General features: G+C 35.9%; 2 protein-coding genes across 2 annotated transcripts; both read left to right on the forward strand.

Moving 5' to 3' along the window:
* The first annotated feature begins 12,521 nt into the window (after positions 1 to 12,521).
* Positions 12,522 to 57,805, forward strand: TMPRSS11D (transmembrane serine protease 11D). Its single transcript, XM_036422580.2, has 10 exons — positions 12,522 to 12,616; positions 26,778 to 26,899; positions 28,520 to 28,638; positions 36,799 to 36,866; positions 38,715 to 38,872; positions 41,874 to 41,912; positions 44,467 to 44,644; positions 50,075 to 50,334; positions 51,579 to 51,721; positions 57,255 to 57,805. Exons 1-10 carry the CDS (start codon positions 12,537 to 12,539, stop codon positions 57,414 to 57,416), a joined length of 1,329 nt encoding a protein of 442 aa, XP_036278473.2. The 5' UTR covers positions 12,522 to 12,536; the 3' UTR covers positions 57,417 to 57,805.
* A 15,965-nt stretch (positions 57,806 to 73,770) lies between these two features.
* Positions 73,771 to 109,976, forward strand: LOC118710196 (transmembrane protease serine 11C). The gene is made up of 10 exons (XM_036422696.2): positions 73,771 to 73,826; positions 78,048 to 78,163; positions 82,617 to 82,735; positions 86,891 to 86,958; positions 90,857 to 91,020; positions 98,766 to 98,804; positions 102,659 to 102,830; positions 104,940 to 105,199; positions 106,224 to 106,366; positions 109,506 to 109,976. The coding sequence occupies exons 1-10, from the start codon at positions 73,771 to 73,773 to the stop codon at positions 109,665 to 109,667; spliced, it is 1,299 nt and encodes a 432-aa protein (XP_036278589.1). The 3' UTR covers positions 109,668 to 109,976.
* Positions 109,977 to 110,254: the final 278 nt, after the last annotated feature.

The raw sequence follows: 110,254 nt of genomic DNA on the forward strand, positions 1-110,254 counted from the left end.
TGAGGCAAGAAATCTAATTCCTGGTACAAAGCGCAAACATTATCCCTGGCTGTTCATGACAAACACTCTGAAAAACAGCAGCGCTCTCACCTGCCTTTCATTGGGCCATTTAAGGACCTAACAACATACTCTGATTACACAAGCTCCTATTTTATCCATATTCCTTATATCCTTCTCATTTAGATGACTATGAAAAATGAGATCAACAGAAAAATAATAAAAACAAAAGAAAGCCACAGACTGGATTTCAAGGTGACCTTGATAGCTTCTCTCTGATCTATGACTACAGTCTATCTCTAATTCCGGGAAAACCTCAGTATTAAGTGTTCCTGTCCAAAAGCCCTGGAAACAAATAAGGATGAATCAGTGGAAAGGTCCCTGTATTACTGTAAAAAGGAAACAATGCAAGTACATGCTCTTCTAACTGTGAGAACTATTACCGGTATCTTGTATTATATCAGAAGGGTGTTATGATACATCTTCATGGTTCCAAATGACCTCAAACCCAGTTCAAGTACCTGGCTGCAGTCACATATTCCAGAGTTTGGTTAAAAAAGTAAAACACTAATACAATACCTGATGACTAGTTAGATCAATTGGATTATTGAATACAGGTTCAAATAATCTTTTAAAATATATGTAAAACATTACACTACCAAATCACACATTTGCTAGATGATGGATAATATGACATAGGAGTAAACAATATAAAGTTAAACAGAATTTATTTGAATCCCGGCTCCACTGAATGACAGTCTGTTATTTGAACTTCATGATGGTTAGTTTTGCATGTCATCTTGACTGGGCCACTGGGCCCAGATAAGTGATTAAATATTATTTCTAGATGTTTCTGTGAATGTGTTTTAAATATTATTAACATTTTCCAGCTTTATTTTGATATATAATAATTGACAAAGAAAATTATATATATATATTTAAAGTGGACAGCATGATGATATGATAATTCATATATTGTGAAATGATTGCCAAATTAGCTAATTAACATACCCACCACCTCACATAGTCGCTTTTACAATACAGCATTAATTATAGCCACAGTGCTGTCCATTAGATTGCCAAGGGTTGGGAGGTTGGGGAAATGAGAAGATGTTCCCACTCTAGCAGTAAATTTACACTATTTCCTGGGCATCTTGTCAGGTGTGATGCCTTGTATACAGAGAGACTGCTCCAAAGTCAATAAACCCTTCCTTATCCAGCCTCATGTTCCAGCCTCTTTTGATACCATTGTAATAACCTGGTCATTATTAACAGGAAGGGAGTAAAGGGAAAAGTAAATCATCTAGACATGCCATTTATACAGGTTGCTAATTTAATACTCTCTAAGTATGTTCCTCACTAATCAATGGTGGAAGGGACTGGACAAAGGAAGGCAGCTTGGACACATGCCCAGTAAGGTCTAAGTGATGAGGGAAGATGCTTACCTGTCAGCCACACCTGAAAGTGAGTCAGTGACCAGAATAGCCATGGCTACAGCAAGGGTGTAAATCCTGAATATTTTAACTCCTAGAGTATACTTTTTTGTCTCTTCTGCTTGTCTGTGCTCCTATGACTCCTTTTGCAGTGACCATGCTCCTCTGCATTCCCCATATGCTCACAGGTATGTGGGACCCATACAATGGACCAACGGACTATAATTAGCCTGAATGCTGAACTGGATCCAGCTGCAACATGAAATGAAAGCTCTGACACTGGCCTTGCTTTTGGTTCTACTGAAACCTTAGCTGCTCCTCTTTCAGAAGTGGGTTAAGGGGCATGGAACTTTACAACCTGGGGAATGTAACTCCACACCAAAAAAACAAAAAAAACATTCATTCTCCCATGCTAATCTATAGGAATCTTTTTTCACCGCCCGCGTAGGAGTTCCAATTCAGGGTTCAGGTTCTGGAGAAGGGCTGCACACAAATGAAGAGACTTGAGACTTAAAGAAATTCAACTTGGCGATATGGGGGGCCAGGTGGTAGTGCAACTCTAGTGGGAGAACTACTCCTGCTCTGGCCCTGTCATCCCCTTTTATTAGGGCTTTGGGGAAAACATCTTAGGCAACATAAACAGAAGTTTACATGTAGTCCTTAGGCAGGAAATAACAGAAACTTACACGGGACAAACAAGGTGGAGGCTGCTTCAGCTAACAATATCTCAACTAAAGGTTAGAGCAATTAAGGTTGTTGACCAGCCTTCCTGACTTCCTGTCAACATCTCTTTTTTAGTGAAACTGATTTGTTTTTCAGCACTAATCTTAGAATTTCTACTTCTGAAGATATTACAAGAGCCATCCCACACCCACTAGTGTTGGGGATATTGACTCCCCTAATTTCTCTGGTAACATTTTAATCAAGTACCCTTGGAATCTACTCTCACAGAAAAGACTGCCACAGTCCCTGCTGGTACATGCTGGCTTATTTTTGCAGTTCTTTTGATATATAGTCTTTCCTTTCTCTTTAGACCTGGTATGGTCCCAAATGATTATGCTGTGCCTTAACTTTGGTCATAGACCCAGCAGCCAGGAGAAGAGATGGATGCAGCTCCTAGAAAGAATAGCTATTGCTTTGTCGGAAAGAGGCCTTGTCAGTGTCTCTATTCATGAAAGAAAGGACTCAGTCCTATTATACATACTCAAAACCTCAAAAGAAGTTTTCAGAGTCAAAATCTTCAGGGACATCTGGGATATCCACATCTCATGTGTCAGATCCCAGGTTTTCTTTCCCAACTAGGGCTCTGATTTTGGAATAACAGACCTGTTTTTGTACAGCATTCAACCACCATTGGAGTTCAGCCATTCAATCCAATTCTGTACTTGGTATTCCTTCTCATCCACTGCATGAGATGAAGGCTTCTTAATCTGCCAAAGAGAATTTCTGAATCTCATACTCAGCATTAAACTATGTCAATTGCCTTCAACTTTTTATCCACTTCTTGGTTATACATGTAACCTAATAGCAACTATGCAATTTCACTGTCCTTATGCATATCATCCCTCTCTCCTATACCTTTCAAATACCTGTATCATTGCACTGGCCTATGAATTCATTTCTATTAGCATGCTGGCCCAGGCCACTACTTATGAGAGTTTTAATAATCAGATCACCACCGTGTACTAGAGGCTGTTGGCATACCATCCACCACCAAGTCCTCATTACCAGCTGGGTGGAGAAGCAAGTGGTCCCAGCCCCACACAAGAAGCTCATCCCTTCTGGGTCTCAGAGCTGGGAAAAGAAGTCCCCATAATTATAGGCTGTAGAAACAAGTGCAGATTGGAATCAGTGACACAGAGGCTGCTGACTCAGATGTTCCTCTTGAATGGCCCGCACTGTGAACTGAATTTACAAGGTCACACTTGCTCTGAGCTACAGTACCAGGGAGAGGTTTTTGGGGACATAGACACATACAAGGAGGAACTGGATTGTCTGGCATCAGGGCAAAAACTTGCGGCAGTTTTCTACCAGACAGAGGTGCTCCCAGGGATCACACTGTTCCTATGCTGGAACTTCCCCAGTTGGAGGGCTGACTGGCAGCCATTTCTGATTGTTCCACCTTGGTGATTCCCTAAGACCCCACCTCATCCAATTTAAAACCCCACCCAAACTGCCTGCAGCAACTTTTGCATATGAATGGCCTGTCCTTGCTCAGACTAAAATCTCTCAAACAAGCTACAGCTGGATCAAGGAGTCACAAACCTAACAATAAAAGAACCAAGACCTGGGCCAAAACTGGTTTGGCTCAATGGATAGAGCGTTGGCTTGGGAATTGAAAGGTCCCGGGTTCGATTCCGGTCAAGGGCATGTACCTTGGTTGCAGGCATCCCCGGTAAGGGGTGTGCAAGAGGCAGCTAATCGATGACTCTCTCTCATCGATGTTTCTAACTCTCTATCTGTCTCCCTCTCTGTACAAAATCAATAAAATATATTTTTAAAAATATATATATTATTTAAAAAAAAAAAAAAAAAAAAAAAGAACCAAGACCTGGAACCAGCAGCAGCCTGCCTTGTTTTACAGCTGGGCCTTGTCTGGGCACTTCCAAACCCAATACAAAGAGGAGGAATCTGCAGATCTCTCCATAGCTCCTGCTGTGTGGCCCCAAGATGTGGCTGACTTTGCACCTCTCTGGAGACCTAAAGTCAGTGTACTCAGTAGTCAATGTCAGACCATACCAGATTACAACTCTACACATCAATAAGAGACACATTCAAGGGGCAGACTCAGTGAGCACCAAAGCCCCACTGAAGCAAGTCCTGCTCCATAGAGGTGTCTCCTGAATGGTAGTTCTCCCACTGTAGTCACAGCTGGTCCTCATAGCCAATTCGCCTGGAGGTCAATTCATCCCAGTGACACCAATAGTAATCAAGTCTCAATTACAAGACTGTGCTCACAGCCCACAAAGGTGTGTACCTAAAGTCCCCAGCTCAGGTGACTGGAGAGGCTAAGCCACTGGGCCCTATAGGATACCTACCACACAAAGCCACTCTACCAAATTAAGGAGACATAGCAGCTCTATCCAATTCATAGAAAGAAACATAGGGAAGAAGTCAAAATGTGGAGATAAAGAAACATGTCACAAATGAAAGAAATGGAAGAAAGCAAACTACTGGATATAGATTTCAAAACTACATTGTAAGCTTATTCAATAATCTATAAACCTCCAAGGGACTTAGTGAGACTTTCATGGATATTAGTAACAATGCCAAAATAAATGGGAAAAGTCCAGTTAGAAATTAAGCACACATTGACTGAATTAAAGAATAATATACAGAGATTCAACACTAGAGTAAAGGATTCCAAGAATCAAATCAACAATTAAAATATGAGGAAGCAAAAAATATCCAACCAGAAGAGCAAAAAGAAATAAGAATAAAAAAATATGAAGATAGTGTAAGGAGCCTCTGGAACAACTTCAAGAATACCAACATTCACATTATAGGGTTGCCAGAAAAAGAGAGAAAGCAAGATATTGAAAACCTATTTGAATAAATAATGTCAGAAAACTTGTCCTACTTGGTAAAATAAATAGACTTACAAGTCCAGGAAGCACAGAGAGTCCCAAACAAGAGGAACCCAAAATAACCACACCAAGACACATCAAAATTAAAATTCCAAGGGCTAAAGACAAAGAGAGAGACTCTAAAAAGCAGCAAGAGAAAAGCAGTTAGTTACCTACAAAGGAATGCCCATATGACTGTCAGCTGATTTCTCAACAGAAACTATGCAGGCCAGAAGGGAGTGGCAAGAAATATTCAAAATGATGAGTAGCAAGGACCTACCACCAAGATTAAGCTATCCTTTAGAACTGAAGGTCAGATAAAGAGCTTCACAGACAAGAAAAAACTAAAGGAGTTCATCACCATCAAACCAGTACTATATGAAATGTTGAAGGGTATTCTTTAAGAAGAGGAAGAAAAAAAAGGATAAAAAATATGAACAACAAAATGGCAACAAATACATACCTATCAAACAATTGAATCTAAAAACCAAAATAATTGAATAAGAAATCTAATAAACAGAATAAACTGGTGAATAAAATAGAATCAGAGGTATGGAAATGGAAGTCACAATTCTTAGAGGGATGGGGGGGTGGGGGAGGCATAAGGGATTAAACAAAGATCTTATATGCTTGAATGCATTACCTACGTACACAGACAATAGAGTGGCAAAGGCCTAGCATGGGTTTGAAACTGGGTGGAAGGGGACAATGGGGAAGGGGGGAGGGACATCTGTAATAATCCAACAATACCGTGTTTTTTTTTAATGTACATTTATAATAAATGTAAAACTTCTATACAAACAAAAATGTTTTAATATATTTTTATTGATTTTAGAAAGGAAGGAAGAGGGAGAAAGAGATAGAAACAACAATGAGATGAGAGATAATCATTGATTGGCTGCCTCCTGCATGCCCCCTACTAGGGATCGTGTCCACAGTCTGGGCATGTGCCCTTGATTGGAATTGAACCTGGGATCTTCAGTCCACGGGCTGACACTCTATCCATTGAGCCTAACTGGCTAGAGCTACAAATAAAATTTTATATTAAACTAGAGGCCTGGTGCACGAAATTCGTGCATGGGTGCAATCCCTGGGCCTGGCTGGTGACTGAAGCATGAGCGTCTAGCATGGAAGAGGAGGTCCCAGCTGACCTTTGTGCCCTGGGAAGCACCTGGGCCCTTGGGCACCCATGTTCCCCCTCCATCTGAGTCATAGCAGACATCCAGTGAGTGTGGTCAGACGCCATGGGCTGGGATGCAGAGTGGGCCTCTGGGCTTCCCAGTGGCACCACATAGAAGTCAAGCAGGCAGTGCACTCTCTCCTGGCCAGCCTTATAGACCGGCTCCTGCACAAACCCTCGGGAAGCTTGACCCGTCCCTGCAGTTCCAGCAGAGAGGTTATGTGGCTGCGGGATGGGCTCCTCACAGGTACTTGGCACCTGAATGTGGGGGCTTCCCCAGTGCCCTGGCATCCAAGGGAAGGGTAGCAAAGGGAGTGAGAGAGAGCTCAGCACACAGTCTGCATTCTCAATGCACCTCTGTCCCCATTACCCCTGCCTCCAGGTAGTCGGCAAGAGCTGGCAGCATATCTCTAGCTTGCCATGTTCCACAACCCCTCCTGGTGGTCAGCACACATCATAGTTAACAGTCAAACTCCTGGTTAAACTCCTGGTTGAGGGTACAGCTTACATATTAGATTCATTATATAGGATGGTGAGCATATCTATTATCTTTGTTTTTCTATCTTTATAATAGCTGTGAGAGAGGTAATGACAAATTCATTGCCAACCAAAGCCATATGACTGGACTGCTCTGAACTGAGTAAGCAAACTCCAAATTCAAAGAAATCACTACTGGCCTACACCCTCTTAGATCATCTGCGTTTTGGTTGTTGTTTTTCTGCTTGTATTGTTATGACAGACTCCATTGAGCAATTCATATTTCTATCAAAGTTAAGTCTATAAACTGATTGTTTGCATGTTCAGAGATATTCTCTTTACTATGGCCTCTTCCCCTCAGCTAGGCAGGTGAAAAAAAACAATTTTAATAGTTTATATACATTCAGTTTATCCTCCATCAAAATAAATTTTATCTTTTTTAAAAAACAACAAACAACAAAAAAACTGTTAGTCCTCCTAACTCAGGCTGCCATGGTTTGTGAATGTACAACTGGAGGAATAAAATCAAGCTTATGACAGAGAAGAGGATTATGCTATTTTTGTATGTCATTCTATGCTCCTTATTCTTGCAATGCTACCTCTCACAAACAGAAAAGGTCAAGGCTTAACCTGCCAATTTCTGAGGATTTTAAGATTAAGAGTCAATATCTTTTTACATTGGCAAGGATCTGTAGAAAAATGGAACTCTCATGCACTGTTGGTGGGATTGTAAATTGGTGCAGCTATTGTGGAAAACAGTATGGAGGTTCCTCCAGAAATTAAAAATAGAGCTACCGGCTGAAACCGGTTTGGCTCAGTGGATAGAGCTTCAACCTGCGGACTGAAAGGTCCCGGGTTCGATTCCGGTCAAGGGCATATACCTTGGTTGCGGGCACATCCCCAGTGGGGGGTGTGCAAGAGGTAGCTAATTGATGATTCTCTCTACCCTTCTCTCTTCCTCTCTGTAAAAAATCAATAAAATATATTTTAAAAAATAAAAATAGAGCTACCATATGATGCAGAAATTCCATTTCTCATTATATTAAATTCCATTTCTGGGTATATATCTGAAGAAAACCAAAACTTTAGTTCAAAAGATATACATCCCCCATGTGCATTACAACATTATTCACAATAGCCAAGATATGGAAGCAACCTAAGAGTCCACAGATAGACAAATGTATAATGAATTATTATTCAGTCATGAAAAAAGAATGAATTCTTGCCATTTTCAACACCTGGATGAAGAGGGTATTATTCCAAGTGAAATAAGTCAGAGAGAGAGAAAGACAAATACCATGTGATTTCACTTACATGGAATCTAAAAAACAAAATTAATGAACAAAACAACAAAGAAACAAACCCAAAGATACAGTGAACAAATTGATGGTTGTCAGATGGGAGGTAGCGAAGGTAAAGGATTTAAGAAGTACAAATTGGCAGTCCTAGAAGTAGTCACAGGTATGTAAAGTACAGCTTAGGAAATATAGTCAGAAAATTGTAATAACTACATATGATGTCAGATAGGTACTAGACTTCTCACGGTAATCACTTCATAAGTTACATAAATATCTAGTCACTATGCTATACCCCTGAACCTAATATAATATTGTATGCCAACTGTAATTGAGCAATTAAAAAAAAGTTTTTAAGGAGTCAACATCATTTGCACTCCCTGTTCAAAGCAAATCCTTTGCCTCACAAACCACAATTTCATGCCCCAGCTCCCTCTGTAAGGAGCTCATTCCAGGCAAACATGAAGTCACTTTCAGACTGAGCACAGTTTTCCCCTGCCACTCCCCTGACTCATCCCAAGTTCTGTTGTGAACAGCGATGTGGCGCCAGACCTGCATGAATACATTCAGTTACTGGACATCCAAACAAATGTTTTGACTAAACACCTACTCCTTAAAAAAGAAATAAATGATTAGTTCAGTAGAGATTTATCATGAAGGTTTTCAATATTCTTTTAAATTTCCTAAATCAGTATCATTTTCTTAAAATTTGCAAATATAAAGTGCATGCTATAATTGCTTAATTAATATTTTCTATATAAGAAACTCAAAATATATGGTAGTATTTGACTACATTTTTATTTTAATATCTGTGATATCCCCTGAATTCAGAAAGTAAGTCTAGGTAAAGTTCTAAACTGCAGAATATTTTGATATTTTGAAATATTTGATATGTTGAAAAACCAAGTTAGTAAAAAATTCATGGAGTGATGTATTATAATTTCAAAACATTTATGTTACAAGTAACCAATGTCTCCAATGACTCCTAAACTTCACTAATGTAATTCAGAACCTTTTTGGAATAAAACAATATATTGTAAAAAAAAAAAAAAAGACCTTTGCTAAGTGCTCCAGGAAACACTAAGATGGAAGAGAAAGAGCATGCATCCTGGGGGAAAGTGCTGTCTGCAAAAACCAGAGGACAATACTTCACATCCTTGAAAAAAATTATTAAAACAAAAAGTAAAGTTTTAAAAGCTATTAAAGTATTTAAATAATTGGCTGAATAAATTATTTTCCCTTTTATTTATTTCAAAGAAAAATTGAGCATTAGAGTGGGGAAATACTTATGTTTGTGAAGGTGGTCATTGAAAGATTGAATCATCAACATTAAAATAGGTAAAAACACTTCATATCAGGAGATAGTTTCAGTATTTTATGATGAATCTAGTCAGTGTAATATTACTCATCCTTTAAAGTGCAGCCATTAAAATAGTTAATACTTGATGAATTTAAATTTGAAAGTTTTCTGTAAGTTTGAAATTATATCAAAACAAAAAGTTATAATATACTTTTTATGTAGCTATTGGATATATATATATATAATAATATATCCTACATAATAAAGATGTAATATGCAAATAGTTATTACATTATGAAGCGTAACTACCGATCGAGTAACAACCAGATCATGGATCAGCAGGAAGGTGGGGCAGCAGCAAGCTACAAGTGAGTGGCAGAGAGTTATGAGGGAGGAGCAGGGGGAGGAGGGCCAGAAGAGCTAGAGGAGGGTGAGGCATCAGGTGGAGAGCTACCAGAGGGCAGCAAAGAGCTACTGGCGCACAGATTTGTGTTCAGGGCTACTAGTATATATTGTATAATATATTTACATAGCTACTAGAAATAAAAAAATTAGTAATATAGGGATATGTTTATGAAATAACACTAAATATAAAAGCATAATACAAAGTTATATATTTTTAAATATATTTTATTGATTTTTTACAGAGAGGAAGAGAGAGGGATAGAGAGTTAGAAATATCGATGAGAGAGAATCATCCATCAGCTGCCTCTTGCACACCCCCTACTGGGGATGTGTTTGCAACCAAGGTACATGCCCTTGACCAGAATCGAACCTGAGATCTTTCAGTCTGCAAGCCGATGCTCTATCCACTGAACCAAATCGGTTTTGGCCCAAAGTTATATATTTTTATATAACGGTGTGAAAAATACCTGAACATGTGAAAAAAACTTAAAGGTCAACATGTGAAATGAATATGGTTTGTTTAGTTAACTTTGTTCAAAAGTTTTAAAAATAATCTTTCATTGTTTTACTTAAAAAAAAATCAGAATATCTGGAATGAAAGTATATAAAGGAAAACAAGGCAGTCTGGAGTGAATTTATTGGTTAGCAGTTATCAGTAACTTATAAGGTAAAATCATAGGGCTTTAGACTTGGAAACATCCTCTAAGGCAACCTGATTCAGATTCTCGTTTCTTATTAGAAAAATGAGACTCAGAGAAATAAGTGACTTTTCCTCCTTAGTTTCCCATTAGTTGGCGAAAAAGCCGAGAATAGAATTCAATCAATATTTAAGACCTAATCTAATTCTATTATACATTCCAATTCTTTAGCATTCATTGTTTCTCACAAAGTAACCTGAGCATAACCTTCCAAATTTATCTCCTACTTATTTTCAACACACTAAACAGAAATGTTTTTTCTCACTTCCACATTATTCTAGCCTCCATGTTTTCTTGGTCATAGTCCCTGCCTGCAAACATCTCCCAACACTCCATCCTTACTCTAACCCCACACACACTCGTACTATGCTCCATTGCCCATTCATCTACTAGAAGTAATTAGTTAGAATACTTTTTCAAAAGACATACTTAAAAAAAGACAAAGTGAATTTTAGTTTAAGCTATTCGACTTGATTATTATACAACTTTGTACACCTACTCAATTACTTCTCTGAATCTCTGTTTCATATGTGAATGAGAAAAACAGTTTTTTCTCTCAGAAAGGAGAATGCATTGACATATGGAAAGTATTCTCTGATAGTCCTTGGCATACTGTGGCAAAGAATAAGCTCTATGCCGAAGCCAGTTTGGCTCAATGGTGGAGCGTCGGTGTGTGGACTGAAAGGTCCCAGGTTTGATTCTGGTCAAGGGCATGTACATTGGTTGCGGGCACATCCCCGGTAGGGGGTGTGCAGGAGGCAGCTGGTCAATGTTTCTCTCTCATCGACGTTTCTAGCTCTCTATCCCTCTCTCCTCCTCTCTGTAAAAAATTAATAAAATATAAGCTCTATGACAATATCACACAGGCAAGAGGTGTTACATCTTCTTTATTTTTTTAAATATATTTTTTATTAAATTATTATTTTTGTACATATACTAATGCCTCCCCCTCCTATACATATCCTCCCTCCCCAGAGTTTTGTGTCCATTGGTTGTACTTATATACATGTATACAAGTCCTTCGGTTGATCTCTTATATCCCCCAGATCTCCCCAACCTCCCCACTGTAATTTGACAGTCTGCTTGTTGCTTTACTGTCTCTATATCTATCTTTTGGTTCTTCAGTTTATAATGTTCTTTATCATCCATAAATAAGTGAGATCATGTGGTGTCTCTCTTTCATTGACTGGCTTGTTTCACTCAGCATGATGTTCTCCAATTCCATCCAGGTTGCTGCAAACAATGAGAATTTTTTTCTTTTTTATGGCAGCATAATATTCCATTGTGTAAATGTACCATAGTTTTTGGATCCAATAATCTGCTGATGAGCACCTAGGCTGTTTCCAAATCCTAGCTATTGTAAAATTTGCTGCTATGAACATAGGGGTGCATATATCCTTTCTGATTGATGTTTCTAGCTTCTTGGGATATATTCCTAGGAGTGGGATTACTGGGTCAAATGGGAGTTCCATTTTCAGTTTTTTGAGGAAGCTCCATACTGTTCTCCACAGTGGTTGCACCAGTCTGCATTCTCACCAGCAGTGCACGAGGGTTCCTTTTTCTCCGCAACCTCCCCAACACTTGTCGTTTGTTGATTTGTTGATGTTGGCCATTCTGACAGGTGTGAGATGGTACCGCATTGTTGTTTTGATTTGCATTTCTCTGATAATTAGTGACTTTGAGCATGTTTTCATGTGCCTCTTGGCCTTCCTTCTGTCTTCTTTTGAGAAGATTCTATTTAGATCCATTGCCCATTTTTTAATTGGGTCATTTATCTTCCTTTTATTAAGTTGTATAAGCTATTTGTAGATGTTGGAAATTAAACCTTTATCAGTGATAACATTTGCAAATATGTTCTCCCATACAGAGGGCTTTCTTGTTGTTTTGTTGATGGTTTCCTTTGCTGTTACATCTTCTTTAAATGAAAAGCAAAAACTCTACAGTATGTGGAGTCATTGTAGGCTTCCACAAAATATCTGTCACCTCTCATGGTGTTGAATCACAATTTAACCAGGAGAAACAAAATTCTTCCTGGTTTGTAAAATGCCCTGTCTATTTCTGATTCTGTTCCACAGTCATACTGTTGGTTCAAGTTGATTCCTTCAGACTTGTCTAACAAGTTAGGTATTAATCACATGGGATTTCCTCCTTTGACTTCAGCACCTTCATAGATCATACACAATACATGACAATCATTCATTTGAGCGAAAACCTCAGAGCAGCAGGAAGAAAGACCTCTTCATTGCACAGCATTAAAATGTATAGGTATGTCCTGTTTCTGACTCCATAGTTTTAGAAGTTTTACTATACTTAGAGCATGTGAAAAATATACAGAAGCTTAAAATTTTGGTTTGTGTCTAGCAAGCTTCTAGTTACATTTTTTGAAACTTGATCAACACTCCTAGATATTTTAAGATAATGTGCTTGATATTGTTTAAATAAGGTTCTTGGCTACTTGACTACATTCTTTTATGAAGTGAAAAAAACTAAAGAGATGGCTTGGCATTATGACAGCATATCTTTAAATAAGGAAGTGTTTTTGTTTTCTCATGTTCAATTTTTCAAAAAGTCCTGTGTGAACATTAAATGAAATCCGTAAAAAAAAAAATCTGTTGTTTTAATTTTTTTTAGGATTCTGTATTTTTACTCCTTAGTAGCTATTAAATATGTCATTAGTAGCTATTAAATATGCAATAAATCCTGAAGTTTTCTTTAAGAAAGTAAAGACATTATTTGTCTACTTTTTATATATTTATGGTATCATTATTTTCAGATAAGTTCTTATTGAAACTTAAGAAAAAAATTGTATTTATCTAGTTTTGTTTTCAATTAATAAACATTTCTTTTTATACACTTTCACATAAAAAACAAGTTGTAGCCTAATCTAGTCAAACAGTACAGTAAAAATCATTATATAATTTGATGTTTTTGGTGTGTGCATCTATGAGTTTACAAATTGTTTCTTTTGTTTTGTCATGACAAAGAAAAATATGATATGGATGTGATTTTAAAAGGGGGATAAATCAAAGCATGAATAGCATGTTGGCTATGTTAAGTATAGTTGAGTTTATTTTAAATGTCTCAAACGTTCGAAACTCAATCAAAATAAAAATTAAATTATATGCTCAGGGGATTATGAAGTATACCAGTAAACTACCAGTCATAGAAGTAGTCATGGGCATAAAGTACAGCATAAGGAATATAGTCAATAATATTGTAATAACTATATATGGTGCTAAGTGGGTACTAGATTTATAAGGTATGGCAATGTCTAATCATTATGTTGTATACCTGAAACTAATATAATATTGTATGTGAACTATAATTGAAAATAAATTTTTAAAAAATAAATTAAAAATATATGTACAATAGTGTGCATTTAAATATCTATACAAAAGAGTGAAAATTGGTAGCCTAAGTTTGCACCAATAAACAATAATTAATAATTACCAATAACAATGACTGGGAAATAATTCCTTCTGTCAAGATGAATAAAGAGCAGAATTTTCACTGGGCAGGGGAGAGTATATTCAAATGGCTTAAGGTGTTAAAAAAAAATAGATGTGTTTTTGTCCTGATAATCTTACTTCTAAGCCAGTACATCCGCATGAGTTTAATATTGCAAGGAATGAATTAAAATATAAAATTTTCTTCTCTGCTGAAATATTCCAGTCAGCATAAAGAAACACAATTTTTAAAAATATTCCAAATTCCACTATTTCACAATTCCTCCATATGTTCTGAGAAAGCAGGATATTCAAATAATAAGAGAGAAGTGAAATGAAAACAAATAAATATATTTTTTTAGATAATTCTAGATCATTTTAAAGTAGTTTTAGCTAAATTTCCAAGTAATTCTGAGATACCTTTGGTTGCGAATAGGCTCTCTTGGATGATTTGATTACTTTTATGAATAAATTAAACTGTCACACCTCTTCCAGGCTGTCCTCTCCTAAAGACTATAGAGATAGTGTGTTTCTTTTTCCCACCTGTGCTTTCCTTCTCCAAAAAAAGAAAATCTTATTACAAGGCCCAGGAACTTGGGTAGCTGTATTATCATGATATAATCATCATTCCTTTCAAATCTCTGGATATTCCAGATGTCTCGGGTCCGTTAAGGGAGTGTCTATATCCACTGAATTACAGTAAAAGTGTGAGATGATGTTTGGACAATAGGATGAAGATTTGGGGTAAATGGGCATATCTCAGGTTAGGAACAAAGAAATCTTAGTGAGACTCCTCCCACCATAACACATCTTATTTCCTTTTCCTTCTCTTTGTTTGTGCTCATAATACAATTAACTGACTACACAGACATGCCAAAGACAGTCAGTCAGGTGCCCTGCCTCCTAACAGCCCAAGACAACACAAGGCAAGGGGGGAGATGGTTATCTATCAAAAGCCGAAACCAGTTTGGCTCAGTAGATAGACCCTTGGCCTGCGAACTGAAAGGTCCCAGGTTCGATTCCAGTCAAGGGCATGTATCTTGGTTGCAGGCACATCACCAGTAGGGGGTGTGCAAGAGGCAGCTTATCAATGATTCTCTCGAATCGATGTTTCTAACTCTCTATCCCTCTCTCTTCCTCTCTGTAAAAAGTCAATAAAATATATATTTTTTAAATGCATTTCAAACTCAATTCTGGTTTATAATTGTCTATCTTAACTTTAAAAAACCATGCTCAACATTGCAAATAATTAGGCAAAAGATATATATCTTAATAGAAATGAGGCAAGTGTATTTAAGTAGTGCATATAAAGTATAAATTTTTGCCCACAAAATCCTCAAGGCTACATACCAAAACAGTTGCTGAATTTGGCCAGAATGTTTTACTACTGGTGGTGATAAAAAATTTAAAAAACTTATATTATTTTTGCTTAACAAATTTTTTACTAATAAGGGAGCGGTGATAGAGTTATATAATACATAGGATGGTCAGCTGCAATTAGTCACTTAGGATAATACATTTTCTAGCAAATTCTCTCATCTCCACTATCAATTTGTCTTCCAGAATACACTCCCAAGCTATTTTCTCAGAGATTTGTTACTTACCATACTCTTATACCATTCCAGCTCCTGAAATGGCTAGGGTTGACACCCCTAAAATAAAACATGAGGACAAGAATTAATATCTACTGTTTTAATGAAACCTGAAGCTATCCAATCCAATTCCTTAAAAGGTGTTACTCCAACTAGGAGGATCTCTTTCTCTTGAGGGGAAAAAAAAAAGCACCACAAAACTTGCCATTATTTAAGTTTTTCAAAGTATTCTTTTTAAAAATATATATTTTATTGATTTTTTTACAGAGAGGAAGGGAAAGAGATAGAGAGTTAGAAACATCGATTCGAGAGAAACATCAATCAGCTATCTCTTGCAGCATCCCCTACTGGGGATGTGCCCACAACCAAGGTACATGCCCTTGTCTGGAATCGAACCTAGGACCCTTCAGACCACAGGCTGACACTCTATCCACTGAGAAATACTGGGTAGGGCCAAATTATTCTTTAAATCTAAATTTAGCGTGTATGCATTATACGTAAAATAAAAGCACCATTCCAAACGTAAGACCATTGAGTGAGTAACTTCAATGACTCAATATTGAAGACTGCTGACTGACTGATCAGGGTGGTTGAAGGCTGGGTGGCTGTGACAATTTCTTAAAAGAAGACAAGAGTGAATTCTGCTGAATTGATTGACTCTTCCTTTTAGGAATGATTTTTCTATGACACAGGATGCTCTCTGATAGTATTTTACTGACAGTAAAACTTCTTTCAAACTTGGAGTCAGTCGTTTAAAATCCTGCTACTACTTTTTCAACTAAGTTTATGTAATATTCTAAATCCTGTGTTGTCATTTCAATAATCTTTTTAGCATCAGAATTAGTTCCATCTCAAGAAACCACTTTTTCCAACTCCTCATTCAGGAAAGCTTTATCATGAGATTACAGCAATTCAGGCACATTGTCAGACTTGGTTTCCTATTCTAGTTCTCTTGCTATTTCCACTACATCTGCAGTAACTTCTTTCTTAAAGCCCTGAACTCCTCAAAGTCATCCATGAGACTTGGAATCAACTTCTTCCAAAAGTCCAGGCAAGTGATTTTGCCTCATGTCAAACAAACAACTTTTCTGATCACCTCAATAATTTTAACCACAATATCCATTATAAGATATATATCTGCCTTTTTTTTTTTTTTTAGCTCTAAGGAATAGATTCTACTGTGTAGGTCTCAAAAAAAATAAGTATTATAGATCTTGAAACTCTGCTCATTTTTCTATGACACGAGATCATCCTGGACAATGGATACTGAGAAACTCAACTCTGCTTTTGTAAGCGATCTGGGCAGAAATCCAGGAGGATTAAATTCAGAAGAGGTTGAATACAAGATGTTGTTTTAAAAACTATATTGATGCAACTAAATATTACTCAAGAGTACTTAAGAGAGCTAACCTTGGGTTTGGTCCATGATTCATTAACAGCCGCTTTTTTTCCATAAGAACAACATCATTTACTAGATACAGGTAAATATTGTAGAACTAACCATGATGAATATATATGGGATTCTGAATCTAGTCTTCATTCCTCTAGCTGCACAGAGAATAGTTCCAAGAAATTTCTGGATTGTCTATCATGTCGTTCCTGTTAACTTATCCCATCTCGTTTGTGAGGAAATGTTTTTCTTATTTTAAATCCTTTACTAATAGATTTTTACTTCTTTAACTTGTGCATTTAATTATGTGGGGGTTTTTTTATACCCCATCATGCATAATGCCTCCTTTCCTGTCCCCCTGCTCCCCTACCTAAGTAAACAATGTTAAAAACTATTATATATCCTTTTATACAAATTAAGCAGGATCGTTTCCTTGGCAGTTGTTAGAATCTTTTTTACATTTGAGTCTTTATGTCACAGTCAAATCAAACATTGGAAGATGAACACATTTTTTGGGGAAAATAATGCTGCCTGTGCTCTCTGGCATGTGATATACCGAATTCCCCACCTCACTGGCACACACTTTGTAGAGCCAATGAATGACATATCCTGACACTTGAAGTTTAGTATTACAAATCAGGTCACATTGAGCTGAGAGAAGGGACCCCTAAATCTGTTACTCACTTATTTTCTATAGAAAGCAAACGTATCTAGTTCTGTCTGATGGTCAATATATTTTGACAAAGTGATAAGTTAAGGTTGTGAACATTTCATACTGATCTTATAATAGACATGGATTGTTTATGTACTTGGATTTTTAGAAAGCAGAGAAATCAGAAGCATTCAATAAAATCACTCTTTTGGCCCAGACGACTGTGGTTCAGTTGGTCTGAGCATCATCCCATGCACCGAAAGATTGCCTGGGCATATGGTCAGGGCACATGCCTAGGTTTTAGGTTTGATCTCTAGTGGGGATATGCACAGAGTCAGTTGATCGATGTGACTCTCAGAGAGCAATCTCTCTCTCTCTCTCTCTCTCTCTCTCTCTCTCTCTCTCTCTCTCTCTCTCTCAAATTAGTAAAACATATCTTTAGATGAGGATTTTAAAAATTTAAAAATCACTCTTTCCCATGGATCTGACCAGGATTATAAGCAATTCCAACTGCCTTACTTGTAACACTGCCCCACCAAAAATAAAAAAATGTAAATGAGTGAGAGGAATGTTATGTTAGAATTAGCTGTTCTAAATTGTGTAGGAAGTAAATCATTTCAAAAACTAATGCTTTAACTATTATTTGTAACAAATGGCTTGCCATCAACAATAACACACCATGATATTCCAATACCTGAGAGAATTGTTTTTTTAGAAAATGGACTTGAAACTTGAACTGGTTATTGAGTCCTTTTCAGTTCTTGTGAGTTTAAGTCCACCCCAGAGACAATTCTTTGCAGAAAGCTTGATAATTTTGTTTTTATAGTAAGTAATAATCATTAAAAGATAAATTTAATTTTTTCAGCAGCTTCACTGAGATATGATTACATACCAAAAAGTTCTCATGTTTGTGTACAATTAATTCAGTGCATTCGCGCATATTTATAGAATTGTGCAACCATCACCGAAATCTAAATTCAAAACATTTTCATCATTTCAATAGCTACAAAAATCAATTTCAAGTATTCATTTCCAAGAAGTATTCTGACAACACAATGCCAAATATTATATTTGCATTGTCATTGGCATGGCTTTGTAATTTGAAAAAAGTTACCAAAATAATGTTGGTGTCAGTAAAGGTTAAAGATCCTCTTTAATTAAGAGTAAAGGAAAATAAAGGGAAAGAATAAAAAATGGCAAAGAAGAAAGAAAACCAAGTTTTAAAATGAAATCCACTGAGGAAAAAGTGCGATTTGGAGGAAAGTGGACAATGAAGCAAATCTTCAACCTAACAGTTCCTTGCTCTGTTAATTTACTCTGGCTCTGTCAATAGCTAACCTTTGAGAGCTCAGAAGGAAACTAACACTGAATAGCAGTGACCTCTGGAGAACATGCTGGCCTCTCCCTAACTTTAATTAGCAAGGAGATCAATAACCTGTGCTTAACAGACTTTCTCTGTTACGGACAATGGTATTGTAATACTGGGTACACGTCTTTCAACAATGGTAGAGTCAACAAGGTATTGCTTTTATCACTTTGTGAACTTGGTGACTCCTAAAGAAATATACTTAAAATACCAGCATCATGAAGCTCCCAAACAAATATTTCCATCTGTTGTGTTGTTTTCCAATCACCTAGATAGTCTCACCTTTGCAGAAGAGCCACCACCTACATATTGACATTGTGCCCATTTGCACACTAACAAGGCTCTATAATCTCAATTATAGATACAAGAACCCACCCTTTGGGCAACTGTACAGTTCCAGCAAAGATAGCCTTTCTTCTAAAAGCTAGTATACCTTAAGTTTAGTAATTCAGTAACCAGAATATACCTCTAAGTCTTTACCTGACTCTTTGTCAGTCAGTAGTCTCCAGACATCTTCTATTAACAGTTACTCAAAGCTACTTCTACCATGTAAATTTCCTAACTCCACTTCTCTTTCCACATCCCATTAAATTTCTTTTAAATGCGAGAATTAAATACTGTGCTGAGTTTAAAGCCAATTACCAAATCTTTTTAAAATTGTTTTTACATTTCTCATGATATTATATTTTTAATTTAATTTAATTTTTTGCATCACCATTTAGCCCTTCTATGCCCTCTTCTAGCTCCATCCACTTTCTTCCCCTCCACAATCAACATATTGTTATCCATATCTATGAGTGCCCCCTCTTTTTTAAATTTTTTTGCTCAGGCAATCTCAGATCTTTCATTTCAAAACTATAACTGATATCAGAACAAAGGAAATCACAAAAAGGAGAAATGAGCACTTTTTTAAAAAAAATTCAGCACCTGCCTTACTTTTTACAGAAACATAAAGTGGACATTATCAACTATATTACTAACTGGAAGTACTTTTCAATTTTGTAGAGTCCAAATAAATAAGATTTGATATATTATGTTGAGGCATAATCTACAATATTTTCCTTCTTTAATAATTGTTTAGTATATCTTTAATTACTAGAACCCAGTGAAATCTTGTAAAATCAGTTAATAATTGTTGTAAATGAACTTTGAACATATTTCAATGTTATAACAACAATAAAATGGAGAAAAATGCCCATGGATTTCCATACATAAAAATGATTTCTTCAGGTTTAGAACCAATTAGACAATGTATGAATAGAGCATCACTAGGGAAGGTATTTGTTTTTCTCCCAGCAGTAAAGGTAAATTTGCCCTGTTGTGGCCACACCCTCTCATGGGGTTGACTCTAGGACTTAGACCTGTTCAAAATATTCTGAGTCCCAGCAAAGACAAACTTAAGCAGCTCATGAAACAATTGAGCCCACATTCTTAGCTTCATTGGCAGCAAGTTTTCATGAATCATCATCACTCCCAACTTAGCTATTACATTTATACATATATACATACCTATCTACATACCTACTCATCATTTGTTCATATCAACTTGCAAATTTTGTGAGAAGAATTTGAATCTTACATTGGCTTTTCCTTCAAGTAGCAAATTACCAAATTTTGACACGTCATTACTGGACTGCTATACACAATTGTATAGTTTGTGCAATATACAAAAATGGATAATTCAGGGGAAGATTGGAAGCAGATATGGAGCCTAAGTTCTGTGTCAAATTTTCTGTCCCAGAGTAGAGCTGCATGCAGCCTGAGGGGCAGCCTTTTATAATTGTCTGTGCCAGAGAAGTTGCATTTTCCTAATTCTCACAAAAGCATTCTAGCATGGGTCCCTCACCATTTTCCCATCCTCTGAATCCTCAGGAATTATAAAGGGATTTATATCCTCAAGGAATATAAGCTTATTTATATGCTTCCCAGGATAAAAAATAAAATGAAAATAAACCATTGAATATTTAAAATGTCGTGTAGTGTATTCCAAAGGTACACACGCATACAGGGTTGCATGCTTGTGATTCAAGGTCAGGATTATTTTTTTTTCCCAATTACAGTTGACATACAATATTATATTAGTTTCAGGGGTACAACATAGTGATTAGACATTTATATAACTTACAAAGTGATCACACCAATAAATCTAGTACCCATATTACATCTTACAAAGTTATTAAGATATTATTGACTATCAATATATTGCCTAAGCTGTATGTATCAAAGAATAGAATTCTTACCTTCCATATGAGCCCAATTTTCAGAATGTATAATTTAATAAAACAAATATATTCAAGAACTCTTAAACCTGTGGCAGTGACTCTGCCACTATCCAGTCTTGTGATCCTAGCAAATCCTGTGTCTCTTTCCTTGTACAGCTTAACAAGTTGATAAACTGAGTTGACATCAACTCAGTTTGGCATCAAGTTTATCAACAACAAAAAATTTAGAAATAAATAAAAATATTGGACTGACTTAGTGAGAGTCATTTTCTCCCATCTCAAATTTAAACAGAAAAGCTACTCTATTTTCTTCTGTTCATTATTGAGCTTCCAAATAAGACCTTATTTAAAATGCTCCTCAACTTAAAAACAAAAAATTAAACCATTGAGTTGGATCATCTCTACTGTCTGCCCAGTGGTAACCATCTAGAGTTAATGAAACTGACTAAAATAAAATTTGTCCCTTCACTTTGGAACCATTTTCATATTTTTCATAACTCCAGTGCTCCAATACATAATGTAAAGAGACATATTAAAATGTATGTATGTGCATATCTATATATATAAAAGCCTAATATGCTAAATGTCTGAGTGGTCACTGTCATGTGCACTGACCACCAGGGTAGGTTAGCTTGCTGCTGGGGTTTGGCCAATCGGGACTCGGTGAGACTGGGCCAGACACACCCTGGAGCCCTCCAGCAGTCTCTCCCCAGACACTGGCCCTAATGGAGACTGGGCCAGATGGCCCTGATTAGCCCAATTGCTGGCCAGGTGGAGAGACCCCACCTGTGTGGGAATTTCATGCACCAGGCCTCTAGTCCTATAAAAAAGGTTTGAACAAATATTTTTTAACTTTCCATCTCTTCACATCAAGAGTAAGGTAGTAAGTGTGATAGAAATTAGTAACAATGACATGATAATTAGCAGAAAACTTCCTCCCATCTTAGGTGGACATTTTTTGCAGTTTGAGCTTGACAGAACTGGATTCACATTCCAGCTCTGTCACTTACTAGCTAAGTAACTAAGCCTCCATTTCATCAACTATAAACCAGAGTTACTTACAAGGATTAAGTTAAATGATGTAGAAAAACTCAATCCAGTGCCAAATATTTGTTAAGCACTCAATACATTATTCTCCTATCTGTACTGTGTCGGTATTCAAACAAGAATAGATGGTACACAATTGTATTTTTAAAGTCCATCCAAACTATAGGACAATTATTTTTAAACTCATCTCTTCAGTTTCATTCACCAATTTTTCCATAAACAAGGCCCAATATGGATTCGAAATGGGTATTGTGCTAAGGATGGGACATATCCATGCATCTCTACCTTTCACGAGCTACAGCCTAGATGTGGGTGCAGGCAGTACAATCATTGTTTACCACATAAAGGGATAAGGACTAGAATAGAGAAATTCATTGGGCATATGAGATCAGATAAGGGGCAGTGAGAGCATAAGAAGGGAAGCGAAAGATGCTTAAATTATTTTAAGGATAAAATGGGAATTTGCCAGCTGTCTGGCTGGGGATGAGTAAGCAAATGAGTATGTGGCAGAAGATAAGGCTCCAGAGGTGACTGTGATGGACTTTAAATGCCATGTGAAAGGTTTGGATGCCATCCTGAGGATCATGAAAAGCTACAGATAAATTTCAAATGAGGTAGGGGAATGTTAGAACCCAAGATTTTTAAAAAAAAAAATTTTTAAAAAGAATTCCTTGCAAGATTTTAGAAGATTGATTGTAAAGAAACAAATATCAGATTCAATCTAGATCCTTTTATCTACATCTCATAAGTGAACCATCAGCAAATCTTCCATGGTCTAAATTTAAAATATATCCAGACTCTGACCCTTATCGCCTCCTCCAATGCTCTTACATACAAAGCCCTGAATGATCTCCCCTCACCTGCTGACACCCTACTCCTGCCTTTCTCACTTTATCTCCTTCTGATGTATCCTCACCCCTAACTTGCTCACTCCACTTCAGTCCAGGCCCATTGCTTTGTGAGTCAAAATTCAGACTCTGGCCCTAGCTGATGTGGCTCAGTTGATAGATTTGGCTTGCAGACTGAATGGTTCCAGGTTTGATTCTGCCAGCTCAATCCCCAGTAGGGGGCATGCAGGAGGCAGCCAATCATGATTCTCTCCCATCATAGATGGTGTTGTTGTTTTTTTCTCTCTCTCTCCTCCTTCTTCTCTGAAATATATATATTATAAATTCAGACAGTGTGTGGAACACATTTTCCCTAATAGTTTACAAAGTGAATATTGTCCACAATTAAGTTTGTGTTGTCGTAAGCTTTAAAGCCAGCCACTTACAAAGTGGGATAAATCACACTAAAAAAAGAGCAGACACTTCTTCAGATATTTTCTATAGGGTGGAACAATCCATTCTTATGGAATTAACTATGGCTTCTGAGATTAAGATAATTTGAGCTCCACACCCTTCTTTCTACTTAGTCATATGTCTCATGATGCTTTTCAGTCATTGAATTTAAGAAGTTTTCTATCAACTGAAGCAAAGTTGGCTCTATAGTCATTCCCAAGGGAGGCTCATCCAAGCTAAAGCATATGCTGACTCCAGCCTTTATGTTTTTGCTTTCTGGGCTTTGGATCTCCAACGTAAACTTTGTTTTTCATTACTTCCACATCCATAAAACTTGACATGTTCGCCTCTGGAAGTAGTTGATCCTGGTTGAGGAGGATGTCCAATAGATTTGAAATTTATTTAGGTTTTTAGGTGTACCCTTGTCTCCAATGCTGTCTCCTTTTGGCTCTCCTACTGCAGGGCAGCCACTAATATTCACTCTCAAATGCCAAATACCATGTGCATTGGTGATCGCTTGTCATTGGCAGGACAACCCCATATGGTAGCAGGAGTAAATAGGATCAAAAGTCAACAAACATCAAAGTGCCAATTTTCTCCAACTTGGAAATTACCATTAGTGCTTCCTAAACATTGGACTCTGGACCAGTGTTAGTGAGCATCAGTTTCACTAGTAGAGCAAAATGAACAAACAGGAGCGATGGAGTAAAAGACATCCTAAAACTGATGTCTAATTATTCATCATATATATATATTTTTATCATTCTGAATGATGTCCTTCCTATTTTTACATATTTAAATGCTTTTTTACTAAATGATAATGTTTGAGCATGGTCAATTTTTTAAAATATATTTTTATTGGTTTCAAAGAGGAAGGGAGAGGGGGAGAAAGAGAAATATCGATGATGAGAATCATTAGTTAGCTACCTCCTCCATGTCCCTACTGGGGATTGAGCCCAAAACCCAGGCATGTGCCCTGACTTGGAATCAAACCATGACTTCCTGATTCATCAGTTAATGCTCCACTGGTGAGCCACACTGGCCTGGCAGGCATGGTCAATTTTTAATGTGTTTAAAATTGAAAGTTGGCAATTCTATGTCCACCTCTAATAATCTGACATGTTACTAGTCCCAGAGCCATAACATATGATATGCAGGGGGTACATTGCAAAATGCCAGGGGTTCCTTCCCATAAGTCTGTGAGTTGGGCAGAGCCCAGACACCACTAGGCAACCCTGCTGTGAAACCTAAATGTTTGGGAATATCTGACCTCAAGCATTCCCTTCACATGTAGACCAAAATGTTGGCAAAACAAATGGAAAAAAAATAAAAATCAGATTAAATGTAACTGCTTTTCAGCTTAGTCAAGATCTTAAAATTTGAAACATGACCAGGTATTAATACATACAGCAAATATCTTACCTAATAAAAGGGAAACATGCAAATTAACCATCACTCCACCACACCCATCAGCCAATCAGGAGTGACATGCAAATTAACCCAACAAAGATGGAGGTTAATTTGCATACACAAGCACCAAGTGACTAAGGTTGGGCGGGATGCTTGCATCATCACCATGGCGACAAGGCAGGCATTCTGCTCCACCCCTGTCTCTTGGGGCTTCACGGCAGTGTGGGAAGGCAGGGCCAGAGTGGAAAGAGGTGGCTCTGGGGCTGGGCTGGAGTGGAAAGGCCGTGCCAGCAGCCAGGTATAGGAAGGCCCATTTCAGCATGAATTTTTATTTATGGGGTTTCTAGTAATAAATATTTATGATTTCCTTATGCATGCCAGGCACACTACAAAAGTTTCAGAAATATAAGCAAGAGTAACATCTTTACTTTCAAGGTGCTCACAGCTTGGTGAATAACCAATTTAACCAGATTATATAGTTTTCAGAACCTAACATAACCTTCCTGATCTTCAAAACAGCCTTATATAAGGCTGGTATGATTATTCCCATTTTTCAAGTAAAGGATGTCTCAGATAAATAACAATATGATTACTAATCAAACAAGAGATAGAACATGAATTCACACTCAGCTCTTCTGATGATCTCCCCAGTATGTGTGTGCAGTAAGAGGGAGGCAGTGTAAAAGATAGTACCTGGGCTATATGCCTAATGCAATATCAGATACTACTGGATTACACTACAGTTGAAAAATTCATGAGAAAAAGGAAAGTCACACAAATCCTCTGCTGGTGGTGCAGTTCTAATTCATTTCAGGAGCTTGCTTCTCTCCTGGACCTCATCTCTTGGCCTCTGGCCACATCCCTATTTTTATAATAAGGATAATATTTCAGTGAAAAATACTACTGTTCCAATTCCCTCCATCCTTGCCCCATTCAAAATGATCTCTTTCTGTACAATCCTGGCGATGGTACCCAGGTGAGGGAGATTCCACATAGGGTCCTGGGAGAGGTTAGACTCGCACATGTGTCAAACACAAGGCCCGCGGGCCAAATCCATCCCGCCAGGCCTTGCAATGTGGCCCACACCGCGCTGTCATCACTGCACTCCGCTGCGTTTCCATCACAATGACAGTTTATGACTGTTCAGTAAACCATTCGGCCCGCGATTTAGGCTGGATTTTAGATTTTGGCCCCTTCTCTGATTGAGTTCGACACCCCTAGGTTAGAGCAAAACAGAGAACAGCTGATATCAGTTTGGCTCAGTGGATAGAACGTGGGCCTGTGGACTGAAAGGTCCCAGGTTTGATTCCAGTCAAGGGCATGTACCTTGGTTGTGGGCACATCCCCAGTAGAGGGTGTGCAAGAGGCAACTGATGTTTCTCTCTCATCAATGTTTCTAACTCTCTATCCCTCTTTCTTCCTCTCTGAAAAATCAATAAAATATATATTTAAAAAAAAACACACATAAAAACAGAGAACAATTTGGTTCTTGGGAATTTCAACAACTGGAAGAAGGGAAAACAACTGCAAACCATAGGTTAGAACTCCTTATTCTCCTAGCAGATTACATGTCAACAATATGCTGAAAATTTTTTTTTGAAAGAAAACCATTAAGGAAAATGTTGTCCAGGTCAGGTTTATTTCTAGCATTAAATTCCTATTAAAAATAAAAAAATCACTTGGTTTTCAGCCCAGTTGGCCTGGCTCACAGGTTGAGCTTCAACCTATGAACTACGAGGTCATGGTTCGACTCCCAGTCAGGGCAATGCCTGAGTTGCAGGCTTGATCCTTTGTGGGGCATGCAGGGCAGTCAACCAATGATTCTCTCCCATCATTGATGTTTCTCTCTCCCTTCCTCTTTAAAATTAAATATATATATGAATCACTTGTTTTTCCTTAAATAGAACCATGTGCAAGCAAATATCAATAGGTTTAAGAAGACAGAATATGATCATGAGCACTAAAATAACAGCTTCTCTGCGGGAAATGAGTAGCCTGTGATGTTTTTCTCTTGTTCAAAGGCCAGGACGGGGGCCATCAACCTCAAGATTCCTGAATCCATATGTGGTGCTTTTTGTTGTTATCGCAGTGGTGTTAGTCCTGGCAGTGACGATAGGTCTACTGATCCACTTTTTAGCTTTTGGTAAGTACCAGAAGATTAAAAGTGCCACTTTTTAGTCTAAATAACTAAATATAGTTTCAGGTTAAAATTTTGGCTTTCCTTGAAATACTACCATTTGCAACAAAATGGACAAACCTAGAGTGTATAATGCAAAGTGAAATAACTTAGTGAAAGACAAATACCATATGATTTCACTTATTTGCAGAACCTAAAGAATGAAATAAATGAACAATGTTCTTGCGAGTTTCAAATCTACTCAATTACTTGCACCTGAACTCCATCAAGCTTTGTTTTGACAGCACTTGCTGCACCTCCTGCAGCCCAAACAAAGACTCAGAGATATAGAAAACAAACTGATGGTTGCAAATTGGTAGTTACAAAATAGTCAAAGGGGATGTAAAGTTCAGCATCTTGAATATAATTAGCATATTGTAATAAATGCGGTGTCAGGTGGGTACTTGAATTATCAGGGGAATCACTTTGTAAATTATATAACTGTCTATTATGCTGTACACCTGAAACTAATATTTTAAAATTTTTTGGCCTGCCTTAATTGCCACTTTTAGTTTCTAATATAAGATAATTATATTTTTTGTTTATAATCTTCTATGTATTTGTTTCTGTATTTTCCCTCAATCTATATATTTTTACAATATCTTCTCTTTTGGCCTTTTCTAGTCTAAAGAACATTATTACCCAAGCAAAAGTATTCCAGCCAAAGGAAAAAAAATTTTCCTGGTACTTTTCTGATACTAGAATTTGCCTATTTTGTTTTTTATTAATACCATGGTTTCTCTTTTCATTTAATAATCTTATAAAACGACAGGCCCCATGCATGAAATTCATTCCAGAGCCTTGGCTCGAGCCCCCACCCTCCGCTGCAGCTAGGGGCCTCTGCTGGCTGGGCCTCAGCCCCCGCCCACTGCAGCTTTGTCTGGAAGGAAGGACGTCCAGAAGGACGTCTGGTATAATTAGCATATTATGCTTTTATTACTAAAGATTATAAAAACAAATGTTCTAAAGAACCTTAAGTTTCAAAAATAAATACAGAGGCAAAGAAGCATCGGATAGACTGTCAAACTACAATACAATGGGAAGGCAGGGGAGTGTTGGAGGGATTGAGATATCAACCAAAGTACTTGTATGCAAGCATATAAGCATAAATGGACGCAAGACACTGGGGGCAGGGGAGAGGGCATATGCTGGTGGGTAGGGGAGGTCTGGGGAGGTCAGTGGGAAAAAAGAAGACATATGTACTACTATTTGTAATACTTTAAACAAAACAAAATAAAATAACCTTAAATTTCAATCCTAAAATTTGGGGTAATTTTATTAAATTTATTGTTAATTTATAATCTGTCTTATGAAAACAGAATCTTAGTAGCAGCTGTTCCTCCTCCTGGTCAGCCAACCAATACCAATTGTCCCCAATCACTGGCCAGACCGAGGGACCCCACCTGTGCAAAAATTCGTGCACCTGGCCTCTAGTTTTACTATTATAAATACATTTATATTAAGTTTAAAATATTCTTTCACTTAATAGAAGCAATTTTTTAAAAAATTATGTAATATATCCTCTCATAGTCCTGAATAAAATAAAGATTAAAGTACTTAGTAATGTGCTTTTTCTTTATTTTACAGATAAAAAATCTTATTTTTACTCTAGCAGCTTTGAAATCCCAAATGTTAAATATAATGATAAGTTAAATTCACCAGCTACACAAGAGTACAGAAATTTAACTGGAAGAATTGAATCTGCGGTAAGTTAATATTATCTCTGTTCTTTATTCTATCATAAAAAATATGATAATGAATCTATTACTTTGTAATACATTTGCAATTGATAGGTGCTGTACATATTTTTCTCTCTTCAAAGATAAAAGACGTGTTTTTGCTTTTTCCAAGTTAATCTGCTAGTATACTGATTATTATCCACATTTCTTAAGTCATGAGTGAAAAATGTTAGAAGAGTCTAATTAAATACACATTTATGATTATGACTTCTTCAAGGACTATAAGTCCATTATTTGTGCAAATTGAGCATTTATTAGGCTCTCCTCAGTCAAACCCTTTTGCCTTATTCCTTTTTTCTTATTCAACTAAACACACACATAAGTGATAGGTGCATATTAAGAATAACATAGTTTGGTCAATATTATACTTTGGTTCAATGATAGACATAGAAACTATACAAAGCAAACTTGGATCTTCAATTTAAGAAGCCCCAGGCTGCCAACCAGAAAACCTCACCCGTGGACCCAGAGCATTTCTTTATTACCACAGACAGGGCTTGGCCTTCAACCCTGCAGAGTCAGAGTTGTCCAGTCTCAGAGTTGCTTACTTAATCCTTATCTTTCTAAAAAGTCCTGAGAATATAAATTAATCCAGTGGTTCTAAAACTTGATCATGTAACAAAATGGCCTGGCAGGATTATTAAAACACAGATTTCTGGGCCCTAATGTCAGAGTTTCTGACTCAGTACATCTGGAGTGGGTCCAACAATTTGTATTTCTAACAAGTTCTCAGGTGATGCTGATGCTAGTGACCCAAGGACCACATTTTGGGAACCACTGAGTAAACCCACAATAAAAATTATCATGGCTTGATGTTCTCCAATTCCATCCAGGTTGCTGCAAATGATGAGAATTTCTTCTTTTTTATGGCCGCGTAGTATTCCATTGTGTAGATGTACCATAGTTTTTGGATCTAATCATCTGCTGATGGGCACCTAGGCTGTTTCCAAATCCTAGCTATTTAAATTGTGCTGCTATGAACATAGGGGTGCATATATTCTTTCTGATTGGTGTTTCTAACATTATAAACTGATGAACTAAAAGATAGATATAGAGACAGTAAAGCAACAAGCAGACTGTCAAATTACAGCAGGGAGGTTAGGGAGATCTGGGGGAGATAAGAGATCAGCCGAAGGACTTGTATACATGCATATAAGTACAACCAATGTTAACAAAACTCTGGGGAGGGAGGGCTTATGTGGAAGGGGGGGGAAGGGCAATGGTATATGTACACAGATAATAATTTAATTTAAAAAATTTAAAAAATAAAAAATAAAACAACAAAAAATTATCATGGCTGAGGGACTGAATCATCTGCTTGTTTAACACATTTTTTTCCCATGGAGGCAAACTTGAGGGCCAAGTTATGAGACAACTGTTTGGTGAGCATGGAATTAGAGCAAGGAACATTAGGTATACTACAATGTTTAATGAGATCAGAAAAAATATCAGAATTAGAATGATTTGGGAAGAAATTCTCTATTTCAGGAGGTAGATGTAGGATTAACATTGAGAACATTGATTTATTATGTCAGGAATGGGAACCTCCTGTTCCTACCATAAAGATTTATTAAACATTAATCCTGCCAAACATTGTGAACATACAAAAATGGACCCTGCCCTTGTGGAGCTAAGTCTAACATGGAAGATTAAACAAATCTAAAAATACTTATGATACAAGATATATAATGGGTACGTGACATGGAAGCAAGGCAAACCTGAATTTGTGGGGAGAGGATAAATTTTATTCAGTCATGGAGATCAGAGGTGACTTCTTTTTTAAAAAAATATATATTTTTTATTATTTTATTTTTTTTACAGAAAGAAAGAGAGAGGGATAGAGAGAAACATGGATGAGAGAGAATCATTGATCAGCTGCCTCTTTCACATCCCCTTCTGGGGATGTATCCGCAACCAAGGTACATGCCCTTGACTGGAATCGAACCCAGGACCCTTCAGTCTGCAGGCTGATGCTCTATCCAAACTGGTTTCGGCCAGAGGTGGCTTCTTATAAAGATGACATCTCAGGTTGTCTATAAAGATGAGTAAGTCGCACTACAGTCAAACATAAGCCAAGGCATAGAGGGAAGAAGGTACTTAGCTAACAACTTTGGTTTTTATTTTATAGGCAAAAATCTTTAGTTGGAGAATGCAGATGAAAACAACAGATTTGTATTCAGAAAAGTAAAAATTAGATTATGAAGAGAAGAGCCTGTATACTAAGACTATTTAGAAGGCCATAACAGTGGTCCAGAAAAGATCCAACAGTCAGGAGCTTGAATTTTGGAACATTACAGAAAATATGGCAGACTTCTATCTCAGCAGCTCTCCTCCCAATCTGTATGAAAAAAGCAACAGAAATATTTAGTTATATCGTTTATATCATGAGATCCCATTACTTGGACTTTGAGCCAATGGACATTCCTAAATTTATTGAAGATGCTACTATGGATATAAATCTCAGGAGACCAGTTGCTCATAATGAAGTTTTCACACCCATACAAAGATATCTTGAAATGCTTCAGCTGTGTCCTTAGCTCAATGAAGGAAGCAAACTGCAAAGTGGGTTTTGAGTAGACTCCCAGCTTCATCATATGGAATGGAACTCCATTATTTGTCATTACAGAAAGATGTTAGAGGTCCTCAGCCCTCAGGAGGTCACTCAGTCCATGACAGACAGACCAGGTAGGTTAGCTCAGCTCATCCTCAGTAGAGCATATGTAAAATTGCAAAAGGCTAATTTGAAGAGAAATGACATAATAAAGGAAAACATATTTTCAACAATTTAAAAACTAGAAACTTACATTAATTTCTTTTTATAAGCCCTACAAGAACATTTGGAAGATACTCAATAAGTCTTTAGAACCCATTTCCCAATGACAAAAAAATTATTAAATTAAACATTATTAATATAAAATTATTAATTATTTTCTAATTCAAGCTTGTTATTCTCATTCTCAAAAAAATGTTTTTAAAGTAAATCATAATCTATACTAATAAAAGGGTAATATGCTAATTAGACTGGACATCTTCCAGACAAAGCCACGGTGGCAGGGCCGAGGCAGAGGTGGTTAGGGGCGATCAGATCCGCAGAGGAGGTCAGTTAGGGGATGGTCAGGCCTGCAGGCAGAGGTGGTTAAGAGTGATCAGGCTGGCAGGCAGGCAAGCAGTTAGGAGCCAGCAGTCCTAGATTGTGAGAGGGATGTCAGACTGCTGGTTTAGGCCTGTTCCTGCAGGCAATCTGACATCCACCTAGGGGTCCTGGATTGAAGAAGGTACAAGCCAGGCTGAAGGACCCCCACCCTGTGCACAAATCTCATGCACCAGGCCTCTAATAAAATATATATATATATCAAAATACTTTGTTATCAAAATCAAAGTATTTTTAGTACTATCTCTTGTTATAAAGATAATATACAAACATGTAGAAAATTCAGAGTATTCAAGACATAAAGAAATAAGAAACATACATAAAATCTCCTACTCATATATATCTACTATTAAAATATTGAGGCTCCAGGTACCTTTCTATTCAAATTGCATACATGATACATGCCAAGACACATAATTATTTGTTAGTGGAATCAGACTATACATGCTAATTTATCTTCTTTTACCTCAAAATTATGTTATAGAATTAAATATCAATAAATTTAGAAATGTACCATTTTAAATAACTAAGCAGTGTTATAGTGTGTAGATATATAATCTATAATAATAAAAGCATAATATGCTAATTAAATTGGACAGCCAAATGACCTTCTGGATGACCTTCCAGACGAAGCTGAGGCTGCGAAGGCTGAGGCAAGCCACCTCGGGTGTGAGAGCTGAGCCCCTCGCACAGATTTCATGCATTAGGCCGCTAGTATTTTATATAACCAGTCCTTTATTGACAGTTTTAAATTGTTCCCAGTTTTTCACTATTATATTCAACATCTGGATGACCACCCTGTTCACACACCATTACACATTTGCATGATTCTATTTTAGGGATATAGTCCCAGACATAGAGTTATCGGAGTATGAGAGCTATGCATTTGAAAATATTTTTCTAGAGATTTTTTAAATGTTTTCTTTGTTTTTACTAAAGATTTTATTGTAGAAGCATTTTAAATTTACAGAAAGGTTATAAATATAATATGTAGTTGTCTTATACATCACACCCAGCTTCCTCTATGATTACCACTGACATACAATATATATTTGTTACAATTAATACATTGTTATTAACCAAGATCCTTATTTTATTCAATTTCCTTTGTTTTTACTTAATGTACTTTTCTGTTCTGTTCCCAAATCCCATTGAGAATACTACTTAGGCTCTTGTAAACTAGGACAATTCCTCAGATTTTCCTTCCTTTTTATAACCTTGCCAGCTTTGAAAAGTACTGACGAGGTATTTTATAGAATATCCCACCATTGAGGTTTTTCTGAGTTTTTTGTGTGTTTTTTTCTCATGGTTAAGCAAGGATTATGGGTTTGGGGGATGAAGACCACAGAGGAAAAGAGTCATTTTTATTACATCATATGAAGGGAGTACATATTAGCAACACGACTTTTCACTGTTGGCCTTGATCATCTGGCTGAAGTAGTATTTGTCAAGTCTCTACACTAAAGTTACTCCTTCCTTTTTTTCACACTATACTCTTCAGAAGGAAAACATTATGTGTAGTCCACACACTAAGAATAAAGGAGTGGAGAGTTATGCTATGAATATTTGAAGAATTAAAATTCTTCTATTTCCTTGTTTTCCCCATGTATGTGTTTAATCAAGCACCTTTTTATACCAATAGAGTGTAGTTTATGCATTTTAAACATTTATCTTAATTTCTAGATTGCACTCCAGGGGGCCCCAGTTTACATTCTCACCAGTGGTATATAAGTACACATAAGTGTGCTAATTTCCCTACAGCATTAATCCTAGTCATTGTAAATCTTTTTCATTGTTGCCAATAAGTAAAAAGAGATGTGTCTTTATTTTGATTTGCATTTCTTTGATGACCAGTATGATTTAATCTGCCTTCATATATTAATAAGTCATTTTTTATTATTTTATTTTTTAATTTCCAGGTCATGAGCATTACCATTATATTATTCATGGAGCATTTGTCTTTTTTAGATCATCTGGAGGGGGGATTTTATTAGAATATTAATATTCTAATTCAAAAAGTCTAAGATTTTGTCTATTATTCATGTTGCATATATTTTCCTGATATGGGATTTGACTTTCAACCTTGTTTATATGTAGGGTTTTTTATGCCCAATAGATTCAGTATTTTTATGTAGCCAAAATTAGCAATTCTTGTTATGGTTTCTTACTTTTATACCAAGTTAAAAATGTCTTTCTTCACTCCAAATATTCTAACATGTTCACTCACTTTTCCTTTTTGTACTTCAATTATTTCAGTTTTGTAATTTTATCTTTGATTCATCTGGAATTTATTTTATAGTAAGAAAGAAATACAGTTTTTTCCCCTAAGACATAGCTAGGTGGTGGTACCAAAACTATATGTTACTAAAGGTATTATATATACTATATGTTAAATAGTGCAATTGATTTATTTGTCCTACTACCTTTGTCATATACTAAATTCTTCCTTTTATTTTTTCTGTATTCCACTCCCTACCACTGATTAATCTTGCCTCACAGTATCAAACTACTTAGAGTACTATGGTTTTAGAATCTATTTAAACACTTGTCAAAGCAAGATCTCCTGTGAAATTTTCCTGATGTATGATTTTGGTAATCATATATTTATCCTTCTTTAAAAATACACAAACACTTAAAACATAATATGAATAAACCTTTAAAATAGTGCTTTATAGTTTACATGGCACTTTGACATATATTATCTAATCTTCAACTCATAACAGCCATATGAATTAATAAACCATTTTTATAGGCTGGTAAGCAAAAGTTGTAAGATTAAGAAACATCAAAGCCCATTCAACTGGAAAGCTGTAGAACCAGAATTTAAACCAAGGTCTCCTGACCACAAATCCAAGAATCATATAATTTCCCAATGGTAACATCAGCATCCTCATTATCCTTATCCCATAGACAACATTGTTATATTAGTGAGCAGTGAATTAGTCCTGGAACCTTCTGTTTGTTATATTAAGCAATTCACTTCGCTTTTCTAGTTCTGTTTACTCATAAGTAAAATAATTTTTGGGGTGCTAGATGATTTTTATAGTACTTTCTAATTCAAAAAGTCTAAGATTTTGTTATTTCCATGAGAGATAATTGTGCCACACATTCATCTGTTTTTCTTATTCTATCTTTCTGGCCACTCCTCTATGTCCTTTAAAGACTCATGCTCCTCAACACGACCATTTAATGTTGACTTCCCCAAGGCTCTGGCCTAGTCCCTCCTCTCATACTGTTTTCTGTCTCTAAATGATCTACTTCAACCAAAATGTATATACTAGTGACTCACTCTACCTCCAGCCCAGACTTTTCTTTTGTACTTCAGACCTTTCACCCATTTGCCAGTTTGATATCTCTACTTGACTTTTTTTTTTAAATATATCAAACATATTATGTCCCAAAACCAAATCTATGATCTTTTCATGCCATCCTAACATTCTTCTATTGATCCTGTCCCCATTAATGATAATGTCATTTATTCAGTTTTTCAAACCAAAAACTTAGAATTCATCCTTGACATACTGTTCTCTGTCATTCCAAATATCAAATTCATTACCAATTCTTATAGGTTTTATCCCCCATTATTTCCCTCAAATCCATTCACATCTCTCCTTCTGTGCTAACACCACACCCATCCAAGCCATCACTTCTACTCTAGAGTACTAAAATAGGACCATAACTAATTGGCATTACTTCTTCCCTAAAATTGATTATCCATATGCAGCCAAGAGATACAGTTCTCAAATTGAAAGTCTGATTATATTTTCTGCTTACTTAAAAAAATGTCAGTGACTTCCCATTATTTAAGATAATGCTGCAAGGTCTGGCCCTTCCTACCACCATAGCCCCTTTGCTCTTTATGCTGTATGCTTACACTGGCCTTCTTTTATTCTTTAAACACAACCTATTTGTTCCCACTGCAGAACTTTGCATGTTCCATTCACTCCTCCTGGGAGGTTTTCCATCCTCTTCAATAAGCTAACTGATAAAATACTAGTCTCATTCTTTAAAATGTTCAAGAACTCTCTAGAAAAATTTTGTTATCATTTTGTCAAACAGCTGGTTGGTTTGATATTTGCCTATAGGAATGAATATTGAAAAAAGGATGGTGTAATAGAGATTGCATAAACTTTATACTTACAAGAATTGGCGTCAAAATTCTGGCTTACTGTAGCATTCAGCATGCTATTCTATTTTCCTACCTTCATCTTTTCATATCCAACTCCACTTTGGTGCAACTTTACAGTATAAAGGAATGGAATCCACTCTCAATTACAAAACCTTACTATATCTGACCTTGCAATTTGGGGGGACTGTTCCAGTCCTAGAACCACTCCTTGTTCACTGTAAAGCTAAACTTCAAGAGGGCCATTCTTGCTGGGACTGAGCAATGATTCTGGGAGACAGCTAAGGGAAGGTCAGGAAATTACCAACTTATGCTAAAAATACCTCTGATGCTTACGCATTAATCAGAATTATCAAGGAAAAGACCACCCTTTGCTTCTTTCTCCCCTTCTCTTCAAGATCTCCATTGTTACCATTTTAATCTGGTTTTGTCCTTTTAAAAATTGTTGTTAAAAGAATTACACAATGTAAGTTGTATCAGTGGACTTCCCTAATGTTGGCTTGGTTCCTGCCCCACCCTCCACCCCCTAGGAAGAGTCACCAAATCACATAACACAGGCTCTCGTTAAGTAAAGCATCTAGTGTGTTTAGAATAGCTTCTGGTGAAGACGCATCCTATCCACTATCATCTTTGTGCAATAAATGAAGAAATGGGCCTGCATCAAATGTTTATGTAACCTGTCTAAATCAATCCCATGTGCTCTGAAATATAATGGAACTAAACTGAGCTGAGCTAGTTACTCAAGTCCCTACATCTCATTTACCCAAGTCTCATGCTATGAGGTTGGGAGCAAGGACTAAGGAGAAGAAGAACTTTAATTACAGAGGGTTTCCCCCCTTTATTTCTACAGATTACTACAACATTCAAAGAATCAGATTTAAGAAATCAATTCATCCGAGCTCATGTTGTCAAACTGAGGTGAGTGGAACAATACCAAAAAAATATGGAAGCTTGGGTGCAAATTAGCCCATTTGACTTTTTTTATTCACAACAGGAATAATGAATGAAACTTTCACAGAATTCAGTGCATGTTATGAGAATAGTATCATAAGCAGTTTTTTAAAAAATGCCAAAACAAAAGTTAAACATGCCAGATACGACCTATTTACCTACTAATATAGATAACTACATTTAATTTGGGGTAGGAAAAAGAGAAAGGGTGGAGAGAGATTTGGGTGCAGGTACAATAACAGGGCTATCCTGTTGTATAAATTCAGTGGATACCCTTCACAATTCAGTCTATGTAAACAGGGCCCCCTGGAGTTATGCAGTATAATAAGGTCCTGGCCTTATACATCCAAGTTCAGAACACTATAGCCACCATCTAAATTGTCTCTGGGTTTTTGTTTGCCTGGAATGCTGTAATATAAAAAGATGCTGTGGCAAATGCAAGCATGTCTGTCATGAATGAATAATAGAGGGAGTAGCAGCATGCATGCTAGCTATTTGCCATTCCTGCCTTAATTGAATGTGTACCTATGTACATGATGTGATAAGACAAGCATTCACAACTAAAACAGTCACACTTTACGAACCCTACTACAAATGCCTCAAATGCCTACATTGCTCAATCCTTTAAGTAATATGCAAAAGTTCTTTGAAAGAAAGATGACTCAGTTTTTTCTCAAATACTAATACCATAAGAATATTAATTTTTCTTATTCTCTGTAGAGTCACCTAATAAGAAGCCATGGAAATAGAACTCTGGACAGATAAATATTGTTGAGGGATAGAGGAGTAGGCAGAATCCATGAAACAAGTATTTTTCCAAAATGCATTTCAGTGCACATTCACTTTAGTACCTTCTTGAAACAGTCTCTGAATTAGCCACTAGCTCTCCAAATATATAGGACTGAATGAGTTATCTGGATTTTCGCTCCCTTTATTCACTTTCCCCTCAGCTGAAGCTATTTCCAAACCTGAACCTATCATCTCTCCTTTACCAAATGTTACTCTTCTGGTGTTACATACCTCTATTAATGGCAAAAGTTTAACATAGTTGCTTGAGAAAGAAAAATGAGTCATTTTTAATTTCTGTCTTTCCTTCAATCCACACTATGTGTGTATTTATATATGTGTGTGTGTGTGTGTGTGTATATATATATATATATATATATATATATATATATATATCCTTGAAACATTTTATTCATATATGTATTAAAAAGTTTACTAAACCTTCCTTTATCTGATTTCTTACCATCTTCACCTCTGAGCTTATCTTTTACTACTTTCCACTCTGTTCTTTACTCACCTCTAGACTTCTTTCAGTTCTTCATTCTCAACTCAGACCTTTATATAAGCTTTTCCTTCTGCCTGAAATACACACACTTTTCCCCTTCCCCTTCTGAATTAAAATATAGTGTGTTAACGGAGAATTTGAGGTATAGAAAGCCAACACATCAAGAGATGATTACCCTTGAAAAGCCAGTTTTTATTCACAGTTCCCAAGAGGAAGTGACATGACTCTTTGATAGGGTTGTTATGAAGATCAAATAAATTAGTAAGTATAAAACACTGTCCTGTGTGAGCATCTATTTACATGCCTATCTTTTACTAAGGATCCTTCTCCTTTGAATTGCATATTTACATATTTTCTATTTTTTCTCTTGTTAGTCTTTTTCTTACTGATTTGGAGAAGTTCTATATTTATAGTAGGTAACAATCATTTGTCACTTTCTGAGTTGCAAATATATTCTCTCTGTCTGTGGCACAAAATTATCATAATTATTCATTTTTTTAAAAAAATATCTTTATGGTTTTCAGGCAAGAAGGCAGTGCTGTGATGGCTGATACTGTTATGAAATTTAAATTCTCTAGAAATAATAATGCAGCATCAATGAAAAGCAGAATTGAGGCTGTTTTACGTCAAATACTGAATAAGTTTGGAAACTTGGAAACAAGCCCTTCAACTGTTGTATCAGGCAAGTACCTTTTGTTACCATTCTATTTCAATATATCCCTCAATGTAACTAACCCATGTTTTAAATTAATGAGAAACTGGCCTTATTTCCCCTTGGAATTAAACTTTGTGAAAACCATATATTATAAAGGTAGGTACAATATGTAGCCCTCTGATATCAAACATTCTAAAGTTTAAATAATCATTTAGAATTTATATAGTAAATTTCATTTACTAAAATATCTTTATTAATTTTTCCTTTCAATACTCCTTATGAGGAATGTTGTCAGGTGTATGTATGTATGTTACAGGAATGGTAAGTGGCTTCTCAAAGTCAGAGACCAATTTAATGATCCCCACTCAGAACAGAGCATGCGGCTGTAAGATTTCTAGTAAATACTTGTAGAATAAAGAAGGAGTTTAAGAATATCCCTATAATCTCTCTGAAAATTATCTTTCTTGAATCTATGTCTATTTTCCTCCATCCTAATTGCTACCTCTCTGGTTCAAACCAACATCATCTCTCATTTGAACTTCTACACCACCCTTCATATTGCTTCCTTATATATTTTTCTTGGCCCCTTCCAATCTATTTTTCACAAATTTATTAAGGCAATGCTTTCCAATACAAATATGATCTTGCTTACAAGCCTCCCCCAGCTTCCCACAACACACACACACACACACACACACACACACACCTTTTCATAACACACACCCTCCTTTAAGTGGAATGCCATATTTTCTGGTTTGCCCAGGACAGTCTCAGTTCATGCCAGTTGTCCCAAGAACCATAATAATTACTGCCCCCTAAGTGTCCTGGTTTGGACAATAAAGGATATTGCCACCTCATCTAAGCACTGCATGATTTGGTTCATACTTACTCCCCCAGCCTCATATTATACCACTCTCATGCTCATTCTGGCCACACTCATTTTCCCCAACTGCCAAGCTCCTCTCTTCCTGCTTCAGACCTTTGCACACATTGTTTCCATTTGTTATAACACTCCCTAGATCACCCCTGAAATCTGTCAGTTCTCATCAGAATTATTACTTTCTAATGCAAGCCTTTTCTAACTTCCAATCCTCAATTACCTACCCTTGTCACAGATTCTTTCATTTACCTTCATAGCATTTATCTCAAAGAAAACTACAAAATTATTTATATGATTTTTGTACTGTTCATCTTCATCCTCTTCTGTAAGCTTCCTAAAGGCAAGAACCAGTCTGCCTTGTTGATACTACTGTCCTTCTACTACTCAGTATTAGTATAATAAATATCGATATTCCATTAATATTGTTGCATGACTAAAAGAAAGGAATTACTTAATATATGCATAAAATTTAAGGATACTCCTCCAACTTTGTCTTATAACATGTTTAGTAAACCATGATACCCTCACAATAATCTCAATATTAAAGGATTTTGCCGAAACTGGTTTGGCTCAGTGGATAGAGCGTCGGCCTGCAGATTGAAGGGTCCCAGGTTCGATTCCAGCCAAGGGCATGTACCTTGACCAGGTTCAATTCCAGTCAAGGGCATGTACCTTGGCACATCCCCAGTAGGGGGTGTGTAAGAGGCAGCTAATCGATGATTCTCTCTCATCGATGTTTCTAACTCTCTTCCTCTCTGTAAAAAATCAATAAAATATTAAAAATACATAAATAAAAAGATTAAAGGATTTTGCTGGCTCCCACACTGGACTATTCAATCTCATTGTTAACCAACGGAGAGAAAAGCAATTTGAAATCTGTTGGTAAACAATCATTGCACCAGGACCACAAAGTTTTCTCCCCAGTCCCTCCAAGTCCTCCCAGCTCTACCCTGGACCCCCATCTCCTCTGCCAGCAAGTAAAGAGTTAATCCTTGGCACAGAACAGACCTCCAGGACACTGCTCCGATTCCATGGCTGGTCATGTCCATTATGGCTGGCCGACACTCAGACACTATAGTTTGTTTAATCCTCACAACAATCATATCTTATGCTTTTATTGTTAACACTCAGAAAAGCTAGATAATTGCCCAGGGTCAGTGAGTCAACATGTAGGGGAGTTAAGATTTGAAGTCAAGTCTCTCTTGTTCAAAAGAGGAAAAGCAACGGTCAGCTCTTTTTATTTCTTGCCTCTAAAAGGATTTTTTAGCTCTTCTGACACTACACAGCAGATGTGATGCCAAAGCCCTGTGAAACTTCTGGCAGCCAATAAATTGGCATAGATTGGTTTTAGAGATCATGATAACTCGTCTGAGTTTAGATTTACTAGATTATAGGAAATGCAAAGCTGACTTCAATCAGAGAAGGATATGACCTGTTATACATTTTTAGAAAACTCAGCCTGGTAAAATAGAGATGGAGGCATGCAAAGTGCAAAGGAACCCAATTTGAAGGTTATTTTAAGAGAATAGGTGTCACCCTAGCTGGTTTGGTTCAGTGGATGAAGCATCAGCCTGCAGACTCAAGGGTCCCAGGTTCAATTCTGATCAAGGGCATGTATCTTGGTTGCAGGCACATCCCCAGTGAGGAATGTATAGGATGCAGCTGATCGATGTTTGTCTCTCATCGATGTTTCTAATTCTCTATCTCTCTCCCTTCCTCTCTGTAAAAAATCAATAAAATATATATATATATATATATATATATATATATATATATATATATATATTTTTTTTTTTTTTTTAAAGAGTATAGGTATCAGATGATGAAAGCATGAACTAATGTAATAGCCAAAAGAATGGAGAGAATGGGGCTAATTGAAAGAAAAATTAGGAGCTAGAAGGTACAAAATGTGGAGACCAGTAAGATGTGAAAATTATAAGAAAGAAATAGTTCAAAGGCCATTTCAGATGTCTAGCCATTGGTGGAAGTGATGTCATTACTAAATGAGGAGCCTGGGAATCTGTATCTTAGCAGCTGTCCAAGTGTTTCTAATGATGGTTGTCTGAGGGTTACCCTTTAAGAAATTATAATAAAATTATATACAGTCCTTAATGTATTAATCTTGGTCTTTTTTGTTTTTGACACCAGCTCTTGATGACCAAGAAGCAGTAAATATGTTCAATAAAGGTAACTTTTAAAATTATTTTGTAAATATGATTTACTAGAATATACAAAGTAGGTGGTCATTTGTGCACTTTGCCAAGACAGTGTCTATTGAGGTGATATCTTTATTCTTAGTTCACTCACGTGGGATGTTGTTGAGATAAGTCACTGCTGATTCCATTGGTGATTCAGGTTTCCCCCTCCTTGAGGAAAGAAGTGGTAGCAGTGGCATTCCTCCCATTCTGTAACAAGTGTGACTTCGTGAAAAATTTCTTGGCAGCTTTGGGTAGTTTTTCCTGCCCTGGACCCTATGATGGCATTTCTGTAGAATTGTAAATTATGTTGGGCAACATCATTATGGCTTCTCTTAACTACCAGAACAGTGTGTTTTGTTGTGGAATTATGTTAATTATAAAGTATAAATTTTTTTAAAAAATTATAAAAATGTGTTGTCTGTTTTATGTTGATATCCTAAAGAAAGTCACTACTTTCCATTGTCATTCTGTATACTCTCTGGCTAGGATAGCTAAAATCTAATCACTAGAAAACATCAGTTCTCTGAGGATAAAATGTAGTCAGAAAGTAGTTTAATATACCGCAATAACTAGCCTATTTCAGATACTTAAGTGATGTTACAGTATAAGATAATGCTACTCTGAGTGTTGTCTAACTTTATTATATATTTAATGCATGGTTCTTCATTTTTGTGAAAATGTACTTATGTAAATTTCTATAGGGTTTGGTTGGAGGTACAACCAAGGAATATATGTTCCATGTATATTCTTAATCAAAGTCTAGCCCTTTTCTAGCTGAGAAGTCTGTTACAAAAAAAAAAAAAAAAAAAGCCTTTGGATGGTTGTCATATTAAACCAGTATCACTGCCTTAGAGCTGGTCCAGCAATAGAAGTTTGTAGTGTTGATTTACCTCTAATTTCTTAGTAATAAACAAGAGGAAGTAAGTCATGGAAATGGAAATTGAGAGGAACTGAGTGATTGGCCAACCTCAGCCCATTTCAGCTTTGGCCATTGCAGTGATCTTGGGCTCTCTTAAGATTTTTATTTATTTCATTATTTTTTTAAATTCTTATTTTTTGTCAATTACAGTTCATATTCAATGTTATGTTATATTAGTGTCAGCTGAGCATGCTTAAATAAGCCTTGTTTGGGTGTGTGTGGTGATCTCTTAACTATTCTGGTAGTTAAGAGAAGCCATAATGATGTTGCCCAACATAATTTACAATTCTACAGAAATGTCAATGTTTAAGATATACTCTCAACAACTTTCAAGGAATTATTTGAAAAGAAACTTCAAAAGAAATTACTCTAAATCCACAAAATATTCTTTAGAATGACAGGATCATAAGCATTCTCACCACACACACAGGAAAGAGTTAACTACTAGTTTTTGAGGTGAGGGCTGTGTTATCTTGATCTTCTTTGTTATTCAATAATGTGCATGTATATCAGCTCATCACATTGTACACTTTAAATATACAATTACATTGATCAGTTATTCCTCAACAAAGTAAAGGGGAAATGTAGCTTCTGATTTGTTCCCTAGTGTGGATCTGAGAGTAACTATTTTTTTCTTTTTTCAGCTTTGAGGTATAATTAACAAATAAAATTGCAAACTGAAATATAAACTGGACAACATTAAGTTGTCCAGTTTATATATATAGTGCAAAGATTCCCCTATGTGGTTAATTAACACATCCATCACTTCATATATATACTCCTCCCCCACCTTTTTTTGTGAAACATTTAAGATCTACTCTCTTAGAAAATTTCTATTATACAATACAGTATTATCAACTGTAATCACTGTTACATTAGATCCTCAGACTATATTCACCTTATAGCAAAATGTCTGTGCCCTTTCACCAAACTTTCCTTATCATCCCCTTCCCCCCCACCCGCTCCCACCCAGCTCTGCCCAGTCCCCCTCAGCCCCTTACAATAACTTTCTGATACCATGCAGTAGTTGTTTTTGTCTGGCTCATTGCCCTTAACGCAACACATTCTAGGTTCATTAATGTTGCAAATGACAAAATGTTTTTCTTTTTAAGCCTAAATATTATACAATTATTCCATTTTGTGTGTGTGTGTGTGTGTGTGTGTGTGTGTGTGTGTGAACATTACATTTTCTTAATCCATTCATCCACGGACAAACACTTAGGTTGTTTCCACACAGCACCGACATCTTTAATAGTTCTCAGAGATACCCATACTGCAGGTCACAGACAATAGTCTGAGTAGTGGGAATCCAACTGTTCCTATCATAACCAACCCCAGCTCATGAGGAATTCTAGAGAACTCTGAAGCTATATCAGAATTTGAAGCGACACACCAATTAACTTCAGAAATGTTCTTTAAAATTCAGTTTAGAAGCAACAGTAGTTATATAAGTACTCTAAAACTATAGCATATTGATCATGCTTTTAGAAAGGCTAGCATTTTATGGGAGGGAAAAGATAAAAGACAGAATACATAAAAGTTATAAATGATGAACTCTTGCAATATCTCCCAAAAGTAAATGAATCATGATATTCCCAGAACACTAATGCCCTTTTCTCATTAGAATGCGGGGCCCATCCGAACCTGATATCATTGTCTGAAGAGAGAGTCATGGGAGGCACAAAGGCTGAGGAAGGAGACTGGCCATGGCAAGTCAGTCTACAGCTGAATGGCGTGCACCACTGTGGCGGTGTCCTGATCAGTAACACATGGATCCTGACAGCAGCTCACTGCTTCAGAAGGTGAGACTACAGCTACCTATCCATCTGGAACAACTAGGAGAGACATATACATGAGGACTCCACCCAAACCCTAAGGACTGAACATGATTAGATTGAGTCAGAAATAATTCAATGCAAAAAAAAAAAAATCAGTATTTTCTTCCTATTCGTGATAGCAAAAATATTTTTTTCACCTTCAGCTAGCTGATTTATTCCTGTATTTCAGATAATTGTATATCATCATGGTAAATAGAAAGATTTATATGTCAGAACTAGATGTCCAGTGCACAAAATTCATGCACGGGTAGGTTCTAGACCTGGCTGTGATTAGGGCCGATCTGTGGCATGACTGGTGGAGGGATGGGGGTGGAGAGTAGTGCCCACCTTGGCTGGCCTGAGGCCTGCAAGCTGGGGGAAGCTCCTGCATTAAGCATCTGCCCTCTGGTGGTCAGTATGCATCATAGCAACCAGTTGTTCTGCCAGTCATTCCTCCATTTGGTCACTTTGCATATTAGGCTTTTATTATAAGGATGTTTAATTTTTATCTTAGCTACAAAATTTAGGAAATTTATTGATCCTCCACAAGTCTTGTTTTTATTTTTATTCTTTTTCAAATTAAGGGCAAATAAGGACATACTGTTATCTATGTCTTAGTTTTAGTGAGAGGATTAAATATGCTAATGAAAACATGTTAAATGTTAGCACAATAGATTGTTGCAAAAAAATTGCACATTATATCTGGTCACCTACTCAACAGACTGATAGCTGATCTCAAACAGCTTATGCCACTAATAGTGTTATCTATTTTAGAAGCTAATTAAACAAACACTGCCCCTTCTTCAAGGGAGCCTAAGTTCTAACACAAAGGTAATGACCAACTACAATGGACTAACATAAATAAATTAATTTAAACAAGTTATAGAGAATTCTTCAATGATGTAAATACAGGTTATTGTTGTTGTTATTATTGTTAACATAATTAGAGTAAGAAGCTGCCAGTGGATAGTAGGATACATAAAGAAAAAAGCCCTACTGCTCATAATAGAAGAACTTTAGACTTTAGTGTGACTAAAACCTTCTAGATTCAGACCTACTTTATCATTAGGCTATCCTAGACACAAACATTGTGAAAAAAATTAAACTCAAAAAGCTCACTTAGAAAGTGATGATGATCTGAACTCATGTGTCTCTAACTATATCTATTCTCTTTCAAAAACCCCGTCTCGAATCCATCTTCCTTACCACACCCCAAAGCACTCCAATTTTAGTAATTCAGATTTATTTCTCAAAGCATGAGAAAGCTTAAGCTCCAACCACATTACCGTAGTACTCTCTGCCCCCGGACTCTGCTTACATTTTCCCATCTCAGAGCAGTTGCTCAATCTGATTATTCTCTATAAAATGTTAATATTTCTTCCAAACCTCCATGTTTACTGGAATTCTATAAAATCTTAACTAATTTAAGAAGTCCTTTACAGATTTGATGGTACTGCCTCATATTACAATGCCTGTTTCAAAAGCGTTTATTAAGTTAAGAGGAAGTAACATTTAAAATGATTAGTACATGTATTCTGAACAAATGTTTTAGGAAAACCCAAATTATTCTGAAATTTTCTTATAACTATATTAGGACTCAATATATATTTTTTACACAGTAAATACATTTGAAATTTCTGCTGGCAAAACTTTCTGATATCAGGAGTAACCAAATTTCTGATTTAGATCAGCACATATATTGCTATATACCAGAAAATACAAGCAACAAAATTAACAAAAACATTTCAATCTGCATTGCCACTTGAAAGGAACGGCACTAATTGACTTCGATCACCCCAGAGTTTAGGAACCAGAAATGCAAATACCTGGACTTAGCAGCAAGCTCTTAGAGTAATCAAGAATACAATAGAAAGAGTGCAGGATTCTAAGCTGTATTCAGAGCCAATCACCAAACGCTAAGTAAAGGCCACAGTTATAAATGAAAGCCACAATTATAATGAAAGCCACAATGGTAACCAAAGAAAACCATTATTTTAAAGGCTTGGAACATTTGGGGAAGTTTGTCTCCCCAAATCCTTCCATTCACTACCCCGACTTATCCCTGAGAGCTAGCAAAGTATATGTACCTTGCATTGGCATCTCCTTGTAGACCTGATTGTCACTGAGAGCCCATCAGTGAGGATTTGTTTGGGGCAGGACCAATATTCTATCAAGGAACAAAGAAGTGATGAGGCCTTCATAGAATGGAGTCTTGAACTGTTACCTCCTCTATGGAGCTTTCCCTGATGCTCCTTTCCTTCTCCTACCTGCTTCTCACAAAAATATGCTTATTAATCTTTAACAGTAGTCCCTATGATTTATGATTATCTCTGTTAGGCTCTTCCTTCATTAGTGTGTAGAGCTGCTCAGTAACACATGGATCCTGACAGCAGCTCACTGCTTCAGAAGGTGAGGTCACAGCTACCTACCTATCTGGAACAACTAGGAAAGACATTTACATGAGGACTCCACCCATCATTATGTATATTCTTATTCCCAGAGAGTCATACTATTCATTATACAAAGTAGATACTTAGTAATGGCTTGCTGAATTATAATTAATGAAAAGTAGAATTACCTTCATTGAGTATTTACTTTGTGCCAAGCACTATGCTTGGCATAGTTTACTTGTCTGAATTAATGCTTAAAATTGTGTGAGAGGAAATCATCTATCACGTTCTATGCATTAAACTGAGAATTAAAGAGTTTAAGTAACTTACCCTAAATAATATTGCTAATATGTGGCATAGCCAAGATTCAAATCTAAATCTTGCTGGTTCTCAAATCATGATCTTATTCATTTGCTGGGCACACACACACACACACACATACACACACACACACACACAGACAAAGGAAGAAAGGGAGACAGGGATGCAAGGAGGCAAAGAGGACAAAAAGACACAAATAATATATTTTAAAATCTTCACTGAAAGACCCTGATCAAATGAAGTTCAATGTAAAATATTCATGTATTTGCTTCTTGTCAAATATCTTTTCTTTAGAATCTTCAACTAGTATTTACTTTATACAAGCTACTGTGACTTATAAAAGCATTTCCTGGATATATAATTTTTATTTTCTATATCAATTCCACTGTCTATATCTAAACTCCACAAAATTATTAAATTATTATTTAAAGTATATTTTTAAAGTATATTTTTATTTATTTTAGAGAAAGAGGAAGAGAGAGAGAAATACCAATGTGAGAGAGAAACATCGATCAGTTGCCTTCCAATCTGTTTTCCATATGTGCCCAAGCTGGGACCAATCCTACAAACCAGGAATGTGCTTTGGCTGGGAATAGAACCGCCAACCTTTCATAGCACAGAATGGTGCTGAGCTAACTGAGCCATTCCAGCCAGACTACATTTTGTTTTTATTCAACTTTAGGAGTATGTTAGGTTAACCCTACAATTCACAGATCCTTATTTTCAATAGTCTGTACAAAATTTTTCATTTTATTTTTGTCTGTATAAGATCTTTCTTTCATTTTATTTTTCTCCTTTTAATGTGGATCCTACTTCACTGCCCTATAGGCCTTACCCTAATATTTTACATATGTCTTCAAATATACAATTGCCTACAAAATTTATAGGGTGTGTGTGTTTGTGTGTGTGCACGTGTGCACACACGCCCCTCATTTATATAAATAGCATTGCACTCATATTATTCCTTAGTTTGGGGGCTCAATCCTGGGAATTTTAACCTGTTCCATGATAGACTCCACCATATACCTTTATTCAAGTAGATTGCTCCATCTTCACACACACACACAAACACACACCACACATCTTCATTTTTGCTTCTCAATAAACCTTCAAGAATTTCTCTGAAATTTGTACCCAGAGGTATGTATGCAGTCTGCCCAACACACTAAAATACTTTCCAGAAGTTTACATTTTTACCAGCAATGCAAAAGAGTTTGACCTTCTCTTCACCGACACCCTATTATTCTCTTCTTAAACTGTTGTCACCCTTATGAATATACATTAGATGTTCATTATTGTTTTTTTTTAAATATATTTTATTGATTTTTTACAGAGAGAAAGAGAGAGGGTTAGAGAGTTAGAAACATCGATGAGAGAGAATCATCGATCAGCTGCCTCTTGCACACCCTCTACTGGGGATGTGCCTGCAACCAAGGCACGTGCCCTTGACTGGAATCAAACCCAGGATCCTTCAGTCCACAGGTTGACACTTTATCCACTGAGCCAAACTGGTTTCGGCGATGCTCATTATTGTTATATTTTTCATTTCTCAGCTTACTAGTTGGTTTGGATATTCTTTTACATATCTACTAGCTCCGTGGTCAGCAAACAGTGGCTCACAAGTCACATGTGGCTCTTTGACCCCTTGACTGTGGCTCTTCCACGAAATACCACGGCCTGGCCGAGTCTATTTTAAAGAACTGGTGTTAAGAAGAAGTTTTAGTTTAAAAAATTTGGCTCTCAAAAGAAATTTCAATCATTGTACTATGGATATTTGGCTCTGTTGACTGAGTTTGCTGACCACTGGACTAGTTGTTTGACTTTCACCTTCCATTAACTGCCTATTCACATAGTTTGCCCATTTTATAACAGTTTTACTGCACATTATTATTGGTTTCTTTCTATATATTCTACAAAAGTTTTAGATATTAAGCACTGCAGGTATTTTTTCATGGTTTCTTATCCACCTAATAAACTTGTCAATAGTATACTTAATTTGATTCCATGAAATTCATACATTATTAACCTATGGTTTGTGTTTTGGGAGTTTCACTAAGAAATCCAAATTTCTAGGTCATAAAGATAATGCCTTGGATTTTTTTTTTTTTTAATATTAGTGAGTGGTTTCACACACACCCTCTCTACTCTCTCTTTCCACACACACACACACACACACACACACACACACACACACACACATTGTATACATGTGCACAGAAATCTTCAACAAGCCTCACAGTACAGAAAAATCATTTATCAACTAATAAGATAGGAGCTCCTATTCATAACTACTATTTTAAAAAAAAGCTTTTGGCTAAAGGCAAGGTAAGGAAAAAATAAAGATGGAAGAAATTATTTAAAATTAAAATGGAGATTCCTTCAGACTTCTTAGTTGTTTGGATAGGAGGATGTAGAAAGAAAAACATCAATGAAGGCATGTCAAAATATCAGAATATGCTTACCAAGATTTCACCAACCTAAGGTATATTTTCTGAAATCTTTCTATGTTTCTTTGTTGTGTCAGTGAAGAGTTCAACTCAACTGCTAGCTATGTAATACAGAAATATATAGCAAGGAAAGTTGACCAATCAGTTTCTAGATAGTGATTGGGGATAAAAAACACAAAATCCAAATATTTAAAATTCCCTATTCAAATCCATAATTTCTTTCTTTCTTTTTTATTTTATTTTATTTTTATTTTTAGCTACTCTGATCCTCGTAGATGGACTGCCACCTTTGGTATTTCCACAGCATTTCCTGTAGTGAGAAAAGCAATAAGAACTATTTTGATCCATAACAATTATAAAGCTATATCTCATGAAAATGATATTGCAGCTGTGAAACTTGTAGATGGTGTCACCTTTACCAAAAATATCCATAGGGTGTGTCTTCCAGAGGCTACCCAGAATATATCACCTGGTTGCACGGCTTATGTAACAGGATGGGGATCACGAACTTTTGACAGTAAGTATCTCAGGAAAAATTTTAAAATTTTTTTTAAAATCTCCTGGTACTTGCTATTTTATAATCTTTTTAAATTATGGAACACCTGGAAGATAGATTCTACAAACATAACCATACTATATTCTGGTCAGTCTAAATTGTAGTTATTCCTGAGTTTCCTCAGCAAAGCAGAACAATGCCTCTATCTACTCTGGAGAATTCCCAAGTGCGCAGGAAAATGTAAAATAAGGTGATAAAGAAACATGAGTTCTTCATAGGGAAATACAAGATAAAGTGATGAAAATACATTAATTTTTCAATGATGCAGAGACTCCATATTACTCAAATGGCTCCTTAATAAGAAGAAAACTAAAATAATATTTATTAAAAAGAGAATTTGGCTAGATATTATCTAAGGGTTTTAACACCCGTTAAGGTATGAATAGCCATTTAAAATATTCTGGAATTAAATAAATCCTGCCTCAAGCAAGACACTCTATGTACACATAATCATCACTCACATTTATTTAGTGAATGGATAACATGGAAATAAATATGAGGGTAATATGAAAACGCAAATAGGGCCAAGGGGAAAATAAAGAGTATCACCAACTAGGGAGTGGAAAGATAGCATTAACAGTTTTCATGGGTTTTATCCATGTTGTAGATGTCTCTCCCCAGAATAACACAAAGATTTAATTGTCCAGGAAAATGTTGGTCCAATGTAATTTGGTGTAGTATATAAAAATTTCTGCGAATCACAAAAATTTCATTGTTTTTTGAGGGAACATCAATATAAAATAAATTAATTATTTAACCTTGAAAACAGACTAGTTTCTCTTTTTGTTGCTACATTAAAGGTTATTCATCATGTAATTTTCCAATTCAAAGTCAGTCAGAAGATAATTTAAATGCTACTCATCAGTTTTAAGCAGATTTATTTTTTTCCCCTCTTAAATTCTAAAGGGCATTACAAATGCTAAAGTGGGAGAGAGAGAGAGAGAGAGAGAGAGAGAGAGAGAGAGAGAGAGAGAGAGAGAGAGAGAGAGAGAGAGAGAGACTGATCTGTGTAAAAAAAAAAAGTTATCTTTCTCTACTCATGGATATCTTTATTGAGAAGAGACACCTAAGTACACCTTAATAGCCTTTTTTTCTGAATAAGAGATAAGATTTAGAGTACAGTTATTCCTTCCCATATTCAATGTAGAGTCTTCAATTCATTTCCTTATTTTGAGTCTGTTTTCTTTCTGATTTATAATTAACAGGCAACCCAGTTCCAGTACTAGAACAAGGACGGGTCTACATAATAAGTAATAATGTATGTAATGCACCAAATAGTTATGATGGAGCAGTCTTGTCTTCAATGCTATGTGCTGGAGTGCCGGGAGGTGGAGTGGATGCATGCCGGGTAAGTTCAAGACAATGTTATCAATGACTTCACTCAAGTTTGTAAGTTCTTACTAGCATGTGATACCATGATAGGCAAAGAGATAAATTGTAATACACAGTCCTGGTCCTCTAAAAATGTAAGATTTAGATTTTTAGAGATAAAATTTATTTTATGAAGTTGATTTGTCATGAAATACTAATTTTGAAAAGCCAGATTGCAGAGTGGTTAATACAAGCTCAAGAACCAGACAGGCCTGAGTTTGAATTCCTTAACCTCTATAACCAAGTATTTTATCAATAAAATGAGAAGAAAAAGAAGAAGAAGAAGAAGAGAAGAAGAAGAAGAAGAAGAAGAGTATCTAATGTTTTTACATCCTACTAAAGAGTAGATGGAGATTAAATATGTAGGGTACATACTAAGCAACAAAAAAATACCAGCTATTTTTATCGTTATTAACCTAGATCATGATCACTGGCATTAATAATTGTAATCTCAACCATTTAACCACTATGAGGGCTTAAGTAAATTAATTACTCATCTAAGGGTCAAGGACAATAATTGCTTTTAAGATTAAATAACACCTCAATATCAAGACCTTGAAGATAGAAAATTTATTTTAAAAGCTTAATTACTTGAGTTACAATAGCTCTCAAATTGTAAAACAACACAAATGAGAGAAAAATTTAGATCTAGCCTATAATTTTTAACTAAGCATACAAATGCAAACAATAAATATGAAATTCTCCCTTTAAGATCATTAAGATAATATTTTAATACTAAAAAATTTAATTAAGTTATCTAAACAATTTATGTGGTTATATCTCTTAATAAACTTTATAAGAAATCCAATTCCATATATTAATAGCAACAAATTCTCAGTATCAGAAATTACATCCTAGGAATTAAGAAAAATCAATCTGTTTTCTTGAGGAATTTGATACTATTTTTCTGGGAACTGTATGCAGAAAAACTAGGTTTATTTTTTCCTCAGACATTACTGACTTTTATATTTAGAGCACATGTTTTTAAAAAGTGAATAAGAAGCACTTCTTACAAAACTTTTGTGAAGACCCCCCAACTCATACACATTTTACCAAAAATAAAACATTTTTATTGATTGTAAGTTGTGCGTAGGTGAGACAGTTGTTTATTAACTTTCAAGATACTGTTAATTACTCATGGCCCTTTATTCCCAGTTTAAGTGGATATGACTTTGTGGTAGAGACTACTTCTTACTCCCCTAGCAGCTTCTTTTTTATTGCTAGCCCTGATAACAACCAATTCTCAACTTTCATAGTAGTTTTCCAGATAATTCACTAATCTAATAAGCAGCACACCTCTGTACTAACAATTTCAGATCTAAGAACATTAATACAAACTGACTTATGGACACACATGAGTATAAACAGGTGTTATCATGCTTTACTCACGATGCCTTTACCTGCAGCATATAAAATTCAGCTCTTCCCCCAGGCCTAGTTGAAGCCATAACTCATCTTGGAACTTTCCTGTGCCTTCTATTCAAGGCCTCATTAATTTTTCATCTGAAATACTACAATGCATACAGTTTGTGCCTCAAGAATAAATAGTACTTCACATAAGAGCTTATGATGTTCTATTCATTTCTGTTCATTCATTCATGCATGCATGCAAAGAAAATATATGAATTAATTTTTGTGCATCAGACACTTGCTAACACAATGAGTTTCTTGCACTCAGCAAAGCAATGTCTAGAAAAAAGAACACCAGCTCAAATGTCTGCAAAATCGGACAGTGAAGCTGGCTAGACACAGGGGGAAATGACAGGTACTTCTTAGTTTAGTATTTGCCTGTGCACTTTTGGTAAGACATTACACAGAAAATTTTCTTACAATAGTGGAAATAGCAGCAAAAAGGCAATGGTGGAAAAAGTGCTGAGAACTGGTTAACTGAAGCACAGATGCATAATCTGAAAGAGGCAGTGCCTCTGGTGATTCACACACTGACCCGTCCTCCCATCTAGACCAGTAATTAAGTAGGTATGGAAGCACTAGCTACCGAGAGCAGTCAAATGAATAGCAAACTATTCTAGAACCACACTTGGTAATAATAGCTGATTTTTATTAGTATATGTTAACCTCATTTAAACACTCAAAAACATTTACAGATGAGGAAACCTGAGGCACAAGGGGCTATTAAATAGCTTACCGAAGGTCATGTTGCTGGTTAGTGGAAGATTCAAACGCTGGCTATCTAACTCCGGAACTCACAGATTTACCCCCATCATGCAGCATGTAAGACCTATATTTATCTAAATTTGTCTCCCCAACTGGAAAGCATATGCACATATTTGTTGGTTGGTTTATTATTATAATTGGCTGGTATTTCATGAGGAGCATTTTACTCATTGCCATATAAATATTTTTCTTCATATTCATCAAAAATAGATTTTTTTGTATTTATCTTTATTGTTGAAAGCATTACAGATTTCCCCTATTTTCCCCCATGGACCCTCTCCAACCTACTCCCACCCCTCTCCAGGCCTTTACCACTCTATTGTCTGTCTCCATGGGTTATGAATATATGCATATAAGTTCTTTTGTTCATCTCTTCCTTCTTCAACCCCTTTCCCCAGAGAATCATCAGTCTGTTGCATACTTCCATGTCCCTGTATCATTTTGTTTGTCAGTTTCTTTTGCTCATTAGATTCCAAATCTAAGTGAGATCATATGGTATTTGCCTTTCTCAGACTGGCTTATTTCACTTAACATAATACTTTCCAGGTCTTACTATGCATGCTCTCTCAAAGGCTAAGAGATCCTTCTTTTTTTTTTTTTTTTTTTTTTTTTTTACAACTCCATAGTATTCTATGTTATAAACTAGAGGCGTGGTGCACAAAATTCATGCACTTGGGGGGAGGGCGTCCTTCAGCCCAGCCTGTGCCCTCTTGCAATCCAGGAGCCCTCGGGGGATATCTGATGGATAGCTTAGGCCCAGGGGGAGCAGACCTAAGCTGGCAGTTGGACATCCTTAGTGCTGCCATGGAGGTGAGAGAGGCTCCTGTCACCACAGTTGTGCTTATCAGAGGTGAGTCTGGCTTCTGGCTGAGCGATGCGCCCTCTGTGGGAGCACACTGATCACCAGGAGGCTGCTCCTACATTAAGCATCTGCCCCTGGTGGTCAGTGCACATCATAGTGACCAGTTGTTCTGCCATTTGGTCAATTTTCATATTAGCCTTTTATTATATAGGTTGTACCACAGCCTTTTAACCACTCATCTACTGGTGGGTACTCGGGCTATTTCTAGGTCTTAGCTATGGTAAGTAGCCTTACTATGAACATGGGCATGCATATATTCTTTCTGATTGGTGATTAGGTTTCATAGGACATATTCCTAGAAGTGGGATCGCTGGGTCAAATGGAAGTTCCAGTTTTAATTTTTGAGGAAACTCCATACTGTTCTTCATAAAGGCTGCACCAGTCTGCCTTCCCATTAACTGTGTATTAGGGTTCCCTTTCCCCACACAATCATAGGACTTGTCATTTGTTGAATTGTTGATGGTAGACATTTAGATAGCTGTGAGGTGATATCTCATTGTTGTTTTAATTTAGGTCTCTCTGATGATTAATGATGTTGAGCATTTTTTCATATGTCTCTTGGCCATCTGTATGTCCACTTTGGAGAAGTGTCTATTTAGGTCTTTGCCCATTTTTTAATTGAATTATTTGTCTTCCTTTGATAAGTTGTATGAATATATATTTTGGAGATTAACCCCTTATCAGATGTATCATTGCTAAATATGTTCTCCCATACAGTGGAATTCCTGTTCTTTTCTTGTTTTTCAAGTATTATATATATTTTCCCCCTATTGACCTCTCTCTGACCATGCCCATGCCCCAGCATATGCCCTCACCCCGCCCTAGTATCTCTGTGCATTGGCTATGCTTATATGCATGTATACAAATCCTTTGATCTCTTCCCCTCCTTGCCGCCTCCCCTGCCTTCCTGCTGAAGTTTGATGGTCTGTTCAATACTTCTATGTCTCTGGCTCTATTTTTGCTCATCAGTTATGTTATTCATTAAATTCTACAAATTAGTGAGATCATGTGATATTTATCTTTCTCCAACTGGCTTATTTCATTCTGCATAATGCTCTCTAGGTCCATCCATGCTGTTGCAAATGGTAAAAATCTCTTCTTTTTTATAGTAGTATAGTAGTCCATTTGTGTAGATGTACCAAAGTTTTTTAATCCACTCATCTGCTGATGGGCACTTAGCTATTGTAAATTGTGCTGTTATGAATATAGGGGGTGTATATATCCTTTCTGATTGTTGTTTCTAGTTTCTTGGGATATAGTTCTAGAAGTGGGTCACTGGGTCAAATGGGAGTTCCATTTTCAGTTTTTTTGAGGAAACTCCATACTGTTCTTCACAGTAGCTCCACCAGTCTGCATTCCCACCAGTAGTTCATAAGGGTTCCTTTTTCTCTGCGTCCTCGCCAACACTTGTTTGTCAATTTGTTGATAATAACCATTCTGACAGGTGTGAGGTGGTATCTCAATGTCGTTTTGAATTACATCGCTTAGATAATTAGTGACTTTGAGCATATTTTCATGTGTCTCTCAGCTTTCTGTATGTGCCCTTTCGAAAAGTGTCTAAGTCCTTTGCCCATTTTTGATTGGATTGTTTAATCTTCCTTTTGTTAAGATGTATGAGTTCCCTTTAAATTTTGGAGACTAGGCCCTTACATTGGCAAATATGTTCTCCCATTTCATGAGCTTTCTTGTTGTTTTGTTTTATTGATGGTTTCTTTTGCTGTGCAGAAGCTTTTTATTTTGATGTAGTACCATTTGTTAATTTTCTATTGCCTAGGAGAGGTATCAGTAAAGATATTGCTATAGCATATATCTGATAAAAAATAAATAAATAAAAATTTAATGACACCATGCAGGGAGAGTACTATGAATAGAAGGGTAAGTGAGACTTCTAAAAACTCATTCATCAAGTATTTTCATAGCATCTCTTATGGGCTAGAAGCATAGGATACAGCAGTGCCTGGAATAGGTAGGCCCCTTCCCCTGATGGACTTTACAGAATGACCAGAAAAGCAGGCACTGAACAAGTATCATGAAAATGCAAGGAGGGTTGCAGAGATGTGCAGCTGCCGCAATGAGAGGAACTGATCCAGTGGGAGTAAGTTCAAACAGGCACACGAACGTGCTTGTGTAAAATGATGAAGTGGTGAAAAAGATACACACAAGATAGGGGAACACAGGCAGTGACAAACTAATCCAGACCAAAGGTGGGAGGGGTGGCAGTGGGAAGGGAAGGCACAGGTGGTCAGGAAGGTTTCCTAAGGGAGTCAACCAGGCAACTAAAGGAACCTGGGAAATATGTGTGCTTGAAAAAGTTTGGTGATTTTTCACATGTATAATATCTTGCCAGGAAATGTCAGACTAACTGTATTATCTAATGAATATTATTTCTTCCACTGCCATAAAAAAAATAAATTCCTTCATGCTTTGGAGTTGTCTTCACACTGAAATAATTATTCTGTTTCTATTCCTTCAGGGTGACTCTGGTGGCCCACTGGTACAACAGGACACACGGCGGCTCTGGTTCCTTGTGGGGATAGTGAGCTGGGGAATACAGTGTGGTCTGCCAGATAAGCCAGGAGTGTACACACGCGTGACATCCTACCGTGACTGGATAGCTGAGCACACCGGGGTCTAGTGCAATAAATGCCTCTCTGTTGCAAAGTCTGTATGCAGGTGTGCCTGTCTAAAACTCTAAGACTCTACTCTTCCACTGCGAAATAAACTGCAAGATCCCTATTTAACACCATTTACATAAATATGGTTTCACCAGCAATTTAATCTTTCTGTGTTACTATGGATTTCATGTCTTCCTCAAGAAAACCATATGAATGTTGCGCAGTACTGTGGCAGCGTGCCAGGCAGAGGTGAGAAATGTATTATAGTTGTGGTAACAGCTGGTAGTGAGGGAAATGGGTCTTTGGGAGGAGATACGGGAGAAACTCAGACACATCTGCAGCGTCAGAGGCCTCTTCTCTAAGTAGTTTTTGCTGAAGCTGATATGTAGGTAGAGTATCAAAACATGCACACAAAAAAATAAGTGGTAGAATAGCATTCAAGACAGAAAGAACATGAGGCAAGAAGAGATACTATTTATTTGAAATTTCTGCTTACTCAATATTTGATGGGTGGTGTTAAGTCCTAAAATTAAATATATATAAAGTCATTGTACAGTCCTACAGCAATCTTAAATATCCTGTAAGAATGTGCTACCCATAAGAGCTTACTGGTGAATTTTAGGCATTTAAGATCAAAGCAAAAATAGTCACTTCTCAACTAAGACCCTAAAAATTAAAAATAATTTTCAATACAACTTTTATTAACTATATTCTTGATCTATGTGAAGGAGAGATTTTATTTCCTTCATAGATAAATTTAGGAAATACATCTATACAACCATCTTGGGTAACTTACAACCACATAGAGCTTTCTTACAATTAAATAAGGGTAATTTTAAGAACTTAAGAACATAGGTGGCAGTTATTTTTTAGAGTTTAAGAACTCTCAAAACCTAAACCCAAATAATGAATTGGAAGTCATGAGGGAAAAAATGGGAAGAATTGGTTTGCAAAGAGAAAGTTTAATTTCAATGAAATGATCTTAGAAAGACAAAGGAACTTTTCTCTCTCCCTCTTTCTTTCTTTCCCTCTCATACACACACAAACATAAATTAAATAAGATATATTAAAATTTAATGGCACAGCAATATCATCTGCATCATGAATGTTCCTGAATTTTTATGGGATCCTAGCATAGCTAAAGCATGATTATGCGTGATCATCTATGTGTCAGGGCTTCCTCTTTCCAAAAGCTAACTTACGGGTACCAGAAAAACCACATGCATTATGATGAAAACTTCTTATAATTCCTCATGTAAAATTGTGAAATCTACATCAAAATCATGTACTTTTAAAGAAAAGAAGTTGAAAATTTAAACCAACTCCTGGTGAAATGTATAAATAAACTGTTGGCTTACTTTATTTCAAATAAATCTTAAAAATCAGTTCCCTGCCTAAGCATTTATTGGAGTTATGATTTATGGAGAACAACCCAAAACAATTTATTTCATTGGTTCTCAGGTAAGAGAATTGCCAACTTGACTCTAAAGGCTTGGCACTTTCTGCTGCCTTATAATCAAGCTCTATCATTGAGGCAAGCGTCCAGTTGGACACTCCCTTGCTCCACCCTGTAAGGACAACATCAAACTGGTAATTTAGAATATGCCCCAACGGGACTGGGCTTTCTACCTGCGTTGGTATGTTTGGAAGTGTGTGTGCTGTCACATAATCATAAATGCATTTTTCTTGAACTTGGAGGTCTTGATTATAGAATGGTCGATCAATAGCTTAAAATATTTATTAAGCCCTTCTATGTTTCAGGTTTTCTACTTCATACTGATACAACAATAATAATTAAGGTCTTAGAGTCTGCCCTTAAGACACTCAGAGAATGGTGGCGTTGACAAAACCATAACATAATGGATGCAACAATAAAGAATATGACATTTATTACAGAATAACAAAAGAAGGAGAAGGTCCTAGAAGACTCAAGGAAAATATTTTATAGTATCAAAAGTGAGTCTTCTAGAGCATCAATTTGCCATGAACCATGCTAATTACTTTGTGGTTAGAGAAAAGGGATCTAAGAATTTAGATTATTCACCTGAAAGTGGCACAAGCTCTAACTTACACAATTCAATTACCATTTTCCAGTTTGCTAAACAATAAATGGTCTAAACAGATCCAAAATTTTCTTTTTTCATGTGTACATAACCCAAATCTCAAAACCCAGCTCTTTCCATTTCTAATCAGTTTGATTAATCTCCAATGGGGAAAACAGGTCATTTCCCCCACATTTTCCTAGTAACTTGTTTCTAAACAACCAGTTGTCTTAAAGAAACTGGTCCCACCCTAGCCAATCTGGCTCAGTGAATACAGCATCGGCCTGTGGACTGAAAGATCTCAGTTCAATTCTGGTCAAGGGCATGTACCTTGGTTGCGGGCACATCCCCAGTAGGAGGTGTGCAGGAGGCGGCTGATTGAGGTTTCTCTCTCATTGATGTTTCTGACTCTCTATCCCTCTCCCTTCCTCTCTGTAAAAAATCAAATATATATATATATATAGCTATTCATTCAAACGCTGGATTGTTTCCTCTAGAAATGTTTTAGAAGGTTTCTGAAATGATTCAACCTAATAGTAGATCATTCCTATGGTCCCTTTCTTAAGATCTAAGATTTGCCCCATGGTACACAAATAGTTTGGAGGAAGCATAAGACCTCTGTGAGGAAGTAAGTTCAGAGTATTGGAACACTTGTTTGCTTGTTTAATCTGGTGCACAATCATGAAACAAATCATCTAGAGTAAAAAAATCAAACCAATCAGGATTCAAATTAAATAGAAACTCATTTCTGGGGAAAAGGCATGACATGAAATGAAGAATTAATTTTGAAGCAAACCAAAGTTCACAGGACTTTCTCCAGGGCTCACTCTACATGTAATTTACCTCCTAACATCAAAATTAGACTGAAATTACTAAAACAATAAGAAATAAAACATTTGATACATTAATAAATGTTTTTCCTCTGAAAAAAAGTCATCCATCTAACCAGTCATTCATTTCTTTTATTCTTCCATTTGTTTACCAATAGCTTTTGAGCATTTATAATGTACCAGGCAATATTCTGGAGTATTCAAACAAGTTCTAGAAAAGAGAAATCAGGCAGAGGAAGAAGCAAGGTCAAAAGTCCTGAGGGGATTACAAGTCTGAGGGTTTGAAGAAATGTAGGAATGTGACTGGGACAAAACTAACTAAAGAGAAATGGGTTAGATGAGATTGAAAAAATGGGTTTAGAGGATTTATGAAGAAGTTTGGATTTTATTCTAAACTAGTGGCCTAGTGTACAAAATTCGTGCACATTAAAAGGGAATTAATTAGAGAGAATCCTATATAATGAAGAGGTAATATGCAAATTGTCTGTCACACCCTCACACAAGATGACCATCCCCATGTGGTCACAAGATGGCTGCCACAAGATGGCTGGCAGGGGAGGGCAGTTGTGGGCAATCAGGCCAGCAGGGGAGGGCAGTTGGGGGTGACCAGGCCTGCAGGGGAGGGCAGTTGGGGGTGACCAGGTGGGTAGGGGAGCAGTTAGGCATCAATCAGGCAGGCTGCAGGGGAATGGTTAGGGGGTGATCAGGCTGGCAGGCAGAAGTTGTTAGGGGCAATCAGGCAGGCAGGCAGGCGAGCGGTTGGGAGCCAGCAGTCTTGGATTGTGAAAGGGATGTCTGACTGCCGTGGCCCTAACCCACAGTTGGACATTCCACAAGGGGTCCCAGATTGGAGAGGGTGCAGGCTGGGCTGAGGGACACCTCCCCAGAGCACAAATTTCATGCACTGGGCCTCTAGTGTTTTAATATTGCTATTTTCCCTTTCTGTATTAGAAGTGTCAGAGATGAAAGAAAATTAGTAAAACGTGTATGAAAATCTCCCTCCTGTCAGAGACTGGGATGCACTATGGGACCCAGAGAGTCAAGTCACTGCCACCCATCATGCCTCAAAATTGCTCCAGATCGAGACCCAGCCATCCCCACCCTTATAGGGCAAGACCCAGACCCAGTTGGCCTCATCTCCATCAAGCCCCACTAGGCAGGAGGTACAGCATCAGGTCCCCCAACAAGGGGTCCACAATCTCAGGTTCCCTGTCAAGCCTGACCAGCTGAGAGGGCATGGCCTCAGATCCCTTATCAAGCCCTACTGAGGTGGAGGCATGGCCTAAGGTCCCCCGTCAAGCCCCACTGAGTGGGGGAGCAGAATCTCAGGTCCCCCGCCTCAGTTGGTGCCACACTGCCTCAGGTCCCTGTTGATCAGTCATTTCAGCATCACGGCTCACAACCATTTGCATATTAGCCTTTTATTATTATAATTTGAAACAAGATTTTGTGATCAATTTTCCATTTTCTAAAGATTTATCTGGCTACTCTAAAAGGAAAGAACTACAAGAGGACAAAAGTAGAAGGCAAATGAGTCAGGAGACATATTAATCCAGGAAAACAGTGGGTCTGACTTGTATTGAGGCATGAGCAGTGACAATGTTGAAAAATTATAGAATTCAGGACATATCTTTAGAAACAAACCATAGGAATTTTTAATAGACTACATTTAGGGGCTGAGAGAAATGGAGAGATCAAGGTTGACTCAACTTTTAAGCCTGAACAACTGAGAGGAAAATTTGGGAAGAGGACCAAGCTTGGGGATGGAGAGTTAAGAGGCCCTTATGAGTCTACTACTACATTTGATATGTACAAACCAACAAGTCAAGAAAACAACTGTAAATATAGATCATGGGCTTGTGGGAGGGATTGAGATGGGACATAACCTCTTTGAAGACATTAACATTTTCAAGGAAGTAGGAGAAGAATGTCATACTGAATGACTAGAAGAAAGAATGGAAAATGTAGCTTTTAGAAAATATTACTAGAAAACATCTTTTTAATTTGTATTTCTCAGATGATCAGTGACTTTAAGCACTTTTTCTTTTTTTTAATATATTTTATTGATTTTACACAGAGAGGAATTGAGAGGGACAGAGAGTTAGAAACGTTGATGAGAGAGAAACACAGACCAGCCACCTCTTGCACACACCCCACAGGGGATGTGCCCGCAACCAAGGTACATGCCCCTGACCAGAATCGAACCCGGGACCCTTCAGTCCGCAGGCCGACGCTCTATCCACTGAGCCAAACTGGTCCCGGCTAAGCATTTTTTCTTATGCCTTTTGGCCTTCTATATGTCCATTTTGGATAAGTGTCTATTGAGGTCCTTTGTTCCTTTTTTAATTGGGTCATTTATCTTCCTTTTGTTAAGTAGTATGAGTTCCCTGTATATTTTAGAGGTTAACACCTTATCGGGTGTATCATTGGCAAATATGTACTTCCATAGAATGAGCACTCTTGTTATTTTATTGATGGTTGATTTGCTGTACCTTACACCTGTAAGGATGGCTGTCCTCAACAAATCAACAAACTATAATAACAGTGTTGGTGAAGATGTAAAGAAAAAGGAACCTTCATGCACTGCTGGTGGGAATGCAGACTAGTGCAGCCACTGTGGAGAACAGTATGGCATCTCCTCAAAAAACTAAAAATGGAACTCCCGTTTGAACCAGTGATTCCACTTTTAGGAATATATCCTAAGAACTCAGAAACACCAATCAGGAAAAATATATGCACCCCTATGTTCGTAGCAGCACAATTTACAATAGCTAAGATTTGGAAATAGCTTAAGTGCCCATCAGCAGATGAGTGGGCTAAAAACTGTGGTACATCTATAAAAAAGAAGAAATTATTACCATTTGCATCAGTATGGATGGAACTGGAGAGCATTATGTTAAGCAAAATAAGCCATTCAGAGAGAGATAATATCACATGATCTCACTCATATGTGGAATCTAATGAACAGCATGAACTGATGAACAAAAATAGACCCAGTAACATAGAAACATCGAACAGACTGTCAAATCTCAGAGGGGAGGGGAGGTTGGGGGAGAGAGATGAACCAATAAACTCATATAAGTATATGCATAACCCAAGGACTCAGACAGTGGGCAGTGAAGGCTTGGAGGTAGGGGAGAAGAGGACAATGGGGGTAAAAAAGGGACATGTATACTACTTTCAACAATAAATATTTATTAAGATATATACTAGAAATATCTTGATATCTTAAAGAAGATGAAAACAAAATTTTTTTAGTGTCACAGTAAAAAAAAAACTTAAAATTAATGTTACATTTGATTTTATTAAAAGTGAGAATTATTTGTTATTCAAAAGACTCCATTAAAAGATAAAAAGATTAAATGACTGAGTGAAATTATTACTATACACATTACTAACAACTATCTTATATCTAGAATTTATAGGAAGGATTATGAATCAATAAGGAAAAGACAATGTGGTAGAAAATGGGCAAAAGATTGAAACAGGCACATATAAAAAGAAGGAATCCAAATTTCATTTAAATTTTATACATCTATGGAATTTCCTAGCAATGTTAACATTATGAATATACTTAAACATGTCTACTGTGCATGGTTTTGTTCCAATATTAGATTCTATTTCTTCCATAACTAATCATTTTCCTAAACTATGTTTTTGAGGGTAAAATAAAAGGATACATATAATCCCATTTTGTAACAAGATACAGGCTTAGCCGAAACCGGTTTGGCTCAGTGGTAGAGTGTCGGTCTGCGGACTGAAAGGTCCCAGGTTCGATTCCGGTCAGGGGCATGTACGTTGGTTGCGGGCACAACCCCAGTAGCGGGTGTGCAAGAGGCAGCTGGTCGGTGTTTCTCTCTCATCGACGTTTCTAGCTCTCTATCTTTCTCCCTTCCTCTCTGTAAAAAATCAATAAAATATATTTTTTTAAAAATTAAAAAAAAAAGATACAGGCTTAAATTATTCAGGTAGGTTTTTAAACAATTGTATTTGCGATAATAAAAGTGAAAATGTTTTAAATAAAAGCCGTGTGTGTGTGTGTGTGTGTGTGTGTGTGTGTGTGTGTGTTTAAATAAAATACTTACAAAGCCCTTAGAAAAACAGTTAAGGAATCAATGTTCCCAAATTTTCTTAGCTGGTAATTTTCTACATTTTCATTTGGATTCTCTCTTTGTGAAAGATATAAATTTAAGATAGCATTTTACAGCTTTTATAACTTTCAATGTTTTATAGGGAAAGTCCTGAAGTAAACATCTTTTAATATTCTCAACATTTCCACTTTCTGTACCCATAGCAATTTAGAGCCCTGTTTTCGTTCTACTAGTCAGGAAAAATGGCCAGGCTTTCCTACCAGCTGTTTCTTACTTATTTATATATTTACTAGAGGCCCAGTGCACAAAAATTCATGCACTGGGGTAGGGGGTCCCTCAGCCTGGCCTGCCTCTCTACTCACTGTCCAGGAGCCCTCAGGGGATGTCCTACTAACAGCTTAGGCTCGCTCCCCACGGTGGATCAGGGGAAGGCACCACCCCCATTATCCCCTCGCTACTGCTGCCTCTGGCCTCCCTCCATGGGAGGCAACAGGGCGATCAGAGGAAGGCAATGCCCCCATCACCCCTCTGCTGCTGCCACTGCCTGAGCCTCAGCCCTTGCAGCCACCATGGTTTGCCTAAGCTTCAGCTTGGCCCTCATTGCCTGAGTGTCAGGCCCTGGGTAGCAGCAGCCATCATCTGTGGCTTGCCTGAGCCTCAGGCAGCCGCTGCGTTTTTGTCCAGAAGGACGCAGCATCAAGTCCCCTCCCATCTGCATGCGCCTCAGGGAGCCCTGCCCACCCGTGCGTGCCTGCTGCACACGCAGCCTCCTGCTGATCAGTCGTTAGGGCATGATTATTAGCTCTTTATTATATAGGATGTATTTATGTATCTATGAGTTTATGTATTTACTTATTTATTTAATGATTTTATTGATTTCAGAGAGAGGAAGGGAAAGGGAGAGAGAGAAACGTCAATGACGAGATAGAATCATCAATTGGCTGCCCCCTGCACGCCCTCTATTGGGGATCCAGCCCACAATGTAGGCATGTGCTATGACCGGGAATTGAACCATGACCGCCTGGTTAATGGGTTTACCTCAATCACTGAGCAACAACAGCTGGGCTGTCTCTTTATTTGATTTGCAACTGAAGGAAAAATTGTCAAATTTAGTAACCAACTCTATCACTTTGAGATACTAATAGATGTTCAAAAAATATGAATCAGTAAATCTCTTGAATATATGTTTCTACTGACACTAGGAAAATGTCAAAATTTTACTTAAACTTTCTATTTCATCTAGTTTTCTGTAGTGTAATTGGCTCATAAATTTTAAAATGTGGGTTTTATTATAAACATCCACACTGAAGAGAAACTTTGACCTTATCTCAGAGCCTTACTGATGTATTTTTAGATGGCAACAATATAAAGCTAAATTTCATGAACAGCAATGATGGCTGTTAATATAACTATGTGGATAATACAGAGGTTGGCAAATGTAGGTTTACAGTTGTTAGTATGAAAAACACAGTTTCTTCCTGTTTATTTATTTATTATTGCTTTGCTTATTGTTATTATTAACCTACGTTGGCCCACCAGCCATTTTTGCATACTGTTGTTGTTAGAAAAATAAGGAATAAGGAAATAAATTCAACTCATAATATGACCTAGTGGTCACATTTAGTCGAAGAGGTAGTATTTTCCTTAAAACTTATTTAAACTCTATGCAAAGGGTCAGAGACGATAATTGACGTGACCAACTTCATCCACTTGGAAAAGGCAGAAGACAGCTCCACTGCTGGTTGTCTGATTCAAACCAAAGTTCTCCACCACCACGGCTTTCCCCCCCCCCTCCCCCTCGCTACCATGTACACTGCTCTTCCTCTCACACTGGTCTATGAAAGGACCATGGTGAGCCATGCCAGGGTTTCCATTTCCTTTTCTGCAAAGCTTCAACAAGAACACTCCCTACTTCCTAGGGTTTTACTTCAGGAAAATGAGGAAGTGGGAGCATTTATGAAAATAAAAATTTAATTATTAAAAAACTTTTAAATAAAATAACTGAATCAACAGCAAAAAATTTTAAGTGGGAATTTTTACTCTGAAGATATACAATCAGGCAATTTATTTCACAACCAACTATAAAGTCTAGAAATGAACTTCATATTACTCTTTCATTTCATTTCAATGATAATAAGAGTGACATCTTTTTCTGACAATCTAAACCACTCAGAAAAGAAGTGCCACTCGTTAGCAGAAAGTACAAAATTGTCTCGAGTTCGGAGGTTCCAGTACTATTAGGAAAAGGAGCTTGGTTACCTGCAGTCTGGCTGGGTAGTTTCATGAAGGCTGTCTGTTTTTCTAATGATTCCATTCAGAATTCATGCCAAACAAAACCTGATCAGGAAACATTAAAGTGTAAAAGCTTCAGAATTCATACTCTCTTGTTAGCAACAGTTATGTTTTCTTGTTACATGAAGTTAACATTAAATCTTACTTTTTTTACACAACGAAGTGCTTTCCCTAATTAGCATGTGGGGGGAAGGGACAGAAGCTCTCATAAAATGCCTTCTCCATCCCTTTCTTTTATAAAAATGAAGCACAGCTACAATATTATAAAGTGAGCTTGTTTACATGATTACAAAACTCATTGAATAGAACTCATAAAGCAGACAATTTCAATGAATTCTAACATTAATATAGTGAAAGTGTGGTAGTTAATATTTTCATGCCAACCCTACTATTAAGCTTATAAATTATATGAACTTCCTCTAGCCTATCTATTAAAACTTGCTCCAGATAAAGTAGTTTATAAGGATATCTCTTTTTACTGGCAGTTTTGCTAGGATACTCCCACATAAGCTGATTTGCTGGGTTACCCAGTGTATACTGCTCTCACTCTCTTCACCTGACCAATTCTGAAGTTATGCATGCTTCAGCTGATAAAATTTATTTAGGTTAAATAATGTTAGATTTATTTTAACATTTCCTCACTAACTGTTCTACTTCATCAGGGTTATTTGTCTTTGATAAGTAGGAACCGTAAAAGCAAAAATTGGCTTTCCCCAGGATTTTTTAGAAAAATAACATATGATGGTGGACCAGGCAAAGATGACTGATGATATTCTAATGTTGTCTATAATTGTAGCCTAACAATACTCAAATGTCTGGTCAAGTCAGTCGGGTTGCTTCCCACCATCAGGCAACCCTGATATGACTTTTGCTCAGTAAGAATAGATGACTGTTCATTTCTAACCAAATGCTTTGCCAATGTCTTCACACACATGTAGACAGCTGTATCTGTTTAATATCGCTTGACTATTTAACTCGTGAGATTGTTTTACAGAGTCGTTATTAATAGCTGCCAATTCTCCCTTGAGAGGTCATTTGTTCAGGTGTCCAGCATACAATACATGTATCACATGTTAAGGGATAAAGGACAAAACTATAAATAAAAATTCCCATTAGCAATAAGTAAAATAATAAACTAAAATTTCATGCAAAAAAAAATATTTCTTATAGATCAAAAACCTAATCATGAAATAATGACCTATCATAAGAAGCGTAATGATAAGAATGATAGTTATAAATAGTTGATATTTGTGAAGCATTTGCTAACCACCTGTCCCCATGTAATAATGCCAGGACAGACATTATTACAACTAGTTCTTTAATATGCTTTATTGAGTTTTTTAAGAGGGAGAGAAATAGAGAGGTAGAAACATCAATGAGAGAGAAACATTGATCATCTGCCTCCTGCACATCCGCTCTGAGAATGGAGCCTGCAACCCAGTAATGTGCCCTGACCAGGAATCCCACTGGTGACCTTTTGTTTCACCGGCTGATGCTCAACCACTGAGCCACGCCGGCTGGCTGGGCACAATTGTTTTTAACAGGGAAAACCTAAGGTTTAGAGAAGTTAAGTAAATATCTAAGATCATAGTTAGGATTTCCAGGCAGGTTTTCAGATCCTAAGGCCTATGTACTTATTCTTTAGACACTAATTATTAGCATAATTTTAATTTTTTATATATAAATGTTATCTTTATTTTCCCAGCCCTATCAGTTTTCAACTTAAGAATCAGACCCTGTAAATACAATTTCCTCTACATTCTAATGATATTCATGTTCTCATGAGTACCTTCCACATTATGGGAATCTCCATGTTCTGGTGATCTAGCTTTTCAAGGATTAGTACGTATGCACTCGCATCCTTATTATCAACAAATATGCACCGGCTGTCATTCCAATTGGAACCTACAGAATAATGACACTCAGATGGTTTAGTAAATTTCTTTTTGTTCTTCTCTGTGTCTTTGTGGACAAATTCTCACTCATAGTGTGATCATATATAGCCTCCTTTTGAGCCATGTTTCTTCCATCTGTACCTACCACCTAGAACCTGACCTTCTTTTCCCTTCTTTTCCAGTCTCAAACATGCCCATAGCCTGTGCCCATGAAGCCACTCACACATATAAGCCTCACCACTGTCACTACCTATCTTCAACAGATGTTTCTTCTGGAGATTTTCTAAACTTCCAACCCTCAGGAATGATGGAGGTGTCTATGCAGGAGCAGAAAGACTGGCTTCTCTCAAAGTCTGTGCTGCACTTTTCAACAATCGTTCAACAATAAACAATTCTGAGGGGTCTAAAGACTCAAAAAAAAAGCTCTTGAATATTTCATTCATTAATCATGTCTTGCTTAAAATCTCACCAAACTTCTCATTTTAATAAAATGTTCTTCCGTTTAGGGCGTTTACTGCTCCAACTCTAAGAGCTGACAGTCCCAAGGACCTGATGAATCCCTGCCCTCCCTCTGGCCACTAACACCAATGTATAACTGACTGCTGTGAAGGAAAGAAAACTAAAGCTTTCATACATGTCAATGTGATGAGACAGATACTGAGAGGGAACATAGGATGAAGGTGTGAAGGATATTGATAAAGACTTCTGGGCTTTAAGTAGTGTTCTGTAGTTTTTAAACTACTGCAGCTTTTTCTACAAACATGGTTGACTGAATCAAACACTATCTGCAATTCCTAAACTCCTTTTTAGTTCTAATGATGTCCTGAGTTAATACCACTCATCCTGGGCCACCTGAGAAATCCTTCCTGTTACTACTCTTGTGATGATTTATGTATTGCATAGGATAAATCCCCTGACCTTTTTATTTGGTCCTGAATAGGCTTAAGATACAAATTTATTTATTTTCAATCTTAAATATTCCACTTTCTCCCTACTTTTGAGGGTTAGAGCATTTTAATGAGAAAGGTATAAATTTGAATAAACTGTCAAAATCATGAGCATTATAAATATGATTATAGAAAAACCAACAACAGCTCCAAAATATGTTTAGACCACCTACTTGGACCAACTTTTTTATGTTCTATATAATTATATTATTCTGTATTGGTTTTTTGTTTTTTGTTTTGTTTTTTTTTTAATCCCTGATTGGTTTGTAGCTCTTATCAGAACAAGGGAACTATTTTTCTAAAACTCTGAAGCTTTTTTTCAATCCCTTCTCTAAAACTTTCTATTTAGGAGACTTGTCAAACTTGTTTTATATAAACTGCCTATAACTTCATTTTTCTCCAAACCTGGCTCAGGATACATCAATGGCAACATGAAATGCCCTTAATTTTATAGGAACACTTATCCATAATATGAGATCAAAATGCAATTCTTTTTCATCAATTCTAGATACTCAGAGGTAAGTACAACTTTTGTTTCTTTGTAATTTCATATAATCTGGGGGATAAATGTTAGTTTAAAAACATGTAATTTTAGACTCTCCTCAATGGCAAACATTTAAAAAACTAGAAAATAAGAATAACTCTTTAACAAGGAAGATTTCTCTAGTTAGAGGGATTCTTAAAACTTGCCTATCCCAAAAGAATTGTTCTTAACTTTTAAAAGTAAATTATTAAGAATTTTAAATTATAATTTAAAAGTGAACCAAATAAAAATGCTCTGTAAATGAGATAAAGAACCTAGAGAAATAAGAACCAAAGCACATTGCACTTGCCTCAATCAGACTTGAAATTACCTACTAATTAAAAGAAAAAAATTTACTGAAAAATGAATATATATTTTAAATTACTTACATAGATATGGAAAAGTTCAATAAAAACCTATATTTTGAAATCCTGAATTTTAATTATTCAGGTAAGTTTTTAACATTTAAGAATGCAAAGTCTATATATGTGTGTTTACAGTGTCTTATGGAACTCAACGATATTCAACGATATAATTATTGTTATTCAGAAGATAAAAATATATGGCCAATAATCTAAGACCAGCTTGTATCACAGCTTTTTTATGAAATTTATACAATCACATCATATAAGTGTACAAACTTTTCACAAAATTTTTCTGGTATTAAGTTTTCAATAAATTAAAATATTCTTGACTTTCATCTCAGAATTCCCATCATGATGCATAACAGATGGCAGATATTCAATGAATATTGAATGTTTTAAAATCTTTAAAATAAATTAAAGTTTTAAAATCTTAATGGCATTAAAAGGCAAATTACTTTTTTGTTCACTGTAGGTGGAGATTATAGACACTAAGGTAATTTTATATTACATGCAGCAATTTTTTTTATTATGATTTCCAAAACCAAAATATACTTGGAAAAATCTAGAATGCATTTTTAAACACTACTGAACTTCTTTCAAATACTTTTGAGCATACAGCTTTTGTTATTAATGGATCATAAAGGTATGTACAGAACACACAGACACTCAGTCACACAAGTATTTTCAAACACATACAATTATGAAACTTAAAGGAATAATATATACATATAAAAACAATCATACGCACATTAACCAAAAAAAAAAAAAAAAAGTAGTTAGACAATTTTTACAAAAATAAAGTATGAGTTATTAACAATGATAATATACATAGATATTCATTAACAAAATGTATAATACTATTTCTCAAAGTATGAATTTCATGTATTCCAGGATTACCTTTTAAACTAACTTGTTGGTATTGCAAATAAATTTTTTACATAGAATGATGTCCTCTAAAATAGCTTATTATATTTAAAAACCAATAAAAAAAATTTTCTTCGGCAAATACCTTTTTCAAAATTGGACTACCTTTATGTTTTATCCTTTATGGTTTTATAAAATTTCTCTTCAGTCAATGTTTTCTACTTAAAAAGTACATAACATATATTTTATACTTTTAAAAGAGATCTATTTTAAAGTTTCACATGAAATGTTAAAAGTAGCTTTAACTGAATAAAAAACAAAGTTTCTTCATTTTAAAAGAATGAAGTTTTCAGGCATATTATAAGAATGGGAAGGAATGAAAAGCTTTAAAAAAAATTAGTGACACTGCCAATAATCAACGACAATCAATTTTCACTTTCTTTCAGTTCACATCTAAATTTGTATATAATTTTACTTGGTTTATAATCATAACTGTTGGTTCACAGCTTGGTCCCTGTACACAGAGGGCAAGGAGGGATGAAAGACAGAAGCCACTCCAGATTTGTAGGTGGCAGGTTTTAATAAGCAAGGGAACTTACTTATGAGGCTTGGTTTGAGAAACAGTGATATGCAGTCTCCACACTCATCTGCCAGAATCATAAAAGTTTATCTCTTACCTGAGTTCAGTCACGTATTCAATCCAGTGGTGTCAACGCACATTGTTCTTGCAAAGTTGGTCCTTGAAGATGGCTCCCATGGGGATGGTGAGCAGAACTTACATTCCAAGGACATGGGGGGATGGGGGAGGGGAGACAAGCAGGGGGAGTGTCTGATTGCTGGAGTCCAGCTCCTGAGTAAACCTGTGGTCCATGGTCCTATCCTCTCAATAATCTCCTCCAACAATGTATAAAACAATTTTGAATTCTGCTTTACTCACTTTATATTTTAATGTCATTTTATACTGCTTCATGATAACTGTCAAAAAGCTTTAAGTTTAGCCTACATTTCAATGCATCAGTTAACATTCATTTAAAAATTCATTTTTAATTTTTTTTCAGTTCAACCCAGTGGTTTGTGGACCGATTGATTTTTTTTTAATTTAGTGATAGCTTTTAAAGTGGACACTAGGCATTGTAATAAGGAAAAGAAAAACAGGGGAAAAAAGTAAAATATAGTTAAACCTTGAACAACATGGATTTAACTGAATAGCCCGGCTTATATGCAGATTTTTTTTTTTCAATATTCTTGGCCCTTATATCCTCAGGTTTTGCATTTATAGATTCAATCAGTTAGGAATTAAAAGCAGTATTTTCAAATGCCCAACCATAGATTCCTAACTGCAGATTGAAAATATAGCTGGCCCTTGAACAGGTGGGAGTTAGGGGTGCCAGCTCCAGAGTAGTGGAAAATTCATATATAACTTTTGACTCCCCCGAAACTTAACTACAGTCAGACTTTGCATCTGTGAATTTAATCAACCACAGTTGGGAAATCACAGTCGGGAATGGGAAAATATTGTTTTCTGTGTGTGGTTGGTTGAATCTCTGGTCACCAAATCTGCAGATACAAAGGGCCAACCATGTTTATCCAAAGAGGTCCATGTCTATTTGAAACTGCACAGTTCAAACCCTGTTGTTCAAGGGTCAACTACACTGTTTTCAAACCAAGGTTGGTTGAATCTGTGATGCAAAGGGCCAACAGTCAAGTTTGGGGGAGAGGGAAGTTATATGTGGATTTTTGGACAGGGTGAGGGGGGTTCAATGTTCCCACTGCTGTTCAATAAACTATCCTGTTGATTTTTTAACGTATTATAGTATACATTATCACAAGTGTTAGATATAAAATATATCTAACTCTTCAAAACTTTGGAAAACTAGCAGTTAAATCTTTTTTTTTTTTTTTTTTTTTTTTTTTTTTTAGTTAAAAATCAACACCCTTTGGGTTTCAGGGAATAGAAAATTCTTTAATGGGCACTAGTATTAGGATCATTGTAAAAATTTCGGGAAGGAATTCATCAAAGGATGATATATGGGTTGAAAGAGTCAAGAGTGTTATGAGTTGGAGAGCATTCAGATTCTAATAGAGGGTTATAGCTTGGGCAGCCATTGATTGGCCTTCCACCAAAAAGCACCAACGAAGCTGCCAAAAATTTTGGAAGTGGATTCAAAAGAGCGGAAAGAGCAGCTGCTGCCTCCAAATTCACAAAAGGCAAAAACTGGGTGAGTGAAGGCTCTTTTTTCAAACCCCAGGGGACCCTTACTGTTTGGTCACTCACAGCGACTGAGTTTTAAATTTTGCCTTCACTTGGGCCATGTGGTTATTATTTATGGGGCAGCACCTATACAGCTCATGTTTTACTAATGTAAAATTAATTAGCAAATGTTCAGAAAGCACTTTGAAGATGAAAAGTTGTGTGACTGCTAAGTATAATCATTATACCACTATCGTAAAACACATAAAAATCACAGGATCTCGTAAGCTAAATAGATGGAGAATGACTGTGCTGCGCAGCACTCGGGGAGAAGATGGCAAAGGAGCAGCCTCGGCAGAGGACGCAAGCATGGCTGCCCCTGCGGAGAAGGTGAGCTTACGTGGGGCGGCGGTGGGCGCAGGCTGGCCTGCCTTTGCTCCTGGGCCTTCTTTCTGAAGGGACCAAATTGAAGGAGCTTCCTTGGCATTTTGAAGATCTTTAAAAACAAGGTTACTCTCTCGACTTTTTATGGAAATAAGAGCAACGTAAATAACAAAGGAAAAACAAGAATGGATAAGGTTGGAAAACTGCAGTTATTCAAATCAGTCTGCTTGTGAATGATTGTGAAAAGTCTTGCCATCACGAGTAAGCCATTCCTGAAAAGTATATGTGTGTGTGTATGTATGTATATACATACATACACACACACACACACACACACACACACACTCACACACACATACATGGAATTGTTTAAGTAAAATTGGGGGATTTTACTTTTAAAAAGATAATTTCACTTAGAAAATGTAAAGAATACAGGATAGTTACATCTTTCTATTTCTAATCCTGTATGTTGCTGTAGAGGCAATATCTGTGTTCATAATATGCTATTTTACCTATAGGAAGTGGAAGACAAGGTTTAGGTCTTAGTTTTTAATTACTGAAACATTGCAATGCTTCACTGATATATAGTGTTAGCGGTATGATTTAACATTGTAGTTGGAAAGAAGAGAGGATTTTATTCCTTCCCATTAACAGGGCCATATGCCCAGATAGTTATTGGCCTGAGGATCAAAGAAATGTGTTGATGGTTACATAGCACATAAAGAAGTACAAATAATTTCTGTGATGATTCTTAATGTAATCAATCTCGCAAATATAAATATTCACATACTCATTAGTCTTTCCTAGATTCCAGCAAAATGCCTTGATAAACCCTTTGAGCCTAACCCATATTTTTAATAAAATCTTTAGACGACTTTTCTGATTTTTATATCTTGCCAACATCTAGCCTCTAGGTAAAGAATATAATATTGAGCAGAATGTAATTTCCCAGTAAACAGGTTGAGTAATCAGTCATTTTATACATTAATATTTAGCTTAAGTAGGTATATTCTTTTCCATCAAAATTAGTTAATCCTTTTATTTAATTAACAAAAGAGCCAGAAAAAATATTTAATATTGGTTTTCAAGTAATATGTTTTATGCCCTTCATGTTCACTTGTTATGCTCCATAAACAATATATCAGAAATCAGACCCTCATTTCATCCTTTGAAGGAATTAATAATTTTAAGTACAACTCACCACTGTTTCTAAAATCCTTATATCCTTGATATACTCTTGTCATTATTATATATGATGACTTCAGATATATTTGGCAAAAAAAATATAACACTGTGGAAAATTAAAACAAGTTGCTGAAATTAAAACAAGTTTTTCTATTCCTCAAATTAACTCCATCCCAAGACCCAATTTCAGTTGAATAATATTTCTCCACCAACATTCCACATCATAACATTTTAAGAAAAGTAGGATTTATATCTGACATTGTGTGTAGAGAACATTTTAAAGGAAATAATCTAAATGGTGACAAAGTTGAATTTTTCTTTTGAATTGCAAATACATACACACACACACACACACACACACACACACACACGAAAACTGCAGATTCGTTAAACCCTTGGCAAATAAGAAGAATATCTATATTTTAGAAAACTCAGGTGACAATGACAGAAATACTTAGTTCACCTGCCTTAAAATTAATTTTTACTTATTATCATAATTTTATATTTATGAATTAAGATATAAGTTACTGTGGTGATCTTTGATTTAGTCTGTAAGCTAAGTGAGAGTTGCAAGATAGAGTGGCCTATATGATTTAATTTTCCTTCTGGAGATCAGGAACTCTCACCCAAAACTTAAACATACTAATAATAATAACTATCCCCACCTAAAATCCTTATCATATCTTCCCTAGATTTTAAATGGCTTAAACAGAAAATATTGTTTTACAATTACTCTTCTTTAAAATTAGGAAAACAGAATTGTGATCTGCAAAGTTCCTTCCACTTCCAAGAAGCTATGCATATCCCATTCTAGGAACTATACTTTGGAGGGAGATTTGAAATTAGTAAACAAATTCTTTTTTTATTGTTATTTTATTTTATTTTTTAATATATATATTTTTTATTAAATTATTATCTGTGTACATATTTTAATATTTGAAACACTATTTTACATTCAGTAAGTGAGTTGATCAACTTGGAGAAAAGTGTTTTCCTCTAAATTTTTACAGAGTGAAATGTATTTTAGGTTATTTTAAATTTTATTTTATTATAGATCCAAAAAGTTCATGGGCATTGTATTTCTATAGAACTATTGATGTTTATTTATGTACAGAGCATGTACAAACACAATTTAAACAAAATATATTTAAATTGTCAAAGTTTTTTAAAGTAAAGTGAAATTTCTAAAAAGATTTGGAGTTGGAAATTTCACCTGAATTGGAATCTAGTTAATATTATCTGTTCATGAAATAACACCTATTTGAGGAATATTTGTTAACTAACTGAAAAATAAATTTCCTAAAATATATTAAATTGTTTGCAAACAAAAATCAAATTAATATAGGTGTTTCAAATTGATCAATATTTAGTACTATCATTATAATGTATGTTGATTATATGTTTCAATATATACATTAACATAACAATATATAAATCTGTTTCTCCCTCTCTAAAAGTCAGTAAATTAAAAAAAAAAAAAAACAGGGCTGATTTGAACCCTAAAATATTAAGAAACAATGGGAAAAGACCATTCATGCAGCATTATTCAAAGAAAAGTAGGATTGACTATATTAATATCAGAAAAAGAACTAGACTTCAGTGCAAAGAAAATTACCAGATAAAGAGGGAGATTGTATAATGATCAAAAAGTCAATTCATCAAGAAGCTATAGCAACTTTAGAAATAAAAATCAAAAGAATTGAAAAAGATTTAAAAATTCAAAATTACATTTGTAGACTTTAATGACCTCCTCAATAAGTGTTAAACAACTCCAGGGAAAAACAACAGATATAGAATAACTCGATAACACCATCAAACACAATATCTAATCAATATGTATAGAAAGCCTCCCCCAACAATAGCAGAACACATTCTTTTTTAAGGATCCATGGAACATAGCCATGCTAGGTCATATGCAGTGCCAAAAAAAAAAAAAAAAAAAAAAAAAAACTCAGCAAATTTAAAATAATTCAAATCATATATAGTACATTTTTCACTTGCAATAGAATCAAACTAGAAATCAATTTTTAAAAAGTTAACAGGACTACCTCAAAACATTTGGAACCTACTAATAAACACATTTCTAAATAATCTATAGGTCAAAGAGGAATACTAATGGAAATACTAACAATACATTAAACTACATAAAAATCAAAATAAAACATTAAATTTCTTGAGACATCTAAAACAGTGCTGAGATGGAAAGTACAGCATTAAAAACATGCATTAGAAAAGAGGAAAAGTGTCAAATAAATAATCTAAGTTCCCACTGCAAAAACCCAGAAAAAGAAGAGAAAAATAAACCCAAGCATACAGAAGAAAAGAAATAATGAAGACTAGAAATTAATGAAATGAAAACAGAAAAACACTAGATAAAAACCCCACAATAAAACACAGCAATGTTCTAAGGAAGAAATCAATGAAATTGGCAACTCTTTAGGAAAACTAACAAAGTAAATAGATAAAAAATTACCAATATCAGAAATTGAGCAGAGTCCTTCTATAGATACCCATAGACATCAAAAGGATAAAAATGGAATACTACCACCCTAACCGGTTTGGCTCAGTGGATAGAGTGTCAGCCTGCAGACTGAAGAGTTCCACGTTTGATTTTGGTCAACGGCATGTACCTTGGTTGCCGACACATCCCCAGTAGGTGATGTGCAGGAGGCAGCTGATCGATATTTCTCTCCCATCGATGTTTCTAACTTTCTATCCCTCTCCCTTCCTCTCTTTAAAATATCAAATATATTTATATGGAATACTACCAACTCTATATACATATATTTGATAACTTAGACAAAACGGACCAATTCCTTGAAAAAATTACATGAATTCTCATCAACACTATACTCAAAATATTACCAAACTTTATCCTCTTTTAAGTTCCTCTTCCTTTTCCACCCTGGTTCAAGTCTATTGAATCCATAGTTGTTTTAAAATAATATACTTTTATACTTAACAGCAAATTCATAGTTATTTCTGATACTTTTATATCTTACTCATATTAACACTTGCTTTCCTATTCTTTTTGCTCAGAAGAACAGATTCAAGCACAAAAGTGAAACTCACAAGGTGTGGAAAGATTGTCCTGGGTATCATAATAATTGTGATTGCTGTAGTCATCCTTGGACTCATTGTTCATTTTGCCACTTGTGGTAAGTACTCATGATATCTGGCTTTCCAGCCACATTAATTTAATTCCCATTATTGGAAAGTTAGGAACTTTGAGAATAGGAGAAGGAAAGGCATCACACAAGACTATTTGACATAGATAATTTCTTATGGTTAATAACATTTACTGCAATCTTTGTTCTGAATCGACCTTTAGCTTAGGACATTCTGAATCCAGAGTTGTGGTATGATCTTTTTTTTAATACCTGCTAAAGATTTAGGTGCGTGGAGCACATCAATAAATAAATTAATCAATTAATTAGTTCATTGTTGAACTAATAATTTTTGAAGAGATAATCAATGAGTTAAATAAATATAAAAGCTTATAACCTAGATTTGTAAGTTAAATTTCTTATTCCAAAACCTGTAAATATTCTCTACATACAATGATTCATTCTCATAAAATTCTCTTTTCAAAAAGTATTTTCCATTAATGAGGGATGAAAAAAAGAAAGAGTACAAATTTTTCTATATATTTTTTATAAAATTGGGAAAAAGTATGAGATCCTCAGATTTTATATTTCTTTAAAATAGTTATTTGTGCCAACTCCGCTGTGTCCTGTGCTTATTACTTTCTTTCATCCACTCTTTCCTAACCTTTTCAAAGATGAGGACTGCATTATAAAAAATAAAAAATAAAAAATAAAAAAAAAAATCCTACATTCCCACAAGAAATTATCACATTTATTGATTGGTGTATACTGAACCATTCTTGTACCCTAGGGATGAATCCCACTTGATCGATGTGTATAATCCTCTTAATACATCGCTCAATTCAGCTAGCTGATATTTTGCTGAGGATTTTTGCACCTATACTCATCAGAGATATTTGTAATTTCCGTATGTTCTTATTCAGCTTTGGTATTAGAGTAATGCTAGCCTCATAAAATACAATAAGTATAGAAGTCTCCCCTCCTTTTCTCTTTTTAGCCAATTTTGAGAAAGATTGATTTTAAATCCCCTTCTTTATATTTTGGTAGAATTCACCAGTGAAACCATGTGGTCCCAGGCTTTTCTGTATTGGGAGGTTTTTTATTAATGTTTCAATCTCCTTACTCATTTATTTGTCTATTCAGATTTTCTATATGTTGATGATTCAGTCTTGGAAGGGAGTATATTTCTCAGAGTTTATCTATCTTTTTCTTCTGTTACTGTTTTTTAGCTTAAAGTGTATTTTGTCTAAGTATAGCTAACCCAGCCTAGGTTTATTGTTTTTGTCCTTTCTAACCATTTACTTAAAAAAAACAAAGCCTCTGTCTAATTAGCTTCATTGACATAAAAGATCTTTTCAGTGTAACAACATGTTTTTGCTTCTTCACTTTTTCTTCTTTCTTCTCTCTCTCTCTCTCTCTCTCTCTCTCTCTCTCTCTCTCTCTCTCTCTCTCTCTCTCTCTCTCTCTCTCCCATCACCTAGTCTATTAAGTAATGGGGCACAATGGGACCTGAGCATAGTTACAAAAAAGTTTGCATTTCTATCATATTTGATGTACTAAAATAGTATAGTCCAAATACAAAAAATCCTGAGAAAAAAGAGTTAAGGCAGATGTATCACATTCCCTGGCTTCAAATTATAACACAAAGCAATGATAATCAAAACAGCATGATATTGACAGACACACAGAACAATGGAACAGAACTGAGAGCCCAGAAATAAATCCACATGTATATCGGCAAATAATTTTTGACAAATAAGCCTAAAATATAAAATAGAGAAAGTGTCATCCATAAATGGTGCTTGGAAAACCACATGCAAAAGAATGAAACTAGACAGCTGTTTGTCCCCATGTGCAAAAATAATTCAAAATGAATCAAATACCTAAATATAAGATCAGAAACATAAATTATATAGAAGAAAACATACGCACTAAACTTATGAATCTTGGTTGTAGAGAACATTTTATGAATTTGACCCCAAAGACAAGGAAAGTAAAGATAAAAATAAATTAATGAGACTATATTAAACTAAAAAGCTTCAGCACAGAAAAAGAACCCCAACAACAAAACAAAAAGGCATCCAATTAAATGGGAGATGATATTTGCAAACAACAGTTCTGACAAGGGCTTAATATACAAAATACATAAAGAACTCATAAAACTCAACACTAAACAAACAATCCAACTAAAAATTGGGCAGAGATATGAACAGGTACCTTTACCAAGAAGACATACAAACAGCCAACAGATATATGAAAATATGTTCAAATCAAAGCTTATTAGAAAGACTATTATCAACAAAACAAATAGTAACAAAGATTGGAGCGGTTGTGGAGAAAAAGAAACCCTCATTCACAGCTGGTGGGAATGTAAATTGGTTGAGCCACTATAGAAAACAGTGTGGAGGTTCCTTAAAAGATTAAGAATAGCTGGGACCGGTTTAGCTCAATGGATAGAGCGTCGGCTTGGGGACTGAAGGGACCCGGGTTCGATTCCGGTCAAGGGCATGTACCTTGGTTGCGGGCATATCCCCAGTAGGGGGTGTGCAAGAGGCAACTGATCGATGACTCTCTCTCATCGATGTTTCTAACTCTCTATCTCTCTCCCTTCCTCTCTATGCAAAATCAATAAAAATTAAAAAAAATAAAAGATTAAGAATAGAGTTACCATATAACCCAGTAACCTCTCTTTGCATATTTACCTCCAAAATTTGGGGAAAAAATTATTCGCCAAAACATATGCATCCCTATGTTCATTGCAGCATTATCCAAGGTAGCCAAGACATGGAAACAACCAGTGCCCTTCAATAGATGATTGGATAAAAATGTGGTACAAAATGGATGGGGTAAAAGTAGGTTTTCAGTTGTTTATATGGAAAATAATACAATGATTAATAAATAGTAATACACCTATGTTTTATGTACTCATAACTGGAAACCTGCTTTGGCCCACACTCTATACACAATGGGATACTATTCAGCCATAAGATGAAATACTGCCATTTGCAACAAATTGTATAGACCCTGAGAATATCACGTCAAGAAAAACAAGTCAGAAAAAGTTAAAAATCATATAATTTTACTCATATGTAGGATAGTAAGTTGAAAGTAACAAATGAATAAGTATGAAAAACAAACAAAACCTCATAGACACAGACAACAGTATGGTGGTTATCAGAGGAAAGGGGGATATGTAGTAGAGGATAAAAGGGTCAAATATATAGGGATGGTGAAGGAAGATTCTTTGACTTTGGGTAGTGGGTAATAATGCAATATGAATATTATATATCATAGAAATGTACACTTGAAACCGATATAATCTTATTAATCAATGTCACCCCAGTAAATTTAATAAAAAGAAAATAATTATAGTTTTGCAATAAATTGTTTTATTTTATTTTTTAATATATTTTTATTGATTTCAGAGAGGAAGGGAGAGGAAGAGAGAGAGATAGAAACATCAACGATGAGAGAGAATCATTGATTGGCTGTCTCCTGTACGCCCCACATTGGGGGTCAAGCCAGCAACCTGGGCATATGCCCTGATCAGGAAATGAAACTAGTTCATAGGTTGATGTTCAACCACTGAGCCATGCCTGCCAGATGCAATAAATTGTTTTATAACAAACTTTCTAAAAAACAACAACAAATAAATAAAATAGTAGAGCTGTCAGTCTGTCAGCTTTATGCTTTGCTTTACTTTTCTGAAAGTTGTAAGTTTGATTTATTTGTTCTTTTTACTTAATTTGCAGTAACTTACAAGTCATGCCTCATATTACTTTCCTCTTTATTCATTTTCATTTCTTAGGTACTTCACAAATGATTAAACCTGAGACCACTGATTTTCCAAAATGCAATCTGTGATGATCACAAAAACTAAAAATTACCTACACTTTAATATATTTTCATTTCATAGTTATACATCTATCTTCAGATCACTCAAACTTGAAAGTTGGCATAATGAAATTTTACATTAAAAATTCTGATAACGTTCTTGAGTGAAATTATAATTTAATAAACATTCCTCTGTCCAAGTTATTTCAACAGTCACTAGGAATCAATTATTTAAATGTCAAGTTACCTGAAATTTTTATCATAATATTATATTTCATATGATATTTCATAAGAACAAAAGCAGTTTATACAATAAATTATGCTAAGTAAAACAGCCAATCATATAAAGACAAATACCATATGAGTTCACTCATGTGGAATTTGATGAACAAACTACCAAGCAAAATAGAGACAGACTCATAGATAGGGAACAGCCAGACAGCTCTGGTTAGGGAGAGGATTTAGAAGGGGGTGGAGAGGAGGGATTGAGAATAAAAAGAAAGAGAAAACTCATGGACATGGGCAACAGTATGGTGATGGGGCGGGGGTGGTGGAAGAGGACATAGAGAGGTTAAATGATGATGTAAAAAATAAAATAAAATAATTTTAAAAATAAGTGTAACTACACAATGATCAAAGTCAGACTATTTTTTTCTTTTTTTCTCCTCAGGGAAAACATTTTTCTATTATCACATCAGCTTTAAAGTCAATAACATTGACTATGACAGAAAGTTTGAAAAACCATATTCACAAGAATATATAGACATAAATAAAAAGATTGTGTCTTTGGTAAGTTAAATGTTTTTCTGTGCATTGTCTTCTTATGGTAAATGCTGTGCTCCTAGATATACCAGAATTCTTGTAATCACCTTCCAACTTGGAATTTAATAATTCATAAATTCACGCTGTTTCTTACTATTTTAGTTCTAGATTGGGACAGTTTTTTTTCAGAAAGTAAGTTTCTGTCTTGATTCAAAAGTTTTCCACAACCCATAAAAGAAGTGTATTCAGTTTCATAGAGATTCTTTTTCCCTACTTTTCAGATTTAATCTACATGGAAATAGTTTTAGTATAAGGTAGGGGGGCAATTTTATTTTATTTTAGGTATAGATAGCTAGTTGAGTTGGCACTACTTATTAAGTAATCATAATCCAGTCTATCCCAATGATTTAAAATGCCATTCTTGTAAAATCATCAATCCCCATATATTCCAGGATCTATTTTTGGATTCTGTATTGGGCTACAAATTAATTTATAGTATTTCTTTTCCATAACTTTATCTTGAACAGTATTTCATTTCTTTACTTAAAGTATGATACTTCTAAATAATAGATAACTAGGTGTGTGTTTTTTAATGCAACTTAATAGATTCTTTCATGACATGTTATCTATTCTCATTCATTATAACAAGTAATAACTGTTTTTATTTTTTAATATATATTTTATTGATTTCAGAAAGAGAGAGAAACAGAGAAACATCAATGAAGAGAGAGAATAATCAATCAGCTGCCTCCTGCATACACCCTACTGGGGATCAGGCCCCACCCTAGGCATGTGTCCTTGACAGGAATCAAACCAGAGACCATTCAGTCCACCATCTGACACTCTTTCCACTGAAACAAACCGGCTAAGGCAGGGGTTGGCAAACTCATTAATCAACAGAGCCAAATATCAACAATACAATAGAAATTTCTTTTGAAAGCCAAATTTTTTCAACTTAAACTTCTTCTAATGCCACTTCTTCAAAATAGACTCACCCAGGCCATGGTTATTTTGTGGAAGAGCCATACTCAAGGGGCCAGAGAGCTGCATGTGGCTCAGGATCCACAATTTGCCAATCTCGGGGCTAAGGCAATAACTTTTTATTTCTCTAGTTTGCTTTGAGTAAATATTTTTACTTTTTTTTATTATTGCTGATTTGAATTGTTTTTCATTCCATTTTTTTTCTCCTGAAAATGTCAATACTTCTATACTTAGTTAATAGTTAACTTATCCGTCCTGGAACTATTATAGAAATTACATAAATATTTTTCCACTATTATTTTAAAAATTGTTAGTCCATCAAATGATTATTTTCCTTACTTAACCCTCAGCCCAAGAAAAGGGGGCTTTAACATCCTTTCACTTCTATCTTCTCCTCCCCTTTCCATTCCCCACTCCTGATAAGATTTTTTATCACTTTTATTTTCTCTCCCTCTTCTGCCTTCCTTTTCTCTTCTTAATAACTAGGTTTTGCTGAAATAGTACTTCAAGTTCAAAACTATTATTAGGATGTTTCTTAAAGTATGTTGCCTCCACTTTAAGCATTGAAATTATATGTTCACTAGAAGCCCGGTGCACAAAATCTCAGCGCTGGAGGGGGAGGGTCCCCTCAGCCCAGTCTACACCCTCTCCAATCCAGGACCCCTCAGGGGATGTCCATCCCTCACACAATCTTGGGTTGCTGGCTCCTAACCACTCACCTGCCTGCCTGCCTAATTGCCCCTAACAGCTTTCTTCTGCCAGCCTGGTTGCCCCTAACTGCCCCCGCTGCCAGCCTCATTGCCCCACACAGCCTGCTGTTCAGTGGTCATCCCTCACTGACTCCCCCTGCCGGCCTAGTCACCCCATGCAGCCTTCTGCTCAGTCAAGTGGGAGTCCCTCACTAACCCCTCTGCTGGCCTAGTTGCCCCATGCAGCTTGTTTGGTCATCTGTTCAGTTGTTTCAGTTGTGCTGGTCACTTAGATAGATGATAGATAGACAGATAGATGATAGATAGATGATAGATAGATAGATAGATAGATAGATAGATAGATAGATAGATAGATAGATTATATGTCATCTATCCCTCTTTTTTTCTCTTTTCATGTTCCTATTATTTATAGCCACTTCCAGAATCATATTCTAAGTGGGAGTTTTGCACCCATTATTTTATTTTGATGAGCATATAATCTGTTTTATTTTCTTTTTCTGCTTGCTAGGCTCCTTTATTTGCATTACCATTTTTCCTGTTGGCTTATTGGGGCCACTATTTTGTTATTAGAGGTGGTCCTACAAGTTGGGAAATGAGATATTTTTAAATCTTATAAGCTGGAGGTTGAGCAGCAAGCATTCTCCATACCAAAGCCCCAGAAGAAAGTCTTCCAGCTCCCCATTTTCTGCCCACCATACTAGCTTAGTCTCTCTCAGTCTCAGGAGCAAGGAATATTCAGCTATGCAGTTTCTTCTTAGAGACAGTGGGTCTATGAAAACCCACTCACATGGTCCAGTGTCAGCTTAATCCCTGGGCATCCATACATCTCAGTTAGCCAATCTCTTCCCAAGGCCTGTTGTGATTCTATTTTTATGCAGGGTTCTCAGGTTATTCTCTAGGTTATTCCTGGCCCACGGAAAAGAAGGTTCCTCATCACCTCCCTACTCCCAGGACTTCCATTAAGCCCAAACCCACTCAACACCAGGAAAGGCTGGTATATTGAACTGGGAATAAAAGAGAAATATGACATAATTTAGCTATCATCTTGTCAAAATTCTTCCATTCACTATATTTTAGGAATTACATCCAAACCCCTTATCATGGCCAACAAAGTTCTCTATAATCTTGTCCCTACCTATGCAGACAACCTCAATTTATATACTCTCTCCCTTGCGCACTTTACTTGAGTCACAACTTTGCTTCTATCCCTCAGTTATACCAATCTCATTTCCCCCTGGAAGCTGCACTTCCCTCCATCTAGAATACTCTTCTCCCCTTGTTGGCAACTTTTCATCTTTCAAGTTTCACTCAAATGTCACCACTTCAGAGGCCTGACTTACTCATTCCAAAGACTACATTATTTACTTTATATTTTTATCTCCTAATACTATCTCAGATTATCCCATTAGTTCATAGTTTTATTTCAATATATATTTATTGAATACATGAACACATTCCAATTGTTTTGGAGCAAGAGGAAAATGCAAATTAAATCCCTGGATTCCAATATTGAGTCAGTTTTGAAGGCCATTCTTTGCAAAAGTAAAAGTCATGGGCTATGCAATTTGTTGTCTGGTGCTCTGTAAAGATCCTATAGTGGAAATCATCCATCAGGTTCAGATCAGGTGCACCTGAGAAAATGATTCTTACAATTTCTCTGAGAGAATTCTAAATATCTCACTTTGAACCCATCAGTAGTATGTTATTCAAACAGTAGGCAAAAATAGTTTGCAATACAGTCATGAACAAAGACTGCCATTGTAAAAAAAATTTAAAAAAAAGAAACATCTCCTTCTAGGGACATTTCTGTCAAGTTTTATGACATTGATACTCAATAAAAGACTGAACATCTAAACATGGAAGATAAAATCTATTAATTGGTTTTTTGAATTCACCTCTCCAAAATGAATATTCTGGTGTATCATGCTATTGTTAGGAACAAATATTTTTATCCAACTGTGCCACATAATTTTTTTTATTTATATTTAACACATTGAATCTTATTCCTAAATGAGTCATGATATGGGGAAATTTTAAAAATATGTATTTGATAATATTAAAGAATTAGTTAATTCCTGAGATGTAGGTAATAGTAAAATGAAACTAGTTTGGCCATCCTATATAATAAAAGCCCAGTGACCAAATGGTGGAATGACCAGTAGACCAGTCACTATGATGCACACTAACCACCAGGAGGCAGAAGCTCAATGCAGGAGCTGCCCCTGGTGGTCAGTGCACTCCCAAAGTGGGAGTGCCACTTGGCTGACTGGGATGAGCTGCACTCCCACAGTGGGCAATCCCTGCAAGCCATACCTCCCATCAATGCATGAATCCTGTGCACCAGGCCTCTAGTTTATTAATAACTGATAAAGCTGAATGATGGGTACATGGGTTTTTCATACTACTCTATCTGCTTTCATGTATATTTGAAGTTCTCCACAATGAAAACTTAAAATAAAAAATAATCATTATGGATTTTACTTTTTAACAGATAAATGAAACATTTCATGGATCAAAACTGAGAAGACAGTATGTCAAATCCCATGTTGTCCAAGTAAGGTATATAAAATAGCCTGAGAGGCACCAAGAAAAAAAGTTCTGTCCTTCTCTTTCTTATCTCATACTCAACAGAATATCTTTGTGTGGTATGCAATTAAAGGGTTGAAACAAATTTGAATTTGGGGCTTCAAAACAACTAACATCTTCAAATGTGGAAAATAAAAGATATTCAAGGTCTATTGAGAAACTATTAAACCAGAATCAAGAATTCCAGATTATTGTGTATATGAAGTAAATATTAAACGGGTGTGGTTTTTTTTTTAACTCTAAGGCACAAAATAAGAAAAGTAAATTTAATATCAAGAGACAATTTCAAGCTAAGGAGAGAATGGGTAAGATAAGAGAGCCGCCGAAACCGGTTTGGCTCAGTGGATAGAGTGTCGGCCTGCAGACTGAAAGGTCCCGGGTTCGACTCCGGTCAGGGGCATGTACCTTGGTTGCGGGCACATCCCAGGTAGGGGGTGTGTAAGAGGCAGCTGATCAATGATTCTTTCTCATTGATGTTTCTAACTCTCTATCCATCTCTCTTCCTTTCTGTAAAAAATCAATAAAAAATATATTTTTTTAAAAAATAAAAGATAAGAGAGCCATGTACAGAATGTCTGACCGAGGAATGGCAAACTAGTAGCTAATGGGGTAAATCCTAAATGTAAAAGTTAGAAAATTTCGCATAAAAAAAGAATTTTTAGAACGTTGAAAAATCAAAATAACAACACATCCCACATTCCCACATGGTAATAGTATACCAAAACTGAGGCTGCACAGTTTGCCATGATATATGCACTTGTATTTATACCCAACAAGCTTCATTCTTTTACCTTACCCTCCTGCCTCTCTAAAAATCCAAGTCTGCAGAAGTTTTCTAGCAGTGAAGATATTTTATCCAAACATTGGGAAGGAACAGATAACCTGCAAGAGATAGCAAAAGAATAACTACAAACCAAAATAGAAACGTTGATATGCTTTGGAATCTACCTCTCGTTAAAACTAGCATAATTAACCAGTACCCTCGCACACCCCTTGAGAACTTTTTTTATATATTAACCTGATAATAACCCTGTATGGTTTTATGTATCAGTTTTCCATTCTACGGATGAGGAAACTGAAGTAAAGGAAGGTTCAGTAACTTGCCAAGGTCACATATTTAATAAATGCTAGAGCTGTAGGTTGAACCCAAGCAAGTATATCTAGATTATTGCATCAACTTCTCTAATCTTAGCTTTCACTCTTGCTCCACTACAATCCATTCCACACACTGCAGTCAAAATGAATTGGAAGAGCCTATAATCCCCTACTTAATATCATCTGATCATTTCCTATGATTTCCAAACTCCTAATATAGTCCACATGACCCTACCTGATCTGGCCATGCCTCTCTCTGACCTCATCTCATAACTTTTTACTTCACTCATAACTTTATATTCACACCACTGACTTGCTATTATTCTTCCAATAAACATGCAGAATTGCATCATTGGCTTTGTCCAAAGAAAACTGAACTCATGTCTTCGTGACAGGAGGTGGTTTTACAACTTGGAATAGGTGCTCACCAAGGTTATGTGTTCACCTTCCCACTGAAACTGAGAGATAGAGGGGCTACTATCTTTGATGGTTACTAGACCTGAGCAACCTGAGATGGCTTTTAGGTCCTTGAGAAATACATTTCTGGGTTAAACTGCAAGAGCCTTTTGAAAAATTTACTTATACTCAAAGAGCAGAGAAAGAATTTACATTTACAAGTTTTCTAGAGTAAGTGATTTAAAAACAGGGTTACTGGGAGCCTAGAGTCAAAAAGAAGTCACACATTTAATAAAACTGAAGGGAATGTTAAGGCTATTTTGGTCAAGGTTTTACAGTTGATGTTCCTTCTTTCTGGAACATTCCTCCTTCAGACCTTAGCATGACTCACACCTTGTTACGAGGCTCTTACTTCAAAGAGGCTTATACAATGTTCCCACATCGACCCTTCAAGTCATTGCTCTATTTTCTTCATAGAATTTACCATAAAGATTATTTATTTCTTTGTTTTGTTTTTTAGTTTGTTTATCTGCCTCTCTTACTAGCATGAGAGCAGGGATCTTATGGTCTTATATGAGCTGATATAGCTCTGGTACCTAGAACTATGTGTGATATATTGCCTGAACTAAATTAATAAATCTCTGTTAAATGAATGAATGAGTAAATGACTAGAAAGTTCAGGAATGTAAAAGAAAATAAGCATTTGTCATATAAAATTAAAGAGTATTTTATGAATCAAGAAAAGGTATAATTAAAATAAATTTTATTTCATTTTTCATTAGAAAAGAGGATCATTTTACCCTAATTATGTCAGATTAATAATCCATATGTCTAAATTTAGGTTAATTTTAAATTGTTATTTGACACAGAATGAAGAGTCAAAGTGACATCTATGACAAAAATCTTTTAAAATAAAGTAATACAGTGTGTCCTTGTCTATTGCACAAGAAATAAAGGGTTTGTCCCAATAGAACAGACTAGAAAAAAACTAGCATTGCACCTGCATAAAAGAATACTTAATAAATTGGCAAGTAATAACTAATGCTTAATACCGTATAAAGGAAATAAAAATAATTCACATATAGCATTCAAAGTAAAAGCATATGTATACATACTCTAAAACCTAAATAAGGAGTGATATAAAAATAAGCTAATCCTTTAATTTAGAATTATCTTAGAAAAAATGTTAAAATAATAAGCTTTATAACCATTTTAATCATGGACACTGGACATGGTTTCTGTTTTTGTTCATGAGTGTTATGAAGGTTTGGAAGTGGATGTTTTCAGGATATCTTTTTAAAATATATTTTTACTGATTTCAGAAAGGAAGGGAGAGGGAAAAAGAGATAGAGACATCAATGATGAGCAAAAATCATTGATCATTGATCGGCTGCCTCTTGCATGCCCCCTACTGGGGATCAAGTCAACAACCTGGGCATATGCCCTTGACCAGACACAGAAACAGAGAACAGAGTGTAAGACACATTCCCTTGAGTCACTAATAGTTACTCCTTTTTAAATTTCTGGTTTATTTTTACTTTATTTTATGTATTTGCATTTTCAAGTCAGAATTACAAATTTAATAAATCTAGTCTAAATTTTTTGCTCAGTCATGATTTACAACAGGTGAGAATTGGCCCATCCTGGAAAATTAATGATTCTCTCACTTAAAAAAGAAAAAAAAAAAAGATAATTAATGATTCTCTCATCTTACCTATTACATTCACTTTTCACTTTGTTACTAGCTATTGGTCCTTTATACAGAGTTCATACTGGATTTACAATACATAGGTGCATTTATATTAATAAGTAATCCTATATACCAAAAAGCTAATATGCAAATCAATTGAAGGGTGAAACAACTGGTAGCAATGCCGCAGCACTAAGGATGTCTAACAGCTTAGGCCAGCTCCTCATGGGAACTGGGCCTAAGCTGTCAGCTGGTCATTCCCCAAGGGCTCCCAGACTACGAGAGGGCACAGGCCTGGCTGAGGGACCGCCCCCCTCCCACTACTTTTTACACAATAAAATTTTCAAAATGCCTTCATATACATTATCTTATATGGTGTTTACAATAACCCAGTAAATAATATTTCATCCCTCTTATAGATATGAGGAAATTTAAGTACAGTGAATGCCAACAGCTTGCTATAATCATTAAGGTGGAAAATGGTAAATCTAGAACACAAATTCAGTTCCCCTGAGTCTAAATCACATTGTCTTTACTGCTCACCATGTCCGGACAATGCCATTTCCATGCCCTTGGGAGAAACTGAAATAGCTGCTAGGAGCCCTGCTGAACAAAGTGTGCGATGACTCTGCTGAAAATGATAAAGGCTCAGTAAAAAGCTGAATTTATTTGTCTGCTTCTGTTCTGCAGCAGAGCCAAAGGGAAAGTGGTAATACATTCTCTGCTGAAGTTTAAAGTCTGCTGTAAAAATAAGGCAGCAAAATTTCGGGATAGGATTGAAACCATTTTATATCAGAAGTTAAATGGTGAAACTGGATGTTTACATATAGATTCTTCTTCATTGAGATTCTCAGGTAAGCATTTTTCTGTATGATATAGAGTGATTTTCAATTTTTAATTTGAATATGGTATTTTGTTATGCAAGTGAAAACACTTCTCTCTTTAAATATCATTTTATATACAATGATAATTACCTTTAATCACTGTTTTATTTGTGGTTCATTTTAATCAATTTATTTATATAATATCATCTTTCATTATTGGAATTAAAGCTTATTTGATTCTAGTTTTGTTTTGTTTTTTTCAAAGTAATCAGGTTTCCAAGTAACATTTCTTTGCAACAAAAGGCAGCCTTTAATTTTAACTCAAACTATTATGACTTGTTCTATAGGTCATGATTTCTTCCTCCATTCTTTTGGATGTCACAGACTCCCAAATTCCAGAATTGAGTTTGAATTTCTTTAACATCAAACTTCTTTATAGGCCTGTAATGGACTTTGTCTCTCACTCTTCTGCACAATCTTATTCTTATTCTCAGTCACCTAACACTATTGTAAAAGGCAGCTTCTAAAAGGTAGGGACAAATGTCCTACCATTCTCTGGTCTTGGTAAAAATATAGCTAACATTTGGCACAGCTAAGCTAGGCTATCAGTTCTCTGGTACAACAAATTTGACCAAGAACAGAAATTTATCCCTACCCCTAAAGGAAGGACTTAATGCTTGTGAAGGGGGGGGGGGGGGGGGGGGGGCCACGAGGGGAGGGAAGAATCTAGACCAAGGGTTCACTTGCATAAAACATCAAAAGGCTTAAAATGCAAAACCTGAACATGCTTCTCCTGGATATGAAGCCACCACGTATCTGAAATATGACTCTCCACCAATTATTTGATACTTCCTTTTTTAAATAAAAAATATATATATATATATATATATATCATTGATTTTACACAGAGAGGAATTGAGTTGACAAGAGAGAGAGAAACATCAACCAGCTGCTTCTTGCACACCCCCCACTGGGGATGTCCCCACAACCAAGGTACATGCCCTTGACTGGAATTGGACCCGGGACCTTTCAGTCCGCAGGCCGACGCTCTATCCACTGAGCCAAACTGGTTTTGGCGATACTTTCTTTTATAACCTTTCTTATCATACAAGCTTATCCTATGTGCCGTGACCTCAAAAGAATACAGATAAATAAAACAGCTCTCCAATTTATAAAGAGGTTGACAACAAAGATACATTTTGGGAAACTCATTTGCTAAAATCATGAACTCACAAGTTAAGAAACAACATTATATTCCCAGTATTTTTCCAAACTGTAAGACCATTACCTAGGATACCAGGAAAACAGACTTTATGGATTTATGATTTTTCTCAGTAGTTTTACATATTACAATGCCATGCTACAGTTGTACAAAAAGCAGTGACTGTTAAGTGTAATATACTTAAGTATAGACTGCACTTTAGTATTGTCTTAGTCTCTACCTGTTGCTTAGAAACTCCATCTCCCTCCTTTCTCCCCTCTCATCAGAAGGTTTTTGTCAACATGTCTAAAGCCCTATGTTTTCAGTCCACTGGCCTTTACCACCTTCGTCACCACGTTTGGCCAACAATTCTAATAAGAGTTATATTCCTCTGAAAGAGCTCTCAGAGAAGCCCATTGTTTTCCTTCAGAGCATTTTCTCAGATTTTAATTACATATTCACAAGTGATCATTTGATTATAGACTATCTCTCCCATCAGATTATAATCTCCTTGAGAAAGAGGCCATGTCTATTTTTGCTCACCATTATATTTTCAGAGACTGGCACAGCAGCTGGCATATAGCAGTTAATAGCTGTTGGTGAAACAATGAATTCCATAATATCAAAATTGCAATTGAAAAAAAAAATGACAAAACTACTATGTTCCAAGTTACTAACAATCAGTGAGAGAGCAATGTTTTCTCCATTCATCCTAAACTCACTAGTTCAGATTTTCAAATTACCTAGTTAGCATAAATCTAGAAAAATAATTGATAGCATTCTTTTTCCTGCCCATGAAAGAAGTGTTTCCTGAAAAATCTCTCAAAAAGAGAATTTCTCATCCTAATATCATTGATGCCAATGGGGAAACTTTTCATGCATTTCCAAACTCCCCAATTTATATTCACATATGCTTAAAACATATCACATTTCTTTAGGACAGAGATGATAATGTCAATAATTAAAATTAGCATATTTTTATTTTATAATGTGACTGTTTTACATGATCTTGTTATTTTGTAGCTTAAGAATCAAACCAAAACATACACGTGTTTGTTTATGTAATTCAAACTTTAATCCAAAAATAAATAAAGGAAGAAAATGACAAGTTAAATAATTCAAGTGATAGCTCACCAAACAAGTTGACCTCACAGCATGATGCTCTTGACTATCATTAACTCTCAAGCCAAAAGCTAAGAAGAGAAAGTAACACTAAACCAGATGTACCAAATACACAACTACCAAGATGACTACATGATGGCTCTCTTCAGGGAGCTCTGGAAGGAAAAATCCAAGTAATTCCTTATAAAGTAAAGAAATATCTCACCAGCTAAAGTGAGGGTTTTAAATCAAATGCCTTATAAAGTTGAATGTTCATAACTTTAACGGGCATATTTAAGGGTAAGCCTGTAATTTGCTTTAAATAATAATCATTTCCTTAAGAATGCCTGCATATACTGGTACACTTAACCATCTATTGAATAGGATGAAAAATATTTTAAAAACTTATGCTAAATCATAATTAGCTAAAGTAAAAACTCAAATTATGTTGAAGTAATAGAAAGAATAATAACATAGAACTTCATACAGATGACTGTCCTGACCCACTATTAACAGTTTTACAGGAAGAATAAAGCTCTGGTCTAGCATTCATTTGTGAGCCGCTGGCCAACCCTGACAAATGGATGATTAGAAGAACTCACCTTTTTCATGTGGCTTGATCCTGAGACAATGCATGGCTGCATTTGTACCATGATTTAACCAGTTGACTAACCAATTATTCTTTGATAAATCCCAGAGGACATTTCCTTAAAGCTATTATTGCCTATTAATAGTGACCTTTCTTAACCAAGAACCAATCTTCAGTCCTTATCAGTCAGATTTATTAACAAAATGTTTTAAAAAATATTCTAAGTCGAGACTGGTTTGGCTCAATGGATAGAGCATCGGCTTGGGGACTGAAGTGTCCCGGGTTCGATTCTGGTCAAGGGCATGTACCTTGGTTGCGGGCATATCCCCAGTAGGGGGTGTGCAAGAGGCAGCTGATCGATAACTCTCTCTCATCGATGTTTCTAACTCTATCTCTCTCCCTTCCTCTCTGTACAAAATCAATAAAATATATTAACCAAAAAATAATAATAATAAAAAATATTCTAAGTAGTATAATACCTTAACAAAAGACAATTCATTGTAAATAACTCTTTCTAAATAGGCAAATTTTCTGAATAGTTTGTATTTTACCTGTTTAATAAAATGTAAAAATTATCTTTAAATTATATTTTTACAAAAATCTTTCTCAAGCTTACCACCTACTTTTCTAGTATGAATATTAGTATGGACATCCATCAATATATAGTGGATATTCTAGCGCCCTCAGGGCATATAGGGAAATATTGGATCTAGTAATAATTAATGTCGTTTTAACATTCGTTTAAAATCTTGCTTGGCGTTGACTTGTATTGACATAACCTTCAAACACGTGGTATCTACAGAATGTGTGAAGTGCAATTAACAAGTTTTGCTTGAAAAAGTTTGTGTTTGGTTTGGTTTTTGTTGCAAAACTAGGGCTAAGAAGATGGCGGATGAAGAGCATATTTGGCACTGCATGCTTTACGAGTTCTAATTAGGAAGAAAAGCAAGTGAGGCTGCAAAAAACATCTGTAGTGCTCTTGGTCAAGATGCAGTTAGCGCCAGAAAATGCCAGCGTTGGTTTGAGAAATTTCGCGAGGGAAATTTTTCATTAGATGACAAGAGTGGTCGAGGCTGTGTGTCCAATTTTGATCAAGAAGCTCGTCAAGCTCTTTTGGTGCAAAATCCTCAAATTACCCAACAAGAGCTTGCGACAACTTTAAATTGTTCACAAAAAACAATTTCCAATCAATTGCGTGCACTTGGCAAAGTTCAAAAGTTTGGAAAATGGGTTCCTCATGAGTTGACCGACAACAACCGTAATCAAAGAGTCACAATTTGCAGTTCGCTCCTCTCTCGTCAAAACCACTTGCCGTTTTTAGAGCAAATTGTTACCGGAGACAAAAAATGGGTGCTGTATGTTAATTTGAAAAGGCGGCCTCAATGGTTGGACAAAAATGAGGCTCCCCAGCCCACGCCAAAACCTGACATGCGTGCGAAAAAAGTGATGTTGTGTGTTTGGTGGAATTTTAAAGGAATTCTTCATTATGAACTTTTACCATCTACCCAAACCATTACAAGTGCAGTGTATAGTGCCCAATTGCAAAGGTTAGCCCAAGCTTTAAGAGAAAAAGAACCCGCGCTGAATAATCGGAAGGGCGTAATTCTTCACCACGATAACGCACTACCGCATACTGCAAGAATCACTGCTGAAAAACTGTGCCAGTTGGAATGGGAAGTTCTCCCTCAACCTGCATATTCTCCTGATATTGCCCCTTCCGATTACCATTTGTTTCGTTCTTTGCAAAACTTTCTTCTTGGAAAAAAATTTAATAATGAAGAATGCCTCAAAAATGCATTGACCGAATTTTTTGCATCAAAATCATAAGAAGTTTACAACAGAGGGATTAAAATGCTTTCTGAGCATTGGGCACAAGTAGTAGAAAACAACGGCAACTATATTGTTGATTAAATTTTGTTGTATTGTTTAAATAAATTCGATTTTAAAAAGTATTAGAAAACGACATTAATTATTACTAGACCTAATATTAGGTTATCTTGAGCTCTAATATTTGTTCTTTATATTTTATTAATTTCTCATACTTCAATGTCAAGCAGAGTTCTCTTAGATACTCTTATTTCCTGATTCTTTAATTCAGAGAAAACATTGCCCAGTCTCCTTAGAAATGTAAACCACTATTACTGTTGGAAATTTAAAACATCTTTCAGTAAGCTTGGAATTTATTTAAAAATAGAGGCCTCATGTGGAAATTTGTGCACAGAAGGAGGGTAACCTCAGCCCAGCCTGCAAACCATTGCAATCTGGAACCTCCTCGGGGGATGTCTGGCTGCCAGGCCTAAATCGGCAGTTGGACATTCCTCTCACAATCCAGGACTGCTGGCTCCTAACCACTGGCCTGCTTGCCTGCCTGATCACTCCTAATCACTCTCCTGCCTGCCTGATCGCCTCTAACCACTCTATATGCCTGTCTCATCACCCCTAACCACTCTCTCTGCCTGCCTGATGCCCCTAACTGCCTCTGCCTGCCTGTCTGATCACACCAAACAGCCTCTTCCTCAGCCCCTGATAATGTAGCTTTGTCTGGAAGGAAGTCCAAAAGCTCTTTTAGAGAGTATGAAAGCATCATTTTAGATCTAATCTTCAACAGCAAATGAATTATACTTATTTTTCTCCCAGTAAAAGTAATTTCCTGATTAATTTTGTCAACTGTTTCCATTCCCCTTTCACCCCTTTATGCTAAGTGACTTTTCTTGGTGCTCTAATGTTTTCTGCCATAACACTTTTCACATAATATCAAATTGTCTACTTAGTTGTATATCTCTTCCACTACATTCCAGGTTCATTGAGGGCAGGGGCCTTGTCTATTCTTTGGTCCATGGAAGAAACCAATGCACATTGGTTGGGCTGTTTTTAAAACTGCTTTGTCTTATCCATTAACGGAATCTCATTTTTAGCAGGGGCAGTGTTATGAGGGTGGGGGGTAGAGGGGGGTCACTTCCTTTGTACTCTATAAACAGAGTATCTTGGGTTACAGCATTGACTCCTTGATTCAGAGGTAAATCCGTAAGAGTTCCAGCCTTTGAGTGTGAGCCAAGGGACTTAAAAGGAAGGAAACACAGTGACTCAGACCAAAGGAGTGACAGTTAATGTCATTTCCCCATTCATTGTACATGTCTATCTTCCACCAACCCAAGTGATAGTTATTCTATTAGGTTCTGGGATAATACAACTACTAAAAGTAAATTACAAGTCAGAAACATTTCTTTCCTTTAGTAAGACATGCATCAGTAAGGAAATCCTCAAAGAAAGAAGAAAAGTTCTGTAATCATAGAAGGGTTCCTAAACACCTTGGTCTTACATTATTCATAGAAGGGTTCCTAAATAATTTATTCTTAAATAATAGGAATTAACATTTTTTTTTAGTCAAGTTAAATGATTTTATTTCCCAAAATCTTAATGTGGTTTGATATATTGTACCAACCACAAAAAGCTCAAAATTAAACTTTAAAGGTACCATGCTGAACAAAACTTAGCTGCTGAAAGGCAGTTATGAAAGATTAGATGGAAATATGCTACCTTCCTGGTTTAGTAGGTATGATGCATGTCTACTCATAGTCCATCTGACTGCTGAATTGCTCCCAACTTTCTGTTCAGACAGTTTGACTCGCTGGTAAAGGATTCTTTTGTCTCCCTGGTTTGTTGTGCAACCTAATGTAAGAGTGTGTAACCAGAATTGTCATATGGAAGAGGATACTCCCTCCTGGATTTATAGAAACCCAAGAGCATAATAAAATGAACCTTCGTTGACACTTACAGTATTGAATTTATAGAGTAACTAGAGATGTTGTTGGTTTTTTGTTTGTTGTTTGTTTGTTTGTTTTCAATATATTTTATTGATTTTTTACAGAGAGGAAGAGAGAGGGATAGAGAGTTAGAAACATCAATAAGAGAGAATCATCAATCAGCTGCCTCTTGCATACCCCCTACAGGGGATGTGCCTGCAACCAAGATACATGCCCTTGACTGGAATCGAACCTGGGACCTTTCAGTCCACAGTCTTATGCTCTATCCACTGAGCCAGAGCAAGGGTGTTGTGTTTTTGTTTATAACTGATTTTAGAGAGGAAGAGAGAGGGGAGAGAGAGATAGAAACATCAATGATAAGAGAGAATTATTGATTGGCTGTCTCCTGCATGTCCCCCACTGGGAATTGAGCCCAAAACTCAGGCATGTGCCCTGATTAGGAATGGAACCATGACATCCTGGTTCATAGGTTGACACTCAACCACTGAGCCACATCAGGCAGACTAGAGATTCTTTTTGAAAGAGAAACACTTAAAGAGAAATGTCCAGTGGACTTATAGTTTTCAGCATCTGAAATTTGGACGTTGTCATGATTCAATTGTTCACCCTCTCCTTGCACATCTCCCTTATAAATCAAACAGGTTTACAAATTTGCAGGGATGTGGAATTTTGTAGACAATTTTTCAGAATTTTCTGGAGTAAGTCTCATTCTGTAATGTTCCCTAGATCCTAGAAATGAGTAGACATTGTTAAAGTCTGCCTTATTACTAAAGTAAAAAAAAAAAAAAATTGTTATTCAAAATGAATGGCAAATAAATAGCATATTTAATTAAATGTTCTGAATAATTGAAACATTACACAAAGAGTATTAATTTTAAAAATATCAAACTGTATCAAAATTACTTATTTTAGAAAATGAGAAATTTTAGATAGAAAACTGAATACTAATGTTTTATTACTCTTTATGCTAACCTATAAATATAGAAATTATACAATGAAGATTGAATAAATAATTATTCCTACATAAAAACCCATTCCCCAGGGAAAAATAATTGATATTAATTGCTATTAAAATAATATGTTTATAAATGTTTCCATTTTCTTTTCCCTTGACTTTTAGAAATGGAAATGCCGACAGCAGAAAATCTTCTTCATACCTGTAAGTTCATCAACAAAGACTTATTTTCTAGTGAATCTTAATTTCTTTGATGGCAAAAAGACCTCACTGGAGAGTTAATGTGGTATTCACAAAGGCGTTATGGAAGCCTGCTTTTAGAAACTTGTGAAGGTGACTGTAGTTGGCCTTAAATAACTGATATCATGGATTTAAAATGAGGAACACATTACCAAGCGCCATAATGGCAGAGGGGATCTGGGGAAAATTAAGCACTTAAAATCTAAAACCAGCTACAAATCAGTTTTGAGATCCAGATCTGCTATTTACTATTGGATAAATTTATATAGATTATTTAACCTTAAAGCCTTTAGTTTCAAGTTGTTGTGAAGAATGTAGCATGAGTAAAGTACATAAAGAATTAAAATACTCCTCCATTTCCCAACTGCATATCTGTGTGAAACCAGATTTTCTTCATATATAATAGTTTGACCAAAACAATATTATCACAGTAGACTGAAACAAGAAGCAGATATAGAAAATTCAGCCATCTTTTAAGACAGACTTGCAAAATGTAAAACAATGCTACTCTCTTTCCCTACATTATATTGTTTTGGAAATATACTTTTTAAAATAAAATTATCTAATTTATGCTTTTAAAAAGAGAGTACATGGCTCATAATAAGCACTTAATAGATGTCAGTGCTACATTTTCTATTCTGCCTGTGAAAACTTCAGGTTTAGGAACTCAGTATGCAATTTGGACTCTACCAGCCAAGTTTAGTGTGCTAAAAAGTAGAGTGCCTTACCGGCAAAGAGCTTCCTAGCTGGCCAAGGCATTCTGCTTCCATTAGTCTAATAGCTGCCCTGATAAAAGTGATCTCTGATTGCTACAACCTGGATGTCAGCAGAAGCACTGCTCTTATCTGGGGAGTGAGACTAATTGGGGTATCTGGATTAGAGGAATCTCCCTCCTGAGCCAGGTGACACTGACCCTGCTGGTTCTTATTATCCTTCAGTCACAGCATAATTATTGATATTTCTGAGCAACCTGGGCAAAACTTAAACACAAAGCTGTATTGCTTTTCTCTCTGATGTATTTTGGCTGAACAATCCTCAAGCAACTTAATAAGACATCTTAAATCACTTATTTCAATTAAAACTTTAGTTCTGATGCAACCAAAATCTATAACTAAGAATTTTTCAGGTTAGTAGAAGAGAGGTAGTCAAGACACAAATAAGAGAAGTGGTAAGGAAAAGATCTGCCGACTTATCTATTCCCCAGTTAAACACTACACAGCCATCTAGATCAGTAATCTGAATTTGACTTGGCCTCTTTGAGATTTTGATTATACCTTAAATAAAAGGGGAGAAAGAAGAGGTTAGCAAACAAAATAAAAAAAATAAATAAACTTTTGGAACATGACATCAAGTATTTAAAGTGCAGCAATAGGTGATGAAATAAATTTAGAAGGGTAGGGTGGCTGTAAGAACTTGACAAGTTCTCTGATGTTTCTGAAAGGATCAGCCAGAGATTCATTATATTCTAAAATCTTTGAAATGTACCTTCTGACCTCTTTTAACACAACAAAAGCAAGGTGCCCTGTAAGATCTCAGCAAGGTAATACTGAAGAGGTAGCCACTGAAAGCTTAACAAAGAGCTCAGAATGGCAGTTTATGAATAATTATGCATTAGATTAAAATTCTGAGTAAGAGCAGAAACAGGGAAGTTAGTCACCCAGGGGAGTTTCTGCTAGCTCACAGAGAAGCGTCTTTGTGTTGTTGTTTTTTATATTCCTCTCAAGGAAGTTGGATAAAAGCTGACTTCCTGTAGGAGTTGTCCAAACAGAAGGGAGGATAGGGAGGAGCCATTATACTTTTGGGTTCTGGATTGTTTGCTTTATCCTCTGTAGGGACCATGATTAAGGAGTAGAAAGAAAGAGGAAAAGGCAAGGGAGTTTCATTCAGTGAGTCAATGTGAGAGCTCTCCCATCAAAAACAGCCATCACAAAGGCTCCGTTTCAGCTGAGTGGTTTTTATGAAGAGGATGCTTTAACAAATGCAGTTTGGGTTGCATCAAAGAGAACAATCTGGAGTCGGAAGCAGTATACAAACTTGAAGACTTCAGAGGACTAGTGAAGGCCCTTTAAAAAGTCTACATGTCCCTCTCCGTGCTTCTAATTCCTTTTCACCCTCAGGAAAAAAAAATATCTCATGACACATCTTGTCACGAATAATTAACAACTTCCCTGTAAAGCAAATGATCGTCTAAAATTCCCGATTAATTTAAATCTCATTCTTGATATAAACTCCTTTCTCTAACTCGGAGTTTACCAACTAATAGCACTATTGCCATTATGGGCCAGATAATTGTTTGTTTCGGGGACAGTCCTGTATATTATAGAATTTTAGCAACATCCCTGGCCTCTACCCACTAGATACCAAAACCCCTTCCTGTCCCCAATTATTACAACCAAAAATGTCTCCAGATACTGCCAAATTTCTCCTGGGGATGGAGGGTGGTGTGCAAAGTGTTTCTGATTAAGCGCCACCACTTTAATCTATGCCCACTGTGTTGATGATGGCAAGTTTTCGACATTCTGTAAATGCTTAAGGACATTACACGTTACAGAAAAGGGTCTTGCAGTCAAATATCATGTTTATTCCAAGATGTCTCATGAATTAGACTAGACAGACTTCATTTCTACAAACATTTGTTAAGCACCTTGTATGTTGTAGAGAGTTTATGGAGATACATTTTTTTAAAGATACAGTTTCTGCCCTCTAAAAAATATTTATTGGTGAGACTGACAATATTTAAAAGATATTATATACACTGTTAAGGTATAAAGCTTGGTGCTTCATTTGGAGTAACATGAGATAGTCAAAAGAATCAGAGAAAGAGAGTCAGACAGGTAAAATATCAGTGAAGTCATTCTGTTACTGCAGATTTGCTTTAAAGGCTTAAGAATCTATGCTAAGGAAATGAGCCAGTCAGAGAAAGACAAATACCATAGGATCTCACTTATATGTGGGATCTAATGAACAAAATAAAAATGACAAGCAAAATAGAAGCATAGATATGGATACATGGAATGCATCAACAGCTGTCAGAGGGGATGGGAGAGGGAAGAGATGAAAGAAAGTGAAGTGATTAGCCAAATAACATATATGCATAACCCATATGCTCAGACAACAATGTGGTGATGACCAGAGAAAAGAGAAATTGGAGGATGGGTAAGGGTTAGCAAATGTGGAGGAATGGAGATATCTGTAAAAATGTCAACAATAAAGTTAAATAAATAAATTATTTAAAAAATGTTTAAAGAGTCTAGCATTTTCTCTGGATCTAAACTGACATGAAAGTGGTCTGATACAGAGAAACATACGACTTGGAGAATATCCTCATGTGTCCTTCCTTTTATCCAGATACTGTGTATTGTAACATGAGTATGAACTCATTTTTGCCTACTCTTTCTCTCATAAATATCTCATTCATATTCACATTCATTCACTCTTTATTATGAATGTTTCACAGCAATCATTACTCTAAACAACTGCTCATGAAATTAAAAGGCACACATTTCATAACTGGTTATACAATTATTATCTTCCAATTTCAAGCATTTAATTCCACTTAGCTCTTACAACAGGCAAGGCCACACAGACACAGAATGTGTGTGTGAGTGATGAGGATGGGAAGGAAAATGTCAATTTATTTTGAATGCTCAGGAAATGTCATCAGTAAGTTAGTTCTAACTTTTCCAAGACTGTCTGTGGAGTTTTTCCTTAATTAATAGTTAACAGTGAAATGTATTATGGGGAATTTGTTTACTAAAGCAATGTATGGAAATGCAATATGAATATCATTAGATGCTAATGAGCTCTATTTTGAGCAGGTTGTGGACAGCGCACAATAACTTACTCTGGCAACAGGATAGCAGGGGGCTCGGATGCTGAGGAAGGGGAATGGCCCTGGCAAGCTAGCCTTCAACAGAACAGTGTCCACCGATGTGGAGCCACTCTGATTAGTAACAATTGGCTTGTCACTGCTGCTCACTGTTTCATAAGGTGAGCTCTGGACCACACAAAGGCTTCAAAGCACTCAAGTACCTAAAAGTTTTATACACATCTTTCAAGAATATGGCCATACAACAGCACCTCCAACTGTTCAATATTGTATAGTCTTAAAATTACTTATCGAATTATTGATTAAAAAAGATATATTCAAGCTAATGCAGATTTGTTAGCAGTGGTTGATGGACATTTTAAATCAAAATAATTCTTTATGTGTCGTTGTTGTTTTTGTTGTTATTTGGGTAGAGGGACTACCTGTGATTTCAAAGATATTTACCGTGTTTCCCCAAAAATAAGACATCCTCCAAAAATAAGACCTAGCGCATGGAAAGATAAGACATTCCCTGAAAATAAGACCTAATGCAACTTTGGGAGGAAAAATTAATATAAGACACTGTCTTATTTTTGAGGAAACAGGGTAGCAGCATTTCTGTCCTCTACCCACCAAATGCCAATAGCATTCCGTCAGGATTGACAAGCAAAAAATGTCTCCAGATAATACCAAATGTGTCCTGGAGGATAAGATTGCCCTCAGTTGCAATTCACTAAGCTAGATTCACTTAATTTAAATTTATAAAGAAACCAAAAATCCCAAACTGAACATAAGTCTTCTAGTTCTCATTATTATTACATTTGGTCTTATTTAATAAGTATTTGAATACATCCTGTATCCTCCCATATACTATATTATAGCCCGATTTTAAATAATTATTTCTTTAAAGAATATATTACTATACCAAAGTTTGTCTTTTTTTCTTTTTTTTTTTATTAAGGTATTATATGTATACATATCTTACCATTGCCCCCCCTCCCAATACTTGCCTTCCCTCCCCAGAGTTTTGCATCCATTGGTTACGCTTGTATGCATGCATATAAGTCCTTTGGTTAATCTCTTATCTCCCCCATATCTCCCTATTCTCCCCGCTGTAATTTGATGGTCTGTTTGTTGCTTTATTATCTCTGTATCTATCTTTTTGTTCATTAGTTTATAATGTTCTTTATTATCCATAAATGAGTGAGATCATGTGGTGTTTTTATTTCATTGACTGGCTTATTTCACTCAGCATAATGTTCTCCAATTCCATCCAGGTTGCTGCAAATAATAAGAATTCCCTCTTTTTTATGGCTTTGTTTGATGGTTCATTTCAATAATTTCTACTGGCTTTATATAGCATTTATTGATTTTTAAATCTATAAATCCTTGTCAAACTTGAGAGTTTAAAAATGTCCCAGAGCTTTAATTTTCAATGCTTAATATACAAACCTTTGATTAACAAGTAATGGGGGGAGGGGAAATGGGGAAGGGAAGGGGGGATGGGAAGGGGGAATGAGGACAATTATGTGATACCATAATCAATAAAGAAGTTTTTTGTTGTTGTTTTTTTAAAGTAATATCGATAGTATCTTGCTTGATTAACACATAAAATATCTTCCTATTTATAGTTATAACTAGAGGCCCAGTGCACAATTTGTGCACTTGTGAGGTTCATCAGCCTGGCCTGAGGGGATTGAGCCAAAACTGGCTCTCCAAAATCCCCTGAGGGGGTCCCAGATTGCAAGAGGTACATGATCAGGGCCCAGGAGGGTCCATGGGAAGACTCCAGGGTGTGTCCAGCCTGTTTCATCTAATCCCAATCAGCCGAACCCCAGCAGCAAGCTAACCTACCAGTTGGAGCATTTTCCTCCTGGTGGTCAGTGTGCATCATAGTGACCAGTTGAATGGTTGAATGAACTGTCAGACACTTAACATATTAGGCTTTTATTATATAGAATAATAATATAAGAGGATTTAGATACTTCATTAATTTCTATGTTTACTCTGTCTCATAGGCTTGACCACTTTTTATTTAATTCTTTTTTACATTGTGTTGTCATAGTAACCTATTTAAATCACTTTTAAGTCCTTTCTGGACAAAACAAGAATAAAATGTAGATTCTATGGATTATCTTTTTAAATATAGCTTATTAAGTTATTCAAAATCTTATTTTTCTCATATATATATAGACTTATTTTTATATGCTTATATGTACTATAGAAATTCAAAACATATCTAATTGTTTTTAAAAGCATACAATATTAATAAATAAATTTATTTTCTTTAGGAGTAATGATCCCAAAAAATGGAATGTTAGTTTTGGGCTTCTTTTAAGTGATCCACAAAAAAAGCGAAATATCAAGAATATTACAATTCATGAAGACTACCATTACCCTGCACATGAGAATGACATTGCTCTTGTGAATCTTGCTTCACCAGTATTATATACAAGCAACATTCGAAGAGTATGTCTTCCAGAAGCTAATTATATATTCCCACCCAATTCAAGTGTGGTGGTCACTGGATGGGGAACATCAAAGACTGATGGTGAGTCCCTAACCTTCCTCCATTACATGATTTGATTTTTAGGAATTAAAAAACAATACCCACTTAAAGAAACTAAACCTAAGAAAGACTTTCACTGGATCATTTTAAAAAGAATAATGTGCAATAGATTGAAAATTATCCTCAACAATTTTCATACAAAACTACAATTTCATAGAGCTATTTACTATAATTTCCCTCAACAATGTCAGTTTTTATAGAAATATATTACTTGAATAAGTAATTCATTTTCCTCCATTTCATTCATTCATTAATTCATTCATTCAATAAACATTTATATTAATTACCAGCTTTGTTTCAAGTGGATTGGAGATATTAATAAATTAAATAAGCAAATATCCTTGCTCTCATAAAACTCACATCCTTAGCAAATAAAAATAGATAATAATCGTGAAATATAATCAATAAGTAGATTACACAGCATGTTTTGTGCAGGTGAGGAACATAGAAAAAATAAGGACTACAGAAGAATAGACATTTTTGATGGGGTGAATTAGTAGCCCTCTGTGATAAGGTAATACCTGAGCAAAGACCATTTAAACATGAGCATCCTGATGACCCTTATAATGTAAATATTTAGCGGCTAGTTATACCAATGAATGTATTTGAAAGCAGATGAAAATGAATCTAAAATTATTTCTAAGATTCAGAATTACAGTAACAGCAAAAAAAAAAATCTTTAAAAAAATCATAAAATGTATGTTTTTGCAATATGAATTTTTCATTTTGTTTTATAAGACATACATATAATAAAAATAAAATTCCTAAATATTTCTAAAGGAAAAAAATCCCATCACATATAGATGGACACACTATTTCAAAATATGATCATTTTTAACAATAGTTTGCTGAGTTGTTAACATTTCTTACTAGGAATAGAGACAAATAAAATGTATGTTTTACATTTATTTGAAAATTGCATACAGTGTTAGACACTAATAATCTAACCAGAGAAACTAATTAATATTGACTTTAGCAAAAATTATAAAATCTCTTCTTCCTTTAGGATCAATTCCTAATATACTCCAAAAGGCAACTGTGAAGATTATAGATAATCAGACCTGCAATAAGGAAGAGATATATAATGGTATGATCACACCTGGAATGTTGTGCGCTGGGTTCCTGAGGGGAAAGGTGGATGCCTGCCAGGTAAGTCTGCCTATTCCATTTTCAAGACTTTTTTTTCTCATCGTTTTTATTTCCAATTAACCAGTTCTGTTTTCTCAAAAGATTGACAACGAGTCAAAGCTTAAGTATGTTTTGTAGCCAAAGTGGCTAATTAAAATAATAAGTCCCATTAAAGTACTAAAGTCTTAAGCCACCCTTACTATTTATTATAAGAAGCTGGGTGGGAATGGGGAAGAGACTCAATTTGGAGTAACAGGAGAGACTAAATGAAATATATTGGTGGCTTTAGTTCAATTGTCCTCTTTCACCGAGAAACATTCAACTGATTTATTTCAACATCAACTCATAGAACTTGTTTAATCTAGGGTGTCTCCAACACCCTCAATATTTTCTTTTTTTATCAATACTTATATAGCATCTCCATGTGCCAGACACTGTTTTAAGATCTTTAAAAATATTAACTTATTCAAATTATGATGGTTCTGCAATGGATGTTTGTATTATTATAAAGCTTATTTCTAAACTAGAGACTGAGACAAAGCAAGTAATTTCTCTAAAGTCTAACAAGATTAAATGGCAGAACTGAGATTTAAACTCGGGAAATTGGGCTCTATATACCCAAACTAAGTTTCCTTTCCTTATGCTTTATATGCTTCAAACACTCCTGATGCTTTTATAAGCAATCATATAGAGCTAACAAAAAGTACTACTCTAGTTATTTAGACAAGGCAGAATCAGGGATAAATCCAGGAAGATTCTTATTTTATTAACTCATTCTTTCATGCAATTTACTCACTACTAACTATGTGCTAGGTGCGGGGAAGTGAAAAGTGAATAGAGTATTATTCCTAACCTCTGGAGCGAGAAGACATGCAAACAAGTACTTGCAATGGATAATTATCATCTCTAATTACAGCTTCCCAGCTTCCCAACTGTCCCACTAAACCTATTCTTCCAAGTCATGACAAGCTTAAATCCTTGTTTCTCTCCTATTTCTCTCAGCCCACTCTCAGCCTATGACTCTCTCCTAATCTAGAACATATGTTTTATTATTTCAACCATTCTCATGACACCACCCTCAATGACTTCACCATCTTCTATTTCCTTCACACACATCCTAATAATCTCTAACCACTGAGAAATCTACCTACTGTACTTGCTCTTATATGTGGGCTCGTTAGCAAAGCTAGAAAACATCTTATAGCCTTGTAAATTGGTGCCATATAATCACAGCCGGGCCTTTAACACACTGCAAGAATTCTTTAATGCATATCTCTTAGTGCTGTGTCAAATTTTCATTACTTTTTTTTAATATATCACAATAATGTAAACTATTACTTTGAATCACAGTCTCATAATCCTTGACTTATGACATGTCCTATTAATTAGAAAAAAATGAAAACAATCACATAAAAACTCTTGTAATATTTTTTTTACCTGATAGATTTATAGCTGCACTTATCTTCACCTACTAAACTCACAAAAACAAGTTTATCTTGTTATTTGAAGCTAATCTTAAAAACTTTCCTTTTTCCAGTTTCTGCTTGAAAATAAGAGAGTTTGGGGAGATACAATAGATAAGTCTTCATCATACTGATGATTATTAGGTCTAGTAATACTTAATGTCGTTTTCTAATACTTTTTAAATCGAATTTATTTAAACAATACAACAAAATTTAATCAACAATATAGTTGCCGTTGTTTTCTACTACTTGTGCCCAATGCTCAGGAAGCATTTTAATCCCTCTGCTGTAAAATTCTTGTGATTCTGATGCAAAAAATTCGGTCAATGCATTTTTGAGGCATTCTTCATTATTAAATTTTTTTCCAACAAGAAAGTTTTGCAAAGAACGAAACAAATGGTAATCGGAAGGGGCAATATCAGGAGAATATGCAGGTTGAGGGAGAACTTCCCATTCCAACTGGCACAGTTTTTCAGCAGTGATTCTTGCAGTATGCGGTCGTGCGTTATCGTGGTGAAGAATTACGCCCTTCTGATTAATCAGCGCGGGTTCTTTTTCTCTTAAAGCTTGGGCTAACCTTTCCAATTGGGCACTATACACTGCACTTGTAATGGTTTGGTTAGATGGTAAAAGTTCATAATGAAGAATTCCTTTAAAATTTCACCAAACACACATCACTTTTTTCGCATGCAAGTCAGGTTTTGGCGTGGGCTGTGGAGCCTCATTTTTGTCCAACCATTGAGGCCGCCTTTTCAAATTAACATACAGTAGCACCCATTTTTCATCTCCGGTAACAATTTGCTCTAAAAACGGCAAATGGTTTTGACGAGAGAGGAGCGAACTGCAAATTGTGACTCTTTGATTATGGTTGTTGTCGGTCAACTCATGAGGAACCCATTTTCCAAACTTTTGGACTTTGCCAAGTGCACGCAATTGATTGGAAATTGTTTTTTGTGAACAATTTAAAGTTGTCGCAAGCTCTTGTTGGGTAATTTGAGGATTTTGCACCAAAAGAGCTTGAAGAGCTTCTTGATCAAAATTGGACACACGGCCTCGACCACTCTTGTCATCTAACGAAAAATTTCCCTCGCGAAATTTCTCAAACCAACGCTGGCATTTTCTGGCACTAACTGCATCTTGACCAAGAGCACTACAGATGTTTTTTGCAGCCTCACTTGCTTTTCTTCCTAATTGAAACTCGTAAAGCATGCAGTGCCGAATATGCTCTTCATCCGCCATCTTCTTAGCCCTAGTTTTGCAACAAAAACCAAACCAAACACAAACTTTTTCAAGCAAAACTTGTTAATTGCACTTCACACGTTCTGTAGATACCACGTGTTTGAAGGTTATGTCAATACAAGTCAATGCCAAGCAAGATTTTGAACGAATGTTTAAAAACGACATTAATTATTACTAGATCCGATACATAAGCAACAATACCTTCAATATCTTTTAGGTAATAGTTGAGTTGAAGTTTTTCACACTTGTTTTCCATTATTGTATTTTATATCCAAAGACATAGACTGATATATTTTATTTAAATAAATGATTAGAGAACACAAAAATATTCAATACTAGAATCCTTTTAACGTTAAAATTCTTTTTCCCCGTTTTCTGTCCCTCTCTATATTATAGAAGAAAAACTGTAGTATTCATATTTAAATTATAGTAATTGTACATATCCTTTTTCTTTCTAGGGTGACTCTGGTGGACCTCTGGTTAAAACAGATCATAAAGGCATTTGGTTCCTTGTTGGCATTGTCAGCTGGGGAGACCAATGTGCTCTTCCAAACAAGCCTGGTGTCTACACTCGAGTAGCCTACTATCGAGACTGGATCATGGCTAAAACTGGTCTCTAGTGCAGAAGTTCTTTGTAGGTTAAAGCTTGATGACCCTATGCTTGTTAAATGGTTGTAATTCCCAAACTACACTTAACTAGGAATCACTTTATGCATTAATGTTGCAAATGTTAAAATATTCAATTTTAGAATTATGAAAGCTTCTTATGTAATAGATTTTGATAAATATTTAGTGAAAATAATGGCATAGACATACAGCTTTCTCTTTTTCCCCTTCCCAAACTGAAGATAATTTACATGAATAAATGTGGATTAAAGCCAAGCAGGTCTTCACTGCTGTTTTGAGATCCTTGAGAAATTATAGAGTTGGTATTCACAATAAACTTTCCCCTGAGTGTAAATAATGCCCTGCTGACAAGCATGTGGATTCCACAAGATCAACATATTGATAGGTGGTAGCCTCCTGAGTTGCAGTAATACTACCTATAAAAGTTTCCCAGGAAAGTCTGTCTACCTGTTGTTTATTTTCTATTCGGTGCCAATGCCATCCCTCTTTCTATAATATTTTTGGCTTCTTTACCTTGAGTGACACAAAAGAGCCTGATAATTCCATGGGGTGCATTTTGGTGACTGTTGATTTGTCCCTA

This window comes from Pipistrellus kuhlii, unplaced genomic scaffold, assembly GCF_014108245.1.
Source record: "Pipistrellus kuhlii isolate mPipKuh1 unplaced genomic scaffold, mPipKuh1.p scaffold_m20_p_1, whole genome shotgun sequence".
Classification (NCBI taxonomy): Eukaryota; Metazoa; Chordata; class Mammalia; order Chiroptera; family Vespertilionidae; genus Pipistrellus; species Pipistrellus kuhlii.

Bases quoted from the DNA above. Each gene is read 5' to 3' on its own strand.
- TMPRSS11D (XM_036422580.2), top strand. From the start codon at position 12,537: ATGACAATCATTCATTTGAGCGAAAACCTCAGAGCAGCAGGAAGAAAG. The intron at 36,867-38,714 runs GTGAGTGGAACA...TATGGTTTTCAG, and splicing joins GCTCATGTTGTCAAACTGAG to GCAAGAAGGCAGTGCTGTGA. The intron at 44,645-50,074 runs GTGAGACTACAG...TTTTATTTTTAG, and splicing joins GCAGCTCACTGCTTCAGAAG to CTACTCTGATCCTCGTAGAT.
- LOC118710196 (XM_036422696.2), top strand. From the start codon at position 73,771: ATGGCAAAGGAGCAGCCTCGGCAGAGGACGCAAGCATGGCTGCCCCTG. The intron at 91,021-98,765 runs GTAAGCATTTTT...CTTGACTTTTAG, and splicing joins TTCTTCATTGAGATTCTCAG to AAATGGAAATGCCGACAGCA. The intron at 106,367-109,505 runs GTAAGTCTGCCT...TTTTCTTTCTAG, and splicing joins GAAAGGTGGATGCCTGCCAG to GGTGACTCTGGTGGACCTCT.